A 144,179-nucleotide genomic window follows, 5' to 3' on the forward strand; every position below is an offset into this window, starting at 1 on the left:
ACAGATAGATGCCCACACAGATAGACACACACACAGAAATATATACAAAGACAGACACACAGAGATATACACAGACACATACAAACATATACACACACATACACACACACACACACATTCACAGGCACACAGAAAAACACACAGATACATATACCCACAGAGACAGATAGACACAGACAGATGCACACACAGACAGACATGCACAGGGAAATACACAGACAGATATACACATCCACACACATTCTGCTTTGATTTGAAAATCTCAATTAGCATTTATCACAAGGTGGGATGACTATTATTTTCTAAAGCCAAAATACTTTAACTTGGAAGATATTTTTGTTGTTTCTTAAATTGTTTAATTTTTAGAAAAGGTTGCTGATTGACTTAAAACAAAAATTGTTTATTTTTAAATGAAGATCTATTTTATTTTGGAATATAAAGTCTACTTGGTAGGTCATGAGAACCTTAAAAAAAAACCCTAAGGTTAAAAAAAGTGACAGAATTAACTAGTTAAAATGATGAAATTAGTTTCATGAAATACATGTTAAAGATACCTGTGTACATGCCTGCATTTGAAGTGTGTGTGTGTGTGTGTGTGCGTGCGTGCGTGTGTGTGTGTGTGTGCGTGTGTATGGTTATAAAGATTGGGTTGCACGACAGAAAGTGTTCCTTACTTTGAATTGAACACAGCAGAAACAGTCTACAGTCCAGGGTCGTGGGCTTTCGAATAAAACTTAGACTGTGCGAGGTTTGACAGTCTGAACGGTATAAACTCTCAGTTTCCCTAGATGGGACTTTCTGAGGATCTTAAGCTCACAGATTTCTCTTTCACACTTTTATTTTTAATTAACACCCTTTTCAGTTTCTTTTCTAATCAATATAACCTTAGCACTAGATTTTTACAGCATCTTTTGATACTGAATATTTGTACTTGTTTCAAATTTGGAGGAAAAGTCAATGGTATCCAAAGATTTATGTCAACACTTCTGGTTTTCATTTGCTTTTCACATTCATCTGGAAGGCTCTGTGTTGGAATGTCATAGAAATGAGTACTTTGTAAAATCTTCATGTCATTCCTCACCAACTCTACATACATGGACAGACAAACAAACACAAGTGTATGTGCATGCTCACATACACATTTTCATAGAAAGTAAAAGCAGCTCAAGAAATGAACCTCCTTACCTGACTTTGTCATGGCATGATGTAGAAAATTGGTAGGAGTGTTTAGCGGCTGGGACCTCAGTGGCTTCATAAATCACCAGGTAAACAAAATGAATACGTCATCCCCAACCCTGATGATCAGTGACATGGAAAAGTGCAATCAGCATCAACTGTCTGAACACAATTAAAATATGGAGAGACCTTGGCTGAGGGGTGTGCTTCTGAGTGTTCCTAAGTGTCATCTGCTGCTAGAGAGGTCAAAATGAGCACTTGGTGCATTACAATCTATTACTCCTACTACAGCGAGGCTGTTTTTCCGTAAGCAAATTAATATGAGTGACCGATTTCTGTCTTTATCATAGTTGAGAAAGCTAATATATCTGCTGAAGGGCACTTATTTAAATAGAAAGCAAGCATATGTAAAATACCTGACAGAGACTTTGATATAAAAAGAACCTGACCCCATTTTAAAGGTAAAAGTTTATGAAAATGATGTTATTAAAATAGTTGCTATTTTAATTATGTGGAGGAAAATTTGCCTCTGTGGATAATTAATTTTAGTCTTTAAGATTTCAGAATAGCATGCTTTTTAATTTTTTTGATGTGCTTTGGTCAAGGTGTGGGGTTATTGCAGCTGAGATGGTACAGGGATCTGTGGTCCCTGTGAATCACACTGGAAATGCTAGCAAAAGATGTCATACTACACACAAGGCACCCATTTTAACACCATGATACAATTACTGGCCTTCAGCTTGAGCTTTGGTTTATTTATATCCGCCCTTCTGCAGATCCTCATGAAGTGCCATCCTTCTTCACTCACTATGTTAGAGCAGATGTGTGAACACTGGAGGAAAGACGCCAAAGCAGAGTGTTTATTATTTGATGCTGAAGATAATCCAGAGAGACAAATGTCCAATGTTTGAACTCAGAGGCTAAAGATAAATATTCCACACACTCATTTCTCATTGACTGCCAAATAAACAATAGAATCCCTACTTTTAACTACTTAATTCATTTCTGGCAAAGGATTTCTTGAGGAGAAGAATTGTCTGACAGAATAGGAACATGAAAAATACTGAGAAAAATTTGCCATAAAAGCATAAACAAAGAGTTAATAACAACAGCAACAACAATAACAGAATCGTATTAGTCTGGAATTATTTTCTTTTTTAAAAAAATACTTTTATTGGTTATTTTGTTTATATATTTCAAATGTTATCCCCCGTACCGGTTTCCCATGTGAAAACCACTTATGCAATCCCCTCCTTTTCTATGAAGGTGCCCCTCAACTCACCCATCCATTCCTGCCTTACTGCCCTAGCATTGGCCTATACTAGGGCAATGAGCCTAAACAGGACCAAGGGTCTCGCCTCCCACTGATGTCAGATAAGCCATCCTCTGTTACACATACAGTTGGATCCATGGGTCCCTCCATGTGAATTCTTGGTTGGAGGTTTAGTCCCTGGGAGCTCTGGGGGGGTCTGGTTGGTTGATATTGTTCTTCCTATTGGGTTGCCACCCCCTCAGCTCCTTCCTTTCTCTAACTCCTCCACTGGGGTCCCTGTGCTTAGTACAATCATTGACTGCAAGCATCCACATGCATATCTGTAAGGTTCTAGCCAAGCCTCTAAGGAGACATCCATATCAGGCTCATATCAGCAAGCACTTCTTGGCACCTGATCCTGTCCTCCTTTTTCCCCCCTCCATTCTTCCTCCCAAGCCCTTCCCACACTGTATCTCCTGGGATTATTTTGTTTCCCATTCCGAGTAGGACTGAGGAATCCACACTTTGATCTTCCTTCTTCTTGAGCTTCATATGGTCTGTAAGTTGTATCATGAATATTCTGAGCTTTCCCCCACCCCTTATATCCACTATCAGGGAGTATGTACCATAATGGTTCTTTTATGACTATGTTACTTCACTCAGGATAATATTTTCTATTTCCATCCATTTGCCTAAGAATTTCATGTCATTGCTTTTAATGGACAAGTAGTGCTCCTGTGTGTAAATGTACTGTATTTCTGCATTCATTTCTCTGTTGAGGGACATCTAAGTTGTTTTGACCTCTGGCTATTATAAATAAGGCTGCTATGAACATAGTGGAGCACGTGTTCTTCTTATATGTTGGAGCATCTTTTGGGTATATGCCCAAGAGAGGTATAGCTGCATCCTCAGGTAATAATACTATATCCAATTTTCTGAGGAACCACCAGACTGATTTCTAGAGTGGTTGTACCAGCTTGCAATCCCAGCAACAATGAAGGAGTGGTCTTCTTTCTCTAAATCTTTGCCAGCATCTGTTTTTACCTGAGTTTTTGATCTTAGCCATTTTGACTTGTGTGAGGTGGAATCTCAGGGTTGTTTTGATTTGCATTCCCCTGATGGCTAAGGAGGTTGAACATTTCCTTAAGTGCTTCTCAGTCATGTGAGATTCTTCAGTTGAGAATTCTAACTTTAACTCTGTACCTCATTTTTTTTTAAATAGAATTATTTGGTTTTCTGTGGTCAAATTCTTGAGTTCCTTGTATATTTTGAATATTAGTCTTGAATCGGATATAAAGTTGCTAGAGATCTTTCCCAATCTGTGGGTTGCCATTTTGTCTTATTGATAGTGTCCTTTACAAGAAGCTTTGCAATTTTATGAGGTCCCATTTGCTGCTTGTTTATCTTAGGTCATAAAACATTGGTGTTTTGTTAAGGAAATTTTCTCCAGTGCACATATGTTTGAGGCTCTTCCCCATTTTCTCTTCTATTAGATTCAGTGTATCTGGTTTTATATGGAGGTCTTTGATCCACTTGGACTTGAGCATTGTATAAAGGGATAAGAATGGGTCAATTTGCATTCTTCTACATGCTGACTGCCATTTGTTGAATATGTTGTTTTTTTCCCACTGGATGGTTTTAGCTTTTTTGTCAAAGATCAAGTGACCATAGATGTGTGGGTTCATTTCTGGGTCTTCATTTCTATTCCATTGATCTACAAGCCTTGTCTCTGTACCAACACATTGTGGTTTTATCACTATTGCTCTGTAGTAAAGCTTCAGGACAAGGATGATAATTCACCAACAAGATTTCTTATTGGTGAGAATAGTTTTCACTATGCTAGTTATTCTTGTTGTTCCAAATGAATTTGAAAACTGTCCTATCTCTGTGAAGATTTAGGTTGGAATTTTGATGGGAATTGCATTAAATCTGTAGACTGCTTTTGGTAAGATGATCATTTTTACCTTGTTAATCCTGCCAATCAATGAGCATGGGAGATTGTTCCATCTTCTGAGGTCTTCTTTGATTTCTTCCTTCAGGGAATTGAAGTTCTTGTCATATAGAACCTTCACTTGCTTGGTTAGAGTCACAAGATATTTTATATTATTTGTGACTATTGTGAAGGGTCTTGTTTCCTTAATTTCTTTCTCAGCTCATTTATCCTTTGAGTAGATGAAGGCTACTGATTTGTTTGAGTTCATTTTATATCCAGTCGCTTTGCTGAAGTTCCTTTATGAGCTGAAGGAATTCTCATGTTGAATTTTGGGGTCACTTAGGTATACTATCATATCATCTGCAAATCTTGATATTTTGATTTCTTCCTTTCCAAATTGCTCTGGCTAAAACTTCAAGTACTATATTGAATAGCAAGGAAGAGAGTGGGCTGCGTTGTCTAGTCTCTGATTTTAGTGGGATTGCTTCAAGTTTCTCTCCATTTAGGTAGATGTTGGCTACTAGATTGCCTTATATGACTTTTACTATGTTTAGGTATGGCCCTTGAATTCCTGATTTTTCCAAGACTTTTAGTATGAAGAGGTGTTGAATTTTGTCAAATGCATTTTCAGCATCTAATGAGATGATCATGTGTTTTCTTTGAGTTTGTTTATATATCAGATTTTATTGATGGATTTTTGTATATTGAACCATCATCCCTGCATCCCTGGGATGAAGCCTACTTCAGCACAGTAAATGATTATTTTAATGTGCTCTTGGATTCAGTTTGTGAAAATTTTATTGAGTAATTTTGCATCAATATTCATAAGGGAAATTGGTCTGAAGTTCTCTTTCTTGGATCTTGGTGTGGTTTCGTTACTAAATTAACTGTGGCTTCATAGAATGAATTAGGTAGTGTTCTTTCTGATTCAATTTTTGGAATAATTTGTAGAATATTGGAATTAGAGCTTCTTTGAAGGCCTGATGGAATTCTGCACTAAAACCATCTGGTCCTGGCCTGTTTGTTTGTTTGTTTATTTGTTTGGGACACTTTTAATGACTGCTCCTATTTCATTAGGAGATATGGTACTCTTCAGATCCTGATCTTATCCAGGATCTTATCTGATCCTATGGTACTTGGTATCTGCCTAGAAAATTATCTACCTCCTCCATATTTTCCAGTTTTGTTGAGTATAGACTTTTTAGTAGGAACTGATCAATTTTTAATTTCTTGGTTTCTGTTTTTGCCTCCCTTTTTGTTTCTGATTTTGTTAATTTGCATGCTCTGTGCCCTCTGGTTAGTCTGGTTATAGTTTATCTATCTTATTGAGTTTCTCAAAGAATCAGCTCCTGGCTTTGTTGATTCATTGTATAGATCTCTTTGTTTCTACTTGTTTAATTTCAGCCCTGAGTTTGATTATTTCCTGTCATCTACTCCTTGAATGTATTCACTTTTTTTTTGTTTTAGAGTTTTCAGATATGCTGTTAAGTTGCTAACATATGCTGTGTCCAATTTCTTTATGGAGGCTTTCAGAGCTATGCGTTTTCCTTTTAGCACTGAGTTCATTGTGTCCCATAGGTTTGGGTATGCTGTGCCTTCTTTTTCTTTAATTCTAAAAAATCAATAAATTCTTTCGTTATTTCTTCCCTTACCAAATTATCATTGAGTAGAGGGTTGTCCTGGTTCCATGTGTATGTGGAATTTCTGTTGTTTTTGTTGTTATTGAAACCCAGCTTTAGTCTGTGGTGATATGATATGGTACATTGGATTATTTCGATCTTCTTGTATCTGTTGAGGCTTTTTTTAATTAGATATATTTCTTTACTTACTTTTCAAATGTTATTCCCTTTCCCTGTTCCCTGTCCACAAACCCCCATTCCCTCTCCCTCCCCCACACGGGTATTCCCCTTATCCATTCCCCTTATTGCCCCCCTCATATTCCCCTGCACTGGAGTCAATCTTGGCAGGACCAAGGGCTTCCCCTTCCACTGGTGACCCAACAAGGCTATCTCTGCTACATATGTAGTTGGAGCTCTGGGTCAGTCCATGTATAGTCTTTCAGTAGTGGTTTAGTCCCTGAAAGCTCTGGTTGGTTGGCATTTTTGTTCTTATGGAGTTGCATTGTATTATTTCAATCGTCTTGTATCTGTTGAGGCTTATTTTTTGAACTTTTATATTTTCAAATATGAAGAAGGTACCATGAGGTGCTGAGAAGGTATATTCTTTGGTTTTAGGACGATAACTTCTATAGACATCTATTAAATCCATTTGGTTCATATCTTCTGTTAGTTTCACTGTATCTTTGTTTAGTTTCTCTTTTTATGATCTGCCCATCGGTGAGAGTGGTGTGTTACACTCTCCACTATTATTGTATGAGATTCACTGAACACATTGAGCTTCAGCAAATTTCTTTTATTAATGTGGGTGTCCTAACATTTGGGGCATAGATGTTCAGAAATGAGAGTTCATCTTGGTAGATTTTTCTTTTGATAGATATGAAATGTTCTTCCTCATCTTTTTTTGATAACTTTTGATTGAATATTTATTTTATTAGATATTAAAATGGCTACTAAAGCTTGTTTCTTTGTACCATTTGCTTGGAACCCCTTTTTTCCCCCAGCCTTTTATTCTCAGGAAGTGTCTGTCTTTGTCACTGAGTTTCATTTCTTGTATGCAGGAAAATGCTGGGTCCTAGCTACATGTCCATTCTTTTATTCTATGTCTTTTTATTGGGTAGAGAGATGTTAAGGACCAGCATTTCTTTACTGCTATTTTCGTTGTCAGAATTGGAATTATGTTTGTCTTTTGGGTTTGCTGAAAGAAGATAAATTTCTTGCTTTTTCTTGAGAGTAGTTTCCCTCCTTGTGCTGTAGTTTTCCATAAATTATCATTTGCAGGGCTGGATTTGTGGGAAAATGTTGTTTAAAAATGGCCACCATCTAAGTCATTTGAGAATTTTGCTGGGTATTATATTCTGGGCTGTTATTTGTGTTCTCTAAGGGTCTGTATGAGATCTGCCCAGAATCTTATGGCTTTAGAGTCTTTGTTGAGAAGTCTGGTGTAATTCTGATAGGTCTGCTTACATGTTACTGCTTTTAATATTCTTTATTTGTTTTATGCATTTGTTGTTTTGATGTGACAAGAGGAATTTCTTTTCTGGTTGAATCTGGAGTTATATAGGCTTTTTAGATTTATGGTCATCTTTTTCTTTGGGTTTGGGAAGGTTTCTTCTACAGTTTTGTTGAAGATGTTTACTGGCCCTTTGAGTTGGGAATCTTCACCCCCTTCTGTGATTATTTTCCTTTAGTTTGGTTTTTTCATTGTGTTCTAGATTTCCTGGATGTTTGGGTTAGGAGCCTTTCGCATTTTGTATTTTTCTTTGACTGCTGTGTCAATGTTTTTTAATGGTATCTTCTATATCTGAGATTCTGTCTTCAATCTCTTGTATTCTATTGCTGTTGCTTGCACATATGATCTATTTCCTAGGTTTTCTAAATTCAGGGTTGTCTCCCTTTGTGATCACTTCATTGTTTCTATTTCCAGTTTTAGAACCTGGATAGTTTTGTTCAATTGCTTTACCTGTTTGGCTGTTTCTCTGTATTTCTATAAAGAGACTTATGTGTTTCCTCTTTAAGGCTTCTACCTGTTTACCAATGTTCTCCTATATTTTTTTAAGGGATTTATTTATGACCTTTGTTTAAGTCCTTTCTCTTCATCATGAGATGTGATTTTAAGTGAGAGTCTTACTTTTCTGGCATGTTGGGGTATCTAGGGCTTGCTGTGATGGGTGAACTGGGTTATGATGATGCCAGGTAGCCTTGGTTTCTGTTGCTTATGTTCTTGTTTTTGCCTTTTGCAATCTGATTATCTCTGGTGTTACCTGGTTTGCTTGTCCCTCCTGTGATCCTATGAGCCTGTGATCTTAGGCATGTCAGCACTCCTGGGATACAAGCCCTCTCCAGGCCAGATTAGGGTATGGATAGCTGGGGCACATGGTCAGCCTTGGGGTGCAGATGGAAACCAGAAGGACCATTAGTCTGTTGTATTTACTAGCAACTGAAGGTCAAGCTTTCAGGAGAACACTATAATATTGTTAGATCAGGGATCTCTTATGCCTTTTACTGACAGGATGTGTAAGTTTTTTACTTGAACCTAATAAAAACACTAACCCTAATTCAATTATATATGCAAAATGACTCAATTTACAAAATATAATAAGATCATTGAGTGTGGTTTCAAGAAAGGATGTGCTCAATAAATTACTGGTACAAAATGCTACTTTGATTTCCAAAAAGATTTATTGATGGCAGATTGGATAATTGATTTAGTAGTTATGACAATCATTTTTACTTGTCCATTTAAATCAACTAAAAGGTTTGTTAGAGCTGATAAAAATTTCAGAATGTTGGGAAGTAATGAACAATGATTCTAAAAAACACAGTATCTATGTTTGTTAATACAGGACAATGCTTTAAAAACTACTATTAAAAACTTGTTTTAAATTCTTGAGGGTTGTAAGGCAAAGGACACTGTTTTTTTTTTTTTTTAAATTTTTTTTTTATTAACTTGAGTATTTCTTATATACATTTCGAGTGTTATTCCCTTTCCCGGTTTCCGGGCAAACATCCCCCTCCCCCCTCCCCTTCCTTATGGGTGTTCCCTTCCCAACCCTCCCCCCATTGCCGCCCTCCCCCCATAGACTAGTTCACTGGGGGTTCAGTCTTAGCAGGACCCAGGGCTTCCCCTTCCACTGGTGCTCTTACTAGGATATTCATTGCTACCTATGGGGTCAGAGTCCAGGGTCAGTCCATGTATAGTCTTTAGGTAGTGGCTTAGTCCCTGGAAGCTCTGGTTGCTTGGCATTGTTGTACTTTTGGGGTCTCGAGCCCCTTCAAGCTCTTCCAGTTCTTTCTCTGATTCCTTCAATAGGGGACCTATTCTCAGTTCAGTGGTTTGCTGCTGGCATTCGCCTCTATATTTGCTGTATTCTGGCTGTGTCTCTCAGGAGCGATCTACATCCGGCTCCTGTCGGTCTGCACTTCTTTGCTTCATCCATCTTGTCTAATTGGGTGGCTGTATATGTATGGGCCACATGTGGGGCAGGCTCTGAATGGGTGTTCCTTCAGTCTCTGTTTTAATCTTTGCCTCTCCCTTCCCCGCCAAGGGTATTCTTTTTCCTCATTTAAAGAAGGAGTGAAGCATTCACATTTTGATCATCCGTCTTGAGTTTCGTTTGTTCTAGGGATCTAGGGTAATTCAAGCATTTGGGCTAATAGCCACTTATCAATGAGTGCATACCATGTATGTCTTTCTGTGATTGGGTTAGTTCACTCAGGATGATATTTTCCAGTTCCAACCATTTGCCTATGAATTTCATAAACTCGTTGTTTTTGATAGCTGAGTAATATTCCATTGTGTAGATGTACCACATTTTCTGTATCCATTCCTCTGTTGAAGGGCATCTGGGTTCTTTCCATTTTCTGGCTATTATAAATAAGGCTGCGATGAACATAGTGGAGCACGTGTCTCTTTTATATGTTGAGGCATCTTTTGGGTATATGCCCAAGAGAGGTATAGCTGGATCCTCAGGCAGTTCAATGTCCAATTTTCTGAGGAACCTCCAGACTGATTTCCAGAATGGTTTTACCAGTCTGCAATCCCACCAACAATGGAGGAGTGTTCCTCTTTCTCCACATCCTCGCCAGCATCTGCTGTCACCTGAGTTTTTGATCTTAGCCATTCTCACTGGTGTGAGGTGAAATCTCAGGGTTGTTTTGATTTGCATTTCCCTTATGACTAAAGATGTTGAACATTTCTTTAGGTGTTTCTCAGCCATTCGGCATTCCTCAGCTGTGAATTCTTTGTTTAGCTCTGAACCCCATTTTTTAATAGGGTTATTTGTTTCCCTGCGGTCTAACTTCTTGAGTTCTTTGTATATTTTGGATATAAGGCCTCTATCTGTTGTAGGATTGGTAAAGATCTTTTCCCAATCTGTTGGTTGCCGTTTTGTCCTAACCACAGTGTCCTTTGCCTTACAGAAGCTTTGCAGTTTTATGAGATCCCATTTGTCGATTCTTGATCTTAGAGCATAAGCCATTGGTGTTTTGTTCAGGAAATTTTTTCCAGTGCCCATGTGTTCCAGATGCTTCCCTAGTTTTTCTTCTATTAGTTTGAGTGTGTCTGGTTTGATGTGGAGGTCCTTGATCCACTTGGACTTAAGCTTTGTACAGGGTGATAGGCATGGATCGATCTGCATTCTTCTACATGTTGCCCTCCAGTTGAACCAGCACCATTTGCTGAAAATGCTATCTTTTTTCCATTGGATGGTTTTGGCTCCTTTGTCAAAAATCAAGTGACCATAGTGTGGGTTCATTTCTGGGTCTTCAATTCTATTCCATTGGTCTATCTGTCTGTCTCTGTACCAATACCATGCAGTTTTTATCACTATTGCTCTGTAATACTGCTTGAGTTCAGGGATAGTGATTCCCCCTGAAGTCCTTTTATTGTTGAGGATAGCTTTAGCTATCCTGGGTTTTTTGTTATTCCAGATGAATTTGCAAATTGTTCTGTCTAACTCTTTGAAGAATTGGATTGGTATTTTGATGGGGATTGCATTGAATCTGTAGATTGCTTTTGGTAAAATGGCCATTTTTACTATATTAATCCTGCCAATCCATGAGAATGGGAGATCTTTCCATCTTCTGAGGTCTTCTTCAATTTCTTTCCTCAGTGTCTTGAAGTTCTTATTGTACAGATCTTTTACTTGCTTGGTTAAAGTCACACTGAGGTACTTTATATTGTTTGGGTCTATTATGAAGGGTGTCGTTTCCCTAATTTCTTTCTCGGCTTGTTTCTCTTTTGTATAGAGGAAGGCAACTGATTTATTTGAGTTAATTTTATACCCAGCCACTTTGCTGAAGTTGTTTATCAGCTTTAGTAGTTCTCTGGTGGAACTTTTAGGATCACTTAAATATACTATCATGTCATCTGCAAATAGTGATATTTTGACCTCTTCTTTTCCGATCTGTATCCCTTTGATCTCCTTTTGTTGTTTGATTGCTCTGGCTAGAACTTCAAGAACTATATTGAATAAGTAGAGAGAGAGTGGGCAGCCTTGTCTAGTCCCTGATTTTAGTGGGATTGCTTCAAGTTTCTCTCCATTTAGTTTAATGTTAGCAACTGGTTTGCTGTATATGGCTTTTACTATGTTTAGGTATGGGCCTTGAATTCCTATTCTTTCCAGGACTTTTATCATGAAGGGGTGTTGAATTTTGTCAAATGCTTTCTCAGCATCTAATGAAATGATCATGTGGTTCTGTTCTTTCAGTTTGTTTATATAATGGATCACGTTGATGGTTTTCCGTATATTAAACCATCCCTGCATGCCTGGGATGAAGCCTACTTGATCATGGTGGATGATTGTTTTGATGTGCTCTTGAATTCGGTTTGCCAGAATTTTATTGAGTATTTTTGCGTCGATATTCATAAGGGAAATTGGTCTGAAGTTCTCTTTCATTGTTGTGTCTTTGTGTGGTTTAGGTATAAGAGTAATTTTGGCTTCGTAGAAGGAATTCGGTAGTGCTCCATCTGTTTCAATTTTGTGGAATAGTTTGGATAATATTGGTATGAGGTCTTCTATGAAGGTTTGATAGAATTCTGCACTAAACCCGTCTGGACCTGGGCTCTTTTTGGTTGGGAGACCTTTAATGACTGCTTATATTTCCTTAGGAGTTATGGGGTTGTTTAACTGGTTTATCTGTTCCTGATTTAACTTCGATACCTGGTATCTGTCTAGGAAATTGTCCATTTCCTGAAGATTTTCAAATTTTGTTGAATATAGGTTTTTATACTGAGATCTGATGATTTTTTTAATTTCCTCCGAATCTGTAGTTATGTCTCCCTTTTCATTTCTGATTTTGTTAATTTGGACACACTCTCTGTGTCCTCTCGTTAGTCTGGCTAAGGGTTTATCTATCTTGTTGATTTTCTCAAAGAACCAACTTTTGGTTCTGTTGATTCTTTCTATGGCCCTTTTTGTTTCTACTTGGTTGATTTCAGCTCTGAGTTTGATTATTTCCTGCCTTCTACTCCTCCTGGGTGTATTTGCTTCTTTTTGTTCTAGAGCTTTTAGGTGTGCTGTCAAGCTGCTGACATATGCTCTTTCCTGTTTCTTTCTGCAGGCACTCAGCGCTATGAGTTTTCCTCTTAGCACAGCTTTCATTGTGTCCCATAAGTTTGAGTATGTTGTATCTTTATTTTCATTAAATTCTAAAAAGTTTTTAATTTCTTTCTTTATTTCTTCCTTGACCAGGTTATCATTGAGTAGAGCATTGTTCAATTTCCACGTATATGTTGGCATTCTTCCCTTATTGTTATTGAAGACCAGTTTTAGGCCGTGGTGGTCCGATAGCACGCATGGCATTATTTCTATCTTTCTTTACCTGTTGAGGCCCGTTTTTTGACCAATTATATGGTCAATTTTGGAGAAAGTACCATGAGGAGCTGAGAAGAAGGTATATCCTTTTGCTTTAGGATAGAATGTTCTATAAATATCCGTTAAGTCCATTTGGCTCATGACTTCTCTTAGTCTGTCTACATCACTGTTTAATTTCTGTTTCCATGATCTGTCCATTGATGAGAGTGGGGTGTTGAAATCTCCCACTATTATTGTGTGAGGTGCAATGTGTGTTTTGAGCTTTAGTAAGGTTTCTTTTACGTATGTAGGTGCCCTTGTATTTGGGGCATAGATATTTAGGATTGAGAGTTCATCTTGGTTGATTTTTCCTTTGATGAATATGAAGTGTCCTTCCTTATCTTTTTTGATGACTTTTAGTTGGAAATTGATTTTATTTGATATTAGAATGGCTACTCCAGCTTGCTTCTTCTGACCATTTGCTTGGAAAGTTGTTTTCCAACCTTTCACTCTGAGGTAGTGTCTGTCTTTGTCTCTGAGGTGTGTTTCCTGTAGGCAGCAGAAAGCAGGGTCCTCGTTGCATATCCAGTTTGTTAATCTATGTCTTTTTATTGGGGAGTTGAGGCCATTGATATTGAGAGATATTAAGGAATAGTGATTATTGCTTCCGTTATATTCATATTTGGATGTGCGGTTATGTTTGTGTGCTTTCATTCTCTTTGTTTTGTTGCCAAGACGATTAGTTTCTTGCTTCTTCTAGGGTATAGCTTGCCTCCTTATGTTGGGCTTTACCATTTATTATCCTTTGTAGTGCTGGATTTGTAGAAAGATATTGTGTAAATTTGGTTTTGTCATGGAATATCTTGGTTTCTCCATCAATGTTAATTGAGAGTTTTGCTGGATACAGTAACCTGGGCTGGCATTTGTGTTCTCTTAGGGTCTGTATAACATCAGTCCAGGATCTTCTGGCCTTCATAGTTTCTGGCGAAAAGTCTGGTGTGATTCTGATAGGTCTGCCTTTATATGTTACTTGACCTTTTTCCCTTACTGCTTTTAATATTCTTTCTTTATTTTGTGCGTTTGGTGTTTTGACTATTATGTGACGGGAGGTGTTTCTTTTCTGGTCCAATCTATTTGGAGTTCTGTAGGCTTCTTGTATGTCTATGGGTATCTCTTTTTTTAGGTTAGGGAAGTTTTCTTCTATGATTTTGTTGAAGATATTTACTGGTCCTTTGAGCTGGGAGTCTTCACTCTCTTCTATACCTATTATCCTTAGGTTTGATCTTCTCATTGAGTCCTGGATTTCCTGTATGTTTTGGACCAGTAGCTTTTTCTGCTTTACATTATCTTTGACAGTTGAGTCAATGATTTCTATGGAATCTTCTGCTCCTGAGATTCTCTCTTCCATCTCTTGTATTCTGTTGGTGAAGCTTGTATCTACAGCTCATTGTCTCTTCTTTTGGTTTTCTATATCCAGGGTTGTTTCCATGTGTTCTTTCTTGATTGCTTCTATTTCCATTTTTAATTCCTTCAACTGTTTGATTGTGTTTTCCTGGAATTCTTTCAGGGATTTTTGCGATTCCTCTCTGTAGGCTTTTACTTGTTTATTAATGTTTTCCTGTGCTTCCCTAAGTGTGTTCATGTCTTTCTTGAAGTCCTCCAGCATCATGATCAAATATGATTTTGAAACTAGATCTTGCTTTTCTGGTGTGTTTGGATATTCCATGTTTGTTTTGGTGGGAGAATTGGGCTCCGATGATGGCATGTAGTCTTGGTTTCTGTTGCTTGTGTTCCTGCGCTTGCCTCTCGCCATCAGATTATCTCTAGTGTTACTTTGTTCTGCTATTTCTGACGGTGGCTAGACTGTCCTATAAGCCTGTGTGTCAGGAGTGCTGTAGACCTGTTTTCCTCTCTTTCAGTCAGTTATGGGGACAGAGTGTTCTGCTTTCGGGTGTGTAGTTTTTCCTCTCTACAGGTCTTCAGCTGTTCCTGTGGGCCTGTGTCTTGAGTTCACCAGGCAGCTTTCTTGCAGCAGAAAATTTGGTCTTACCTGTGGTCCCGGGGCTCAGGTTTGCTCGTGGGGTGCTGCCCAGGGGCTCTCTGCAGCGGCAGCAACCAGGAAGACCTTTGCCGCCCTTTCCGGGAGCTTAAGTGCACCAGGGTTCCAGATGGTCTTTGGCTTTTTCCTCTGGCGTCCGAGATGTGTGTGCAGGGAGCAGTCTCTTCTGGTTTCCCAGGCTTGTCTGCCTCTCTGAAGGTTTAGCTCTCCCTCCCACGGGATTTGGATGCAGAGAACTGTTTATCCGGTCTGTTTCCTTCAGGGTCCGGTGGTGTCTCTGGCAGGGGTCCTGCCGCTCCTGGGCCCTCCCCCACGGGAGCCCAGAGGCCTTATACAGTTTCCTCTTGGGCCAGGGATGTGGGTAGGGGTGAGCAGTGTTGGTGGTCTCTTCTGCTCTGCAGCCTCAGGAGTGCCCACCTGACCAGGCGGTTGGGTCTCTCTCTCACCGGGTCTCGGCAAAGGACACTGTTGTTATGACAAAACGGCAACCAACAGATTGGGAAAAGATCTTTACCAATCCTACAACAGATAGAGGGCTTATATCCAAAATATACAAAGAACTCAAGAAGTTAGACCACCGGGAGACAAATAACCCTATTAAAAAATGGGGTTCAGAGCTAAACAAAGAATTCACAGCTGAGGAATGCCGAATGGCTGAGAAACACCTAAAGAAATGTTCAACATCTTTAGTCATAAGGGAAATGCAACTCAAAACAACCCTGAGATTTCACCTCACACCAGTGAGCATGGCAAGATCAAAAACTCAGGTGACAGCAAATGCTGGCGAGGATGCAGAGAAAGAGGAACACTCTTCCATTGTTGGTGGGATTGTAGACTGCTAAAACCATTCTGGAAATCAGTCTGGAGGTTCCTCAGAAAATTGGACATTGAACTACCTAAGGATCCAGCTATACCTCTCTTTGGCATATACCCAAAAATGCCCCAACAAAGACACTTGCTCCATTATGTTCATCGCAGCCTTATTTATAATAGCCAGAAGCTGGAAAGAACCCAGATGCCCTTCAACAGAGGAATGGATACAGGAAATGTGGTACATCTACACAATGGAATATTACTCAGCTATCAAAAACAATGCCTTTTGAAATTCATAGACAAATGGTTGGAACTGGAAAATATCATCCTGAGTGAGGTAACTCAATCACAGAAAAACACACATGATGTGCACTCATTGATAAATGGGTATTAGCCCAAATGCTTGAATTACACCAAATGCACAGAACACATGAAACTCAAGAAGAATGACCAAAATGCGAATGCTTCACTCCTTCTTTGAAAGGGGAACAAGAATACCCTTGGCAGGGAATAGTCATGCAAAGTTTAGAACACAGGCAGAAGGAACACCCATTCAGAGCCTGTCCCACATGTGGCCATACATATACTGCAACCAAACTAGATAAGATGGATGAAGCAAAGAAGTGCGGGCTGACAAGAACTGGGACACAGAGCCAGAATACAGCAAATACATAGGCGAATGCCAGCAGCAATTCACTGAACTGAGAACGGGACTCCTGTTGAAGGAATCAGGGAAAGGACTGGAAGAGCTTGAAGGGGCTCGAGACCCCATATGAACAGCAATGCCAAGCAACCAGAGCTTCCAGGGACTAAGCCACTACCCAAAGACTATACATGGACTGACCTTAGTCTCCAACCTCATAGGTAGCAATGAATAGCCTAGTAAGAGCACCAGTGGAAGGGGAAGCCCTTGGTCCTGCCAAGACTTAACCCCCAGTGAATGTGATTGTTGGGGGGAAGGTGGTAATGGGGGGAGGATGGGGAGGGGAGGTCCTTATAGAAAGGGAGGGGGAGGAGTTAGGGGATGTTGACCCGGAAATTGGGAAAGGGAATAACAATCAAAATGTAAATAAGAAATACTCAAGTTAATAAATATTAAAAAAAATTCATCCCTGATGAAATATTCATAACTATCTGTGGTCCCATAAGGCCACACAGATTAAAAAAAAAAAGAAGGAATTTTGAATTTGTCAAACTTTTTCAGCACACAGTGAGTTTTTCTTTCTGTTTATTTATGTAGTGGATTACTTCAATGGGTTTTCATATATTGAGACTTCCTTGCCTCCTGGAAATGAATCCTAATTGATTATGGTGGATGATGTTTTTGTTCTCACATTTAGTTCGAGATTATTTGGGTACTTTTGCATCAGTGTTCATAGGAGATATTGGTTTGAAGTTGTATGTTTGTGTGGTTTAGGTATCAGGGTGATGGTGGCTTCATAGAATGAGTTTGACAGTGTTCCTTCTGTTTCTATTTTGTGGAATATTGTGGAGAGTATTGGTTTTAGCTCTTCTGTAAAAGTCTGGTAGAATTCTGTGCTAAAGCCATCTGGCCCTAGGTTTTTGGTTTAGTTTTGTTTTTGTTTTTGTTTTTGTTTTTGTTTTTGTTTTTTTTTGTTTTTGTTGTTGTTTTTTTGTTTTTTGGGGGAGAGGGGTTGTAGATGTTAATGACAGCTTCTACTTCCTTATGGGTTACTAGGCGGTTCAAATAGTTTACCTAATCTTGATTTAGATTTGGTATGTGCTCTGTCTATAAAACCATCCATTACTTTTACAGTTTCCAATTTTGTGGAGTATAGCCTTTTAAAGTAAGAACTAATGATTCTTTCAATTTCCTCATTGCCCTCTTTTCATTTTTGACTTTGTTTACCTTGATACTGTCTCTCAGTATTTTAGTATGTTTGTCTACAAGTTGGTATATGTTGTTGATTCTCTCAATTGACTAGCTTGGTTTTGTTTGAGATTTTTTATATAGTGGATTATATTAATAGAGTTTTGTATATTTCACCAACTTAGCATACCTAGGATGAAGCCTATTTGATCATGGTGAATAATTGTTTTGATATGTTCTTGGACTCCATTTGCAAGAATTTTATTGAGTATTTTAACATTGATATTCATAAGCAAAATTGGTCTGAAACTCTCTTTTTTGTTGGGTGCTTGAGTGGTTTAGGTATCAGTAATTGTGGATTCTTGGAATTAATTTGGTAGTATTCCTTCTGTTTCTATTATATGGAATAGTTTGAGGAATATTGATATTAACTCTTCTTTGAAAGTCTGGTAAAATTCTGCAGTAAATCCATCTGGTGCTGGGCTGTTTTTGGTTGGGAGGATTTTAATAATTTCTTCTATTTCCCTAGTGGATATGAGCCTATTTTGATAGTTTTTTCTGCTTTTTCAATATTTAAAAAATTACTTAACATCCTAATCTCAGTCCACTTCCTCCTCTCTTCCCTGTCCTGTCCTAACAAATCCTTGCTCAATTACCATTACCCGTTCTCCTGAGAAAAGGGTAAGCTCTTCTTAAATATCAACCCACACTGGCACATCTAGTCCCAGAAGAAGCACACCCTCTTCTACTGTGGCCCAACCAAGCAGTCCAGACAGGTGAAGGGAATACAATGACAGGCAATAATCCTAGACATCCCCATTTTACTTGCTCAGGAACACAATGGAAGACAATCTGCACATCTGCTACAAATATATAAGGAGCTTAGGCCTTGTACACTTTTTGGTTGGTAGGTTAGTGCATGTGAGCCCAAAGGGCCAAGGTTAGTTGTCTCTGTAGGTCTTCTTATGGTGTTCTTGATTCCTCTGGTATACTCAATCAATTGTCCACTCTTCCACAAGACTCCCTGAGCTCCACCTGATTGACTATCAGTCTCCACATCTGCTTCCATTTGCTGCTGGACTAAGTCTCTTAGTAGACAGTTATACTAACTTCCTTTCTAGAAGCATAGCTGAGTATCATTATTAGTGTCAGATATTGGGTCTCCCATGGGATGGTTCTCAAATTGGGGCAGTAATTGGTTGGCTTTTCCCTCAATCTTTATTCCTGCCTCTCTTGTAGGCAGGATAAATTTTGGGATGAAGGTTTTGTGCATGGGTTGATGCACCCATGAGTTGATGCCTCCCCACTGGATGTGGCTACAGGAGGTGGCTACTTTCATGTCTGTATCCTTTGCCTGTAGTAATCAGCTAGGATCACCCACATAGGCTCAGAGAACCTCCCCTATACAAGGTTTTCAACTTGTCCTAGAGATGCTCTCACACAGAGATGTTTTCACTCCCAGTCCTCTCATACCTCCCTTCTTCCTACATCTGATTACCATCACATTCTCTTCCTCACAGCCTCTTCTATCCAGTTCTTTATGCATCCACCTCCAATGACTATGAATTTTCCCCTATTGAATGAGATTCATGCATTCTCTTTTGAGCTTCTTTCATTACCCAAATTCTTTCAGTCTGTGGATTACATCATTGTCATCTTAGATTTATAGCTAATCTCCACTTATAAGTGAACACATAGCATACATATCTTTGGAAGTGTTTCATTTTTAAAATATTTTGGTTTTTAAAATGCTTTAAGTACAAATAAAATGCTTTAGCTATTACTATAGCATTTTGAAACAAAGAGGTTTACCTTACCCTGAACTTCCCCACTCCTTCTATTTTCATTCCTTCATTTTAATCCTTTCTCCATGATTCTTTTCCTCCTTCATGTTTCAGTGTCCTTTTCACCATCTGCACGTCCATCCTTTAAGACAATGTCATCAGGCTTCTTAGCTAGACATCAATTTGCTCTGTTGGAGATTGTCCAGTCTTTTTTGCTGCCTTTATGGATATTTTTCTTCCACATTCATTCCTGTCATCAGGAGAGAAAGAAATCACAGCTCACTTGTACCAGGTCTCTCATTCTTACATATACATCATTCACAATTGTCATTTGAATGCACAAAGAAGCTCAAATTAAGGGGTAACTCTTGGGAATAATTTTCATTGAATCATACCAGAAATGTGTCTTTCTTGAGCTTAATAATTACATTATTTAGATCTGGGAAATAATTGCTAGTACTGAGAGTGAGCCCTGAACATTGGCAAAGTCTTTGAAGCAAATTCAATGTAGAACAAGAAAGTCTATTTCTATTTCTTTCCAAGTTTGTTGTGCTTCCTAGTATTCAGTTACCTTCAAAATATCTCTGTGTTTAAAAATAAAGAGTATCAAATTAAGTGCATCAAGCCAATATCAGATATCACTATTTCTTTCATTTGTGAATCCTAGATTTTTGAATAGATTCATAAAATAACATATTTGTGTATGACTTGAATGTAGAAGTGAAGTTATCTGAAAGAGAAAATGCACACATGGGAGGTTCTAGCAGAAAGAATGGAGAGTATGTTCAACGTCCACTATACACTTATATGAAAATAAACTTAAGAAAGCCAGCACTGCTGGTAGAGTTAATTCCAGTGGTCAGGAGGCAGAGACAACAACTTCTCTGAATTTGAAGCCAGCTTGTTCTACAAAGCAAGTTGCAGGACAGCCAAGAAACTGTCTTAAGAAAAAAAAAGGAAAGGGGGAAAATGAAAGAAAAACAAGAAGGAAGAAAAGGAGGAGGAGGAGGAGAAGGAGAAGGAGAAGAAGAAGAAGAGGAATAGGAAGAAGATGAGGAAGATGAGGAAGATGAGGAAGGGGAAGAGGAGGAGGAAGAAGAGGAATAAGAAGAGGAAGAGGAAGAGGAAGAAGAAGATGAGGAAGAGGTAGAAGAACCAACAAGCTATACAACCAGGATGGCTGATGAAAACTAGTCTTTGAGGCATCTATGAAATTTATCAATGTACTTTTGTGCCTGTCTCATTTGTAGAGGTGTTGAAGATGAACATTTTAGATTTCAAATTTCCAAAACTGTTTGTTTTAACCTTTCAAGCTTAAAAACCCTGGCTTAGCTCTAGCCCTATCTCACATCTCTTGACAAGCTCTACACAGAGCTGTGCACATAGCCCAATAACTACCATTCTATATTTGTTCTTTTACCAAAAGTATTAATTCCTCACTTTTTTTCTATTTTATCTAGTAATAGTGGTACTTATTCTCTTCTCCTTCAAGTTTACTTGTGTGTGTCAAGTTTCCTTTAGTCAATCACTTATATGTCATGTTTCAATTGATGTGTGAGTTATTGTTCAGAAAACACATGTAAAACTGCTTGGTATAAATCAGATTATTATTATGTCATCCTGTTGTTGTAAAAATAAAAAACAAAAGGGTGCCTTTTATCCCCACCAGGTCTACACTGCAGTGCCCCAAGATATCTGCTAGATCCCTTAAGTCTCAGTCAGCAAAGCGTCTCAACTGCTTTGCTCCATCCCATATCACACTGTGAAGGCCTCTCTCTGAGCCTGGCAGCAATCTCTTTACCCATCTAGTTCACAAGGCCGGCTTCCATGCCAGAAACACACATCCAAACTCCACAGTGGCCCCTCTGCTGCCACACACTCTCCCAAACTCAATTCTCCACAAGAAAGAACACACAACACAATAACCTTTGATCCAATTGATAAGTTATAATTGCCCACCTAACCATACAAAGCCCAATACGCATCCATTCCTTAAGAACTTTTATAACAACCTGTAAAGGTACAGCATAGAATCTTAATGTCAGTTTCCATATTGTCCCACCATGGCTTCTCTCTCCTCCCCTTCTGTTCCCGTCTCCTCCTCTTTCTTCAAACTTTTCTCTCACCCATCCTTCTTTCTCATCCAGTGACAGGCCTCATTCATTCTTGTACTTGCTTCACCTGTGACATCATCCCACATTTCACCCTTTTTGTCTAATTAAAAAAAACTTTTCTCTTAAATATAAGCTGAGTACAACTATTATCATTTTGTAATTAAAAGCATAAAATATATCTAACACCCAGTCCAACACTTTATCAGTTAAACAGAATATTTGGTTATCCGTTCCAGCTTAAGAAAGGTTTAAAATCTATGTTATATCCTGGCTATCTTGTATACTATCTGATAACTATCTAATAAATTATGTATTTCTAGAGTTAAACAGCCTGATAGGCTATGAGACTATAATCAGTCTTCAACCCAGTCAGAAATCTGGGAATGACCAAATATTTATACACATAGGAAGCCTAACATGGCTTCTAGAACTGAGAGCTTGTAAAGACAAATCTCCACTAGCTCAGTCCTCTGTTAGCAATATGTGAGCACAATAGAAGCTGACATTAAGATTCCATGATGTACCTTTACAGGTTGTTATAAATGTTCTTAATGGATAGATATGTATAGGATTTTGTGTGTTTAGGTGGGCAATTATACCTTATCAATTGTGTCAAAGGATATTGGGTTGTGTGTTCTTTGTTGTGGTGAATTAAGTTTAAGAGTGTGTGGCAGCAGGGACACTAGACTGCCATGGTGTTTGGACATGTGTTTCTGGCATGGAAGCCTGCCTTGGGAGTTAGATAGGTAAAGAGATTGCTGTCAGGCTCATAGAGAGGCCTTCATCAGTGTGATATGGGATGGAGCAGAGCAGATGAGACAATTTGCTAACAGAGATTAAGATATCTATCAGATATCTTGGGGCACTGCGATGATAGATCTAGTGGGGGATAAAAGACAGCATTTTATTTTTTTTATAATTTTACAATGACATCATCGTAGGAAGCAATGCTGCTAAATTTTTGCTGCTACATTGAAGGGATAATATACTATACAGTTTTGAGTAGGCTATTTTGTGTTCCCTTTCTCTTCACCGAAACAAGCATTAGGGGCTTTATGCAGAAGTTAACAGTCCCTCATATGCTTTAAGCTTTTACTATTTCTCCCCTCAGGTCCATTGGATATCCTACCATGCCTGTGTTTTGAAATCAGGCTCAGGGTTTAAGAACTTTTATGGTATCACACTTTAAATCCTGCATGAGTGTTCTATCATTGCATTAAAGTTACTCATTAATGCATCAGATTAAAGACAAGAAAACGTTCTTAAGTTTTAAGCACTTGTGTCAGAAATATTGGAATGGATAACTTGACTAAGTCTGTCTCAGAGATATGACTCATCAGACTTCAACATACTGTTTGGACTTTTAACACCTGGCTACTGGGGCTATATTCTATTTGCCCTGGAGTGTGGCATTGCTTTGGGCTTTTTGAAAACTACTTCCAAGGAGCAAGTTTCAAGTCACTGAGTTGATGTTTTTTTCCTTAGAAAATGCTAGAGCTGGCACTTCCTGAAATATATTAAAAATACATATATAAAAAGTACTTAAATGGAGTTACCTTATCAGTGTGAGATAAATCCCCTACCAGAAGTCGCACACTAATTACCTAGATAAATAGGCCATGTTAGCAATGATGACCTTATCAGGGCAGTTGACCAGTGAATTCACATGGACTCCAAAATATAACCTTGCTTTCATTGCTTTGACTATCTAGAACTAGCTCGTAAGAGCCTGTTGATGTGGACTCTAGGAGAAAATTTTTTGTTGTTATCCAACAAAGTAAACATAGCAATGAAATGCCTCTTAATGACATCTTGCTATTCTCATAGATCAGCAAGTTGTCCAACCCTTATCAGGGAAGCTTCTTCTTAGAGTAGATGGTATTAACACAGAGACCCTCAACTGGACAATCTGAAGAGAATGGGAGAATTAGAAATAGTCAACACTCAATGAAATGTTTTCATCATATCTTTACCCCTAAGGCTTAGGGATTGATGCAGAAAGGAGGCAGAAAGGTTGTTAGCACCATTTTCCAGACCTAAGAAAGCTGCTATATATTAGAATTCACAGAAAATATGCCTTTGCACATAAAATTTACACAAGTTCAAACTACTTAAATACACAGAGAAAGGAAAGTAGTTACACAGTACCTTCTAAGCAAGAACCTATTGCTAACCACTGCTCAGAGGATGAAAATGAACCCTCATCAATGGAGTGGTACTTTGTTTATTAACCATACATGAGGGCAAGCCTCATATTTGCATTAGCCAACACAATATGGACATAATTTTCTTCTTTGGATTTTGTTTGCTTGTTTGTTGAGCTAGAGAAAGAACATTAAGTTGGGTGAGTAGGGGGCTATATCTCAGAAGCATTGTTAGTCAAAACTCTATGCTCAAAATATATTGTATGAAATTTTTTAAATAAATGATTTTCTTGTTATAGATAATGTATGTTTGAGCCACAGATCATGCAGAAATCAAGCTGGTACTTGCATGAAAACTTCCTCCTAATTGGTGAGTTTTCATAATGCTAGAAGGTCCTAAGTATATTATCGGAGGAGAAAGGTCATCATCGGCCTTATCCAGCAGCTAACCCTGTGAACTACAATAAGAAACTGCTTGACAGGTTTGCGATATGCAATAGTGACATGAATATAATGGGGATAACCAACCACTTCCTTACTGGATATATGTCCACTTCATAAAATATAAAAAATACATTGCACAGTTACCAGGGCCAAGAATTTGTGACTGAACAAGATACAGGGCCTCAAGGAAGGCATGCTCTGCTAATGGAGAAAACGTTAAGTCAACTTCTAGCAGCTTCTTGTTATACACATATGTCAATGAGTCTCTCAGAATTAATCAGAGAAACTCCCTTTTGCCATCAAAGACAATTAATAGAGAGACCCACAACCAATCAAGGTATGCTCTCACCTAAATGGGACGTCTATTTCACAACTTTCTCCCCTCAAGTGGCATCACTGTAGAAGAGGAAGTAAAAAGATTGTAAAGGCAGAGTTTGTAGTGACTACAAAGAAATGGTGTTTCACAACAGGAAAGGAGTGTGTATTAACTCACTATGGCAGTATGCACCAGAACTTTCCAAGCTTGGGTCAGACAAAATCCTAACACAGTCAGCCTTGGAGAACTCAATGGGTTTTTTTTAAATTGGGGACAGAAAGTTGTGTAGTATAGAATGATAGCTGGGACTAAGAAAAAATGGGGGAGGGGAATAAATACGCTCTAAATAAAATATATGACATTCTTAACAAAGTAATAAAAAGAAGAAAATCCACATAACATCATTTCACAAAGGTCCTTTGACTCAACAATAACCTCTTTCTCCAGAGGGAGCAATAATTCAAAATATTAATCCTAGGAGATAGAGATCCCTGAGGGCAAATATGGAATTTTCTATGAAAGAATATTTTTGAGAAGAAAAGAAATTTAATATGTGCTTGACTTGCAATAGGTAAAATGAAGGTCCTGCTACCCACAACCCAAAATGAAAAAAGGGATCAATATATTTCACTTTATATATTCTAATATATTAATAATGGTGATAGAGTATTTGATTTATTCATTTTCATTACGTTAAAATTTCTTACTTTTCAGTATCTTTTATGAAATCTAATTATATAAGTCATTCATAATTTTTTAAATTTTTGTTTAAGCTATTCTATTTTATTTCTTTTCAATTTATAATTACAATTGTTTAAATTAATAGAATTGAAGTATGTAGTACTCTGGAGAGAAAGATAAGGTATCCTTTCATACATTTTTTATGATGGTAACTTTGAATTCTTTATCACTAATTCTATACAATTTACTTAACAGATATTTCTTCCCCTTCTACCATCCCTCAACTACCTACCCACCCCACAGCATCCTCCTCCCCTGGGGCAACAAGTGTATAAGGGTCAGGCACATCCTTTCACACTGAGGACAGACAAGGAAATCCTCTGCTATGTATGTGCTGAGGGTGGTCACCCATCTATTCTCTTTGACTGTTGGCTTAATCTCTGGAAGCTCCCTGGAGTCCAGGTTAGTTGATAATGTTGGTCTTCCTATGAGGTTGCCATCCCCTTCAGCTTTTTCAGTCCTTTCCTTAACCATAGAGGTCCCTAACTTCAGTTCAGTGATTTACTGTGAGTATCTGCATCTGTTTCAGTTATCTGCTGGTAGAGCCTCTCAGAGGACAGCCATGCTAGTCTCCTTCTGAGAACACAGGACTGGCATCAGGGTTGGGTGCCAGCCTATGAGATGCATCCCAAGTTGGGTTGGTCTCTGGAAGGCCTTTCTTCCAGTCTCTGCTCCATTTTTGTCCCTACATTTCTTTTTGACAGGAACAAATCTGGGTCAAAATTTTTGATGGTAGGTTGGTAACCCTATCCTTCCACAGGGGACCCTATCTATCTGTTGGAGGTGATCTCTTTAGGTTCTACCTCCACACTGTTGGGCCTTCAGCTAAAATCATCCCCATTGATTCCTAGGAGCCTCTCAAAACCCAGGTCTCTGGGACTTTCTAGAGGTTCCCTCCTCCATCAACATTCCACAGCTGCATATTTCCAAACATCCTCCTGGTCCTCTGTGCTTCTCTCCTGTCTAAAGGTTTAATAAATGTTAACTTGGAAATTTTTAGAACACTAATATTGTGCTGTAAGGTTGTTAAGGTTGAACCAAGTTATGGTATGATAAAATATGGGAGAAAACTAAAGTAAGAGTTAAGTCTAACACAATTGGAAGAATTCAGTCAACAGTTTTGATAAAGGAGGGAAAAATACAAGTGTGCAGAGTAGAGGTCATTCAGGACTGACAAATTCAGTGCAAACATTGATACTTCTGATGATCAAGTTTTCGGGAGATCTCAGTTAGGTCTTTGCTTTGCAGGTAGGGTGAACTTTCATGTTTTTGTAACACCTTGGCTTTAAAGTCTCCAGTTTGCAAAACTGAGTAAGAATATTGAGGAGAACATACACAAAAAGGGGAGAATTAAAACACCAGTGTGTTTATCCTACTTGCATTTTATTATAAGAAGAATAAAATAGTTTACTCCTGCAACATCCAAAATTGTAGTGCTTATTATTGTTCATTTAATAAATTAGAAAAGTGTCCTAACTATTTCAAGCAACTATTCAGTTCTAGCATGAATGGAGAAGGGACCCATTAACAATTAATGGCTAATTCTAGAAGTTGAAGGTGCTGGAGTCACTCTCTCTGAAGACACAACAGATGGTAGATTGCCCATGTTCAAGTAGATAGCTTCATACCCAAGAATGCATGAGCAGCATGGAGTGGAGTCTATGACTTTTAATAACAACAAAATAGGTGACATGATGTTGGGTGGGTGATACAGTGGAGTGTACATGGTGGAGTTAGAAGACACATTTTGGATGCATGTTGTCAAAGCATATTGTATACATGTATGCAATTTTCAAATAACAAAACATTTTAGAAAGCATCACCAAAATTTTACTCTGTGTTAGTCTATACTCTGTTCAATCCTTTCAAAGAAAAGGCAAATGGAACTGTTCACAGGTAATGGGAAGAAGGATGTTATTGCAAGATAATTATGGATAGTAAAGCACAGGTGGTATGAGGGGAAGGAGTTTTATATGAATACTGTAGGAAGGTATGAAAGAGAAGAGTATGGGGAAAAGAATGATTACAACTAAGGGTATTTGATGAATATGAAACTGTAGTGTTTTATAAGCTTCATCTACAAAAATTTACTTATCTTTATATATATATTATGTACATATTATACATTGTAATTTATTTGAAATTACTTTACATGGAGGATAATACTTTCTCCAAGAATATATAAATTTCTCAATAAAAGTCCCAGTGCTAGAAGTAGGATACATTCCCTTGATTTGTGTCATAGAGAGCTATCCCAGAAGGGACAGGAACAAAACAGTTCTTGGTTGCACATCATAATTCTATGATAAGACCATATTAAAAAGTACCACATCCTTTAGTCACAAGACATGCAGAAATCATGTTAGTAATAACCAGGAAGTTCCTCCTGGTGGTTAGTTCCACACTATCAGCAAGTGTTATACAGCCTGCTAGGAGAAAATAATGTCAAAGATCTTATTCAGTTAGAAACCCTGTGAACTACAACAATGGCATGAATAGAGTCCCTGAGTACAAGGGTGACAAAAATATTAAAAAGGTAATCAATAGTTTTCTAATGTGATTTACAGTACTCTTTATAGTAGGAAGTAGAGGTAAATGAAAGATTTTCTGAATCAGAGGTCATGAAGGATTAGGAAAAACAATATCTTTTAGACACAACTGAACTACTGTTCTGGTGAGTTCATAATGCCTGTAGTTTCCTGCATACAACCTGCATCAAGATCAAAGCACTCAGCATTACACATGGATGGGAAGGGAGTCATGAGTTTCTATCCCTAACTGAGGAATGTGGAGCACATCTTTTGTGGATTGCATAGAAGTATCACCTGTCAATAAAAAGCTGGTAGGCTATTAGCAAAGGGCAGGAAATCAAAGGTGCGTGTTCCAGTAGAGAGATTGGAACTCTGGGAATTAGTCAGGTGTAGATAGACCTGCAACCCAGACTCTAGGAAGTGAGACTTATGGAGCTAAGGAGAGGTAATGAGCCATATGGTAGAACTTAAACTAGTTTAAAGCAGACCACTGATTTATGAGTAAGAGGGAAGAAGCCAAATATTAAGGCCTAGATATTTATTATTAAATAACAAGTCTCTGAGTCATTATTTGGGAAATAGGGTGTGGGTCAAAAGAGCCAGTAATAACCGAAGAACAACGGTGAGCTATGGTTTTATTAAAGGTATACCCCTGATAAGTATATGACACTCCAATGGATGGCCTTTTACCCATGAGTATATAAAGAGTACAAATGGACTTAATGGGTTATTAAGAGAAACAAAGGAAAGGGGATAAGACATTGGTAGCAGTTCAGGAAATAGACAGTGAGTCTGGGAGGACTAAATGGGGAAGAATCCAGATGAATGTTATCAAAATACAATGCATGAAGTTTCAATGAAATAATAAAAGCACTATAGCAAGAACAGATTGCAAGCATTTCTATTTCAACTATACATGCATCAATTTATCTGATATGTAGTTAAAGATTATCTTTCTTGCTAATAGTGAAGTGTTGGGTTGAAAAACCTACGACAAAAATATTGGAATGTTACTAAATGCCTTTGAATATATCAGGGTGGCATTAAATACCACACATACATCACTGAAAGTTATCGATAGAAATTATATGAAAATTTAAGCAGTTTAAGAAGGTCATAAAATTACACCCTGTCAAAAGTATGAATTGTTGGCTTAAGCAATTTTCAAAAGATGGGCTACTTTGAAGAGGTTGGAGATGTCTGGTATTAGTATCTATGAACAGATTTTAAGGCTCAGGAGAATTACACTTATAAAGTATGTAAGATGAACAAAACTTAATCTGCCACAATGGGAAGGCCCAGATAATATGTCTTTCACTAATCCTATGAAATAAAAAGTGGTCTGAGGGGCAACAGAACATTTGCAAAATTTGTTGTTGTTTGTTCTTGGCTTTTTCTTGTGCCAAACTTAGGGTTGGAGATACTGTTCCTCAGTTGTATTAATTAAGTGATATGAGTTTATTTGGTCCCTGAAATCACAGGGGACAGGTGACAGCACTGAATCACCAAAGGCAAGCTAGTCATAGTTTTCCTACTGGGCAGCCTAAAATAAGCAAGGCCCATACTGGCAGACCCATAGTAGGACAAGCAAAGTAAATTTCAGATTGCATGGCTCATATAGAACTGTGGTTCTGGATAATCAGTCAGTGTTTCCAGGTATAAAATAAATAAGAAATGCACTGCATTGCCGTTTGATCTGCATAAGCAGAAAAATTCTCAAACAAGTTAAAGAAAGGCTACAATTGATTATGACAAAAAGGAATCTCAGCCTGTGAAACAATTTTCAGTATTGAGACATTCTGCAGACTTCTTAAAACCTTTTAAATGAGGGGATGGCCATATTTCTCTTAGGAAGGACCTGATAAAAATACCTAAAATTTTACTGTTAGCCCTTCCACTTTCCTTCCTCAGAGGGACCTATAGTCCCTTACAAAAGTAATTGTACAATTGGAGAAAGGTAATAATCAAACTTTAGGGCACTTATTGGATACTGGTTCTTAACTGACTCTGGTTCTAGGAGACCCTGAGAAACATTGATGTCCTTTAGTTAGAGTACAGTTTAATAAATGTGAGGTGATTTACAGAGTTTTGGCTGAAGTCTAATTCATATTAGGTTCAGTGCCTCCCCAAACTCATTCTGCAGTTATTTCTCTAGTCCCAGTGATAGTCATTATAATTTATGCTGGAATTTATTATAGAGAACAATAACTAATACACTAAATTAACTGCTTGTTGCTAATATTGTGGGAATCTTTCTGGAATAAATATCATGACACCAACAAGCCTGGAAGAGAGATGTCATTGGTGGACCAAATCCCAGATAGTCACTGAAAGGCCTTGGTCTCAGGTCCAGTACACATCATCAGTTTATACTTTTACAAGATTGAACAGGCAATCAGAAGCAGTCAGAGTTGTTAAAGATACTGTTCCATTTTTCAGCTATTCTAAAAGGCCATAATTTTAGGTTGTACATAAGATAGGTTTGACAAATAGGTAGTGCAATTGGCACTTTAAGGCAATCACTAATAAATCAATAAATCAGTGTCTAATAATTGGTGTTTTTCTACTGTATTCTACCTCACTTACATGATGCAGTATTTACTTGAAAAGCTTGCTATACACAAAGGAAATTTATAAGTCTGAGTATCCAAACTGCTACTGCCCAAACCCTTAATTAATTATGTAACTAGTAGTACTGACTATTTTTGATTGCTAGCTTGTCTATATATGGTATAAACAAAAGCCAGAAGTGATGAGTGTCTAAGAGTTTTTTCTTGATTGGATAATTTGAGACACGAAGACCCACCCTAAATGCAGATCATTTGACATGTGAAGACTCACTCTCACTCTAGGCCAAATCCCTTGATGGTAGCCTAGATAAAGTACAAATGAAACATTGGCTCTTTGCCCTTTGCCTTAACTCACTGGTAAGTTCATTTATTCACTGGTATTAGAGCCAATTTCTTTGGGACCTCAGTGTACACTGAAGATTATCTGATCTATCTAGACTCCTGGACCCAAGGACTATTGGATTCTTGGACTTCTCCTGGGGAAACAATCTTGGTTGTAATAATCAGACCACAGACTGTAAGCCATTCATATATATATCTGGTTATCTAGAGAACCCTGCCTAATATAATATTAGAGTTGATTTATATTTCTTCTATCAAATATGTATATTCTTAAGAAGTCTCTTTATCTAATTCCCAATGCTAAATACATTTGAATTAATAGATTGATGATCTAAGCAATTGCCTGACAGTATTTTATCAATTTTTTTTGTATGTTTACTGGTTACTATCTACAGCAACTGTTGATAACCTCTGGGTCACTAACGCTTTGTGGATCTCATATTATATATCCTGTCTATCCAATATTTAGATTAAGATTCATAATAGTGGTAAAATTACATTAAGAAGTTAGAGCAAATAATTCTGTGGATAGGGGTTGGTCACCAACCACCAAATGGGAAACTATATTAAGATTTCACAGAATTAGGAAGCGTTAGAACTGCTGAACTGCAGCCTAGGAAAATATTTTGCTTCTTTACTGATACTTATATTACTTCCTTCCCTAAAATTTCTGACAAGGCAAGTAAAGCTGTAGTGGAGATACTATTCCAGCAATATAGATGAATATATTTTCTATTCACAATAGCCAGATTTATTGAACAAGAATAAAATCACAAAGTGTCAAAATTTCTATTATTTTGTAAAATATTTTTAATGTTTTTTAATCTTTCCTTTTTTGAGAATTTCATGTTTTGATCTTATTTACCCCTCCTCAACTCCTCCAAGAACTACTCTCTATTTCCCCAAACACCAAACTTTCTTCTTACTCTGTTTTTAAGCTGAGAAAGTTTACTTTCTGCTGCTGATCTATTCTCAGATATGCAGCCTTCCCTAAGGTATGGTTGATCTACCAAGAGTTGTCCTTGTAAAGATGACAGACGCACCCTCTCCCAGCAGTTATCAGTTGCAATAGCTCCTTTGCTAGAGGTGGGACTTTGAGTTAACCTCTCCTTGCTACACCTGTATTCTGTCTGGTTTGTGTATGCCGTCACAGCTGCTATGAGCATCTGGAAAACAGTTACCTTGTAGTTATCCGCCAATTGAGCTGTTATGGTTTTCAACCTCTTTTGCAATGATCCTGGTGCCTTGGGAGAAGGGCTGTGCTATTTTTTTTTCTTTTCTTTTTTTTCGGAGCTGGGGACCGAACCCAGGGCCTTGCGCTTGCTAGGCAAGCGCTCTACCACTGAGCTAAATCCCCAACCCCAGGGCTGTGCTTTTAATGTCCTATTGAATGCTCAATGCTCTTTACTATTTTATTCTCTATACCTTGACATGCCGAGATTTTCTGTGTTAATCATCATTTACTATGAATAAAAGATACTTTGATTTTATTAAGAGATGTATTAATCTATAATATAATGATAAGTTAAGAGGAGTATGTTTGGTACTATGACAATTTAGCAGAATAATAAAACTAGATTCTCTTCCAGGGTCTATGACCTATCTTGTAATTTAGGGGCCCAAATATTTAACATTTTGAAAAAAATCATATGGTAGGCTACTGCTGTAAAATTTTCCTAAATATAAATATACATGTATATTAAAAACTTAAAATGGAGAAAAACTATAATAAGGTTTAAGCACCTGCTATCCCAGAGTATGAGATAAAAAGCCAAGGTAGGAATATATTACTTTTTACTTTGTTGTTCAGTAAGGTCACATTGATACCTGATGCTACATGCCCTTGCCAGTGCTACAACTTCATGATTAGATCCTAGTCATGAAGACAGTACATCTTTTAGTCATAGAACTTGGAGAAACCAAGCCTGTATTCACTGAAAACATTCATTCTTGCTGACTATCTTTTGTGGTACTGATAGGTGATACATATCCTACCAGAAGAGAAAAATAAGTGTAACTGTTACCTAGCTATGACGTGGGAGGCATACAATAACAACTGGCTTGGCAAGACACGCCTACTAGTGCAATATAATGTGAGCAGCCAGGGAGTAACCAAGTGCTTTCTGATAATATTGAAGAAAATATCACTCCACAGGAAAATTCAGTATTTTCAGTGGCAGGTTGACTAATAATCTCAGCTATATGATAAATTCTCTGAAGTTAGTGCAGGCTATTTAATTCTAATACTAATTACTGACCTTAATTCCCATATTACACACAATACAGCATAGAGTAAATCTATTTTCTTCACAGAGGTGGTATTACTTATCTCTCATGAGAGCAGATATCCTCGAGCTTCAAAATGCAGTCAAGAGCTGTTTATAAAAGAAAGGCTTTCCAGGAAAGGCAAACTTAAAGCATAGAGAAACAAAACAAACACAATTTCACACAATATTATGTACTTTAGAAGAAGACATTGCCCTATCTAAACCAAAAGTGCAGAACACTTTGAGCTACAGGCAAAACCATTCTAAAGAAGTACAAGCCTCCATATGATTATTTGGGGAATGGGGTGGGCATAGAAAGGCTCATGGTTACAATTACATAGACTTATATATACTTTCATCATGTATTCCTCATACATAGACACACACACACACCTTTGGAGAGATGTGAGATGGCTCACTGCATAAACTGCTTGTCTCTAAAGTTTGAAGATCTCATATAACAAGTGGTCAGGTTTAATATCTGCTTCAAATATCATCATATAAGAAGTACTAGTCAGCTATCAAAAACAATGCCTTCATGAAATTCATAGGCAAATGGATTGAACTAGAAAATATCATTCTGAGTGAGGTAACCCAATCACAGAAAAACACACATGGCATGCACTCATTGATAAGTGGATATTAGCCCAAAAGCTTGAATTACCCAAGATACAATCCACAGACCACATGAAGCTCAAGAAGAAGGATGACCAAAGTGCAGATGCTTCAGTCCTTCTTAAAAGGGGGAACAAAAATATTCATAGGAGAGGTTATGGAGGCAAAGTTTGGAGCACAGACTGAAGAAATGGACATTCAGAGCCTGCCCCACATGTGGCCCATATATATACAGCCACCGAAACTAGATAAGGATGGTGAAGCTAAAAAGAGCATGACAGAAACTGGATATAGCTGTCTCCTGCGGGGCACAGCCAGAACATGTCAAATACAGAGGAGAATGCTAGCAGCAAACAATTGAACTGAGAATGGGGTTCTGGTTGGAGGAATTAGAAAAAGGATTGAAGGAGCTGAAAGGGCTTAAAACCCCATAAGAATAACAATTCCAACAAACCAGAGCTCCTGGGGAATAAACCACTAACCAAAGACTATACATGGACTGATCCTTGGCTCCAGCTGCATATGTAGCAGAGGATGGCCTTGTTCAGCACCAATAGAAGGAGAACCCTTGGTCCTGCCAAGGTTGGACTCCCAGTGTAGGGGAATGTCAGGGAGAGGGGGAGGAAGGAGCGCGGATGGGGGGGACACCCTTATGGAAGAAGGGGTATGGGATAGGGGACTTATGTCCAGGAAATCAGGAAAGGGAATAACATTTGAAATGTAAATTAAAAAATAATCCAATAAAAGAAACGAACAAACAAACAAACAAACAAGTGGCTAGCCAGAAAAGTTAGAATTGGGTAATGTCAAGTTAAGGAAGAAACCTTTCTTTCAAGTAGACAATGATCAAGGAAGACATTTGATATGTTTGATCCCCTGAAGCACACATTCCCACATATGTATACACACATACAACTGGCACTTACATATATGCAAACATATATTTCACATACCTACATATAACTATAAATAAAATCATTCACATGCGTGTATAGAAATACATATAGACTCACTCACAAATATGACTTTCTAGATCTTCATAGGTTCCTCTAGAGCAATGCCTGACCTTTCTTTAACCATCATGCAGCTCTGCTCATGGGGTAGCATGCGATAGATACTACACTTCCTTGATATTACACGTCTTTCTTTTACTGGAAGTGTTCTTCTGTGAGTACTGCATCTGTTCTCTTCAGACTGCAGTACTATTTCCTGTTAGTGATCTGGGAGAATTTAATTAAGAAAGGGATGAGATAGATGGCTTTCCAGCTGTTGCCCATCTTGTTTGTACTTGTAGTCTTACTGTTTACTGAGTGGCAAGCACCATCTTTTTGTGTTGGTTGCCACTTCACTGTACTTGCATTTTATGAAGGCTACTTAGATGGAACATTTTAACTCTTATGATTTCTCTTTAATAAGTCTATTTATATTATTCCTTCAGATATTAAAATAATAAAACTATTTCAATCAGGTACATCACAAAAGCTCTTAGCACATTTATTTTGGAGCTCCCATAATTCAACTGAGTTTGTAACATGATAGAAATATTTCAAGCCACTTAATCTGTCTTCTTGTTACTGTTAAATGAATCATGTCCTATGGTTCTTTACAGATTTTTAAGTACTATTTTAAGGTTCTTTTCTAAGGACTATACTATATCTTGTTGATAGTGTCAACAGCACAAGTTTTCTCAGGAGGTATTACTCATGACAAGGAATATAGTAAATAATAGTAGTTGCAATACAGAAAAAATAATAATTCAAACTTAGATTCATCAATTCTTTTAAACTCAGTTCCAGTATTTGCAAAATAATTATACAAATAGTCATTGACTTATTTTTTTCAAAAAGAAAGATAATAATATTCCAGTAAATTCTCTGAATATTGAGTGCCACACAAATATCATTGATGCTTTAGGTTGGTGTGGGGTACTCCAGGTTTAATATACTTGTTCTGACTCCAGGCTCTACAGTCTTTAAACTTGTTCTCCCTTTATGTATGAGTCAGAAATAAGGAATAAATATCCTAACATAGAGCACTCCTCAGAATAGCAACCTGTAAAGATGTAACCTTGGTAAATTCCCTGAGCACATTTAGACCTCATATTTGGTTCTTGTGAGTGAATATTGTTTTGTAAACTAGCAGTTTATTTAAGTTTTGACAGAAAGCATTAAATGATTTTCTAGGATCTCAACCTCTCTCATATTTCTCAAAGACAACACAACAAATCAATTTGGAAATTAAAAAAATGAGAATATTTTACCTACTCTTTTTTATTAATTTGTTTCATAAGTAATAGTTTTAAATCAAGACATGTATGAGGGTGTATGTGATGGTGTGTGTGTGTGTGTGTGTGTGTGTGTGTGTGTATGTTAGAGCTAGATTTCAAAACTATTTTCAAGTCTATGCTTTCGTATGCAGAACTCTATAATAAAACATTTAACTTATAATGTTATAAATGGAGCAAATGCTGCAATTAGCAATTGAGACTCCCATGGGCTGACTTTTAAATGATGCTGGTGCTGAAGGTTTAGCTGAGAGTCAAGAAAAACCATGGTGGATCTGTTATACGGAGTAATTCCACCTTAGCTATGCAAGGTTCTTATCTATGACAGAAAAATTTGGGGGATGGCATATTAAAATCCTCATATCACATCATTTAAGTTGAGAGGATGACTTACATAGTAGAACTGATGCAAATTTAGCATAAATACCTGACTTTTGACCTGCTTCATGCCATCCTTTTATTTGACTTTTTCCATCTTGTTACTCCACATAATTTTCACTCAGTCTTGGGTATTTCTAGTTGAAAATAACACTGTTAATAGTCACCTGAAAAGCATCACAACTACAGACTTTATGTAACTATATACACTTAAATGTATGAGGAGATATTTTCATTGTTGATAATATACTTCTAGAAAGAGTAGCAAGAACATTATAAGTGATGTCAGCAATACTATTTAAGTTTGATCATGGAAAGTTCATTAAAACAAATTGCCAGGGAAAAGCATGTTAAAATTATTGCAGTTAGACATGAGTTTTACTGTGACAGTAAATAAAATATGCTTATTATGATTGGAAATTCATTGTCAGAATTTGAAGGACCCTAGTAGCTTCTGCCAGTCTTACACACACCCATCTCAGGTCAAGGTTAGGCTAAGTCTATTCCCCACCCACGGAAACACTCTTGAGTAGAAAATTCTCAGAATGTACTAACTGATGCCTGCTAGCCAATAGATTTGAAGGTGAATATGCTTAGCCAATAAGTTTGAACTGTAACCTCGCTGAGGTAACTTGTGCCCTTAAAAAGTATAAAAACTGCTTGCAATAGCCATTTGGGGTTGTATTTTAATTACTTGGCCTCGAGGAACTGACTGAGGGTTAACCCTGATGTGCCAGAAAATAAAACTCTTGTTCTTGCATCAATCTGAGTCTTAGTGTCTCATTCGGGGGTGTCTCGAAGTAAGTACCACTGACCAGAGGTTGGGGTCTTACGACTTGAAACCAAATCATGTGTTAGCATTAACTTTGTCTCTGCGTGTGTTCTTCCCTCAGGATATCCATACCCTGTTGCACACCAGGCTGTAAAGATGACACAGTTTGGAATGAGTGGGGTCTATAGGATCCAGCCTTCTCAGGATTTTAGTGTTGCTGCTCTCTTAGAAGATATTAAATGAAATAGCTCTCTTAGAAGATATCCAGTGAAACAGCTTGGGCACATAAACTTTATTCAGGTGACAAACAGCTATATATGAACCTTGGAGAGTGGGAAGGAGTTACCATGGTAAATGAAAATCATTGGCTAGAGTTTAAAGTACTGAGAATGCCTTATTTATGTGGAGAGGCATTCCAGAAATTCCAGGTACTTTCTGGGCAGGTTCTTATCAGGAAAGAGGAAGTTGAATTTGTAGGTCTTCCAAGTACTGTGTGACCTTTATCTGGTAGAGAGTTGGGGTAAGGGTCCCCAGATAAGGTCAGAGAAGGGGAAGCCCTGCTGGAAAAGGGAGTACTCCATTTTGCACAAAGCTCAGAGAAGTTATCAGGACTTGGTCAAAAGGGACCTTAAATAACAATGTTTCCCAACAATTGACCATTCTCATTGTTCCAAGCAACTTTTTTTTAAATTTCAATTTTAAATTTGGAAAATAAATATGGTCAGACTATCAAATGACTGTCAAGATGATCTTGTTATAAATCTGTGCTCTCCTTGACCACAGTGGTCATGGTTGTCTCAGTTGTTTTGTTATAATAAAGCACATAATTTAGTTTTTTGTGGCTAAATATACTTGTCAAACTGTCAGGCATGATGATAGAATATTAATTTCCCTCAAAAGAAAATACAAATGGCAATTATAAAAATATTAGAAGTGGCCGTGGATCCTGGCCCACAGCAGCTCTCTGCTCCCAAACCCCGTGGGAGAGAGACCTTACCGCCTGATCAGGTAGGCACTCCTGAGGCTGCAGAGCAGAGGAGACCACCAACAATGCCCACCCCTGCCCACATCCCTGGCCCAAGAGGCAACTGTATAAGGCTTCTGGGTTCCCGTAGGGGAGGGCCCAGGAGCGGCAGGACCCCTGCGCCTGAGACACCGCCGGACCCTGAAGGAAACAGACCGGATAAACAGTTCTCTGCACCCAAATCCCGTGGGAGGGAGAGCTAAACCTTCAGAGAGGCGGACACGCCTGGGAAACCAGAAGAGACTGAACTCTGCGCACATCCAGACGCCAGAGGAAAACACCAAACGTCATCTGGAACCCTGGTGCACGGAGGCTCCCGGAAAGAGTGGCGCAGATCTTCCCGGTTGCTGCCGCCGCGGAGAGGACTTAGGCAGTACCCCAGGAGCAAACTTGAGCCTTGGAACCACAGGTAGGACCAACTTTTCCCCTGCAAGAAACCTGCCTGGTGAACTCAAGACACAGGCCCACAGGAACAGCTGAAGACCTGTAGAGAGGAAAAACTACACGCCCGAAAGCAGAACACTCTGTCCCCATAACTGGCTGAAAGAAAACAGGAAAACAGGTCTACAGCACTCCTGACACACAGGCATATAGGACAGTCTAGCCACAGTCAGAAATAGCAGAACAAAGTAACACTAGAGATAATCTGATGGCGAGAGGCAAGCACAGGAACCCAAGCAACAGAAACCAAGACTACATGGCATCATCGGAGCCCAATTCTCCCACCAAAATAAACATGGAATATCCAAACACACCAGAAAAGCAAGATCTAGTTTCAAAATCGTATTTGATCATGATGCTGGAGGACTTCCAGAAAGACGTGAAGAACTCCCTTAGAGAACAAGTAGAAGCCTACAGAGAGGAATCGCAAAAATCCCTGAAAGAATTCCAGGAAAACACAATCAAACAGTTGAAGGAATTAAAAATGGAAATAGAAGCAATCAAGAAAGAACACATGGAAACAACCCTGGACATAGAAAATCAAAAGAAAAGACAAGGAGCTGTAGATACAAGCTTCACCAACAGAATACAAGAGATGGAAGAGAGAATCTCAGGAGCAGAAGATTCCATAGAAATCATTGACTCAACTGTCAAAGATAATGTAAAGCAGAAAAAGCTACTGGTCCAAAACATACAGGAAATCCAGGACTCAATGAGAAGATCAAACCTAAGGATATTAGGTATAGAAGAGAGTGAAGACTCCCAGCTCAAAGGACCAGTAAATATCTTCAACAAAATCATAGAAGAAAACTTCCCTAACCTAAAAAAGAGATACCCATAGACATACAAGAAGCCTACAGAACTCCAAATAGATTGGACCAGAAAAGAAACACCTCCAGTCACATAATAGTCAAAACACCAAACGCACAAAATAAAGAAAGAATATTAAAAGCAGTAAGGGAAAAAGGTCAAGTAACATATAAAGGCAGACCTATCAGAATCACACCAGAGTTTTCGCCAGAAACTATGAAGGCCAGAAGATCCTGGACAGATGTCATACAGACCCTAAGAGAACACAAATGCCAGCCCAGGTTACTCTATCCTGCAAAACTCTCAATCAACATAGATGGAGAAACCAAGATATTCCATGACAAAACCAAATTTACACAATATCTTTCTACAAATCCAGCACTACAAAGGATAATAAAGGGTAAAGCCCAACATAAGGAGGCAAGCTATACCCTAGAAGAAGCAAGAAACTAATCATCTTGGCAACAAAACAAAGCGAAGAAAAGCACACAAACATAACCTCACATCCAAATATGAATATAACAGGAAGCAATAATCACTATTCCTTAATATCTCTCAACATCAATGGCCTCAACTCCCCAATAAAAAGACATAGATTAACAAACTGGATACGCAATGAGGACCCTGCATTCTGCTGCCTACAGGAAACACACCTCAGAGACAAAGACAGACACTACCTCAGAGTGAAAGGCTGGAAAACAACTTTCCAAGCAAATGGTCAGAAGAAGCAAGCTGGAGTAGCCATTCTAATATCAAATAAAATCAATTTTCAATTAAAAGTCATCAAAAAAGATAAGGAAGGACACTTCATATTCATCAAAGGAAAAATCCACCAAGATGAACTCTCAATCCTCATCTTCGGTCGGTTTATATACAAGTGTGTAATTTCTAGGATTGAAAGTAAAATGATGCTATCTGGTGCTGGATAGAGGAGCCTTATTTTTTATTATGGCAGCTTGCTATTTTTGTAACATGGTGATTTGGTTGAACACAATAAAGTACAGTAGTAACTGATCTCCCCTTCTTCCTGGATGAGTGAGGAGATGATTAAATGTTGATGTCAGCATCCTTGAGCATATTCAGATGAGCTTCTGCTTTTGTTGAAAAGGATGCTGTGTTTGATTGTGGTCCGAAGCTTTGAAGCACTACTTGGCATCTCCTTCCTTGGAGGTCTCACTGTTTAAACATAACAGATTTGATAGCTTGTTGGTAAGGTGAGGTCCAGCTTGTCTCCACTAGGTCATCTTCATGTGAATCCGGTGGTTATACGGTTTTGTTTTAGGGATATTTCATTTTTTTTAATAACGGTTTTAGCTGACATTCATGGAGAGAATGAATCCTTAGAACTGTGCCACTAGTGAAAGGAAATCCTGTCTAGAGTATGTTTCTTTACAAAGCTGTGTCACACCATCCTTTGGGCCCTCTGCTGGAAAAGTAGAATCAAGTCTCAAATAATGCCTTTTAAATTGTATCCTCTAGTATTATAGATGTAGGACAGTACTGTATCATACTTCTGTGGATGTAAAATAGCTTGTACCTGCTTTATGATACGTAGTAGTGACCGTGCTTTATCAGAGCTGTTTTTAATGATGTTGCTCAGAATGTTTTCTTTCCAGATGATGATTGAGAAGCTAATTTAAAAAAAATGGTGCCAGGTACCACAAGAGTAACAGAACTGTGCTGTTTTCTCGGGTTTTGTTTTCTTACTTTTTTTTTTAATGGAGTGTGCTGGATGTCTCTACAGTTTTGTTCAGATGACTGCAGAACCTGGAAAAGCTGTTGCTGCTGTTGATGCATAACACACTGCTATTATTGGTCTTTTTATATAAATATATATATATATATATATATATATATATATACAGATATATAATTTGAATTTTTTGAAACTTTAGCTGTGCTGTCAACTTTGGAAAAAAGTATCCCCGTTTACTGTGTTGAGTTGGCACTGTACAGAAATTAACAGCCATATTGGTCTAGAAATGTTGAACTTAAGTTTTTTCCATTTGTACAGGGGTAACACACTGTATTAAATATGTAAGGTCTTATCTATGTGGGTTTGATTACAAAAACTAATAAAGTATTCTCTAAATTAAAAAAAAGAAAAAAATATTAGAAGTGTTACAGTCATTATGGTAGTAATCTCTACCTCACAGAATCCTCCAGCTCTCAAAACTTAAAGCAATAAAAGAGCAGTTCCCACTTTGTTCTGCCTCGTGTCATCACTGTCCTGAACTAGGGGTCACTGTTGATCAACCAGCTCTTATCAAAGTCATTGGTGGTGACCAAGGTAAAACAAACATGCAGAGTGTCAAGTACATTTAGGAATGTGCACACTTACAGCACAAACCTGTGGATCACATTTCCTAGAAGATAAGAATATAAATGGCTCTATGTAACAATTTAAAGGTAGGAATAGACAAACTCCCTCATATTTTTATAAGGAAAGAAGATATTTGTAAATACTTCTAATTAACACAGTGTTTGGATTTAAGTTAAATCATGTGTTAGATACTTTTCAAACTCAAAAATATAGACATGGTGCATATTATCACTGCTACCATCCGTGTGATAATGCTAGTATTTTATATTCATCTTGTTTGAATATACAAAACAGTATTTTATAATAGTTTGGATTGAGATGTATTTGAAACTTGCAACAAAGAAAATATTTTCACAAAGTATAAGAAACCAGAGCTGATGCTTTATTTAGAAATATCCTCTTCCGCTGAAGCTCATTATCTCTGGGTTGGATTCAGAGCCCACCAAATATTGGGGTACCACCCAAAGTTCTTTAGAGATCTCTTTCCACTTAAAAAAGTGTGAGTCTCTGATCATTGCGTTTGAAACACAGGGTTCAAATATGCTAGCATTATTCTGTGCAAAAAATAGTATGAATGAATATGATGTCCATGTAAGTGGCCCCAACATTCCTCACTGGTAGACAAATTGTTTCTGTCAGCCTAATTCCCTAAAGGTTGCTCTCTCTCTCTGCCTATTGTTATTCCTTTTGTTTCGCACTGACTATGCAATTTTCCATGCATCACAGAGGTGACTGCTTCCTGTTCTTTCTTCTGTTTCCTACTTTAGCCTGCACCCTCTTATACAACAATGTTTATTACAGTACTTTTCATAAGAGAGAATTGCTGTGGATGGCTGCCATCATTTAACAGCACTTTAATGTGTTTAGTTTTAGGTATTACTCTACTCATACTATTAATAAACAGAGTAAAGATTTTTCATGCTCTTACAGGTAATAAAATTGTATGCAAACTACAACATAAATTAAACATTTTGAAAAATATTAAAAACCACTTAAGCAAGCGATATTTTACTAGATGTATCTTCATATGCATGCATTGAATAGAAATTCCTAATGTCAGAGTTGAATATGTGTAGAAGAATTACTATAGGAAACACAAGAAAAGATGTATACAATTTCGTCTCTTCACTCGACTAGATTGAATCTACTTGTCTCTCTGATAACCTGACATTTTTGTTTCATTTTTAAAGTTTTGATTTTAAATGGATAGCTACTATTGTCCCTAGGGAAATATTCTCAGCAGAAAATCTGGAAGATAGTCAATAATAAAGGGGAAAGTGTGAGAAATAGGGAAAAGACTTTCTGAATAAACACATAGGTCAACAAAGGAGTGACCTATGTAGTCCATCTTTCTGGTATTCAAGTACAAATATCCTCAATTCAGGTCTAGACTTATCAGATATGTCTGCCAGTCTGCAACTGGATATGATGCTGCAACATCCAAGAGTACACAATTTTTTGAGGAAGAATGCAAATGATATAAATTATCTCCTTTTAAATATGAGATTATGGAGTTTTATTATCCTATAGTTGTAGCACATGTTAAAGCAACTATAAACAAGTGTTTTCAACTAAAAATTTCTGGAATTTTTTTTTATCTTGTTGTAGGTAAGTTCAGATCACCCCATAACCAGAGTGTAATGAAATTGTCAACATTTTCTTCATTTCTTCTTTTTCTGACAAATGGTGTGAACATAACACCTTTTTCTCTTAATGGAAAACCTAACTGGAATACATCAAAATGCTATTAGGTTTTTCATTTTCTTCCACAATGCAGTGCTGGGGAATTCATGTAGCCTTCATCTGGGCAGCACTGTGGAATATTCCCTGTCCCTGATAAAATGACTGCAGAGGCAAATCAAGTAGAATTGTTCTCTGGTTTGTATTGCTGTGCCTTTGTGACAGTCTCTACAAGAACATGTGCAGGGAGATTATCTGTGCTAAAGGAAACAGACATGGGTTGTGTTAACCAAAACCTGTTTAAAAATTTTACTGGAGCAATTTTAATGTGTAAATATACGTCATGAAAAAAATCTTCATGGAAATATTAGCAATGCATATATTGTGTCCTAAGAGAGAGGGAACATAGACTGCTTGTCACAAGTTTGAAAAGAGGCTTATTGCAATATTAGGAAGAGAGAGAAATAAAATCAAGTGCCCATACCCATGGGAAATATCCATAGCCTATTCATTGTTTAATTTATTTTTTTCTTGAACTAAACCAATAATGGGATATAAGATAAATCAAAGTGAGTATACATGAGGTTTAGTAATCTGTATAGAAAAAGGACAAGACTTCTATCAATAAAATTCTACCTATGGATTACAATTACCAAAAGAAAAGACATTTTGCTCTATGACAATTTAACAAGAAGAAAACATGATATGTTATTTGGATGACCTTAAACAATTTGATTGTCCTAGTATAAGATACAAACAAAAGATATTATATGTATGCATAATATAGTGTTATTCCTATATGAGATCAATTTCTAAAGGAGCAGAAACACATTTTTAAATGAAGAGCCACACAAATTTCAATGTCATTTAAAGAGGTTCACTGTGACATGTGAAATCTTATGAGAAATTATATGGCAGAAAAAATTATTTAAGCCAGTGTAAAGCTGAGATTGAGCACGAGAAAGCTTTACTTTCATGTTACTTTTATCAATGGGTCTTAAATACTCTAAATTGTTTGTCAATCAAAAGGCAGTGGGAGGGAACTTCCATTCCAGATTTCATTGTTGACAAAGCCTTAGTAAATCTTTCCATGACTGAACAGTGTTGTCTTGATTCACTCTGAGTAACAATTCCAGAGAATTATTTCACCTAATGTTTGGGAAGGACAATATATATTTTCTTCATGTTCTTGTTATGATTTATTTCTAAATTCCTAACCAGAGTTATGGGAATACTTCATAGTGAAACATTTTCATTTTATTTCTCCTCAAAAATAGTAATGCACCAGCTCGGGACCCAAACTCATTTCAGTATAAAAATGATGTTGTGATATTCAATGGCTGAACTAAACAGGACAAATGGCTATTAGAGCTGTCCTTTCATTCCCTGAATAATTTACTGCTAAATGTGGAGGGGGCACATGGAGGCCAAAATAAATGCGCATGTTTACTCTCTTTCTCTTTGATGTTTATAAATAATTTTTTTAAAAAGTCAAGTGTCTTGCAAGACATTTTTCTTGGAAATTTATAAAGAAATTTATAAAGAAATATGCCTTTAAATTGAAAATTTGGTATTGGGTTGTTTTATGTATCAACCCAATTAGAGCAAACTGGAAGGCGCCGTGGCTTTTGCTTGCTTGAATGTGCAGTAGGGATCATCAAGAAATTTTCCCTTTTGATTTCATGTCGTTAGTGTGTTCAGGCCACTGTCTCAGATACATTTTCAGGTGAATGGAAAATAAAATAAAATTCACCTAGAAATCAAATGTCAAGGTCGTTAGCACCCATTGTTTATTTGGTCTTTGTCTAATAGCACCCCTATTCCCTGCATGGCAATTTACATCACTTTACCCACTTCATTTTGTGCTTCAGTGTAGATTTTGGAGGCACAGAGCTTTGATTGACTCTGAGCCATGCTATTTCAAGCTCCTCTGTCTTTTTTGTTGGCAGCTCCCACGAAAACAAGACTCACTGATTCCTTGAACTGCAAAGTCCCGAGATTTGTCATTAAGTGAAACTTTAGAATAAATCTGTCTTCTATTTAAAATATCTAGGAATGGGAAAGGGAAAATTAGAAATTGGCTCTAGTAAGTTTCATTTTTCTGATGCATTTTTGTGGCCGTTTCATGGGATGTTCAGCCTTCTGTCACTAGTGTGGCATTTATTTGTTTCATTTTTAATTACAGGTGTGGAATAGCTGCTTCGTTGATTCATTACTTCAGCATTAGCTGCTTGTGGTGGATGCTCAATCCACTAGATATCTGTCACAATTTTGGATTGGGTACCCATTATCGAGATTGATAGCAGTTATCAAACCTCAAAATACGTGTGTGTTCTCTTTTAAATATTAGCTGTCAGGTTGTGATAAGTTGTGTTGAGCTGTGCGGAGCAGGGTTGAACACATGAGACAGTGAGTCTTAGTTTTAAAGGCGAACTCCCCTTCTAGCTGAAATCCATGACAAAGAGAAAAGCAGTCAGGGGGCCAACAGGCTTAGAAAGCAAACACCAAGGTCCAAGAGCAGCCATTCTAGACGAAGGAAAATGAGTTGGAGTTGATCTTCCTGCTTTTATCTTATGTTCTGATTTGTTTAAATTTTACCTTTGGAAAAACACACACAGAGAGGGGGGGTAGCGTGGGAGGAGGAGGAGGAAGAGCAAAGAGGCAAAAAAATGAATTTTGTTTTACGATGAAAAACAGTTTTAAGGTTTTGAAAGGTAATTATGTAAGGAACTTTGAAGTCCTTGAAGTATTAACTTCATGTAACAGCCTCTTTGCACCATGGAAAGTCCTTTCATTTTAGAGACTAAGTGGAAATTGGTACATAGAACCTAAGAAGCTCTCAGTGCAAAGGTCTAGGCTTTGCCTCTGTTTTTGCATATGTACCCTAATAGTAGTGCATGTCTTCTTAGAGATAATATATATTATCTCTAATATATATTAGAGATAATACACACACACATATTCCTGTCAAAGTCATAGCATTTGTTTTAAAACATGTTTATTCATCTTCTACACCCCCAAATGGTCTCTAAACTTTCTGCTTTCATATTCTTCTGGCAGAATTTTCACAATCATTCTGCAAAGTCGATGGCTGAAGGACCTTCCTGGCAGGCAAAGACACAGAAGTGCAGCTGGACCAGCTGAAGGCTGCTGCAGAGCTCTCTCCTTCACGGCTACTGAGAATTAGACAATGGTCCCTTTGTCCTCACAGGCCTGCAGACACTCTCCTCCCCAAACAAATGATAACTGGTGATATTTATTACTGGTGTGCAAATGTCTTTGAAACATACCAGCAAAGAGTTTCACATTTGACTAACTAAATGTATTTTAATTAAGCAGAAAACTTGAAAGAGACAAAAGGGAGGCTTCTTCAAAGTGGCCCCAGTTCTTCCTGTGAGTTTTGTTGTTGTTGTTGTTGTTGTTTTTTCTGAAGAGGATAGGCTGCTAAAACTAACCTTCCACTTTTATTTTCCAAGGAGAAAAACAATCTGTTCATTAGTTTTATTCATAGAGTCCATCTTTTTTGACATGCTTGTGAAGCAGAAAGACTTGTCATGGGCATCGCATTTGCAAGCAGTGTCCTGAAGCTCCCGGAGGCTCTGGTGAAAGCATGAAAGTGTGGTAACAATAACTGCGAGTGGCCTTCCGGGAACCATAGGCTTACCTTAGACTGCGTCTGGCTTTTCAAAAAACACGTTGATATATATTTTTTTTCATAGTCATGTTGCTGCTTGTAGAAGACTTGACCCAGACTCATTTTTGAAGAGCCTTTTTCCTGTTCTAAACTCTGTTGTCATCCCTTTTGGATCATTTATCTTGAGCATTATAACATCCACCTAGTGTCCTGATTCCAGTATCTATATTCAATTGGCCCTGCACAAAGGCTTAGATATTTAGGTTGCTGAATGCATATCTTCTTCATTTTCCAAATGTTTGGCTTTCTCAGTCTGCAAAGTCTCCTAGCATTTAGGGTAAGAAGTAATCGCGCAACCAAACCTATGTTATAAACAGCTTTAGACGTCAAATCTACAAACAATCCTGTCCTGAAAAATGTCAAACATATTGGAAACACTCCTCTGGAGCAACGTGAAGCACAGGACTGTGTGTGTAACCAGAACATAATTTTGTTTCAGTGTTTTCCTTTATAATTAGCCCATTTAGGCTACTGATATCACTGGATAAAATACCCTATAAGGGTCTTTTCATTATGCACGGTGGCCAAAAGAGCAAGATAGGTTTACGTGGCTGTAATTTATTTGCACAGAGCACTGGCAAAGCATAATCATTTGGATAAGTAATCAGGTAAGATATTGTTGAGAGATTTGTTTTTTCCTTAGGTTAAGAAAGTCCCTAAGTGACATACTTTTATAGAATTAGGCAAAGACTAACTGAGTTTGTCATCTAATCTGTTTTAGCCTGTAGTTCATTTTATTCATTGTGAAGCTCCTCTGGGAGTTTAACTGCCCATCATAACAGTGATATGTGCTTCATTTCTTTATGGGAATGATGGAAAATTCTGTTACAAATATGAAACTTGAAGTAAAATATTCACATTTTCACAAAAAACGGGTGCACCACAATAAATATTTACATTAAACTAGTATACTAGAAAAATCTTCCTGGAGGAAAAGGTTCTCCCAGACAAAGATAAACAAGCAAACACAAACTCATGATACAGTAACAGGAAAAGAAAACAGCATTAAGAATTAGACTATAGGGACTAGAACTTTCAGAGTTGTGCTTTATGTTCATAGGTACATTTAATACATTTTGCAATGTTCATTAGAAAAATAATTATCCTGTAGGGCACATAATAAAAGTTGTTTTATAATAGTGTTTTTATTAAATATATTCCTACTTAGAGTCCTAGGTAGTAATGGTACAGTCATGAATACAAGTCAACTATCAAGTAGGTTCGCATTGTATAAGTGACATTAAGGCATTGTTTTAGAGATACAAAATACTGCAGCATTCATTAAAATCACAAATGTTGATGAACATTATTATTATTATTATTATTGTTAAATAGATATATGAGGATATGATGAAAACATAATAAAAATATGCAGAGAAAATTTGTGTGAATTATTTTTTTTCTTATATAGGTCAGGTAGACCAAGTAAATGCTCCAAAGTTTTATTGTTTTACTAAACTAAGAGGAAAATATGCTCAAGTTGCTAGAAATCAAATTGATAATAATAAATCAGTAAAATGCAATAAATCTACATGCACCTATGATTCTATAGGTGTGTGTACCTGCACATACATTGTCTCCTCTCAATAAGTTTAGTTTGGAAAGATGTAAAGCAAAAGAGGTAATAATAATAAAATTATTACTATCCAAACCAAAAGGAAACATTAAAAAATGGTATTGGAGCTTTAGAAACTCATCTGGCTCTTAACATTAAAGAGATACAGCGAGGTAACATCTCTGTCCGTTGCCATTTTCACCCACTGTGCAGACTTCTCCCACTCCTGTGCTCTAGTGTTCATGGAAAGTGAAGCGCCACGCTTGAATCTCAGCCACTCACACTCTACCTGACTCGTACATAAAGATAGCAGTTCTGGTCTCTGTTGCTTTCAGTTCATTCCTGGAGATGACTTAATTTATCACAAACAGGGTAAGCAATAAAATATAAGGTTGAAGCTCATGCTTTAGTATGAACATAAACTGTGGCTTATAGATATTCAGATTCATGTCTAGCTGGAAAGAAATATTCATGACTAATATTAAACTAAGCCCAGAATTAGGAAAATGCAAGAGACATATATTGAAGTGAACATTTTATTATGTGCCATGCCACTCAGATTAAAGAAAGGAGTGCATGGCACTGACAGGATATTGCATGTGTATCAAACAATCTATTTATATGTGACAGGGAGGGTGTGATTTCTGCAAAGAGTGACAACCCAATGAAATGGCTGCTCGCTTTTAAAATTATTATGGTATAAATCCACATCTTTTAAGATGAAACTGTAAATTGCAATTAACAAAATGGAGATGAATATGCTTAAGAACGGACAGTGACATACATACAAAGGGCTGCGTGTGTACGTGCATGCGTGAGTGTGTGTGTGTGTGTACATGCATGCATGAGTGTGTGTGTGTGTACATGCATGCATGAGTGTGTGTGTGTGTACATGCATAAGTGTGTGTGTGTGTGTACATGCATGCATGAGTGTGTGTGTGTGTGTGTGTGTGTGTGTGTGCGAAAAAATGAAAAAATGCAAACACCCTCACGCCATCCTTGTCAGTGTCCCAGGCAGATAGGTGTCGGGTGTTTGTGATGGCTCCTGATAAGCTAAGAAATCATGAGTAGGTTAAAGTTACTCTGCTGCCCAAATAGAAGGGAGTGAACATGGGGAAGGGGTAAATTTCTAACTGCATAATATTAGAATATAATAAATAAATGCTACTTGGCTATGAGCAATAACTCATCAGCAAATCATCCTAGTTATTCGGAATCATCGCTATGCTCTTCATACTATCCCTTTAAGGCAAGATTGTGGATTTGGCTCCATCAGAAGTCTGCTTTCATTCCACGAGCATGTCGATCTCCTCCATTTTCATGGGAGTGAAGCATTGATGTGAGAAATTGATAAAGAGAGCACAGAGATAATGAGTAAAGAGAAAGGAGGGGCGAGAAAGGGAGACTAAAGTTGAGAACACTAACTTCCTTAGGAACTATGACAGAGTGCAGGAAAATAGAAATTCCGTAGATCCACAGACAGATATACACTTCAATTCTCTCTCTCTCTCTCTCTCTCTCTCTCTCTCTCTCTCTCTCTCTCTCTCTCTCTCTCTCTCTCTCTCTCTCCCCCTCTCTCCTGAAAGAAAAACAAAGAAAAAGCAGTGGTAATTAACTTTGTTTCCTTTTTTATTGTAATTTACTTGGCCTTTTTTATGCTTCTAAGATAAGGTGAGCAGAAGATAAACGAAAGAGCAGAGGTTGGGTGTGAGGCTTATTAAACTGGCTCTGAGCTGCAGCAGGGACACTATGGGGAAACTCCTTCCATTATCACTGCAGAGACTCAGCAATATCCATCTGGGGCATGTGGGGGAGCTACAGGACAAATGCATGGAGCAGGCTTTGTGCATCAGTGATAGGGAATGATGTGTTTTCTCATAACCTTTCCTTCTTTGTTCAAAGAAGGGGTTTCCATTTTAGACAGCATTCCGTGCCTTCAAATGGGAATTAAAGACTTTTGCTAACAAATACTTGTGGTGTTTTTTTTTTTAAATCCCCTTTAATGTTTTTAAAAAAAATCTTCATGGTAGCTCATGTGCAGGCAAAAGATACTTATTGTTTAAGAATTAACTAAGCTTCCCAGTGAAAAGGCATTGATGGGATAGGTCAAGTTTGTAGTAAATGCTAAATAGAATCATATCTGGATATTACAGCCCAGTGGTCATTGCCCTTTCACTCTCAGACAGCAAATCACTTCCATGTAAATCAATAGAAACCTTTGTTTCAATATATACATATAAATGCACATGCACATGCTCATGCACATATACATATATCTATATGTGTGTATCATGTTATTTTAAACTTATATAAATATTTGGTAACATAATAACAAATAAAAAAACTCTAAATCACATAATGTAGTAAAATATTCTGTTTATGTGTATATTCGTGTGGGTGTGTGCACACACCCGTGTGGAGCCTAGAGATCCATGCTGGCTATGTATTCATCTACAGTTTCCTAAATGAATTTGGGAGATAAGGTATCTCAGGCAACTTATAGTTTACTGATTAGGCTGACTGGTTTGCCCCAGGTCCCACATATCCTCTGATACTGACCCCTCCTCTAGCATAAGGATTAAGAGGTTCTTTTTTATATGTCTGTGTTACCTTCTTACTTGGAAAACACTTTACCAAAGGAACTACCTCCTTCCTCCCAGCACTCAAAACCTCAAAATACTGGTTTATATTTAACTGGTACTTACAATATAGCCCTGAGAGTTTCACCACAGGCATTTTGCAAATTCACAGTGTCTTATTAGTGCCCCCTTTCCTCCTTCTTGCTTATAATTTGGGCACTGAATGAATTTTAGGAAAGTAGCTCATTGCTATGGAAAGATTATGTAAAATTAACACACACACACACATACACACTTCCTATATTTTAGAGGAATATAGAGACACACATAATGTATGAACTTTTAGAAAAATGGTAAATAGTTTTATCTTTAAACAAGAATATAGGAAGGCAAGGGGTGTTGCAAAATAACTATTATTTAAAGCTCACGGTGAGTATTTTCCAGTATTTTCCTTGAATGTTTACATATATCAGCACTGCTCACTATGTACAGAATTTTATATTTGGCGTGTGTACCTTCCATTGAAACCATTTACAAATCACTGTTGTTAATGCTGCAGCTGCAATGCTTTTCTGAGTGAAAAACAGTGAAGAGATTATCTGCTTTTTGTTTCTTTTCTAGCACATGAAAAAATAATATCGGGGAATGAAAATAATTCTGATTGAACATTTTATAGTATATCTGCCTTCCAAAACACCATTATGTCCCCCAAATACAATTATTGCCCATTTTAAATTAGAATAAATACATATTCAAAAGCATTTATTACACTAAGTCACCAGGGTATTCCATGTTCCAATAATTTGATTAGTTGTGGAACAAAAACTAATGCCTATGAGCTCTGAGTAATCAAATTTGAAATGTGTGCACTGCTCATAAGCTGTAGTATTCTTAAGATAGTATCATATATCTGACAGCAAACGAATGTATAGACTGGGGAAAATGGCAGCCCTTTACTATACTACCTTAAAGTGAAATTAAAACCGCATAAAGAGGTAGAAGACATGTCTCTACGCACAAAGCTTTGGATTCAACTCAGAGAGTAAGTGAGAGAGAGAGAGAAACACACACACACACACACACACACACACACACACACACAGAGAGAGAGAGAGAGAGAGAGAGAGAAATAGAAAGACAGAAACAGAGACAGAGACAAAGAGACACAGACATTTAACAAAAGTAATATAGAAGTTACTTAACAAAACTATTTAATAGTTATTAGGAAGCAACATGCACTGTTGTGTTAGCATAGTCACAAAGAAATGAGCAAAGGGCACTGACAAGCAATGACAACAAATGCAGTTTCTTTTGATATGTTCTGATAATGTTTCTTTGACATTAATTCCTTTGACATTTTTAAAGCTACCAATTATCTAGTATCTGTAATTATATGGGGAGAATGACGAGAAAAATTAAATATTTAAAACATTTGAAAAATAATGCAGAGATATCTGCTCTTTTTGAAAAATTAGTGTCCCTCAACCATGAGGCTTGTGTGTATGCATGCATGAGTGTGTGTGTGTGTGTGTGTGTGTGTGTGTGTGTGTGTGTGTGTGCGTGATTATGTTACTATAGGTGTACAAGCATGAGGGGAGAATGTGTGTGAGTCGTGTGCTCATGGAGACCAGAGACCAATGTCTGGTGCTTTCCTCCTTATACTTTAAAAATATTTATTATTTTATTTTATGTGTATAGACATTTTTCAATATATGTATGTCTATGCGCCACATGTATACTCTAAGCACTGTATACAGCACTCTTAGATGCTAGAAAGAGAGGGTGCTAGATGACCTCAAAAAGGAGTTACAGATATTTTTGAGTAACTGTGAGTTTTGGGAGCCAAACTCAGGGCTTCTGGAAGATCAGCCAGGGCTCTTATCCATGAGCCATTTCTCATTTCTCCACTTTATTTTGTGTGTGTGGGGTGTAGATATTCTCATAAACTGGAGTTAGCTGATGGGCTAGTCTGGCTATTCACCAGGCTTCAAGGATCTGCTTGTGTCTACTCTTAAGCACTGATATTGTAGGCATGGCCTTTGCAATTGGCTCTTGTAAGTCTTTTGGGTGTGGAAGGTCCAGACTCAGAGTAAAGTGGTTGTGCAGTAGTCACTTAGCTGACTGAACCAATGGACCAGACCTTCGGCAGGAAGACTTACAAATATCCTAGAAAACTAGGGCTAATAAAAAACCATGAACACAAAAACATGGAAAATTGAATATAAGTATGGAAAGTTAAAAATTAATTAGGGACAAAAATCAAGATAAATGTTGAGTGATATTAAAATTATTTTAACTCAAAGTATCAATATTCATAAAATGATCTGGTAGATGTCTACATGATTTACTACAAGTATATTAAAAAATATAAATCCTTAGCCAGGGATCATGGTGGTCTCCTTTAATTCCCTGTATTTAAAAGGCAGAAACAAAATAATAATGAGTTGAAGATAAGCCCAAAATATAATGCAGGTCACTGTATTATATCATACTACTGTTCTCTCTCTCTCTCTCTCTCTCTCTCTCTCTCTCTCTCTCTCTCTCTCTCTCTCCCTTCTCCCTCTCTCTCTCTCTCTCCCTTCTCTCTCTCTCTCTCTCTCTCTCTCTCTCTCTCTCTCTCTCTCTCTCTCCCTTTCCTCTCTCTCTCTCTCCCGCTCTCTCTCTCTCCCTCTTTCTGTCTTTGATACAGGGCCTTACTTTGAAGACCAGACTGGATTCAAACTCAGATTTGCTTTGTTCTCCTGTCCGAGTGCTGGGATTGAGGGCACATGCCCCCACCCCTTTTGGTTGCTGTTTTCACTAACTCCCACCTAATTTTCTGAATTCTGCTTGAGTATGACAGTACTATCCTTACACCCAGCATCTTTGTTCATGTACCCATAATGTTCTGTGTCTAATCCATTATCCAAGTCTGAGATTTAACCCTCAATCCATACATTTATATTGTCTTCAGAATTAGGGTCTTGTACTCAGATTTTGATGGGTAACCCTGTATGTTCCAGGGGCTTCTAGCACCTCCCTAGCCCAAACTTCTTACAAGATTTCCCAAATCTGCATTTGGAATTTTGTTAAAAACTCACTATTACCAGGAGCAGCATGATCTACCCATGCATGTAATCTTTCAAACTATATATTTTTTAATCTCTTATAAATGGGTTACAGGATAATATGGTTTTATATGCCTCTTTCGGACCTTTTTTTTTTTGGTCAACACTTGCCATTTCTTGACCTCATCCATATTTATACCATTTCACCTCATTTTTTTTCTTTCTTTCTCTTTTTCTTTCTTGTCATTCTTTTTTTTTACTTTATTTTCTGCTATCTCCCTTACTTAAGGTATATTCTGTGTTTAGCTTCATTTTCTCCTACCTAGTTTTCTGAATTCTGTAAGTAATGATGGATAAACGACAGCAAAAACCCAAAGGGCGGAAGCTAGGATCCACACATGAGAGAGAACATGTGGTATTTGTTGTTCAAATCAAGGTTTATCTCACTCAACATGATATTTTCCAGTTCCAATCAATCATTTACCTGGAAATTTAGTAATGAGAGTTGTCTTTACAGCTGAATAAAATTCCATTATGCCTTTGTGCAACTAGCATAATACTGCAGGGGATCTGGGGACAACAGATACATTATAGAACTGTAATAAGAGCAACAGCATGATACTAGAACAGAACCAGATACATAAAAATGTAGAAAAACTGCTAAACCAAATAGGGGTTTTTTTGACAAATATGCCATAAACATACATTTTATAAAACAATACATCTTTCACACATGGTACTGGGAAAACTACATTTCAACATGGAAAAGAATGAAACAAGATGATAAAACCTAATATTCCAAAATTGCTAAAGAAAAAAGTCAAGAGCAGACTTCAATGTATAGGTACAGGAGATTTCCTCAATGGGACTTAGTCACATAAGGAAAAAAGAGTAACAATTAACATACCTCAGGAAAATGAAGTCTGTGTACAAGAAAAGAAACTGCCGGTTGTGGCCCCTCAGCAACCCTCTCTCCAAAATATTTACATTATGATTCATAACAGGAACAAAGTTACAGCTTGGAAGTAGCAATGAAAATAATTTGTATGGTTTGGGATCTCCACGACGGCAAGTTGTGAAAGGTATCCTGATTCCTGGTCGAGACAGGTCGAACATCCGGGAGACCCTAAAAGGGACAGCAGGCGCATTCCCAATCTTGCAGATCAGGTATCACTAGCCGTATCCCTTCTCCCCCCAAAACCCTGTAGAGAGGTTTGAGATAGACCAAGTCACATAGAGCCATGTCCCACAGGTGAGGACATGACCACCGATCACGTAGACTCAAGACAGATCAGTCATAAAAACAGAAACATACCCCCGAATATGTAGATGAGGTCTGACACATCTAAAAAACTATTTAATCGTCCTGTTCAGAATAGAAAGTGTGTAGGAATTATTCCATCGTCTGAGACTCTGTCATAAGAACTGTAACACCACTGCTTGGGGAAGAGATCTACTCTCCCAGAAATCCCCCCTGTATCCCTTTCAGGCTAGTTAGTCTCCTGCTGGCTCAGCCTAGCCCTAGCAACCCAAGCGGCAGGCAGGGGTGGCAAGGGGAAGGACCAGCAGCTGGGGGCTGCAAATGCTGCTCCCCCTCCCTTCCCCAGTTAGTTCTCTCCCCCTCGCCTAAACCCATACAGCTAGCCCGTTGAGAGATCTCTGTGGGAAAGCACCCTGGAGTCAGAGTCCTACAAGGAACTGTATTTAAGTGTCACATCTTTAGGAAGGTTGAGAACCACTGGCTTTGAATGATGAGGCAGTCCACAGAATCTTTGACAGAAAATTTTAGCCAGCTTTTACACAGAGCATAATATCTAGAAAAATACTGGTAAAGAAAACAAACAAAACAAAAATCAAGAAAACAACACAAAATAATGAGTTGCTAAACTAAAGAAAGTCCCAAAGAGAAAAAAAAATGATTGATAATCACTTGAAGACGTATTCAACATTTTAGTGACCAGGGAAATGCAGATTTAAGCTCCTTTAGGATTCTTCGTCATTTTAGTCTCAATAGCCAATAACGAGCATTCATTCATAGGACCACAGATGCTTAGGTATAGAGGTAAAGAGGAGCTCTGTCACCCATTGGTAGGACTATAGTGGAGACTCTTTTTAAATCAGTTCAGAAGCTTCTAAAAAAAAGCTAGATATTACTCTATGACTGAGTGTTGCCATTCCTGGGCATATACCTGAAAAGCCCTGTATCCTCCTCTAAAGATACTGCTGCTCTAACACAGTGCCTGGGGAGTGGAAGCCTGGGGAAGTAGTCTGAATGTCTCTGAATTGAAGAGTACATAGTGAAAATATGGGCAAAAATTCAACTGAATTTTCATTCTAGTTTTTTAATATTGTTTTCATTTACTTGATCTATTTGCAGACAGTTTTTATCACCTGTAAACACTTTTAAAATGTTTCCATTTGTTTTTTACATTTATGGTTCTGCTTTTTTTTCTGTCTTGTATGCTGCTTTAGAAGGCAAAGATATAAATATAGCTGTAATTGCTAACACTTTAAAATATATACTAAATAAAAATTATAAATACATATGCGATGAACAACAAATGAAAGTAAAATTCTGACTTAATTCAACGTCATTCTAAAACTATGGATTGATATTAACTATCATGTTTCCAAAAAGGGTTATATCTCTTCGAGTTGAACAAGCTTGACATAATTTAATTTGCTGAAAGAAAGCAACGTACATAGGTGGGTAATGTTCTCAGAAAATGAGGATTATTAAATAAAAATTACAGAACCGTTTGTGACCATTGAGACCACAGAAGGTTCTAAACATTACAAGCTATTGTAATGATTTTGGTTGCCTACCCAAAGAGATCATAATACCCTATTGTTGAAAATAGCATACAATTGGACATTAAGAGATTGAAAAAAGTCAAGACAGATATGAATTGGAAGTTTTCTTCCTTTTGAGTAGCTTTGATAGTGCAAGGAAATGATATGCAAGTATTTTAGGCAGAAAACTCATCAGCAGTCTTCCCTAGCTGTGGACCACATGAGTCACCACCAGAGCTATCTGGACATTAGGCTATGCATATCACTGTAACTGGTGTGATAGAAAAACGAGATTAAAGAGTGAGATCTAGTTATGGAGGGTAAGGAGATATAAGAGAGAAGAGGGTAAGATAACAGCAAGGATGACTGGAAAATGAGAAGGAATCATATAGTTTACAATTTTAGTTAAAATCTGTAGATAAATTAGAGGGACAATGTTACCTCTAAGAACTAATGGCTAAAAGTTTTCTTTTTGGGGTATATAACAAGTATGCTCCAAATAATTTTTTCTGGTTTCTTCAGTCAGTAAAGTTTAAAGGTATGTTACTTTCTTAAACTTTAATACTGGAATATATTCTCTCTCTCTCTCTCTCTCTCTCTCTATATATATATATATATATATATATATACATATATGTATATATATGTGTGTGTGTGTGTGTGTGTGTGTGTATACAGTACAGAATTTCTATCTAGATATTTGAATTTTTTTCCTGCATATTTATGTATAAGGAGCTGGTTTTAAAATTATTCCCTTTTTATAGTTGCTTTGTTATTGAGAGTTTTTATTTGATCATCAAACTAGACAGACAGGAAAGTATCTATGCCCAGTAGCCAGTATTAAGCACAGCCACTTTTCATTTAAGGTGGGATAGTCTCCTTCTTCACAGTCATATATTAAGCATTTGGTGCACCATGTTCTTCTTTGTTCAAGTGATGTAGTTTAAGATTGGTTTTTGTTCAAACACAATACTTTAATATAGCTCTTGTACATTTTCTTAATCCCCAACACATTTTCTGAGCAGATTACATATCCCTCAACAATGTTATATTTTGATAGATACATATTCTAAAGCATTTTACAAAGTGTCTTTCTGATGAACAAGCAGAAAAGGAGAGAAATCATTACTCAAGCAGTTTCTGTAGTTAATTTCAAGCATTGTTATGACTGCAGATAATTTTCTTCTCATTAAATTACCATATAATCTGGATTAAGCAGTATTAAGGGAAGCAAATTAAAAATATTTTTACATATCATCATCTGCTACATGTCATCTGATTTCAAGTACATTCGTTTGCATTTCCTCCACCAGTCTGACTAATTTTTAATTTGAAAGAAGTTATCCCCATGTTTGCCTTATTCTTGGTATGTAGTGATTGACAGTTCTTGACTTTTCCATATATTGATATGAGTTTTAATAAGGAATTAGGATGGCACTCATACAAAATCTTGTATCAAACCCAAAGTGAACTTTGAAGTTACCTCAAAGCACTTTAAATTATTATTTTTGGACTTTCATGAAAATAAAATAACAAATTGATATTGCTGCTGATCATGTTAAACTGCTATTCAGATTTTTACTCTAGCTTCAGCTTCTCTGTGTCTTTATTTCCTGTAGTTTTGTAAGTCAACTGCAGATTTTATTTTTATACATTTGATATATTTTTTTAAATAAAATACTGATGTAGTAGTGATGACAATTCTCATTTAATGTTCATAAGTTAAAATTATAGTAATACACTAATGTTAATATTATCAAAATCTCCGATTTCTTTATAATTTTGGTTGTCTTGCATCTAGATCAAAACAAAGCTCATATATGACCTGGCTGTTAGGATATTTTAAATGCAGAACAGTTTCTTTTTTTTTTTTTTCTTTTTTTTTTTCAGAGCTGGGGACCGAACCCAGGGCCTTGCGGTTGCTAGGCAAGCGCTCTACCACTGAGCTAAATCCCCAACCCCTGCAGAACAGTTTCTTAATTGCCTCTTTATGTAATTATTCTCTAACTAATTTGTAGATAAAACTGATTGCATACCTTGTCAAATTATCTACGTTATATATCAACTTCTGTCTTTCTCATGCTATATTTCTCCTAAGTCCCTATGTAATGAAAGTTATATTCAAGTCCTGAATAGACTCAAGGTCCTATTTTACTATATAGGCCTTGGTTGAGGCTCAGTATCTTCCTTAATTATTTCTCCTCAGTATATTGACTGACATATAACATAATGTCTGGTTTCCTGGCCTGATTGATAAAAAGCTTCCTCACTGGGCTGATGCAGAAATGACTCATACCTATACTGCTAAGTAATACTTTTTCCATTTTCAAGCTTGTTATTTAAAGCTTGACTCCTATCTATGAGTGAGCCTTATAGGATGGTGCATGAGCCAGAAATGCATAATGTAAAAAAGAACACATCTTCCACAAATGGTGCTGGTCTAACTGGCTATCTTCACATAGAAGAATAAAAATGATCTATCTATCACATGGCACACCACTCAGGTCCAAGTTGTTCGAGGAACTTAACATAAAACTTCGAATGATAGAAATAGAAAGTAGGAAATAACATTGACTACATTGGCCTAGGAGGCAGCTTCCTAAGTAGAACACCAATAGCATGGATCCTAAGATCTACAATCAGTGAATGGGACCTCATGAAACTGAAATGGTTCTGTAAGGCAAAGGACGCCTAAGGATTTGGAAAAGTATTTCCACATTTGTGAGAGGGTTAATATCCAAAATATATAAATAACTCAAGAAAATAGGTATAAGCAAACTAAATAATCCAATAGTAAAATGGGGTACAGATCTAAACAGACTTTTCAACAGAGGAATTACAAATTGCTGAGAAGCACTTAAAGGCATGTCCTTAACCTTCAATGAAATGCAAATCACAACTACTTTGAGATTCCTTCCTAACACCTGTCAAAATTACTAAGATCAATAACACAATTGACAAGTCATGGCTAAGAGGATGTGATCCAAAGGGAAAAAGACTTCTCCATTGTTGATAGGAGTGAAAGCTTGTATAACTAGTATGAAAGTCAATATACGGTTCCTCAGAAAAATGGGATTCAAGCTACCTCAAGATCCAGCTATACCCCTCTTGACCTTATACCTAAAGAACACTACACCCTACTATAAGGACACTTGCTCAAATATGTTTATAGAAGCATTATTCATAATGGCCAGAATCATGAAATAACATAGATGATCCTCAACCAAAAGAAAATGGATAATGAAAATGTGCTATATTTATGTAATAAAGTATTACTTAACTGTTAGAAAAGGAAATCTTAAATTTGCATGCAAATGGATGGAAAATTCATCCTGAGAAATGGAATCACCACTCCAAAATACAAATACAATATGTACTTACTTTTAAATGGATATTAGCTGTTGTTGTAAAAATATAAAAAATAAAGAGGACCAGTGTCTTTTACCCCGCTGGGTCTACACCTCGGTGCCCAGATATCTGCTAGATATCTTGGCGGAAACACAGCCAAGACGCACACTTTCTTACACTCAAACCCTCACAATAAAGAACACACAACACAATAATCTTAGATCCAATTGGTAAAATATAATTGCCCACTTAAACATACAAAGCCCGGTACCATCCATCCCTTGAGAACATTAATAACAACCTGTAAATACACAGAGAAGAATCTTAACATCACCTACCATGGCTTCTCCCCTCTCTCCGTCTCCTCTTCTCCTCCTCTCTCCCTTAGTCTCCTCCTCTTCCTTTAAACTTCTCTCCCGCCCATCCTTCCTTCTCCACCAATGACAGGCCTCCTTCTATCCTGTACCTGCCTCACCTGTGACATTATCCTACAATTAGCTGTTAAGTAAAGGATAATCATATTACAATCCACAGAACCAGAGAGGATAAACAACCAGGAGAACTCTGGGAGGAAATATGGATCTCCCTGGGAAAGGGAAATAGATTTTGTCGGTAGATTTGGGACAGGTGGCAATGGGCACAGGAAGAATCAGGAAGGAAAAGGAGAGATGGAGGGAGAGAACATGGGGAGAGTCAACTGGAATTGCAGGCCTTTAGGGGATGATGTGGAAACCTAATACAGTGGAAACTTCTGGACCCTGTAAGGGTGACATAAGGAAGAGTTGTATAGTGGAGAATATGGAGCCTGAATTGGCCATCCTCCCTAACCAGGAAAGGTTCCAGTGGTGGGACTAAGACCCCAACACACTTACAAAACATTCTACTAACAACCTGTCCTGCCTGTAAGATATGTTGGGGCAATAGAGGAGCTGAGGTTGTTATATTGGCCAACCATTGACTGATATACCTTGAAGCCCAAGCCACCTTATAGCCAGTAGCTGGAAGCTAAAGGGCCCAGAGAGCTAGGGTAGAACCAAATAAGCCTAGCTAAAAAACAAACAAGCAAATGAAAAAATGTTTACTAATGATATTTTGCCATACCCATATAGATCACTGCCTAGGGATAATCAGAGAATTTTCCTCTGGCAGTAGATACAGAGGAGATGTAGAGATCCACAGCCAGATATTTAGCAGAGCTCAGGGAACCCTGTGGATGGAGGACTGTAGGAGACAGAGGATTCAAGGACATCAGGAGAACACAGTCCACAGAATCAACTAACCAGATACGGGCTCGCAGTGACTGAAGCAGTAATCACAGGGTCTGAGCTAGGTCCTCTACATACATTCTGTGATTGTTTAGATTGGGGTTTTGTGGGACTCATAACTGTGGAATTAAATGCATCATTGACTCCTTGGTCTATTATTTGGACCATTTTTTCCTCCTACGGTTCCCTCACCCAGCCTTGATATGAGGGTATGTGACTAGTATTATCTCATCTTGCTATGTCCTTTTTGGCAAATGAAGGAGGAATGGAACTGGAAGAAATAAGAAGCAAGGAAGAGAGGCGGGAAGGAATGGAGAGAGGAGTAGATGCAGTCAGGATGTTTTGTATGAGAGACGGGGGAGAGAGAGAGAGAGAGAGAGAGAGAGAGAGAGAGAGAGAGAGAGAGAGAGAGATTGATTGATTGATTTCAGAAACAGATTCTGTTTCCAGTTTTGTCATGTGTATAACGGAACACAGACTACTAGAGTCACTTGACATAAATTATCTTCAAAGACAGAGGACTTAATTACTGTTGTTTTTTTCCCTACTTTTGAAAAGAAGAGCAAAGTTCCTGACAATGCAGCATTGCTTACTGTCATTCAATTGCTACAATGTAGAGACAATGGATATTCCCTTTTCCTGAATCATACTTAGCACTCTCTTTCTACCCCTTGTACTAGTGGTTCCCAGCCTCAGTCACATCCATTACTATACCTCTTTGATAAGAATTTGCTACAGTCCTTAATAATGATTATGAACTTGACAGGAATTTTAAATCACTCAGGAAATAAAGTTATGGCTGTGCCTGTTAGACTGCTTCTAAAAAGACTTAACTAAGATGGAGAGAGCCACCCTGAATGTGGGTAGCATCCTTCCAGGGGTTGTTGTCCTAGACTGAATACAGATGAGAAATCCAGGGTAGCACCCACATCCATCTCTTTCCTCCACAGCTTACAGGATGACCTTATATCTTTCATTAAAACGTATTTGAACAAAAAAGAAATACTTTGTTTAACCTGTTGTATTGTCATTGTTCTTGTTTTTCCTTCAGGAATTGTGCTACACCAATATACAAGTTATTAATATAGTTGTCAATCTGAATAATCATTCTTAGATATTCATTATATAAAGACACTGAATTTTTAAATAATCCTTTACCGTATACAAAGTCCACCATTCTTGAATTTATTAAAAAGACTGTCCTCTCAGTCCATATACATTATCCAGTAAAATTATTTTGAAATCTTCAGAATTTTTCATGACATTGAGTTAGAGTAGTCAACTTCTGACATCTTTCTGTTCCAAGCCCCCTCCTTTGTAATCACATAAGAGATTGTATGACTTACCTAGTGCAGATAAGCAGTAAACATTCAATCAAGATGTGCTACATATTTCTCCTTATTTGTCTTTTGGAATTTTTGTAGCATCTCTTATGAGGTCTTCTTTAAATAACATTTCCATCAGGATTTCCAGTTTAAAATATATAGTCTTGCCTGTTCACTATCTAGTATGTTGTGCCTGTGACTCTAAATTTGGACGGTATACTTAATACACAGCAGCTAGAGTGAGTGGTGTTTTTCTGGTGCTGTAAATTGAACGCAGTGTTTCTTCATGCAAGTGTAAGCATCCTACCACTGAGCTATATACTGCAGCCATGGTGTTTTCTTTATTGCAATTTTCTAACTCATACCTCTATCATAGATCTAGGAGTGAAATAGTTGCATGTGTGTTCCCTAATACTGCTACAGTTAGTTTCACTGGTTTTTACCAAAATGGAAAGACTTATAGAGGGCTCCATATCCTGGACATACATTGAAACTTTGAATTTTAGAATATTTGAATTCTTAAAGCAATTCTATAGATTTTTAACTTCCCAAAAGGTTTAAAGACAAACATTGTTAATATTTTGTATCAATTTCCATTAGCACAGTTTGCTATGCAAGGTACTCTGAGATTTTAATCTGTGTAATCAAAATAGTTCAAAATGTGTTTGTGTGTGCGTGCATACACACACACACAAACACAGACACACACTATCATTTTTATTAATATTTTCAGCTCTTTATACAAAACCTCATTACTTAAAGATTTGAATAAAAATAAAATTTAATTCTAAAACTAAACTTCAAAGTAAATCAGAAAGTTGATTTGGTTGCTGACGCACAGTCACTCCATATGATATTAAAGGGGTATTTTACGCCCCAAACCTGCTTATTTTATTGTACATATTTATTTGTTGAAGAAAATATATCTTGACAATTCTTGGAATGAAATTTCCACAGGGGCTTATCATTCACAAGCAATCCTATTCCTAGAATTCATGCCAAAATTGCTAAAAGAAATCATACTCTAATAACTGAAAGTTTCATAGGGAGGAATAGCAACTAAAATGTTAGATACATTAAAGAAGTTTTAACATAATTAAGGAAGTTAATGAGGGGGCTTGAGAGAAGGCTCAGTTATAAAGAGCACTGGCTGTTCCTTCATAGGATCATCCTGAGTGAGCTAACCCAATCACAGAAAGAGATACATGGTATGCACTCATTGATAAGTGGCTATTAGCCCAAATGCTTGAATTACCCTAGATGCCTAGAACAAATGAAACTCAAGAGGAATGATCAAAATGTGAATGCTTCACTCCTTCTTTAAAAGGGGAACAAGAATACCCTTGGCAGGGAATAGAGAGGCAAAGATTAAAACAGAGACTGAAGGAACACCCATTCAGAGCCTGCCCCACATGTGGCCCATACATATACAGCCACCCAATTACACAAGATGGATGAAGCAAAGAAGTGCAGACCGACAGGAGCCGGATGTAGATCGCTCCTGAGAGACACAGCCAGAATACAGCAAATACAGCAAATGCGACTGCCAGCAGCAAACCACTGAACTGAGAATAGGACCCCCGTTGAAGGAGTCAGAGAAAGAACTGGAAGAGCTTGAAGGGGCTCGAGACCCCATATGTACAACAATGCCAAGCAACCAGAGCTTCCAGGGACTAAGCCACTACCTAAAGACTATACATGGACTGACCCTGGACTCTGACCTCATAGGTAGCAATGAATATCCTAGTAAGAGCACCAGTGGAAGGGGAAGCCCTGGGTCCTGCTAAGACTGAACCCCCAGTAAACTAGATTGTTGGGGGGGAGGGCGGCAATGGGGGGAGGGTTGGGAGGGGAACACCCATAAGGAAGGGGAGGGGGGAGGGGGATGTTTGCCCGGAAACCGGGAAAGGGAATAACACTCGAAATGTATATAAGAAATACTCAAGTTAATAAAAAATAAATAAATAAATAAATAAATAAATAAATAATTAAATCTCGTATATATAAACAAAGTGACATAACTGAGAAAATATTTTTCCAGAATCCTATTTACAGATATCAGAGATCAATAGTCACAAATCTGTGGTTTTTAACTACTACCTGTATTATGAATATTTGATTAAGATAACAATGAGAATAATTAAAACTTGAGAGAGACTATTGGTAGATTCTGGCAACATGTATATGGTGTATCTATTGGCCCATTTCATGAGCTTTAAATGCCTCACTTTCTGCATTTGCCTTGGTTTCAGTGGACATGTTTAAAGGAAAGAGTTTGTCTCTGGAAATATCTCATTTGAACAAAAATGGATGGAATCAAGTTGGTAAGTAGAAAATTTTGTGACCTGCTGAAAGTAATTTGGGTAATTTTGAGAAACATTTATTCAGTACAGCAATTTAAGAGATGCATATCATCATCAATTGACTTGTTCCTGTGGAGAACAGGAGAAAATGGGTGGATCTCTTTTGAGAGGAAAGTGCTTCACCATAGGAACTCAATTAACTCTTTCTGAGCAGTGGGTCTTGCAGACAGGCAACCTCCTCTTGCCGAAGACCAGATGAAGTGAATTTATTGCACCATTACTATAATAAAAATATTAACATAATTTCCATTTGCTTTAATCCATTTCTGTAACATGTTTTGCTTATATAATCATAAATACCAACTTTAAAGCATCCATACGTGCTTGTACATGCAGGATGGAGGACAATACTTTCAAAAAAAGAAAAGGAAAGAAAATACTTTGCCAGAGTGAGCAGTTTGTTTCTTCCATGGTCTGCTGTCTGATTTGATGACAGGACATCTGCTTTCACTTGGAAAGAAGGATATCTGAGTGAGTAGCTCGTTGTTTCCTCAATTAAGGTGAAGAAAGACTTAAGTTTTTAATAAATGAAAACTACATATTCAAAATTCAATGACTTCGACAACTAAACACACATATTTAGCTGAGTAGAGTTCAGGACGTCTAAAAGAGTGCTATTCACATACTGAGATTTCTCATTTTGGGGATTTACCATTCAATGTGTCTCACTTCCCAACTTATGCTTACATGTTATGTTTTGGTGTCCCAGCCCTTCTTCCTCATCTACTATCTGCCTCAGTTCTTTCTTTTCATATCATGATGATACTTTATTTTCATGCTGTTTTCCTCTAACAAACTAATCACATGAAATAACATCAGATAAACTAGTAGATATCTTACAAGACATCTAGCCTGTACACTTCAATATCACCAATGTCATGAAATTAGGGAAAATCTGTAAAATAGAGTCAAAGGTAAGAGAAACATAAGGAGCATAATGCAACAAGAATATTAAGTGTAATCCCCATCACAGATAGGGTCATAGGACAGGAAAGTAACATGAAGTAAAATCCACAAATATGTGACATACATTTCTTTTTTTTTTTTTTTTTTTTTTGGTTCCTTTTTTCGGAGCTAGGGACCGAACCCAGTGACATACATTTCTTAATAATGATAATCTTAGTTCTGATTGGTTATCCTTCATATATACTATACTGACTTAAAGTTATGATCTAATTAAAAACCAATCTACTTGTGTCCAACAATCTACTTGTGCAAACTGATAGATCCTAAAACAGGAGTATTCTAATTGTTTATTAGTAAAATACTTTTGTATGTATGTATGCATGTATGTATGTATGTATGTATGCATGTATGTATGTATGTATGTATGTCTAAGAGATGTAACTTAAGGAAGAAAACATTCATTTTGCCACAGTCTTAGATGAGTATAGTTTATATGAACAGAAAGGGCACATAGAGCAATTTAGTACATGGTAGCAAAAGTCTAGTAGAGGATGTTAAATACTATACATTGTATATCACACTTACCCCCAGAAGAAGTTGTATCAAAGTAGAGTAAAGTTGCATATATTTTTGTAATGAAATGTTAGTCAAATTTATGTTTTTAGAACAAATATCTCATTGTTTTGGGCATCTACAATTAGGCTACAATGGCTAGACTGTGGACTTCTAGTTTCCCTGTCTCTATCTCCCCAGCATTGAGACAGTGAACAACAGGCACTATGTTTTCCTTTTGAATGGGAACAGTTAGAGAATTGAGCTCATGTTGTTGTTGTGTGCAAGGTCACCAGAATAGCCAATTAAATGCAGTATTCTTGATTCTGTGGCTTGTATAACCTGCATTCTAAATGCTTCAAAACTTCTCCCACAGATAAGGGCCTAACAATTACATAATCAAAATTCTTATACAAATAACCCTGATATCTATCAATTTTCTTATTACTTACTTATGGATTGCTGTGATCCAACATGTGACAGCAACAGCTTAAGAAATTATTAGTTTAATTCATAACTTTGAAGTGTTTTATCCAGCATGGTATAGAAAGCATGGCCCCGAACATGGTAGGATGTAGTTGTGACCAGGGCCATAATACAATGGCAGCTGTACCAGCATAATATAAAATATCTAATGAGGTATTTAGGGGACATATCCTTGTCAGCAAGTGGCAAATAGCTGTGTTTATTTGACGTTACAAAGTTATTTGATAACATTTCCTCAGTTCAGTGCTGTAAAAGTCACAAACAAAGATTAGAGATAAGTCAACAAGTGAATTCAGTAATCCAGTAACAACCAAGACAGAAACAGCTTTAAATGTGAGGGCAATATGGCTTCATATTAAGTCAGATTAAGTCACTGCTTGTGTATGTTTGGTACTATTGACTGAGAAATTAAACACTAGCAAAATAAGATTTGACAAAATAAGCCTGCTGAGTCTGTTTGAATGCAAATGTCATAGTCCATCATCCAAGAATGATAATAGAATATTAAACTCGCCATCATGCTGGGTTAACTTAAGGCAAACACTCTAGAAATATGAATGTCTACTTAGGACATGTGTTGATCCTATTAATAGCAGAATACTGATAACACAGGTATGTATGACTCTCCTACTAATACCACTTTGAAAAGATTTCCTTTGGACAGTAAAGTCAAAAGTTTAGATTCAGTATAGTGGTAATCCTTGAGGCAACTCTGAAGAATGATTATTATTTCTTGATTATCTGAAAGCATATATTGATATTTTATCTAGTTCTTCTTAGCACAGTATACAAGTGTATAATGATCAAAAACTGTACTTAGGTTATGAAATTAACATAAGATGCATAACCTTTATAGTGCATAAATAATATAATATTGCCAGGTTAGAGCTAGAATGACACTATTTTAGTTAAATAGAGAAACCTCTGTTTTATCCACCAGTTCAGTAAACCTTCTGCTTTATCTTCATTTATTGGGTTAAGTTTCAAGAAAAAGGAATGTGTGTGTGTGTGTGTGTGTGTGTGTGTGTGTGTGTGTGTACATGTATATTTCATAGAACCTGATTTGATACTGTATATAAACCAGAATTTCTTTACTGCTCACAGTGGTTAAGTTTCCAAAATTATTTTTATGAAATGTTTAAAAATTTAGATTACTATGAAAGAAAATAAATAGTATGTCATTCAGAGTCTAGTTTACTTTTCTTCCAATTTTAGTATATATCCTGCCAAAGCAAGCACTAGCTTACTTTTCTTAATTTCATGGTTTCTAGCATTTTTCTACAAATTATGTAGCTATATTATAACATAATAAATACTGTATATTGTTTATTATATTTATATGATAAACACATGTATATACTTACAAACATTTATTGTTCCACCTAGGACTTATTGTATTTTATAATTTAGCAATTATACACCATACTATTGATAAGAATGAGTGAGAAATTATCTCCATTATGTGGTGTTCTTAGCTCATTGTACATAACAGTACTTGACAGAGATAACTTACAGAAGGAAATATTTACTTTGCCACAGTCTTGGATGAGTATAGGATTTTTTGACTGGAAAGACACAAAGAGCAATTCAGTTCATGGCAGTAGAAAACTGTGGTAGTCAATGTTGCACACAGAGCTGCAGGAAGCAGAAGATAATTATGAAGGTTTATGCCAGTGATCTAGTTCCACTAGCCAGTACCCACCTTCTAAAGATTCCATGGTCAAAAATAGAGTGTCAGAGGGTAGGGAAGAAATATTAGAAATATAAGTCTGTGAAGAACATTTCATGTCTAACCATAATATTCTGGCTAGGGACCCATAAGGACTCATGTCCATCAAAGAACACAAAATGAGTTTCCTTTGTCTTCAAGAGTTCCAAAATTCAGAGGCAAAGATTAAAACAGAGACTGAAGGAACACCCATTCAGAGCCTGCCCCACATGTGGCCCATACATATACAGCCACCCAATTAGACAAGATGGATGAAGCAAAGAAGTGCAGACCGACAGGAGCCGGATGTAGATCGCTCCTGAGAGACACAGCCAGAATACAGCAAATATAGAGGCGAATGCCAGCAGCAAACCACTGAACTGAGAATAGGTCCCCTATTGAAGGAATCAGAGAAAGAACTGGAAGAGCTTGAAGGGGCTCGAGACCCCAAAAGTACAACAATGCCAAGCAACCAGAGCTTCCAGGGACTAAGCCACTACCTAAAGACTATACATGGACTGACCCTGGACTCTGACCCCATAGGTAGCAATGAATATCCTAGTAAGAGCACCAGTGGAAGGGGAAGCCCTGGGTCCTGCTAAGACTGAACCCCCAGTGAACTAGTCTATGGGGGGAGGGCGGCAATGGGGGGAGGGTTGGGAGGGGAACACCCATAAGGAAGGGGAGGGGGGAGGGGGATGTTTGCCCGGAAACCGGGAAAGGGAATAACACTCGAAATGTATATAAGAAATACTCAAGTTAATAAAAAAAAAAAAAAAAAAAGAAAAAAAAAAAAGAGTTCCAAAATTCTTATCAACACTATCATCATCCAAAAGTCTAGGTGTCCATAGTTTCTACTGAAACTTAGTTTAATTTCTTGACAATGGTCCATAAAAATGAAAAACAATTAAATCACATTGGAAGGGGTGAACATTCCCATTTCAAAAAGTAATGTCATCATTTATAAACAATTCCACAGAAAAAGCCCCAATCCAAGAGGATGAAGTTTGCATCTTGTAGTTTTATGCCCTTTTCTTAGGACATACACTATCAAGATACGAGTTCTAATAGACTCAAATTTCCTCACTTCTGTGATCATGTCATTCACAGCACAATGAGCTCTGAGAACGTGTCTCTATATGATAGCTATTGTTTTTCATGACATACATTGCATGTTCCAGACATATCCAACATTTTTAGGTCTCCTTTGAAATTTCACACTCAGAATTTCACACATGACCATGTCATTGTCTCCTGGCAAATAGTTAAACTTCATAAACATGTCTGACTGCCCATGTGTTGTCAAAATCTTACAGGAATCATCCATGACCTCATCACTCTTATTTCTTGCATTCCCGTGAAACTGAATGATAGCATGTAGTCAATACTCAGTTTGTTACAACTTTAAGTAGTACTTGTGTTACCTTGGACCATAAACACAGTGAATATCAATATCTGTACGGGTAGACCAGGGGAAAAACTTACTCAGATGACCTCAAGCAAGTATAGCATTTAAAGGGGTGGTATCCTTTTAAAGACTAGTCATACAAATGAGGTTTTAGTTTTGTACACTGATGACTGCGGCAGTGGCAGATGGAGGGCACTGTCATCAATTCTGGAAGTGCCCTTGGGACACTCTTCTTACTTTCCCAATGCAATTTGCTTGCCTTCTCTTTAGTATCCCCTAAGCCCCTCCTGTCCCCTTGTCACCAGCTTTTAAGTTTACTTGAACTACTTGGCTGGACAAAGTATTGTAAACCATTGTTCCCCGATTCTCACTAAAAACCTGTTTAAAATCGGCTGTCAATTATCAGGCCACTGTTTAAATAGTATTCTCATTTGATTACTTCTACAAAATGTATTCCTCTTCTTTTTACAACTTTGCTTCACTCAAATTTTGAACACATGGCCAAAGAGTAAACAAATCCTCCGCTAGGATACAAAAAAGACTTTTTGTTAACATGTGGCATTCATGAACACCATGTTTACTATCTGTTTTTTTTTTATTGTTCTGGCTTCATTCCAGAATCTTATCAGACTCACCCATTAAACTCTTTAAAAATATTGAACAGAACTGTATCTCCATTTTTTCCCCAAATTTCTCCTAGAAAATTCTTCCCAAATATTTAGAAACCAGTCAGGCTTAGTTATATCAATTGCCCTCCCTATATTTTGTTACTAATTTCCTATATTAGTTATGTTTATGTCATGAAGCCCACAACTGAGAAGAGGGAATAAAGGTAGAAGGATTTATTGTGGCCAATGGTTTCAGAGGGGTTGAGGCAATAATCATGGATGGGAAAGAATGGTGTCTAGAGCATGTAGTAGATTCTATTCACATTAAGGTGGATAGGATGCAGAGAGCAAGGCAAGATTCAAACCAGTAGCTATAACTTTCAATAGACTCTACTTAGATCCCTAGTATTACAGACCCCCATACCCACTAAGGATTTCAGCACCTCCCAAATTAGTTTCACATCATATAAAAGTAGTATAACCCATAAGCCTGCAGGATATATGTTAGATTAAAGTCATAGTAGTGTCTGATTCCTTTAAGTACATACTGAGGACTGTTACAAATTAAAACTACTAGTTATTAAAGGTATTAAATATGGAATGGTATCCCCAGCTCCGAAAAAAAAGAACCAAAAAAAATGGAATGGTATACTTTCTGAATCGGTGTCTAATTTCAGAAGGCATGTCTTACTACTTTCTCTCCAGCGTTTATAATCGGTCTTGAACTGTTAGCAATTTCTCTTCCATCGAAGTATCAAAATCTTAACACGCAGCAATCAATAAAATATCATTCTGATTCTCAAGGTTTTTGCATCTCAGCCTATGAATACTGGTTTGTAAGGATTTTACTGCTTTTTACTCACTTGTTTCAAAAACTAATATTCCTATAAAACTTTAGCTGGTTAATTTTTATGCTCTCCAAATGTGATTAATTTGGTCTAGTGAGTATGCCAATGTATTGATAATTTTGCATTAACCTGACAAATCTCAAGGTAATCAATTTGTAAAGAAGTTTTTTTTTTTCTGTCACATAGTTTTAGTGAAGAACTTTAGTTCATGATTGTCTGGTCTTATTTCTATTGCGGTAACACTGTATGTCATGAGCATGTGTTGGGCCTAAACTTTCTACCTTTAGAACATGGAATAAACATAAAAAAAGAATCTATCATTGAATCTATTGAATCTATCACTAGAGCAATACTCCCTTCGGTGATTAAAAAAAGACATCCATTAATCCAAGATTCTGAAAACTCTATCAGCCCAAAATCATCACAGTGAAAAGTTATTCTCTATCACGTGGACCTTTTCTTGCCCTTAGGACCAAATTACATGATATATTTTCCAAAAATGTTACAATGTTTTTCTCTTAATATCTATGAGGTACCATGCAAGATGGCATTATAATATATTATCAAACATAAATTAAACCACATTGCTTTGTTTTTTCCCCTCTGCGGTGGTTTATAGTTGAATCTTCCTTTTGGTCTCTTTGTTTTACCCATTTTGAACTAATTTAATTGGAGGCATTTAATTATGTTTTATAACAGTATGGTTCATTTCTAGATATCATTGCTCTAGAGGAACCAGGTACTTCTCATCGTACTACTTTTGAAAAAATATGCTTTACCAATGTTTGTGCATGTGTTCACTGATTAAGTTTATAATTTAGGAGATTATTCAATATATGGTTTCATGTTTTTCAACAATTTTCAAAAATACTCTAACACAGTTTGCCTCCTTGTCTTTGTCCTTCTCTTTCAAACTCATTAATGCATGTTGGTTTGTTGGCATTCTTTGCACTTTCCATTCCTGCTTTGTGACAATGGTTATATTAATTCTCACCCCATCTCTTTTTCAGTTATCTAATCTTTTTATGTGCCTAATTTTTCTCTAAATCATTTTTATGTTATTTTAAATTTTGTTAATTAAAAATTATTCTGTAATATCTTAATTTTTCTTTAATTTTTTGAGAATTATGATGTATTAGTCCTGCACTTGTATTATCTTTAGCCCTCATGCTCCCCACCCATGTGTCTCCATTCTTTTTTTATGTTTTTGTTTTTTGTAATTATAATGTAATTAAACCATTTCTGTCCCTTCCAATTCTATCTTACAACCCTTCCTATATATAACCCTTGTTCTTTCAAATTCGTGAATTCTACTTTTTAATTGTTACCATATATGATATGTGTGTTTGTGTGTTTGCATATGTGTGTGTGTGTGTGTGTGTGTGTGTGTGTGTATGTTGGATATACAAATATAACGTAGTTATTCCCTACAAAGCCATGTAAATATGTAGGATTTCAGGGATGGATACTCTCTCATCTTCAATTATTGTCATATATAATTAAAATATTTAATTTATATTTTTGACTTTTTTTATTATTAACTTGAGTATTTCTTATATACATTTTGAGTGTTATTCCCTTTCCCGGTTTCCGGGCAAACATCCCCCTAATCCCTCCCCCTCCCCTTCTGACTTTAAAAAATTTCTTATTTATACTGCAATCTTATCTATCATAACATAGGTACATCCTTCTGAGTTGGCAATATGTCTATGTGTTTTGGATTGACCACTTAGGAATGGATGTCCTTTCAAAGTGTTTTTTTTTTTTAATAAAGAAGATGGCTTCTATTTTCTTAGCATTTAATACTTGGTTGTAGAGTCTTTGTCCAGGAGTAAGATTTTTCGCAATTACCCTTATTATGTTTACATGTTCACCTATGTTTTCAGTGGAAAGGTTTTGATTAGGCATCCAAGTTTTAAGATTTCATTATTGTAGATTTCTAGTCATGTATAGTCGGAAGTATTTCACAATGCACACCTTTATCTCTGGCTCTTACAATCTTTCTGCTCTACCCCTTTGTTCTATAATATTCCCTTAGCCTTATGTATAAAAGTTGCAATTTAACTGAATCAGGTGAGGTTGACCACCATAATGTCAGACATGGAAGTCACTTCAAGTTCATAGTCAGTGGAATCAAAGAAACTTGCACAATGATAGAGGCTAGTGTGTTTGCCTTTTCATAGAACTTGAGCTCTGTTGCTAAAGACTTTACATATATTGACTTGGAGAAATCACCTGGAAGACTCTTCTCCAAGGACTAGCTTTCAAGGGTGATATCCAGGGTGAAAACTAACCAATACATATACTTAGCTATAAAGCCTATGAACCACAATGAAGATCAGCATGGTAAGAGATTTCCAAGGGCACATTAGTGGCATCATATCTTGGAGGTAACTGACAGTCCTCTAGTTGGACTTAATTCCCATTCAAAATGAGGTATCCATGTCTGCCGATGTGAACTTAGCCAATTACCTGTGGTTCGTCAAAAATGAACCCTAGCAGAGAACCTACCACTGAAAATTTCCTAAACTAGTATGATTTCTAAGTACGTTCTAAACCCTTATACTTTATCCCCTACGTAAGTGCAGATGTCAACCCTCTTCACAAAAATATCTATTATTCACATATATAGACCATTACATAAATCCACAACTTGTCACAATGCCAAGAGCAACTCTCATGTGGATAGAACAACTGCAATGCTGGCTCCCAACCTTATGGTTTCCCTCATGCTAAGCAGAAATTCTATCACTACCTAATTCCAGCCTAGTAATTTAATTGATTTTCCTTCTCTTGGCAGTTGCCACCTGGTTATGGTTATATAAACTTCTATTTATTTTTTGAGATTAATATATATCACAACCCCTCCCACATGTACTTCACTGCTGTCTTTCAAGTCTATAACATCCTTTTGAATTTGTTGTTGATACATCCAAGTATGTATATACATATTTCTAAATACATAAGTATACTTGCTTATTCTGAATGATGTTACTTGTATATAAATGAAATGTAAACTCAACAATAGTCTATATTTTAGGTAAATTCTTTAGTTACTGTTGAAAAATGTTTGGTGATATGATCTGTCTCCTGGAAGGTTCTAGCTTTTCTTCAGGCAGGTTTTTGGATTTGACTATTTGGTATTTTCTAACCAGTTGATCAGCCTTCCTTTCATTCTCACAATTCTTTACTTTTCTATATTATTTCATATAAGATGGGAGCCCCATGGGCTTTTCTCTTTATGTCAGTTTATTTTATGTCTCCTTTATGTCTCTCTAATGTTATGTTAGCATGTTTACTGTTTTCTCTTGCTCTGCTCATGTTTAAGGAGTGATGCCAATGAAGTTGTATAGCTGTAGCTTCTGACATTATTGTGAAACAACGACACAGTAAGCACTCTCTGAAATTCTCTCTTTACCATAGTGATTCTTAAACCCTAGGCACAGGAGTTATTTTTTTAGACCTCAACTTTACCGTGTAATAAAAACAAAAATCATGATAAACAGAAAGATACTGAGTGAGAGAGTGAGAGAGAGAGGGGGGGGGAAACACATATACAAAGCTCAATTTGTAGTGTTTGTGATGTTTTACCAGCCCTTGTGTCAAAGTAACTCCTGACCACAGGTATAATTGTAGTTTAAATCCTTGCTTCCTAATCTCATCTCTGAGATGTCCTCTATTTTGAACTCCTGCAGCAGGGCCTGCAGGAATTCTGTGCATGAAGCCACATACTCTGTAAATTCATATATGAATCAGTCCTGTTGTTTCTGGAAGACACTTGGTGTTTTCTATTCCCTCTGGCTCCTCTTCTCCTGTTGTACAGAACTCTCTGCTCCCTGGGTGTAAGGGTTTATTGAAGAATTTCCATTTAGGACTGAGCATTCAAAGGTCTCTTATTTTTCACATTGTCCAGTTCTAGGTCTTTGTAAGTTTTCACCTAAATGAAGGGGAAGTTTCTCTGATGATGACATAACAAGGAGAAAACTTGGTGCTATGTCCCTTTAGAGGATAAATTGTATTTCATATCTTTAGACCCATGTTCTATCTCGACACCTGAGCAATGCCAGTGATGAATTGTATTTCATGTAGTCGACCCTCATATCCAACCAAGTAGTACTTGGTTACTCCCAAATTTGTACCACTATTACAACAGGGATCATGCAGGGAAATGATCATGATAGATCAGAGGGTTTGTAGCTGGGTCGATATTTACTTTCATTTTTGGTAGTGTCCAGTGAGCTTTCCATTATAATAAACACTAGTCAGTAGGGATGAGGGGTCTAGTTAGGCTTCATTTCATCTGTTCTGTGCTCAATGACATATATAAGCACTGTCTTCAGCAACATATACTTCCCATCACTTTATCTTTATAGACTTGACACTCATCTCACTTGTCTGGGGGTTTTCATGAGACCTCGTTCACTAAGAACGTAATTGTATGTAACCCATGTCTTGTGCTAGAAATTTGTTGGTCATGAAAGACAACTAGTTATGGCATTGTTATTCTGTTATTTTGTAACTGGTTTTAGATTTCTTTCCTAAAATTAAATATTTTTAAAAAAATTCTATATGGTGTGTGTATATATGTGTTGGATAAAAATGACAGTCTGTGTGCTGTGTTCCTTGTTTTGATATGTCATCTGAGTTTTAGACGAATGTTCTATCTTCTATAAAAGTCAGAGAAATGTTTGATATGATCTTTTCCTGCAAGGATGTATCTTTTCTTCAGATAAATGATTAACTTTTGAGGAAGTTATCTTCATTTATTGGTCCTCATATGATTAAAATTGTAATGAGATATTTTTCTCTGGCTATGATTGGCTGTCATAACTTGGCTCTCCAAAGATCTTGAGAGTTTACAAGAACAAGCCTTCACAAATTAAAATTTTAGTGGGTATTCTTTTGAACAAAATTAGAGTAAGAGTCTATATTTAGAAAAACAAGACAGAAACAAAACCGCGATGATTTAGATTTGTTCTAGCAATTCCAGACCCTCTACATTATAACCTCCTCTCCATATTGTCTAATATGGATTAAACAATTCCAGATGTATTTAGTCTAGTGTATTTATAATAGTGGGTACTTCCTGTTATAATATGTTCTCAACAAGTTGTATTAAGGAAGAACATATAATTTTATATCATTTTACTCTGCTCTTTCATATATTTTTATTAGATTTTTAAGCTCTATTTTGTGCAGCTAAAGTTTTATCTAAGCAAAACAGGAATTAGGCAGAAAGAAATTTCGTGTGAGGTCACCCCAGAAAACATAACAAGAAATTGACTCAACAATAACTAAAGAATTTACTTGAAATGTACAGTTTTCATAAATTAAAGATTTATTTATGGGACTTTCTCATTTAAGTATTGGTTGATCTTACAGGATTCTTTTAGTAGAGCTATTTTCCATTTCCTCAATTCTTTAAAGGTGTCACTGTTTTAATTCTTAGGGTTCTTGTGGAGTCTTTTTTTTTTGTCTGTTAAGAAATCAGATGACATGTTTAAGCCCAATTCATATTTTTATATTTATTTTTGTAATGGGAATATTCTAAAAATAATTAATTGCTTTTGAATATATATTTTATTTGATACTTGTTTGATAAAGGTAATGTTTGCCTTTATCAGGTATTCAGGAGGAATATCTTTTGTGATTAAGAGTTCATCTATCCATGCCTACTGACTTTTAAAACTTCTCTGTAATTGTGGAAGGAAACGGCAGTGAGGACATTGATGTGCTACAGAGTGGGAGCAAGGATTTCCTCAGGGAAATTTAATGGTAGGGAAAAGAGATTGAGCAAGGGAAGACAGAGAAAAACTATTGAAATTGTATTTTAATAACTGTATCTTTCATTTGCCTTCAGACTAATTAGAATTTAACAACAATATTATAACGCAATATGTGGAATATAGGCTACTCTATCTTTTCACAATGGCAAGTTTATTTTGTAGTAACACATTTCCCAGAATTCAAAACTATGAAAGGCTATCATTTTCAGGTAGCTTCTTAAAGTCTATGTTTGCCTTTTGAGTTCAGTTTTCACACCTGACAAGAAATATAAGCTGAAATGCTCACTTGAATTTTTTAATTTATATAATTATTTCTATTACTATGATCTATAACAAACTACTGAGTACTTTTTGTAGAAATGTTTCCATGAATTACCTGTTCTTAACAGTAATACTTTGAGTAGAATAGATATATCATATTTATTCATTTGCATATAATTATTTTTCATTAAAGCAATTCTGAGGAAACAAAATTAAATGCATCTCTCTATATATATGTACATATATATATCTTTATTCATAATAATAAGCATGTAAGAGGATTATAGTTTCTAGTTGCCCATAAACAAAATAAAAAAAAATAGCCAAAGTGTCTGCTAATACATGGCATTACTGTGACAAATAAATATGCAGGTCTTAGTATTTCTTTTGCATATACACACAGAAAACACTAGATGATGTAATCAAGAGTGAACTGTTCCTCTATGTGTCACCAGACCCAGAACATTTGTGAATTCAAGTTTTGAATTATTTTCAAATTTGGTGTGCAGACATTTCTGTTTTGTGGTAGTGTGTGGCCTTATATTTACCATATGTTTGAATACATTTTGATTGTCATTGAAAAACAAGTGAGAAACAACATGGTGGTAGATTGAGCACAGTTGTGGAAACACATCAATTTCCATGGAACATATGTTTAACTTGTGTGAATTCCAATTTCTTTATGTAGAAGTTGCATTAACTGTGTAAATCCATGTCTCAAATCCTGTCCTAACTGTCTGCATTTTATTAATATGTGATTAAGTAAATGTTGACTGAGCTCCGATCAGCCTGGAAGATTCCCAGTGAAATAATAAGGACACCAAATGTGACTTACATAATAGAACTGAGAAAAGTACATTTTGTCCTACACAGATTTGTGCATAGGAGATTTGTGAAAGATGGTTATATAGATTATAATGCCAATTTCCTGGTTTTATTACAGATTGAACTTGCATAAGATTTATTCTGTATTCAAAGAGTCTCCTGTGACATGATCATGACTGGAAAAATAATTATAAACATTAAATTCAGTGAACTGCTTAAGTTTGTTAATATTTTTCACAGTGTTCTATTTAATTTTAATAACTCGCATAGCTCTGGCAAGACAAAGATTAAAGACTGAAAGCATGAATAGGTCAAAGAGAAACCTTGCTTGCCAAGGCAAGCCTGCTAAAACACTAACTAGAAAATTAGGCAGGAAAACCAGTTGAAAAAATACTGTATCTTTGATCATCAGTTGGTTAAAAGGAAGATGACAAACAGGAAATTACTAAGGATAACTATTCTACTGCAGTGGAAACAGCAGCTTAGATAGCCATACCTCAAACTCCATGCAGAATGCACTTATAAAACTTCAAGAATAAGTATCCAGATGTCTAAACATTTTACTCAATGAACCTTTATTTGGAATTTGGCAAACCTTCAGAAAACTAGTGGTCAAGTTTAGCTGGAATCCTTTTTCCAGCTTATTTACATAATTTCATACATATTTTATGCTTCTGAAATACATTCTTAGCTGTAGCCACATTTAATTTCAGATTTCCTGCAAATTCTGTGTTTGCTTTCATGAATTATTTCATTGCCCCCCAAAATAAATGCTTTGGGAATAAACTCAATATTTCTACCATGAACTGGTGAAGGAAAGCTGACAAAATGATATCTTTATTTTTTTTCAGTTTTTTTCTTATTTATTTATTTTTTTTATTAACTTGAGTATTTCTTATTTACATTTCGAGTGTTATTCCCTTTCCTGGTTTCCGGGCAAACATCGCCCTAATCCCTCCCCCTCCCCTTCTTTATAGGTGTTCCCCTCCCCATCCTCCCCCCAACAATCTAGTTCACTGGGGGTTCAGTCTTAGCAGGACCCAGGACTTCCCCTTCCACTGGTGCTCTTACTAGGCTATTCAATGCTACCTATGAGGTCAGAGTCCAGGGTCAGTCCATGTATAGTCTTTAGGTAGTGGCTTAGTCCCTGGAAGCTCTGGTTGCTTGTCATTGTTGTACCTATGGGGTCTCGAGCCCCTTCAAGCTCTTCCAGTTCTTTCTCTGATTCCTTCAATGGGGGTCCTATTCTGAATTCAGTGGTTTGCTGCTGGCATACGCCTCTGTGTTTGCTGTATTCTGGCTGTGTCTCTCAGGAGCGATCTACATCCGGCTCCTGTCAGCCTGCCCTTCTTTGCTTCATCCCTGCTTCTCCACATAATTGTATCATTCTTCACTCAGAAAAATTTACCATGAGAAAGGAAATTGGAATACAATGTATTACTGTTTTATGATTTATAATTTTATACTTATAAGGAAAATCATATATTTTCACATATAAACCATGATGAACATGTTCTGTGAAAATTATGTGACAAAACCTTTCTTAGAGATAGTAATTCAAAACATATGTACATAGAGATATAGACAGATTTGATAGATGAAAGATAGATAGATAGATATGTACATAGATAGATGATAAATGGATAGTTGGATGGATAGATAGGTAGATAGATAGATAGATAGATAGATAGATAGATAGATAGATAGATAGATAGATAGTTAGATGCCTAGACAGATAAATGGACAGAAAGATAGACAAATAGATAGATGGACAAAATGACAGATATCTAGAGAGATGGATGTAGAACATTTCCCTAGGAAGTACAAGCATAAAGCTATGTATTTGATCCTCAGAGCTGTGTGTGTGTGTGTGTGTGTGTGTGTGTGTGTGTGTGTGCGCGCGCGTGTGTGTGTGTGTCCATGGTGCAAACGGTGTGTGTTGACTTTCACAGTTGGATTGCAAAATAAAACAACCCAGATTGTACTGCCTTGAAGAACAGGTCTAAGAAAAGAAAAACAATGAAGTCCTCACTGTTGTTTAGAATCCTAAATTTTCATGAAAAAAGTTGTAATCTTAAAAACACCTTAACAGATTATATCAGATGAAATTGGAATAACACCTGATTTTACTAATTTAGAATATACTCTTTAACACATTAATTATATCTGCAAATTATTCATAGTAAAATCCATTGAAGTTATGGGATGTGCATTAATAAGATTTGTGTATAAAAGTAACATGGATCTTTTCTGGCTGATATATTTTACTGCTCATTTATAAACTCTGTTACATCTTACTTCATTGCAAATTATCAAAAATTAGTATCCATTTTTGGATAAAGTAGTATTTTCATTCATGAATGCTAAGTGTTTGTCATTAAGATTCTGACATGCTTGTATGTGCCTGCATTTCTTTATTTCGCTACACCTATATTCAAAAAAGACAGTATCAAAATAATAATTTTCTTTAGATTACATTGGATGCCATTTTCAGAAAACCTCACACACCTTTACTGAGATAATGATACTATATTCTTCCACAAAAATATTTATTTACAGTTGGTACTTTTTAACACAAATAATAAAAAATGTATGTATTATTTCACTAACACATTTTTCTTAAAGGATAGATATGAGAAAGTAGTAATTATGTCAATAATTATAATTAAGAATAATTATTAAGCATACGTAGCTACTAAATCAAAATTAAAAATTAACAATAACATTATTAGTTTCTAAATAGTTCTATGTATCATAGCTGATATGTATAAGTGCTTTCCCAAATTCCTTTCCACACTTTTCCTTGGGCCTAATAATTCACTTTACTCAGGGGTAGATCAAATGTTTATCTGTAGATAATACCGGCCACAAACTGGACTTGATTTTAAAGAGATTCTCTGCTTAGACTTCAGACTTTAGAGTTCAACTTGAATTCCATATAAACTCCTTTTCCAATTACAACAGCTTTCCATTTTAGTGTATTTAATCGAAATAGAATTCTTTAATTTCCCTCTGTTTTCCTCCATCCAGTAATTCCCAGCTGCTCTTACTCAAATCCTTCCCATGCCTCTCATTCTTAAGGTTATAGTGTAAAAACAATGAACACATACACACACACACACACACACACACACACACACACACACACACATATTTTTATTTTTTTTGTGTATATTGTTCTAAAGCTAACCACTCTGCATTGGACAGCCAATAAAGGGGCTTATCTCTGGGTAACTCTAGAAATTTGGATCAGCACAATTCCTTTTCATATTGATAGGATTCTTTACTCTGTCCCATATGCCAAGTCTTTTTTTCTTATTACATAAAAGTTATTAAGAGACAATATGACATTCTCAAACAATATTAATACCACTGCATTTTCTGATGAGACTATTGCTCTTATAATAACTTATATTTCAAGATGAGTAAAGCTTAAACACTATTGGCTCAGATAGATGTATATTTCTAATAGAATATTAAAGATTTAATAAAGAAACTGATTAATATGCATAGATTAAGTTATCTTATTTTTCTGATTCATCAGGATTTTTCCATCCATATGGATCACTGATGAACATTTATGTGACACAATCTCTTAGAGTGTTTTCTGTTTCCAACATGTTTCCTGTCTTAGCATGACAGAAGGTTTCCCGCTGTTTTCCATCTGATACCCAAACATTCCACATAAGGGGATGTTTATTAACTGGGTGAATTGATGAAGAGCTGTGCCTTTGTCTCTCTTTCAGTTAAGAGTGGATAGATGAATTGCTTGAAGTTTTGTACTTTTTATTTCTTTTCAACTTTGTTTTCAAAGCTGACTGCATTCCAATTAAACACCAAAAATCAACCTTATAAATAGCAAGAATAATACAATTAGCACCTTCCCAATGTGGGAGGGAGTTAGACTTTAAGTTTTACTTTCAGTTAAAAAGTTTTAATGCCATGCCAAAATCTTTTTTCTGTTTTCCATTTTTATTTATTTATATATTACTGACATCCTGACTAAAATTTTCCTCCCTCACCTTCTCCCTGCTTACCCTCCATTCTTCCCCAGATATACTCCTCCTCCTTACCTTTCATAAAACATCAGGTCTCCAGGGATATGAACCATACATGGCATATCAAATTATAAGATTAGGCATGTCCTAATTTATATTAAAGCTTATATAACCCAGTATAAGCAGAAGGGTTCCAAATGCAATAAAAAAGACAAAGATAGCCTACACTACCACTGTTAGGAGTCTGACAAGAACACCATGCTACACAACTGTTACATATACTCAGATGACCTAGATTAGATCCAGATAAGCTCCGTGATTTTCCGTTCTGTCTCTAAGAGCCACTATGAGCCTTGGTTAGTTGGTTCTGTGGGGCCTGTTCTTGTGATGTTCTTGACTCCTCTGGCCTCTACAATCTCTACCTGCACCCCTTCAGAAGGATTTCCAGAGCTCTACCTAACCTTTGGCTATTGGGCTCTGCATCTGCTCCTATCAGTTGCTGGATGAAGCCTCTCTGATGATGATTACACTAGGTTTGGTTTTATAAGTATATCCAGCAGAATTTTGTTATTTGTTTGTTTGCTGGTCATGTTTGGTTCTATCATAGGTCTCTGTGCTATATAGCCTCTGATTCTATCTTTCTAGGCAGAGTCAGGAGTGTGTTTCCTCTTTGGACATAGGACCAAGTTGGACCAGTTTTGATGGATCACTCCCACCAGTCCTCTTTACTTCTGCATATCTTGTGACTGTGCTGACACCCCAATTTTTCCACTGGAAGACTTGCCTGGCTATAGAAGATGACTGGTTCAGGCTCCATATCTCTCATTACTAGGAGTCTTCTCTATGGTCACACTTATGAGTTCCTGAGAGTTTCCCTTGCACTAAGTTTTTACCTTAGCATCCAGATGCCCCCAAATACAGTCTTGTTTCCTAGTACTCTCTCCCTCCATCCTCTTCGTCTGATCCTTCCTTCTCCCATCCATATTTGATAACAGTCCACCTACAAAATATATTCTATGTCTCCTTCCCAGGGAGATCCATGCATCCCTCTAGTTCCCCTTGTTAAGTAACCTCTCTGTGTCTGTGTATTGTAGCATGATTATCCTTTATTCTAGCTCTAATATTCACTTATAAGTACATTCTCTTAAAACATTTCACTCACTTATGTTGAACTCTGATCAGTAAATTCTTTATTCTCTTGACATTTGTATTTATTCAGCTTGAGAAAATTTGAAGTTTTTTCTTTCATCTCAAACTTTTCACCTTTGAATTCTAATTTCTGGTGTGACACATGGACATGGGGGTATTAACAGCAAGTAAAAAGCTAGACAGAATAAGACATCAGCAAAATCTTGTTAAATTCATCAGAGGATATAGATCACAGTACAAACTTCTGCATCTGGTATAGCAGAAATACATAGAAAGCAGTGTGTTAGAAAAGAAAGCTGTAAGTAGAACCTCCCCACTTGGAGCCATCCCTGGAAAAACTGATGGCTTAAATGAGAACTCCCAAAAATCAGTCAGAAAGAGCCTGAGTATGCAGAACCTGGAGGACATAGCCATGGTACAGGTAAGCAAACTCACATGAGTTTCAATTCTAAGATTGCTACTGTGCCCTCATTCTGAAGACTAAAGAAAATCTACTCATGATCTAACACAGAGAGGAGGCAAAGGACAGACCAACAATCAAGCAAACACCCAAACAAACAAAATCCATTCCAAAGCCCAGCTTACTATTTTGTGCTCACGGGTACTTTTTCCAGAGCGAGCCAGATGAGTTTTCCTCCTAGTTTAAGCTACAAGTAAGAGAAATGTATCCAAATCCAGTCCATGCTTAATCTTCACCTAAAGCCTCTGTTGGAATATGAAGCACAATGAAGTTATTAGAACAGAGTCTCACTAAACCCTGAGGCTTCTTCATAGGAGTAAAAGATAATTTTGATGCCAATATAAATATTCTAGAAAACATAACTGAAGACATATATAGTCTGACTCCCTTTCCTCAGTATTGTGGCAAATTCCTCTTTAGTCCAATGCCTTTAAGGCACAAGTTCTTAGTAAAGTTTATTAAGATTAAAGAATTCTAAAGAGAAGCTCAAAATCTTGAGCCTTGCAGTTTATGCCTGCGCCTGGAAGTAACAAGGTGCCATAGCTCTCTGTACCTAAATCCCATGGGGGAAGAGAGCTGGACTCTCAGAAGTATAGACAGTCATGAGAGCTCAGGGGAGAACACATCTTTTGTTCACATTCCTGGACCAAGAGGAACCCTCCTAGAGTCCTCTGGACACAAGAACATAGAAAAAGTCAGGGAGAGGATCCTTCCAATCTCTGCTTACACCCAGAACTTAAAGTCAGTCAAAAGGAGCACAGACACACCTACAAGCACATGTGGGACCACCACTTCTGCAATGAGGGAACTGCCTAGGGCCCTCAAGTCACACAAACCCAGGAGCAGTCTGACACAGGACCCTTCCAGTTTCTGCCTGAGCATAGAGCTGACCTAGTGCACTGTTCTTTGTACCCAGATCCCACTGGGAGAAAGCTGGTCTCTAGGAGTGCTGACACACAGGCTTACAGGAGGGTCAAGCCAATGTCAGAAACAGCAAGATAAGCTAACACCAGAGACAACTTGATGGCTAGAAGCAATAAGCAACATAAACCAAGACTACTCGGCAACATAAAAGTCCAGTTCTCTCACCAAAGCAAATACTGGATATCCAAAAACAGTGGAAAAACAAGATTCGGATTAAAAATCACATCACATTATGATAGAGGACTTTGGAAGGACATAAATAACTTCCTTAAAGAAACACGGGGCAAAACAGGTCAAAAAAAAGTAGAAGCCCATAAAGAGGAATCATAAAAATCTCTTAAAGAATTACAGGAAACCACAACCAAATGGGTCAAGGAATTGAACAAAATCATCCAGGACCTAAAAATGGAAATAGAAACAATAAAGAAATTACAAAGGGAGACAACCCTGGAGATAGAAAAACTAGGGAAGAGATCAGGAGTCATAGACCCATGCATCATCAACAGAATGCCAGAGATATAAGAGAGAATCTCAGGGGCAGAAGATACAATAGAAAACATTGAAACAACTGGCAAAGAAAGTGTAAAACACATAAGCTCCTAACCCCAATCATTCAGGAAATCCAGGACACAATGAGAAGATCAAACCTAAGGATAATAAGCATAGAAGAAAGCTAAGATTCCCAACTTAAAGGGCCAGTAAATATCTTCAAGAAATTTATAGAAGAAAACTTCCCCATCCTATAGAAAGAAATACCCATAAACATACAAGAAGCCCACAGAATTCCAAATAGATTGGGCCACAAAAGAAATTCCTGCCTTTGCATAATAATCAAGACACCAAATGCACAAAGCAAAAGAATGATGTTAAAAGCAATAAGGGGAAAGGTCAAGTATCACATAAAGACAGACCTATCAGAATTACACAAGACTTTATACCAGAGACTATGAAAGCCATAAGATCCTGAACAGATGTCATAAACACCATAAGAGAACACAAATGCCATCCCAGGCTACTATATCCAGTACAACTCTCAATTAACATAGATGGAGAAACCAAGATAGTCCATGACATAACCAAATTTACACAATATTTTTGCCTAAATCCAGCCCTACAAAGGATAATAGATGGAAAACTCCAACAATGAGGATGGAAACTACACCCTAGAAAAAGCAAAAAAAAAAAAAATAATCTCCTTGCAACAAAACCAAAAGAAGAGAAACACACAAACATAATTCGACCTGTAACAACAAAAATAACAGAAGAAAACATTTACTATTCCTTAATATCTCTCAACGTCAATGGACTCAATTCCCCAATAAAAAGACATAGACTAACAGACTGGATACAGAAAGAGGGTCCAGTACTTTGCTGTATACAGGAAACACACCTCAGTGATGAAGACAAACACTACCTCAGAGTCAAAGGCTAGAAAACAATTATCCAAGTAAATGGTCTGAAGAAACAAGCTATGGTAGCAATTCTAATATCGAAAAAAATCTACTTTCAACCAAAAGTTATCAAAAAAGATAAGGAAGGACACTTCTCATTCATCAAAGGAAAAATCCAAGTTGAACTCTCAATCCTAAATATCTATGCACCAAACGCAAGGGCATGTACATTCATAAAAGAAACCTTCCTAAAACTCAAAGCACAATTTGTACCTCACACAATAATAGTGGGAGATTTCAACACCCCACTCTCATCAATGGACAGATCATAGAAACAGAAATTAAACAGAGGAATATTGAAACTAACAGAAGTTATGCACCAAATGGATTTAATAGATGTTTATAGAGGATTTCATCCAAAAACAAAAGAATATATCTTCTTCTCAGCACCTCATGGTACCTTCTCCAAAACTGACCATATAATCAGTCAAAAAACAGGTCTTAATAGATACAAGAAGATTGAAATAATTCAATGCATCCTATCAAATCACCATGGACTAAGACTATCTTCCAAAACAACAAAAAATGACACAAAGTGAACATAAATATAGAAGTGGAACAATGCTCTTTCCTATGATAACCTGGTCAAGGAAAAAATGAAGAGAGAAATTAAAGACATTTTAGAATTTAATGAAAATGAAGGCACAACATATCCAAACATATGCGACCAAATGAAAGCAGTACTAAGACAAAAACTTAGCTCTGAGAGCCTCCAAAAAGAAACCAGAGAGAACATACACTGGCAGCTTGACAGCACACCTAAAATCTCTAGAACGAAAAGAAGAAAATACACACAAGGGGTATAGATGGCAAGAAATAATCAAAATCAGGACTGAAAGCAACCAAGAAGAAACCAAAACAGCTATAGAAAGAATTAACTAAACCAGGAGCTGGTTAGTTGAGAAAATCAACAAGATAGATAAACCCTTAATAAGACTAAAAAGAGGGCAGAGTATATCCAAATTAGCAAAATTAGGAATGAAAAGGGAGACATACCAACTGAATCTGAGGAAATTAAAAAAAAAAACCATTAGATCCTACTACAAGAGCCTATATGTAACAAAACTGGAAAAATCTGGAGGAAATTTTCTAGACAGATACCAGGTTCAAAAATTAAATCAAGGTCAGATAAACCATCTAAAGAGTCCCCTATCTCCTAAAGAAATAGAAGCAGTTATTAAATGTCTACCAACCTACAAAAGCCAAGGACCAGATGGGTTTAGTGCAGAATTCTATCAGACCTTCACAGAAGACCTAATACTAATGCTGTCCAAACTTTCCCACAGAATATAAACAGAAGGAGTACTACCAAATTCCTTCTATGAAGCCAGAGGTATGCTTACCCCTAAACCACACAAAGACCCAACAAAGAAAGAGAACTTCAGACCAATTTCTCTAATGAATATCGATGCAAAAAACTTAATAAAATTCTTGCAAATAAAATCTAAGAACACATCAAAACAATTATCCATCATGATCAACTAGCCTTCATGACAGTGATGAAGGGATGGCTAAATATACATATGGAAATCCAACAAAGTAATCCACTATGTAAACAAACCCAAAGGGAAAAACAAAAGATCATGTCATTCGATGCTAAGAGAGCATTTTACAAAACATCAAGGCCGTTTAATGTTAAAAGACTTGGAAAGATCAGGAATTCAAGGCCCATACCTAAACACAGTAAAAGTACAGCAAACCAATAGCCAACATGAAACTAAATGGAGAGAAACGGGAAGCAAACCTACTAAAACCAGGGACTAGACAAGGCTACCCACTCTCTCCCTTCTCATTCAATATTGTACTCAAAATCCTAGCCAGAGCAATCAGACAACAAAAAGAAGTCAAAGGGATACAAATTGGAAAGGAAAAAGTCAAAATATCACTATTTGCAGATGACATGATAGTATACTTAAGTGACTACAAACGTTCCACCAGAGAACTATTAAGCCTGATAAATGACTTCAGGAAAGTGACTGGATATAAAATTAATTCAAACAAATCAGTATCATTCTTCTATTCAAAGATTAAATGGCTGAGAAAGAAATTAGGTAAATGACACCCTTCACAATATTCACAAATAACATAAAATACCTCAGTGTGACTCTAAATAAGCATGTGGAATATCTGTACGACAAGAACTTCAAGTTGAAGCAAGAAATTGAAGAAGAGCTCAGAAGATGAATTGATCTCCCATGCTCATGGACTGGCAGCAATAATATGGCAAAAATGGCTATTTTGCCAAAAGCAATCTACAGATTCAAGGCAATCCTCATCAAAATACCAACTCAATTTTTCATATAGTTAAAAACAACAATTTTCAAATTCATTTGGAATAACAAAAAACCCAGGACAGGGAAAAATAACCTCAATAATAAAATAACTTCTGGTGAATCAGCATCCCTTACCTCAAGCTGAATTACAGAGCAATTGGTACAGAGAAAGGAAAGTAGATTGAAGAGAATTGAAGACCCAGAAATGAACCCACACACCTATTGTCACTTGATCTTTGACAAAGAAGCTACAACCTTCCAGGGGAAAAAAGATAGCATTTTCAACAAATAGTGCTGGTTCAGCTGGAGGTCAACATGTAGAAGAATGCAAATTAATGCATTTTTATGTCCTTGTACAAATCTCAAGTCCAAGTGGATCAAGGACCTCCACATAAAACCAGCTCCACTCAAACTAAGAGAAGAAAAAGTGGAGAAGAGCCTCAAACACATGGGCACTCGGGAAAGTTTCCTTAACAAAACACCAATAGCTTATTCTCTAAGATCAAGAATTGTCAAATGGAACTTCATAAATGTGTAAATCTTCTGTAAGCCAAAGGACACTGACATTAGGAGAAACAGGCAACCAATAGATTGGGAATGATCTTTACAAATCCTACATCTGATAGAGGGCTAATATTCAATATATACAAAGAACTCAAGAAATTAGACTCCGAAGAGACAAATAACCCTATTAAAAATGGGCTACAGAACTAAACAAAGATTTCGCAGCTGAGGATTAGTGAATGGCTGAGAAATATGTAAAGAAATGTTCAACATCCTTAGTCGTCAGGGAAATGTAAATCAAAAGAACCCTGAGATTCCATTTCACACCAGTCAGAATGGCTAAGATCAAAAACCCAGGTGAAGCAGATGCTGGCGAGGATGTGGAGAAAGAGAACCACTCCTTCATTGTTGGTGGGATTGTGAGCTGGAAATCAGTTTGGAGGTTCCTCAGAAAACTGGACATAGTACTACCTCAGGACCCATCTATCCCTCTCTTGGGCATATATACAACAGATGCTTCAACGTATAACAGGACACATACTCTACTATGTTCATAGTGGCCTTTTGTATCATAGCCAGAAGCTGGAAAGAACCCAGATGTCCTTCATTAGAGGAATAGATACACATAAATGGTACATTTACATAGTGGAGTACCACTCAGCTATCAAAAATAGTGACTTCATGAATTTCTTAGTCATTTGGATGGAACTAGAAAATGTCCTGAGTGAGCTAAACCAATCACAAAAAACAAACAAACAAACAAACAACAACAACAACAAAACAAAACCAAACAAACAAACAAAAAACCTCACTGATAAGTGGATATTAGCCCAAAAGCTCAAATTTCCCAAGATACAATCCATCAACCACAGGAAACTCAAGAATGACTACCAAAGTGCAGATGCATCACTCCTTCTTAAAAGGGGGAATACAAATATTCATAGGAGGACATATGGAGACAAAGTTTGGAGCAGAGACTGAAAGAATGGTCATTCAGAGCCTGCCCCAGCTGGGGATCCAACCCATGTACATACAGCCACCAAACCTAGACAATTTTGCTGATACCAAGAAGTGCATGCTGATAGGAGCCTGAAATAGCTGTCTCCTGAGAGGCTCTGCCAGAGCCTAAGAAGTACAGAGGTGAATGGGAACAGTCAACCATGAACTGAGATTTGAGTCCCCATTGGAGGAGTTAGAGAAAGGATTGAAAGGATTGAAGGACCTTGCAACCCCATTAGAAAAACATTACTACCTCCCAGAGATCCCAGAGACTAAAGCACTACTCAGAGAGTACACATGAACAGACCAGTCACTCCAGCTTCCTATGTAACAGAGCATGGCCTTGTTGGGCACCAATGGGAGGAGACCTTTGCTCCTTCCAAGGCTCTTCTCTCCAGTATGGGGGAAAGTCAGAGCCTGGAGGCTGGAAGGGGTGGATTATTGGGGTGGGAGTATACCCTCATAGAAGAAGGGAGAAGGGGAATGTGTTAGTGGGTTTATGCATGGGAAACCGGGAATGGGAATAACATTTGAAATGCAAAATTTTAAAAATCCAATTTAAAAAAAAGAAAAAAAAAGCTTGAGCATAAACAACTGAAGAATCAGAGGAAGTAGAAGTCATATAAAGGAAGAGAGACAGGATTAGCTGCCTAAGCAAGAGAGATGAGCCAAGTTGCTTTGAAGAGAAAGACCAATTTTGTTACCAGGAAGGAAACCAGCTAAACTGCCTGGAAAAGGCTCAGATCAGTCAATCTGCTTGGAACTCTGTTTCCTCAGGAAACAAACTCTGCCTTGAGGTTGAGAATTTCAGGATTGGCAAACCATCAACCTTGCTAACACAGCATTTCAGAGATGCAGCTACATCATTCCTAATACTGTAAGTGAACCCTCATCCATAGTTCTTTAATTAACCCCAATAACTTCATAGGTTAACCAAGAAGGATTTGGGCAATGTTCATATTTTAGTGTCATTGTTTCTGTCTGGAGTGAGCAAACATTTTCTCTCATCTTCTTACAATGAGCATTACTCAACACTCAGAAGTGACTGTATTTTAACAACAACTAAACATGGTGTTGAAGGAAGAAAAGAAGTTAAAATCAAATTGAAGGAAATGAACAGCATCAGAATCTCATGTGGTATTCAGAATCAATGGAAACATTGAAACCAAGAAATAGCGAAAAGGAAGATTATTCTTGTAAACCATCTTGGTACCATGGATGTCTTAGTAAGGGGAAATAGTTACAACAACTCTCATTTTGACATCACCGGGAAAACTTTCTAAATCATAAAGAATGGAAAATAGATCTGAAAACAAAGAAGGTAAAAAAGCAGAAGAGAGAGAATAGGAAATAAAGAAGAGAAAAAAGAGGAGAGTGGAGAGGAAAGAGAGGGAAGAAAGAGGAGAAGCTAAGATGAGAAGGTATGGAGCGAAAAGGGACAAAGACACAGGAAAAGGAGGAATAAAAGAAAACCTGGCCAGGAAGCAAAGAAAAGAGTGAAATAGAAAGGTAAACAGAAAATGAGCCAGAGATAAAGAGCAGCGCAGATGAGATGTCATGAGAAGGCACAGGCATGGAAGACCACACTGTCTGAAGAAATTTCCTCCAGTATTAACCTAACATTAAGTTAATGACAAGCATTTCAGGAAGATCACAGCTGAGAGACAAAAAAATGCTGAAAACCTATAGCAAAGCAAATCAAACAAGAACCTCAGAGATCAATGACAGAGAGAATCCAGAATAGGACAGAATCAACTCAACTCAAGTGAAGCAATGTAGAGATTAAGGGAAGAATGAGAAAGGTATTTCATAGTTATAAAAGTCAACCACTTAGGATGATGTACTGTGTAAAACAAAATGATAAACACATAGTCATATTTAAAGCAAAACACGAGAGATGTCAACAGATCAATGTTTCCTATCTATAGATGAAAAGTAGAACCTTGGATATATTAGGGAAAAGAAGAAAAAATAGCATGATTATACCACTGAAAGGATATGAAAAAACTAAACAGATTTCAAGTGTATCATTTCAGTACGAGTTCTAATAAAAATGAACAGCACAAAAATAATAACCACATACTAAGTAAGGTTTGTGTGCACTTATACTTGAAAATTATATAAGAATGAGCATATTGGCAGATGCATAAATATTCCTCATCTTGGATAACTGCAATGCATTTTACAAATCTATGAGGAGCAGGAAGAAAAGAATACTTAAAAGAAGGAAGACCAAGAGAGTTTTTGGAAAAGGAGATTCATAAATAAATGGCAAATTTAAAGAATATCAGAGAAATCCATTTCTCTAAGCAATTAACATTTGTGAATAGTTTACATAAAATTTGATAAAATGCCATTGCTATTATAATGTTTCTCGTTACGCATGGAGTAATGTAATGTGTTTTCAAAAGTCAATTTAGATTAATTTTATGTGTATTAGTTTATCTAGAGAACCCAATGCAGCTTTAAAAATAGGAAACACAATTTGTAAGAATGGAGAAACATTAATTTATATAAAATACTCAGTAAAAATACAAGGTTGAAAAGGTATATTTGACAGCAATTGTAGACAAGATTGAGAAAACAAATAAAGAAGGAAAATGAAGATATTGCACACTGGTCCAACTTCTATCAATTATTACCTAGTATGTCAGTAATTAGCTTCATGTAACAAAAGATGAAGAAAAGCCCAGACTATAGATTGGGACCATGAACTTTAATTGTAATATAGCACAGGTATATATTTAACATTGATTGATGGATTTCTCGACTTATGATGGTTCTTTTCTAGAGTCAAGTGTTTTCGTTCTTTGTTAAAATGGAAAGAAAATCAATTCTAAATAATCTCTTTTTCACTAAGTGATATGTGAAAACTGAACGGACTTCTATGTATTTTCCCAGTACCTGTTTTGGGATTCCTGTCCCAGGTCTATTGTTTAAACCTACCTGTATTTGCTGATAGAAAGAAAACCCCAGGTTATGTTAAGCACAGACACAAGTTTAAAACCCTCGTTTTTGCTTAGTCTTCTTTTACCATGATGACTTTGACAGCTAAATCTTGGTTGAATCTACAGGGTGACAAGGCTGAGGTGCCGGAAGCACAGTGAGAGTGTTTGCTTCATAATGGGCATTCAGACATAGGATGAGGTGTGGAGTGACCCGAGAGGTAATTGCCAGAGCTAGTCAAGCTCCAGCTCAGTCGCTAGCTGATATTGGTGGAGTACCATCTTTGAGGGGCATCCGGAAAGATGAGAAGACATTTTCCTAGCATTTTTTCCTGCCCGCCCCATTCTATTGCCCAGCGATCTCTTCCATTTGGTCCTCTGAATCGCATTCATATCCTGCCTTCTCAGCCTGCCTGCATTCAGGCTTGTCACCAGGCCAACCCTCTTTCTGCCTTCTGCCCTATCTCCTTTCCCCCTCTGAAGAATACTTCATTCTATCCTACCTTAGTGATCTCCATGCCCAGCTCTTCCTGTCTTACTAAACTTTCGTTGAAGCACCATGTTCCCTTTGAACCTCCTGCCCATTTTACCTCTAAGAAAAGATCTCCTCCTACCAGTTCTCTATCCTTTAGCCCTCACCAAAAACCTAGCCACTTTTAGGCACACAGTGTAAGTCTAACGTCTCAAGGATATGGGCTTTCCTGTAAATAGTAAGAGTCGCTGGAAACGTTGTGCTGTAAACACTGCAAGAGCAGTTGAAAGTAGTCAGTTTACAGCCTAGACCTATTTGCCATTGGTATTTGATTTGACTTAAGTCTGAATGTAATTGTAAAACAACCCAGACTTTCTGAAATACAACAGTGCCCTGAGAACAGAGCTTCTGACAGTCACTAGAAAAGCCTTTCTTGCTCAGGAAATGACACATGAATTTCAATCAAAGTGCCATGTCTTTCAGTGCTTTAAGAAGAACCATTCTCACGACTGGACCGACACTCAAGGAAATGGACAAATTACAGGGCCCATGGTGAGTCTGGCTTAGTAATACAAAATCCTTTGTAACTATGGAGATTACGGTTAAGAGGATTAGAAGGAGCCATGACTGCCTAAGTTTGGATCTGGACTCCAGGTGCATGTGGTTTTCTTCATGGGTATGTTCTAGGCCATTTTATAATTCAGTTTCCTTACCATAAAATGGAAGAACCACAGACATATTTCATGTATTCAGAAAAGTTAATGACAAAGTGAGTGAGAGGTACTATAATTATACCGAGCTCCCGAAGCTAAGTGCTTAAGAATATTTCATAAGAGATAGAAAGACAAATAGGCAAAGGATAATTATATATAAATATATAATATATGTAATATACATTTTAAAAATATGATATATAATTCCTTGGTCAAATATAGTTGGCTGAGACAGAAAATACTGAAGATTGAAGATGACTTAATTATGTAAATTTCAAATAGAATATTTTGCTAACCATATATTACTCACATCAAGAGAAAAGAGTTTAACAGTGTATTTAGATTAATATTTACCCTATATTATAACTTATAGAAAAACTAAAATGCCTACAATGAAAGCAATTGATTACATAACATAACATATGTATGTTATACATTATAACATATATAACATATATTTGATGCCATAACATACATATATGATATATATGTTATATAACACATCAATCAATACAAATATAAAAGAATTGTGATAAAATACTAATAAACAGCAAGAGAAGAAGTAGTTAACAGTATGAGGTACAATCCATATTTACCCAAATAATGCAAAATGAATCACCTTATAGATTTTATTTAAGAGTCTGCAAGACAGTTTGATAGGAAATGTGTTTGCTCATGAAGCTACCAATCTGAATTTGATTCCTGGAAGTCACAAAATAATGGAAGTAGACAACTGATAATAATTTTTTTCTGGTCTTTACCTGTGTGCTATGCTTATCATACTGCTATCATGCACACATTTATATATTCAAAGTTATTTTAAAATTGGCTTGAACAGCTAAAGCAAGACATAAGATCAACCTCTTTGTTGTCAATAAGAAAGGCAGTTTCCATGCTTTTAAACATATGCATTTAAAATCAAAGATAAGTCTTTGTGTGGTAATAGCTCCTATGTTTGGAATATAGACTCCTCTATGTTGCTAAAGGCCTCAAACATCTCATATATGATGACTTTTTAAAAAATTTTATAAATAATGAGACTTTATGAAGTTCCAACTTTTTAATATTTTTCCTAATTTCTGCTTCAGGAAATGTCCTGCAAGTTCAAAACACATGTCCCTGTCCTATGCCTTTGACTAACTCTACTAAGTGAGGGGAAGCTCTATCCTGTCTCATGAGAACAAACTAATGTTCTAGCTAAACTTTACTTCTACCACTTGTCACTATTGCTCTTTGACCTACAATCATGAGTCATTTCCTTGGTTAGTAAGGCTGTTGCTATAGGGTAAAACACAGACAGCACTCACTTCACAATAGGCATTCAGAAATACAACCTGAGAGACAAGGAATCCTTTAATGTAAAGGCTACAGGAACTTAGACACTTGCAGTCAACCATGGATCTAGTAAAAAGTTTATAGGGTCTATGGGGATGGAAACTAGAAATATTTCCTGGATTTTACAAGTTAAATCCAGTTGCCTGCTTTGGTTGCTTCTCCCTTTCATAACTCAATCCCTTAATCTACTTGCTACCAGCTGTTTAGCTTGCCCTGGTCTTCACAGTTCAGTCCTTCCTTTTCTGTTTTCTGTCCTACCCTTTCTCTCCCCTGAAAAATATTTCCCTGCTACCATAATTTACTGATTATTTTTGTCAAGCTCTTATTGCTTTCTAACTTTTCTCTAAACTACATTTGCTTTCTTCTACATTCTTATACTTCTCTGTAGATTTGAACTCCCACCTAAGAAGCCTGCTAAGAAGCCCCATTCTATCTTCTACAGTAGTACAATACTAGCCACTTTTGACAGACTTGGTGGAATATTTTCAGAGCCATGGTTCTCCCCTCTAAAGATGCAGTTGACTTGTGCCGTGACAAGATTTCTAGCAGACTGACTTGGTATAAACACTGAAGACAGCATTGTACTAGGATCATCTCTCCAGTAACCTATCTTAAAAATTTGTTCTCTTCTCCGTATATGATCCTCTCTTCAAAACAAGAGAATAAATATTTGAGTGAACCAGTGTCACAGAGATGATAATTCTATTGTCACTAGAAAGCCCATGTCTTCACATAATTAGGTTTGAATAATTCGCTGTGTCCTTCAAATAACATGGCAGAAACATCAAGGGAATTGACTGAAATAACTGAAATGAAAGAGACTCAAGCCCTTGATGTGTAAGATTTCTTTCTTGATAAACTCTGAGGAGGACAGGGGTGTTGTCTAGAAGTACAGGGTAGACAGCCACACTTATCTGAGTTTGAACGTAAACTCGGTTTACTAGTTGTTTAACTGTGGTTGAATTGTTGTCCTTGAGTATTTAAGACATTTGATGGCTTAGCATCCTTACCATAAAATAGAGACATAACCACAATTACACACTGCTTAAGGATTATTATAAACTATGCTTAGAATGTACCTGTAAGAGTACCTTTCATATTAAAAGTTCTTAAATGTCTTAGCTTATTATGATTAAATTCAGAGATGAATTTTAAATCTAAAGGACTATCTGTCTGTAGAATATTTCAGGACAGCTTGAACAGACTTTATCCAAGAAGACAATCTTTGGGGACTCAAAGATTGCTCAGTAATTAGGAGGACAAGTTTGCTTTTCCAGATACTTGGATTTGATCCCTACAGCCATAGCAGATCATGACTTCTGTAATACCATATTTATACTATCAGGGGCTCTCTCCTGGCCTTCATGATGTACATAAACAAACATCCAGACAAAACACCCATATATTCAATAAAATAAAAAATAAAATAAAATAACACAACCTTCACTAACTAATGAGGAACATTTAGAAGAATGGCAAGTAGAGAAAGAAAACTGGCAACAGTAAAGTAGGAACTTAAAAAGAGATGTACATTAAAATTCAGTAGTTATTTTGTTTGTTTTGTTTTTCTTTTTTCTTTTTTTTTTTTGGAGCTGGGGACCGAACCCAGGGCCTTGCGCTTCCTAGGTAAGCGCTCTACCACTGAGCTAAATCCCCAGCCCCTGTTTTGTTTTTCATAATGAAGAAATATCTGCTGTATGAATATGGTAATGTTTAACTTCTGTATTTTCTGGAAAGTTTTTACATATAATGGCAAACATGGGTGTGACTGGATTATTGTTTAAAGAATTAGAAGAATGAACTTGTACAAGTCACAAAAGATTAAAAAGATACATGTTCACCATGTAAATGTGAGTCAATGCCACTAGTTGGCATCAATGTCCTTGAAAAATATGATGCATAAGCATTGGATCAAGATTCAAAGACCCCTACCAAGTAATTATTTGGAGTTTCAGAAAAATATGTTTGCAACTAGAAAATGAAGCAGGCAATCCTTTGTCTTGGGTCTTTCTCAGCTTCTAGACGACCTCAGAGATTTCAGGATATATATTCATAGATTCAATATAAGGGCACATAAAATCACACTGAATGAGAAAAATTGGCTGTTTGCCTTAATTACACAGTGTAGAATCTCTAAGATTGATGCATCAGAATATACTTTTTTGCAATAAGTACTTTTGCAATTACTTGAACTGACTAGTTTATTCAGTAAATATGTAAAAAATTGGAATGTCTGCTATGAACTGGTTATTTTCCACCAATCAAGCTCTCCACTAAGATTAAGTCTGCAAACTTTGGACCTTCTCCAACAGAACTCCAGAGCTAGCTTTTGGATGGAGTAGTAGAAGGGAGGATTCTTCAGAAGGCCATAGCTTGATCTCTTTTCTCTTCTTTATCCTTTTTTTTTTTTTTGGTAAGTTTGAGATTTTGTTTCTGAGTCAATACTGGCTAAAGAAAAGCAAATACTGGTATAATGTGAACAGAGTCCAGACAGTTCAAACCAAGAACACTCTGTGTTACCTCAAGCTTCCTTCTCATCCCCCTTTTTTTTCTCTTTAGGTGAACAACATCAGGACTGCAGGATTTCTGAGGAACTACAATATCCCAAATGACATCACTGTCTAAAAAGCTAAAATACTGACACGTAGAGAACATTACAAATAGTCTATCTTTGAGTATCCCTTTTTTTGGTGTGTTGAATAAAAAGTGAACAGTGTCCACAGAAATCTATGCTGAGTTTATATATTTTAAATAATATCAGAATTAACTTTAGACAGTATGGAAATCAAAACAAGGGAAGTTAAGAGAAAGGAAGAGAAATATATTGCAGTGTTACAGGGTCAATATTTTAAAGATGTAGTACTCTTAAATATGCCAAATCAGTACATGAATAATCATTGCAAAACTGAAAGTGAAAATAGATGAATATATTTTTTAATTTTTAAAAATTTTCTGTCTCTTTCCATGCCTTCTGTCCTCCTCTTATTCCTCTGTCTCTCTGTCTTTTATACCTCTGTCTCTGTCTCTTCTCTGTCTCTGTCTCTGTCTCTCTCACTCTGTACGTGTCTGTGTGTCTGTATGTTTATGCACGTGAACACACTTGCACATGAATGCCAGATCATTTATATTTGTTTATTTTGTATGCAGGTGTTGGTAGAGCTGAAAAAAGGGCAATTGTGTCCACTGGAACTGGTGTTACAGATGTTTGTGTGACACCTGGTATGGGTATTAGACATCAAACCTGGTTCTTAAGCAAGAAAAGTAAGGGTTGTTCATAACTGTGCCATCTCTCCAGACACTCTGGCAAATACTTTAATAGATATATAGAACTTTATAATACTTTAATAGATAGATAGAACAAAGTAGTGAAATCCGAGAAAAGAGTTATTCACTATTGTCATTCTGTTCCTGTTACAACAATATATCTTATATTCTCAAGCAATATATTAGATGCAAATTGAAATGCCTGTGTAGTCAGGATCATATCATATACTCACAATGGGATAATGGTGGTGGGGAATTTCTAAAGAGGAATTTTTAACTATGTGACATTACAAACACGAATTGCATAAATTTTTAATGCAGAATAAATTAAATTGAAAGCCACAAGTTGGAATAAAACTATTAAAATAATCAATGAAATATTAAACAAAGAGCAATGTAACCGTAATCAAACTATTTCTTTGGAAAGCTCAATAGTATCAGCAAGTTTCAAAGCAATCTAAGAAAAAATGAGAAAGAAAAAAGTAATAAAATCAGAAAGGATCCACAATAGCAAAAGATACAATAAACTTTCTGTCCTCAATATCAGAAACATAACACTTCCAACTATTCTGACAGTGAAATATATATTTCCATAGGAGACAAATCTCAAAATTGATGTCCAAAATTTAAACTAATGAAAGCATACCCTGTAGAGATTCATTCCAGAGATCATATACATTGTAGAGGAAATTTTTTTATCACTGAATGCAGATATTAGGAAAGAAAATTCAAATGTTTTTACCAGAAAATATTGAATATAAAGAAAATTAAAATGAGAGCAAGCAAAAGAAATAAAGTAATAAAAACATAAGGGGAACAAACATGGTTTCTAGTTGTAAGAAGGTCCATTGCAAAAGGCAAAGTCTTTTCAGGTTAAGTTCAATAAAATCAATGTCTCTAGACAACTAAGGCAGAAGTATGAACCAGTACAGTATGTCAGAAAGGAAACGGACATAACAGGATCTCTACTGATTGGTCATCATAGGTAACCGTGTGCCTATTTGATGAGATAAGTGAAAATATGTCCAGGTTACAAAATCTATAACTTGGGCATAAAATAATTTGCATGTACAATTTGCACAAAAGAAATGACTTGGTTATTTGTTTAACCCTTAAAGAAATCAGTTGTTAGTGTTGCCAGACTAGAGTCATATATAAATGGCAGATCACTTGTCTACCATCAGCAGAACTTGTTATCAGTTTAGGAAAGTAAGTTATTTAATGACAACTACCATTATTATGTGATACTAGTATGATATTTTCTAAAGATAACATTAATTAAATTATAATTACATTGTTGTTTTAACAAAAGGTAAAGTTGTGAGCCAAGCAATTATTTTCTAAAAATGCTACTCATGTTAAAGATGCCCCTTCTACATAATTCTGATTTTCAAAGACGTGCATAAACTCTAGCTTCATAGCATTGGCAATTTTTCACTAATTTATCTTGAGTAATGAACTGGCTGAGGGCAAATGGGAGGAAAATAAATGTTAGTGTTGAAGGCTAAAACACAGTTTCTTTTGACTCTGTGTTACCATTCATTAAAATGAGTAATGGGTATGACTCATAGCAGATATGGGCTCAGGCTATGGTACAGGCACTATAAGCAGCTTTGAAAATTCTTTTCACATCATTGAGTTACATACCAAATTATATCTGTAGAACACTGCTTTAATTGGGGGAATTAGAAAACAAAAAAAATTATGCATTAACTCTTGAAGATAGAACCTTCCTGTCAGAATACTATTCTGCATTTAACTTTCTGCTCTATAAAGTGAATATGATGGGAGGGAATACAGAACCCATCACAGTATTATAATGGCTTGCTATTAATATTATAATATTTCTAAGTACAGATAAATTGTGCTAGGCCTATTTTGAATATATTAAAATGAAAATTATGCATTCTAAAGTATTTGGTGACTTATTTTAATACCTAGTCTTATCTTGAGATTCAGTAAGTTTTCCTTAATTAGCATCTTCCTCAGTTACTGCTTTCTTTTGAATTTTAAGTGTTTCTATGTTTATATTACATATAGTTAACAATATATACAATATACAATGTATATACCTAACTTCCCAAGGTCAATGCCCAGACAAAATTAAAAGACATTTTGAAAGCATGACCATTTATTGAAATAGCAGTTGTTGGTTCTGTCTTGTGACTTATGTCTTTCCCATCCATGACTTGACTAGAATTATGAAACCAAATACAGAACTCTATTGCCTCTGTGTGAACATTCATTAAAATGAGGAATGGGAAGATTTCAACATGGGCTCAGACTATGGTGTTCAGGCACTACAAACAATTTTGAAAATATCTTTAATGTCGTTGTGAGTTACATACCAAATGCTCCTGTGGAACATTCTGAAATTCAACAACAAAGTTTTTGGTTCTCTAATAACAAGTGCACTACCATTATGCTAATCTGCCTGGCAGGTTGGTTCTGTGGGATACAGGGCCCAGTGTTGGGTAAGGCTACTGATGTCTACTCTCCCCGCAGCAGCCTGCATGACACCTTAATTTCCATTTCCATGATCTGTCCATTGATGAGAGTGGGGTGTTGAAATCACCTACTATTATTGTGTGAGGGGCAATGTGTGCTTTAGTAAGGTTTCTTTTATGTATGTTGGTGCCCTTGTATTTGGAGCATGGATATTTAGGACTGAGAGGTCATCTTGGTGGATTTTTCCTTTGATCAAACTGAAGTGTCCTTCCTTATTTTTTTTGATGACTTTTGGTTGAAAATCAATTTTATTTGATATTAGAATGGCTATTCCAGCTTGCTTCTTCAGACCATTTGCTTGGAAAGTTGTTTTCCAGCCTTTCACTCTGAGGTAGTGTCTGTCTTTGTCTCTGAGGTGTGTTTCCTGAAGGCAGCAGAATATCATACTGAGTGAGGTAACCCAATCACAGAAAAACACACATGGTATGCACTCATTGATAAATGGATATTAGCCCAAATGCTTGAATTACCCTAGATGTACAGAACACATGAAACTCAAGAAGGATGACCAAATTGCAAATGCTTCACTCCTTATTTAAAAGGAGAACAAGAATACCCTTGGGAGGGAATAGGGAGACAAAGTTTAGAACAGAAGCAGAAGGAACACCTATTCAGAGCCTGCCCCACATGTGGCCCATACATATACAGTCACCAAACTAGATAAGATGGATGAAGCAAAGAAGTGCAGGCCGACAGGAACCTGATATAGATCTCTCCTGAGAGACACAGACAGAATACAGCAAATACATAGGCAAATGCCAGCAGCAAAACACTGAACTGAGAACGGGACCCCCATTGAAGGAATCAGAGAAAGGACTAAAAGAGCTTGAAGGTGCTTGAGACCCCATATGAACAACAATGCCAACCAACCAGAGCTTCCAGGGACTAAGCCACTACCCAAAGACTATACATGGACTGACCCTGGGCTCTAACATCATAGGTAGCAATGAATAGCCTAGTATGAGCACCAGTGAAAGGGGAAGCCCTTGGTCCTGCCAAGACTGAGCCCCCAGTGAACATGATTGTTGGGGGGAGGGTGGTAATGGGGGAGGATGGGGAGGAGAACACCCATAAAGAAGGAGTAGGAGGGGTTAGGGGGATGTTGGCCAGGAAACCGGGAAAGGGAATAACAATTGAAATGTAAGTAAGAAATACCCAAGTTAATAACGATGGAAAAAAAATTAATGCTTTTCAGGAGTGACATTGTCTATCCACACAAGGTAATTCTGCTTGGATTATTTTATTCTCAATTGTATTTTCTAACTCTTGACTTTCCATAAGTCTTTTTCACCTTTAGCTTTGGTTATCCCTCCCACTAACCCCATCACCCCATTTCTCTCTTCTTAAATGATTAACCCTCCCGGTATCTCATCATCTTTCTTCCATATATGTAACATTATCTTGCTTTTTAAAAATGCATTGGGAAGGCAGAATTCTCAATTTTTTTCATATGCTGATCTTTGGGATAAGCCCTATGACTCACCAAAACTCTCCATACACCTCTTCTTAATGCTTTCTGCAACCAACTTCCCCCTACTACTTTCAAAGCATATCTGCATATTATATCTCACATTTTCTGTGTATCATTTACTCTGTTTTATTGAGATATATAATCTTATTTGGATATAAACATCCAGATAAATTATGTATTGTGCTCTTAGTAGTTCATATCATTTCTACCCTTTCTGATATTTAAATAGCCGCTACCACAGACTGCAAAGATCTTTAACATCATTAACAAAATGGACAAGTGTGTGTGGTTCAGTGAAGGTGGATCTGTCTACATTCTATTTTCTAACTTTCTTTTATCTGAGGATTTTACACTTTTGTTTATGCTAAATATAAGAGAAGATTTTAGGGCAAAGTGGGCAAAAGAGACAGGAAGTACTGGGAAGATGGCTCAGTAAGTAAACTGCTTCAAAACAGGACACAACACAGCTTCCAGCAGCTACATAAAGAGTCAGGCACAAGCAGCAAACCACTGAACTGAGAACAGGACCCCTGTTGAAGGAATCAGAGAAAGGACTGGAAGAGCTTGAAGGGGCTTGAGACCCCATATGAACAACAATGCCAACCAACCAGAGCTTCCAGGGACTAAGCCACTACCCAAAGACTATACATGGACTGACCCTGGACTCTGACCTCATAGGTAGCATTGAATAGCCTAGTAAGAGCACCAGTGGAAGGGGAAGCCCTGGGTCCTGCTAATACTGAATCCCCAGTGAACATGATTGTTGGGGGGAGGGCGGTAATGGGGGGGAGGATGGGGAAGGGAACACCCATAAAGAAGGGAGTGGGAGAGGTTCGGGGATGTTGGCCAGGAAACCGGGAAAGGGAACAACATTCGAAATGTAAATAAGAAATACTCAAGTTAATAAAGAAAAAAAAATGAAAAAAAAGTCAGGCACAGAAATATGCACTTGTCATCCAGGCACATGCAAGTAGAGATGGGAGGGATCCTGGTCAACAATGTGGAGTCATAGAAAGCATCAGTGTACCTCTGCTCTCCACTGGTGCACACACAGGTACGCACAGCTCCACACATAACTTCCCACAACAGAGAAAAGCCAGCCAAACTCATGAACAAGCAATAGTTTTGTCAAGTTTCCTTGTAAATGCTGTTTACTTTCAATAGGGCTATCACATCAAACACATTTTTGCTCTTCTGTGTTTATTTAATTGATGTTTATTGGTGACTATCAAAATTATGTAATTTAGTTCACATGCTCTCCTTAATTTTGTAAAAGTTTTGCATGACTGTTCATTTTTCATATTACAAAATTTCAAAATGACACCAAAAGGTATATCCTTAATTCAAAACACCATTAGTCTTATTGGTAATACAGAAATGAAATGCAAACATCTGAAACTTTGAGATGATTGTAAATTAGCAGTGAACATGCCAGTATTTTAGATAGTAGGAAATACAGATAGAAAATGTTAGCATGTCCTATTTGTCATTGCTATGTCTGTTTACATATTTCAAACCTTCCCAGGCAATATGGAATCATAGCTAGAAAACCAGACCAGAAATCTAAATCTTCCAAGGAAAGAGTCAAGCAAACCTGCACAATTGAACCCTTTAGGAAAGTGCCTTCTCTCTACCGTTTTATCCCATAAATCCTCATTTATAAAATTAGTTTGAATTGTCTTGCATTACTATTGTTAATGATGGGTAATTTTTGGAATATGGATGTTACTTCTGGCTTTCAAATCATCTTATGTTTTTCTACAAGTGTATGTTACTGTCATTATTCTGTTTTTAGTTCCAGTAAATATCTAGGACTTTCTCCTCTTCTAAGAGTGTTCCTGTCCTGGAAACTAAGCAACATATATTGTCTTTATTGATAATTACAAATTGTTTCCTTTTTTTGCATGGAGTCACTGGAAATCATTGAATAAAGCTAATGGTTTTTGAGTGTTTGTCCATATAAAAAAGATTGGTCTTACTAGGGATAATTGCATTTCTCTTTAATTAGGTGTACAATGCCAGTGTTCTCTTCAATTTTCTTTCCCCAATTATCATATATTAAGTGGCTTCTTGATGTGAATATCACGCATTATGAGAATTTTAATTTTGCTATATTAATGTCCTCTTTACCATCCTTGTTTCATTCAGTTATAGGTAGTTTTAAATACTCTGTGTATTAGATTGAATGACATTTGAAATATGTATAAAATACTTAACATTAGAATGGATTTAATTATCAAATAAATGAACATAATTTTTATTGAAACTGGATTATTTTTATATATTATCCAAGACAAAATAGAATATTTTAAAAATCTTTATGACCAGAAATATTATAGATTTTGTATACTTGCTTACTTTTCAGTCACATAATTTTCATACACATTAAAAGAAGGAATTTTATCCTTTTTCTAAAATGGTTATTTCTGTTTTTGAATCAGTCCATTACATAGTAGTAATTATTTTTACATATATTCAATAATGGTACTTAATTTTGCATATTTCATTTTATATATTTTTATTTATTTTATTCGATATTTTATGTATTTACATTTCAAATGTTATCCCCCTTTCCAGCTATCTCATCCTCCATTCCCCTTCCCCCTGTTTCTAAGAAGATGCTCTAACACCCACCCACCCACTCCCACCTCATCACCATGGCATTTTCCTATACTGGGGAAACGAACCTTCACAGGACCAAAGGCATCTCATATCTATGCCAGACAATGCCATCCTCTGCTACATATGCGGCTGCAGCCATGGGTCACTCCATGTATACTTTTTGGTTGGTAGTTTAGTCCCTGGGAACTCTAGGTGGTCTAGTTGGTTGATATTGTTGTTCTTCCTATGGGGTTGCAAACACCTTCAGCTCTTTGAGTCCTTTCTCCAAATCCTTCATTGGGATCACTGCTCAGTTCTATTGTTAGCTGCAAGCATCCTCATGTATATCAGTAAGGCTCTGGCAGAGCCTCTCAGAAGACATCCCTATCATGCTATAAGCAAGAACTTGTTCACATCAGCAATAGTGACAGGGTTTAGTGGCTGCATATGGGATAGATTCCCAGGTGGGACAGGCTCTGGATGACCTTTCCTTCAGTCCCTGCTCCACTCTTTGTCACTGTATTTCCTCCTGTGAATATTTTGTTCCTCCTTCTAAGAAGAACAGAAGCATCTACATTTTGGTCTTCCTTTTTCTTGAGCTTCATATGGTCTATGAAGTGTTTCTTGGGTATTCCAAGCTTTTGGGCTAATGTCCACTTACGAGTGAGTACATACCATGTGTGTTCTTTCCTGACTTGGTTACCTCACTCAGGATGATATTTTTTAGTTCCATCCATTTGCTAAGAATTTCATGTAGTCATTGTTTTGATAGCTGAGTAGTACTCCATTGTATATATGTACCACATTTTCCTCTGTTGGAGAACATCTTGGTTCTTTTTAGCTACTGCCTAACATAAATAAGGCTTCTATGAACATAAGGAGTATGTGTCCTTGTTATAAGTTGGAGCATCTTTTGGGTATATGCCTAGGAGTCATATACTTGGGTCCTCAGGTAGTACTATTTCCTATTTTCTGAGGACCTACAGACTGATTTCCAGAGGGGTTTTACCAGCTTGCAATCCTACCAGCAGTAGAGGAGAGTTCCCCTTTCCCCACATCCTCTCTAGCATCTGCTGTCACCTGTTTTTGATCTTAGCCATTCTGACTGGTGTGAGATAGAATCTGCAGGTTGTTTTGATTTTCATTTCCCAGATGACTGAGGATGTTGGACATTTTTTAGATGCTTCTCAGCCATTCCATACTCCTCAGTTGAGATTTCTTTGTTTAACACTGTACCCCATTTTTAATAAGATTATTTGGTTCTCTGGAGTCTAACTTCTTGAGTTCTTTGCATATATTAGATATCAGCTTTCTATAGGATGTAGGATTGGTAATGATCTTTTCCAAGTCTGTTGGTTGCTATTTTGTCCTGTTGACAGTGTCCTTTGCTTTACAGAAGTTTTACAATTTTATGAGGTCCCATAAGCCATTGATCTTCTGCTCAGGAAATTTTCCCTTATGCTTATGTGTTAGAGGCTCTTCCTTATACTCTCTTCTATTAGTTTGAGAGTATCTGGTTTGATGTGGCGGTCCTTGATCCACTTGGACTTAAGCTTTGTATGGGACAATGAGAATGGATCAATTTGCATTCTTCTACATGCTGACCTCCTGTTGAACCAGCACCATTTGTTGAAAATACTATCCTTTTCATTGGATGACTTTAGCTGCTCTGTCAAAGATAAGTGACCATGGGTTTGTGGGTTCATTTCTGGGTCTTTAATTCTATTCTACTGATCTACATGTCTGTCTCTGTACAAATACAATACAGTTTTTTTTATGATTGCTCTGTAATAGGGCATGAGACCAGTGATGATGATTTCCCCAGAAGTTCTTTTACTACTCAGTATAGTTTTTACTATCCTGGATTTTTGTTATTTTAAATGATTTGCAAATTGCTCTTTCTAACTCTATAAAGAATTGAGTTGAAATTTTGATGGGGATTGCATTGAATCTGTAGATTGCTTTTGAAAACATTTTTATTATATAAATCCTTCCAATCCATGAGTATGGGATATCTTTCCATCTTCTGAGATCTTCTTCAATTTCTTTCTTCAGAGACTTGTTATTCTTGTCATACAGATCTGTTAATTGCTTGTTTAGAGTCACACCAAGTTATTTTATATTATTTGTGGCTATTGTGAAGGATGCTGTTTCCCTAATTTCTTTCTCAGCCTGTTTATACTTTGAGTAGAGGAAGGCAGGCTACTGATTTGTTTGAGTTCATTTTATATCCAGCCACTTTGCCACAGTTATCAGGTTTAGGAGTTCTCTGGTGGAATTTTGGGGTCACTTAAGTATATTATCATATCATCTTCAAATAGTGACATTTTGACTTCTTCCTCTCCAATTTGTGTCCCTTTGACCTTCGTTTGTTGTCTGATTGCTCTGGGTAGGATTACTATATTGAATAAGTAGCAAGCAAATGGGAAGCCTTGTCTAGTCCCTGATTTTGGTGGGATTGCTTCAAGTTTCTCTTCATTTAGTTTCATGTTGGCTACTGCTTTGTTGTATATTGCTTTTACTCTGTTTAGTTATGGGCCATGAATTCTTGATATTTCCAAGACTTTGAACATGAAGGGGTGTTGAATTTTGTCAAATCATTCTTCAGCATTAGATATTCATATCTAATGATATGATTGTGTGGTTTTTTTAAATTTGTTTATATAGTGTATTATGGTGATGAATTTCCACATATTGAACCTTCCCTGCACCCATGGGATGAAGCCTATGAAGGAATAATGATTGTTGTTTACTGTTATTATTTTTTTTTGTTATAGGTGAAATTAAGCTTGTGTGACTCTCTTGAGTTTATTGAAAGATTAAATTCTTATTTTTTCTGGGGTGTAGTTTCCCTCCTTGTATTCACATTTTCCATCTCTTATTCTTTGTAGGAATGTATTTGTGGAAAGATATTGTGGAAATTTGAATTTGTCATGGAATGTCTTAGTTTCTCCATCTATTGTTATGACAGCTTTGCTGGATATAGTAGCCTGCACTGGCGTTTGTGTTCTTAGGGTCTGTATGACATCTGCCCAGGATGTTTTAACTTTCATCCTCTCTGGTGAGAAGTCTGGTGTAATTTGATAGGTCTGCCTTTGTTACTTGACAGTTTTCCCTTACTGCTTTTAATATTCTTTCTTTGTTTAGTGTATTTGGTGTTTTGACTATTATGTGATAGGAGGAATTTATTTTATGATCTAATCTATTTGAAGTCTGTAGGCTTGTTGTATGTTCATGGGCACCTCTTTCTTTAGGTTGGGGAAGTTTTCTCCTATAATTTTGTTGAAGACATTTATTGGCCCTTTAAGTTTAATCTTCACTCTCTTCTATACCTATTATCCTTAGGTTTGGCCTTATCGTGTCCTGGATTTCCTGGTTGGTTTTGATTAGGAGCTTTTTGCCTTCTGCATTTTCTTTGACTATTTTATCAGTGTTTTATATAGCATCTTCTGCCCCTGAGGTTCTCTATTCAATCTCTTCTATTCTGTTCCTGATGCTGTCATATATGGCTTCTGTTCTATTTCCTAGGTTTTCTATCTCCAGGGTTGTCTCCCTTTGTGAATTCTTTGTTGTTTCTATTTCCATTTTTAGATCCTTGATGGTTTTGTTCAATTCCTACACTTATTTGGTTGTATTTTCCTAAAAGTCTTTAGGGCACTTTTTTGTTTCCTCTTTAAGGACTTCTGCTTGTTTATCTGTATTCGCCTATATTTCTTTAAGGGAGTTAATTATGCCCTTATTAATGTCCTCTATCATAATCATGAGATGTGATTTTAAACCCACATCTTGCTTTTCCAGTGTGTTGGGGTATCCAATGCTTGCTCTGGTAGGAGAACTGGGTTCTGATGATGCCAAGTGTTTTGGTTTCTGTGGCTTAGGTTCTTGTGCTTGTTTCTCACCATCTGGTTATCCCTCATGCTAGTTAGTCTTGCAGTCTCTAACTGGAGCTTGCCCCTCCTGTGCGTCTCTGAGCCTGTGATCTTAGGAGTCAGAGCATTCCTGGGAGACCAGCTCTCTGAGCAGTTTTTAGGTCCAGAGGTCTCTGGGACAGCCTTAGCTCTGGGTGCAGATGGAGACCAGAAGCATCCTGTCCCAGTCTACTCTGCAATTCCTGTGCCTTGTGCAGTCTTCTCATTTACCTCTTTGGAAAGGTATTGGAGTAAAAGTGGGGTCTCACCGGTGGGTTTAGGAATGAGAGTGCTTTGGGGAGATCATCTCTCTGAGCAGGTTTTGTGTCTGGAGTTCTCTGGGACAGCCTTAGCTTTGGGCACAGATGAGATTGGAAGGGTGCATATTTCTTTAATAAAATAAATATTTTCTGAATTCTCATGACAATATAAATATTTCTAGGTTGCTTCTCATAATCTTTCCAGTAGAACACACAATTAATGAAGATTTTACCATATTGTCATTTTACCATCTGATTTCCATACAGGAACTAATACTGGATGTGAGAATAGAGTTTTTGGAATAATGACAGTTACCCTCATGTGCTATGTTTAATTTTGTTGATGTTTTATAGATATATATTTATCATAGTTTATGTGCATGTCATTTTATTTATTTTTGATTTAGACAGCATTGTGGAGAATATTGATTTCATCCAAATGATTCTAATTCCTTATTATCCATAAAACAGTGCAATATATAAAATCATTTATAATTCAAAGTATTTGAAAGATGTCAAACATTTGTATAATATTCTAACAGTATTGCCATCACTTGTTATTTTAAAATATGCTGAAATATAGGACACATTTAACTGATTTCTAAGAGCCTATGTTTATATGAACAAAAAATGATATAATTTATTCTAAAGATAAATATGAATGACCCTGGGCTAGGAACACAGATTTTGATCTTCTGGGATATGATGTTCCACTATGGATGTGGTTATGTGGGGATTTTTTAGTTATAGAACAAAGTCCTAACAAAATGTTTACCAGACTTATTATTAGAGGAACAGGTGACTGGTTTACAGCAAAACATGGAAAAATCTGCTATAGGTTTTCAATATCTGATGATATTCTTAGCTTTTGGATTGGTAAGATCTAATGGCAGGCTAAGAATATTTTTAAATTTTGATAGAAAGATGTTAGACTGGTTACCCTGGTGAACACTGAATGAATTTAAAGGATCTAAAAATAGCATAAAATAACAAAATCAACTCTTTGTGATATTGTAATTTCATTTATTTGGCTGTGTAGAATCTTAAACTAGGGAAACTTTCCCCTTTTCTTCTTCTTCCTTTTTTGTTAATTCTTGTGGAAATCTTCCTCATACCCTTCTTAACTTAAGCTTTGTTGCCACACACCTGCTCTTTACAAAAGAATTGATAAACTGAAAATCAACAACTCCACAAACAATGTGCTATCTTCCAAGTGAAAAGAAAATCTTAAAGACACCAGATATCTAAACTGATAAGAATGAAAACAAACAGTATCAGGGATAACTGAGGAAGCACACATAGAAAGAGGTAAAATCTAAGAATGCCTGCTGCTATTGTGTTTAAGATATGGGGAGCTATACCTAAAATACTTAAAAAATATTGCTGTCTAGGCAAGACCTGAATAAAGAAGACACTGGGATGTATGACAATGTCAGGTAACACTTTACAATTCCCTACCACTAATGGAAGTGCTAAAGACAATAAATGTTAATTCTGAGAAGAAGAGAATCTCTTTTATACAGTGACAAGACCTCTTATAGGTATTCAATCACAATGAATGACCCTGAACAGAGACAGGGAGTATGTGTGTGTGTGTGTGTGTGTGTGTGTGTGTGTGTGTGTGTGTGTGTGTCTGTGTCTGTGTGTGTCTGTGTCTGTGTCTGTGTCTGTGCATGTATGTGTATATGTGTGTTTGTGTGTATATATGTATGTATGTATGTATGTATGTATATATGTATATGGCTCCATTTTTACACTAATAGAGTATGCCTCAGATTATGAATGAATCACCATCTATAAACATGTCAATCATTTCTTTATTGTAACTCTGTATACATAGCCATGTAAATGTAAACAAAGAAATATGTTTCTCTGGATATCCATAACATGCACACACACACACACACACACACACACACACACACACACTCAGACACATATATACACAAACTCTCATATACACATACATATAGACACACAGACATATTTACACTCACAAATCCCACATAAGTATACACTTACACTCACACACATATATACACACACTCACCTACAAACATACACATTCCTACACACAGACACACACACACACACACACACACATCTAATACTTATACAGCATTAAATACCTTAAGATGTAGTTAAGTATTTTCATTGAATTGGTTATAGTTTTGGAGATGACTCATGAGTCATTAAACATACAAAAATTCTATTCACAGTTCTTTAAAAGACACTTGGTCTAAGACATGACATAACAGAAAACACATGCAAACATTACAATAAAGACCCTTCTAATTCAATTATCAGATGATAGATCTTAATGGGGCAATAGGTATAATATGTTCCAATAGGTTTTTACCAACCTGGTTTTAGATTTTCTAATTGCTGCTAATATTTTGTTCAAAGAAGGATGTTACTTTAAGATGTTGGTTAAAGCAATCAGGCCACAGCCCCTGAAACTCATTACTAAGAAGGGAATTAAAAGGCTATATTCCCTATAGATATTTCAGGTTCTTATATATGGTATGTGTCCCTTCCAAGCTCTTTGTCATGCATCTATGTTAAACTAAATTATATGGTATAAAAATCCTTAGAACAGCCCAAATCATATACATGTCAAATATTTCTTTTGTTCATGTTATTTTCCTGAAGGCTTTCCTGTAAGCCTCCATCAGTCAATCTGTGCATGAGGGATTTTTCACTAACTATTACTTTTAGTGCTCACTGTCAATGACGTTTTACTCTGAGTTCAAAAGGAAAGCTTCACTTTTTCTTTAAGGCCTCATGTATGGTTTCTCCGATTTAATGTGCTGTTTATTTTCTAATGTACTCTGTACTCAAGGTGCAGTCATGATCTCAAGGCTCTTTTCCTAATAAATCTTATTCTTGGAGTGTAAATATATATGTATCAGCTCCTCTCAGGAGCCAATGATTGTGATTCTCCTTCATCTATATATTACTAAAGCATTTTGTATAAATTACCTAAACATGTCATTCTCTAGCCTCTGACTCAATCTTTGATTTATTTGTTGAAGTTTTGGTTGTAAGAAAAATCACCTGTTATAAGGATACACAGAGATAAAAATAGAGAAGAAATTGAGGGAATAACCAACCAATGACTGGCCCAATTTGATACCTATCTCATTGGAGAAAGTCTACCCCTGACAATATTAATGATAATTTGCTATGCTTGCATATAAGAGTCTAATATAACTTCTGATAGTTTTCATTCAGCAGCTCTTAGAAACAGCCAAGCATTAAGTGGAACTTGGGAGTTTTGTAGAAGAGTTGGATATATGATTGAGAAAGGAAGAGATGTTGTCAAGAACACACACACACACACACACACACACACACACACACAAAACAAAACAAAACAAAAAACAACCCCCCCAAAACAAAGGCCTACAATGTCAACTATCCTGGCCCTTTGGGAGTTTACAGAACCTGAGCCACCAACCTAACAGCCATGCAATGGCTGGACCTAGGTCACCTATAAATTTGTAGCAGAGATCCAGATTGGTCTTCATGTGGCTCCCCTAATAATTAGTGAAGGGTCTGTCTCTGAGTCTCTTGCCTGCCTTTGAATCCACATCCTCTACCATGGCTACCTTTTCAGGTGTTAGTGGACAAAGATGAGCTTAGTCCTGCTGTGGCTTGAACTGCCAAGGTGAGTTGGTACCCACAGGGATCTTCCCCATCCCTAAAGAGAAGTGGAGGAATTAATGAGGGTGGGACTGGGAAGAGAGAACAGAGTGGGTGAGATCAAGACGTAAAGTGAATAAATGAATGAGTGAGTGAATGAATGAATGAATAGATGAATAAATAAATGCTCCAGGAAGTGGCTAAGAAGAGAATTACCAATCAGATTGAGCCTTCTTAGAAGAAAATTTTATGATTTGGGGATATCGGGGATGATCCAGCCTTGAAAAGAGTTTAAAGGAAGATAGAGGCTCTCCTTTAAAAACTTAAATAAAGTTTTATTAAATGAGATGAAGAGAATGAATAAGAGAATGAGAGTCATAATATATGTGCAAAAGAGGCCAGGAAGAGAGGAAAATTCACAGAATCAATGAAACTTCTAACTTCTATAGCTTTTAACACTTCCACCCCAAGCAATAGCAACATTTTTTATCCAACAAAGAAAAGTAATCTTGATTGTCTGAGAAAATATAATGGTATCTTTTGGGAGGCATTACAATAATATGTCTCAGGACCTATGCATATCATCTTCCTTGCCTCCACATCCAAACTTACTCAAATCCCAGCGAGTCCTTAAACATGATTATAAAATATTCCCAAAGAAGAGGTACATTAATTTAAAAAAATACTTCATATCTATTTGTTGTTTTAATTTTTGTATAGATAATGATTGAAACATTCATTCTATATAGGCCCTATTCATCCTGTACAGGGAACACACAGATAAGACATAATCCACTTAAATCTGCCTTCATGAAACAGTATTTTGGTATTACTTATGAAGCATGGGGAATTTAGAAGCAGCACCATCACTGGAAAGTTGCATTCAGTTTTCTCATGAAAGTTGCATCAGTAAGGCATCAACCAAAAGTTAGTTGTTTGCCTCTCCTGTTTTCCAGACCTCCAAAAGAATACAGGTTCAGCCATTACCCAAAAAATATACAAGGACTGACCCAGGGCTCCAACTACATATGTAGCAGAGGATAGATAACCTTGTTGGGCACCAGTGAAAGGGGAAGCCCTTGGTCCTGCCAAGGTTGAACCCCCAGTGCAGGGGAGTGTCTGGGTGAGATGGTAAGGGGAAGTGGGTGGGGGCAACATCTTTATGGGGGAGGGAGAGGGGATAAGGTGCTTATGGACAGGAAACTGGGAAAGGGAATAACACTTGAAATATAAATAAAGAAATATATCCAAAAAAGAAAAAGAAAAAAAAATATACAGGTTCAGGCAGCATTAGGTGGGTCAGGAGTCAATGGCAGCTGGATTTTCAATTGCAGGACTGCTGACCCCCTTCTTTCTATTGGATCATGTTAATAGCTGTGTTGCGACTATAATAAGGCTAGGTACCACCATAGATTTTGCTTGCTTCACAGCTTCATTGAGTGTGTCATTGCTGCAACAAAATACCTTAAAAAATTTCAAGGAATAAGTAAGGGTTTATTTGGGCTCACAATTTGGTGGTAGATATCTGTGGTGACTGGTCATATTGTGTCCACTCTTGGGGAGCAGAGACAGATGAATATGCATGCTTGCTTCTTTTTATTTGGACTGTATCATCAACCCTTGGTCATGTGTTTCCTATATTTAGATTGAGCATTCTCACCTTAGTTAAGACAATTTGAAGATGTCCTTGGGGATAAACTTAGACACTTGTCTCCTGGTGATTCTAGATTTTTGTTTTCAGGTTAACAATGAGAGTAAACTGTCACAGTAGACAAGGAATTTTGTTGGTTATTATGGCAGTCTCTGCTTCAGAATGTCTGATAGTCATGTGATGCCCAGAGGAAACTGCTTCACAATAGTCTTAGTATTAGAGACAGAAATCAAGGGAATATGTGTGGAATGGATATTATAACTCTAGGATAATATTAGGACAAAAAGTGGAATCAGATGGAATTTATTGATAAGAACTCATTGACTACAGGTCCTCCATTAAAGGCTACAGTGAAAGGCTGTTAAGATGATTCACCTGATAAGTGTGATTGCTGTACATTACTTATGATCTGCGTTGAGATTCTGAAATCTAACTAGAAAGAATATGATGTCTGGCATGTGAACATCCAGCATTCCTGTGGTACGGCATGAGGAAAATCAAGAGAATTGGCTTACACTTGTGCAATTGCCAAAAACGAAAAATCTGCCCTCAAACAATATGGAAAGGGAAAATTGATTGATACCCAAAAGGTCATCATTTAATTTCTGTATATATGCCATGGAAAAGGCATGTTTATAATACAAACACACACACACATACACACACACACACACACACACACACAACTTCTTTTCAAAAATTAAATGCTGTAACGTAGTGAATTAGAAGAAAGACTAACAAGTTTTGGCATTTGTTATTTCGAACATGAACCAGAATTTATTCAATAAGGCAGCCTAAAGTGCCAATCCTGTCTTGGTTGACAGTAAAGGAACAGACTCAGAGGCTGTTTCATTTCTTTTTTTTTTCTTTTTTTCACTGCTTTGACAAAAACCCCACCAAAATTAACTAACACAAAGATTTGCTTTGGCCCCAAGTTTAAAAGAACATATTTCATGACAATGACCTGATGTTACCATCCTGGTAGCAGGAGTATAGACTTCCAATCCTCACATCCTAACACCTTAGAAAACCGCAGGGTAGAGGAAAGCATCCTATGGCTCCTTTCACATTTCCTTCCTCAGTCCCTGAGAAGGTACAACTCACCCTATGTGGATCAGAATACAGGGAACTTGTTCAAAGTTTTATATTCATGTGCACCAGGACAGAGTTGTGTCAGGCACATTTGACTTTACCATTAATGTCATTAAAACAGTGAAAGTGCATTGAAGAAGAGAAATATACGCCTGAGAATGGGAGTATGTGAGTTGGGAGAAGTCATCTGCTCAGCTCCAAATCTGTGACATGCTCTAGATATCTCTCTCAAGTAAGTCCAATTTCAATAAAATTGAAACAAAATTAAAAATCACAAAAGGCTAAAGACTTAGGAAGGGCCAAGAGTTAAATCTTTTCGAAGAACCAAAATACATATATGTGGATGAACCCCAGATCCTTGAAAAGTTGTTTTATCAGACATTCATTTTTTGAGTAAATTGTGAACCCCTCTGTTGTTTCATAGGCAATTATTAATCTGATAAAGTTCATTTCTCTCAAAACCTGACCATAAATATAACCAGAGCATGTTGCCTTTATATGGGCAGGTAATGGTTACAGATTCTGTAACCCCGTTTATAATGAACTAGTTAGGATTGAGCAAACTCCAGTTGGAAGATAATTGCAGACAGAAACTAAAGGATGTTGGTAACTATTTCATAATTAAAGAAAATAGAAATTTGAATCTGCTGTTTCATGACCAGAAGTCTTCAGTTCTTGAACAGAAATATTCATAGTGCTTAGGGACTTCCTTCTACCCACTGTAGTTTCCTGAGTCAACAAAATCAAAAACAAAAACAAACAAACAAACAAACAAAAAAAGAATGAGGGACAAGGAAAATCAGTTTCATATAAAATTGTTACAGAGTTGTTGAGTTCATCCTGTTATAGACATTAGGTCTGGATCTGAATCATATCTGCATCATGAAACTGAAGGAAAAAATGAGTTTTAAGCAGGTCCCTATACTGTGCCATCTGGTTGTGATTATTTCAGATTGGTTGAATTAAATAGACTGCATTTCGGATATGACACTGTAGGTCAGGGACTCATTTCTATCACTTTGGTGTTACAGTTCTTTTTATGATGGTGCCTAATTACCAGGGTAATTGTAGTTCTGCTTGTTAATGAATCTCTATTATTTTCAGCCCCCCATGAAGAAGAACCTTGTCACCAAACTGTACATTCCTGCTTAGTATCCCTCTCACTAATGCATTCCTTGGTAATGGTATATCTTCATTCCTTATGTGGTAGCTATTTCTGTTTTATATGTCCGGATGCTGCTCACAACTTAGAATACTTAATCCTATTGTCCTCAATGTTTCCAAAAATTCTAGGATTGTATCTCCTATTATTAGCTTAACTCCTACTTTGTGTTCCTAAGGATACAAAGAAAAGATACCTATGAAACACTGTTTAAAATTTTAAAATCTACAGTTCAGTGTTATCCCATGCATAATTTTATGTTCCAGTGCCATCATTCAAAAACTTCCAGAACCTAGTGCCTTCAGTGTATTTGTGCATCCGTGTGTGTGTGTGTGTGTGTGTGTGTGTGTGTGTTTGAGTGTGTTGAATGGTATCTAACTCACTTTTTGTTTGTCTTCTCCTTTCAGCCACAATGTCTCCAGCGAAGTTATCCCATACTGTAGTTGTAGGCATAATTAATGGAGGAGAACTAAAGACAGCTATGGTTTTGTTCAATAAGCCTTCTCTGTATTATTAAAATAAAATTTTAATATAAACTCTTAAGATGGAGGGATATGTCATTGGATAAATAATCTGTGGGGTCAAAGTCTTCATGGGCCTTCAAATATACATATACATATACATATATATATATATGTATATATATGTATATATATATATATATATATATATATATATATATGCCAATACCGGAGTTCTGTTTGTTTCTGACCAATAGGAATGAGATATTTCCTATTTTGTTCTGTTTTCTGGTAGTTATCAAGACCTTATTCTCCACTTTCTGCAAAGTAGCAATATCAGCAAGAAAATCACATCCCTTTATTCACTGAAATCCTAAACTATATCGAAGTAGTCTACTGTTTGAAAAGTTGACAATTGACATGTTCCTCCTGAGTAATCAATTTAAATTAATTTTTCCTGAAAGCTTAAAACTGTACCCCTATCATATATCAAAACTTAGAGCTGTTTCCCTGATGCCACTTTGGGAAATTCCATGCCAGTTACTAAACATGAGGTAAATCTTATTTCACCTACTTTGTAGACTTTCTAGACCTCCTCATACTAACAGACTTGTACTTTTACTTACTTAGAAGCAGGTTGCACTTTGCATCATTTGATAGGCCATTACTAGAGTTTTATCTTCTGTAGAAAGAAAGGTGGGGAAAAAAGATTAGACACAGGAGAAATTCAAATGACACCCAAACTGTATCTTTACAAAGGGTTATAATCACAAGATGAGTTCTTTCTCCATTTGGATAGAAGCTAGTCTTCTGTTTGCCTTAAGAATTCTCTGGGTATAGGGCATTTCAAAAGAAGCTCCCACAAAAACTGCTTTCCACAGCACCATCAAGTAATGAAAGAGGCTGACAATTGGAGGCTGGGTTAATGTGTCCTTACTTCAGGAGGACAGATGACTCTAATTGCACCTGTGTGTCCACAACATCATTTCACAGATGATACTAGTTTACACGGTTAACTTTCATGTATATATGATTGATATCTCTGATTATATTATATTACGCACATTGCAGAGACAGAAATGTGTTTGTATATTTTGTGTAATGAAAATAAAGTACATAGTCACTTGAGCAATAGTTATATTGAACCTGTGTCGATGATCAGTTCAACAAAAGCAAGAATCCATTCCCACTTTTTCACTTGTTCACTGTTAAATCTTCAATAACTAGGTAAATGCTTTTTCTGTAATAAACTGTTTCTATAATTTTATAATCTCAACAATAAAGAGAAAAATAAAGAAATTATTATAAATGTTCAAATAAACACAATAGGTATTCATGGAATCATTCAATGAATTATTAAATAACAATAATTTTAAAAAACAAATAATTTATAGCACATTCTTAAATAATTCTTAAATAATTTATAACATAATATTAACATGAAAAAACATAATCTATTTTTCACATGGAAACCCATGATTTTATTGGGTATTTTTATTTACATTTCAAATATTATCCCCTTTCCTGATTTCCCATCCATAAACTCCATATCACATCCTCCCCTCCCCTTTCTTTTATGAGTATGTTCCCCCACCCTCCACCCAACAATTCCTGCCTCCCCATCCTGACATTGGGGGGGGGGTCAGGCCTTGGCAGTACCAAGGGCTTCTTCTCTCATTGGTGCCCAACAAGGCCATCCTCTGCTACAAAATATATAATTTATATCTAGTAAAAATAAGTCCTGCAAATATTGAAATGCTTTTTGTATTATGTTCAGCTCAATCAACTGAGGTAGTACTGTAGTAAAAGAAGTTATACCAACCACCTGTAACAGTTATACTCAAACTAATTTACATAAAATTAGCCTCTATTGATAGGCTCATATATATTAAGATTTAACAAATCTTTGAAATATTTTTATAATGAGTTATTTCTAACATAATTAAATAATGTTTAATTTTCAGTACAGTTTGTTTTGTTTGTTTTGTTCTATTTTTTTTAGGGCAGGCCAAACCCTAGTTTATTTCAGTGTCAGCAACAGCTTAGCCATCAAAAAAAAAAAAAAAACTCTCTACAAAAATCTCTACAGAGAGGCTAAGGGCTTAGCTGCTAGTGTCAAACATCAAGGATGCATGGTGGGTACTGCCCGGGTACTTATGGGCAGGCATGAGGTCATGGATAGCTCAAGCCGCTGCTCCATCTCAGTGAGTAGCTTCATCCTATCCCCCACCAGCTGCACCAGCTCCACCCCCGAGAAGCCCAGGCAGTCCGTGTTGGAGACATCAAAAACTCCACTGACAGCAGCAGTGTCCATGCCACCTGTCCACCTGTGCCTGACTTGAGCGCTCCTGAGAATCTTTCCCAGGTGGGGCAGCTTGAGGTGCACAACTGCCCAAAGACTTGTATATTTCAACAAAATACAGCAAAAGCTAAGGTATACAATCATCTTAACTTGAGAAACTTGGGCAAATCCACATCAGTTATTTTTTTTTTTTTGGTTCTTTTTTTTGGAGCTGGGGACCGAACCCAGGACCTTGTGCTTCCTAGGCACGCGCTCTACCACTGAGCTAAATCCCCAACCCCATCCACATCAGTTATAAGAGAGAGAGGTCCAGCTAGCAATTTACCCCTGCGTTCCAGTAGTTTTGGGTGGGATCATGCACTAAGATCCTCACTCCTTTAATCTCTTTTATTTCCTTGAATACAGGATTCAGCTCTATTCTACTTCCTGCTTCCCCTTTATTACTTGAACTATACACTTAATATTTTTCTTTTCTTAGATTGCTCCTAAAACAATCTTCATAAGACTAAGCCAGAAAACAGTCTGTGCAGTGCTTCTCTGAGACAACCTTTGTCATACAATTAATATAAATCCCTGTATCTTAGCCTTGAGTAGACTCTTCCGACTAGGGCAAAAACCATCGCATTCTTCATAAATACCATAAAAAGTCTTTAGACCACATACTGAAATGCTTCTCTATAGACCTTGTGGTGCAGATCTGAGCAGTTCAAATCACTCTCAGTGACAGTCTTCCATATTCCTACTAGAATGTTCCATTAAGCCATTGTTAAAGCATTGCATTGCTTTCTAAATTCAATCTCCCCATAATCCGAATTCTTCCAAACAAAAGCATGGTCAGGCCTATCACAGCAACACCTGGTCTCTGATACCAAATGATATCTTAGTCAGGATTTTGCTGCTGTGAACAGACACCATGACCAAGGCATCTCTTTTAAAGACAACATTACACTGGGGCTGGCTTACTGGTTTAAAGGTTCAGTTCATTATCATCAGCATCTAGGCAGGCATGGTCCAGGAGGAACTGAAAGTTTACATCCTCATCTGAAAGGTGCTAGGGAAAAGACTGGCTTTGAGGGAGTTAGGATGAGGGTCTTCAAGCCAATGCCCACAAAGATATACTTCATTCCACAAGGGCACTCCTCCTACTAGTGCCACTCCCTGGGCAACTCACATTCAAAGCACCATACCAACAAATATCTGATTTGATTTAAGGCCTATTCCATGAAACAGTACCTATTTTGGACACTGTTTGAGCAACCAGGAACCATAGATTAGATGGTTCAGAGACCTATGGTAAACACAAATACTGCTACTCTTATTTTTTAAAATAAGAGTAATGATAAAATGACTCCTAATGGTATTCTGCAATCTTCATAGATCAGGTTGAATTCAGCCATCACCTGAGAAGATTTACTGCAACAGATGTAACAAATATAGAGACTCAGAGCCAGGCATAATGTAGAGAGAAAGACCTTGGAAACATAGATATACATGTGATGTCTCCATCAACTCTCCCTCCCCCCTCCCCAGGGCTCAGGGACCTTTTGAAAAAGGAGACAAAAAGAGTGTAAGAGCCAGAGGGAATAGAAGACACCAGTAAAATAGTGCCCTCTAAACCAACTGGGCAAAGCTCGTGAGCTCACAACAACTGAAACAGAAAGCACTGGGCTTGTACAGGTCTGTATGAAACAAAGAAGAATGCCAGAAAAGCTGTTATGGAAAACAAAATACGGGTTCATCGATAAATTAAATTTAGATTTATGCCATATAACCCATCAGTTTTGCTATTGTTTATATATCTAAAGGAAAGATAAACAATGTTAAAAATATTTCTTCAATTCTGTTATTGTCACAAAACTCACAGTATCTACTACATGACTTCAAATTTATGGGCTTGGGCATATATAAGAATAAAATCCTGGCATCAATGGCCACCAGAATGGAAATATTGTAACTAATACTTATAGCAATCAAGATCTTTTGATTGAAGAGGTATTTAAAATAAAGGAACAAAAAAAAAATGGAGCAGGCCATCCAGATACCACCCCACCTAGGGATAAATCCCATTGCAGACACCAAACCCTGACACTATTGCAGATGCCAAGAAGAGCATGCTAACAGGAGCCTGATATAGCTGTCTCTTGAGAGGCTCTGCCAGAGCCTGACAAATATAGAGGCAGATACTCACAGTCAACCATTTGATTGAGCCTGAGGACCCCAATGGAAAAGCAAGAAGGACTAAAGGAGTTGCAGGGGATTGCATCTCCACAGGAAGAACAGTATAAACTAACCAGACCACCCAAAGGTCCCAGAGAGTACACTACCAACTGAACAGTATACACAGAGGGATCCATGGTTCCAGATATATATGTAGCAGAGGTATAATTTGACATCAATGCAAAAGGAATTTCTTGCTCCTGTGGAGGCTTGATTCCCCAGCATGGGGTGGGGGTGGATACTAGAGCTGTGAGGCATGGGAGAGGGGGTGGAGGAACACCCTCATATAGACAAAGTAGATGGGAAATGGCCAGTTTGTGGAGGGGAAACCAGGACATGAGATATCATTTGAAATGTAAACGAATAAAATTACTAATGAGAGAGAGAGAGAGAATGAGAGAGAGAGGATGAGAGAGAGAGAGAGAGAGAGAGAGAGAGAGAGAGAGAGAGAGAGAGAGTCCTAAACCTGATAAACAACTTCAGGATATAAAATGAACTCAAGCAAATCAGTAGCCTTCCTCTACTCAAAGGATAAATAGGCTGAGAAGGAAAGTAGGGAAAAGTGATTTCACAATAGTCATGAATAATATAAAATGCCTTGGGGTGACTCTAACCAAGCAAGTAAAAAATCTGTATGACAAGAACTTCAGGTTTCTGAAGAAAGAAATTGAAGATCTCAGAAGAAGAAATGATCTGCCATGCTCATGGATTGACAGGATGAATACAGTAAAAATGACCATTTTGCCAAGAGCAATCTACAGGTTCAATGCAATGCCTATCAAAATACAAACTCGATTCTTCATAGAGTTAAATAGCAATAGTTAAAATAGCAATTTTCAAATTCATTTGGAAATACAAAAAGCCAGGATAGTGAAAAAACGATTCTCAAGAATAAATGAAGTTCTGTGGGAATCGCCATCCCTGACCTCAAGCAGTATTACTGAGCAATCATGACAAAAACTGTACAGTGTTGGTACAGAGACAGGCAAGTAGATCAATGGAATAGAATAGAAAACTCAGAAATGAACCCCACACTTATAGTCACTTGATTTTTGACAAATGAGTTTAAACCATCCAGTGGGGGGGAAAACCCGCATTTTCAATAGATGATGCTGGTTCAACTGGAGATCTGCATATAGAAGAATGCAAATAAACCCAGTCTTAACTTAATGTACAAAGCTCAAGTCCAAGTGGATCAAAGACCTCTGCATAAAAACAGTTAACCTGAAACTAATAGAAGAAAAAGGGGAAAGAGCATTGAACACATGGGCACAGGGGAAAATTTCCTGAACAGAACACCAATGGCTTGTGCTCTAAGATCAGGAATCGATAAGTTGGACTTTATAAATTTACAAAGCTTCTGTAAGGCAAAGGACACTGTGATTAGGGTAAAGGGGCAGCCAAGAGATTGGGAAAAGATCTTTACCAATCCTACATCTGATAGAGGGATAATATTCAATATATACAAAGAACTAAAGAAGTTAGACTCCAGAGAATCAAATAACCCTATTAAAAATTGGCTATAGAGGTAAACAAATAAATCTCAACTGAAGAACATCAAATGGCCTAGAAGCATCTAAAGAAATGTTCAACATCCCTAGTCATCAGGGAAATGCAAATAAAAACAACTATGAGATTCTACCTCGAAATACTCAGAATGGCTAAGATCAAAAACTCAGGTGACAGCAGATGCTGGTGATGATGTGGAGAAAGAGGAACACTACTCCATTGTTGTTGGGATTGCAAGCTGTTACAACCACTCTGGAAATCAGTCTGGTGGTTCCTCAGAAAATTGGACATAGTATTACCTGAGGACCCAACTATACCACTCCTGGACATACACCCAAAAGGTACTCCAACATATAACAAGGACAGAAGTTCCACTGTGTTCATAGCCACCTTATTTATAACAGGCAGAAACTGGAAAGAACTCAGGTATCCTTCAACAGAGAAATGATTACAGAAAATGTGGTACATTTACACAATGGAATACTACTCAGCTATTAAAAATGATGACTTCATGAAATTCTTGGGCAAATAGATGGAACTAGAAAATATCATCCTCGTTGTGGTATCCCAATCACAAATGAACACACATGGTAGGCACTCACTGATAAGTGGATATTAATCCAAAAGTTCAGAATACTCAAGATACAATTTACAGACCACAGGAAGCTCAAGAAGAAAGAAGACCAAATGTGGATGCTTCCATCCTTCTTGGAAGGGGGAACAAAATACTTACAGGAAAGACACAGACAAAATGTGGAGCAGAGACTAAATTATATACCCTGCCCCACCTGGGGATCCATCCCATATGCAGGCACCAAACGCAGCAGACACTGTTGCAGATGCCAAGAAGTTCATGGTGACAGGAGCCTTGAGAGGCTCTGCCAGATCCTGACAAATTAAGAGGCAGATGCTCACAGACAACCATTTTACTGAGAACAGGGTCCCCAATGGAGAAATTCGAGAAAAGACTGATGTAGCTGAAGGGTTTTTCAACTCCATAAGAACAACAACAGTATCAACTAACCCACTCCCCCACCCCCCAACTCCAGAGCTCCCAAGGACTAAACCACCATCCCAAGTGTACACATGCAGTGACCCATGGCCCCAGCCTCATATGTAGCAGAGGATGGTCTTGAAGGGCTCAATGGGAGAAGAGACTCTTGGTCTTTTGGAGGCTCGATGGCCCAGTGTAGGGGAATGCCAGTTTGGGGGGGTTCAGGAGGGAGTTGGTGGGTGGGTGGGGGAAAACCCTCATAGAAGCAGGGGTTAGGGTAATGAGATGAGGGGTTTCTGGAGAGGAAAACATGAAAGGGGATAACATTTGTAATGTAAATAAAGAAAATATTCAACAAAAGAAAAGACAAAAAGAAATGTAAGCTAATAAAATTATTATTAAAAATTGAGAAAAGTCAGTTATTACATTTTTGTTTCAGATTGTTACAATAATTGTTTTGAATTTCTTAAAATTTTAGTCCAAATCAAGCAATTCTAAACATTTAAGGCTCTTGTATTCAATTTGCTGTTATTGTGAAAAGACACCATGACCAAGACAACTTTAATGAAAGATTGCATTTAATTGGGACTTCCTTACAGTTTCAGAATTTTAGTCTGTTTTTATCATGGGGGGATGGTTATGATGACACTGGCAGATACGATGTGGAGAAATAGCTGCATGTTCTACATCTAGATCCACATACAGCAGGAAGAGAGACCCACTAGACTTGGAATGGGCATTTGAAGCCTCAAAACACACCTAAGTGGCATACTTCTTCGAAAAAGGCCATACCTCCCCTCCTTTCAAGTTGTGCCACCTCCAGGTGACCAAGTATTTGACACTATGAACATATAGTAGTCATTCTTATTCACACCACCACAAAGACAAGGAGAGTAATGAATTTGTTTTGCAAAACTTATTTGACTATAATTATTTTTGATTTTTAATAGTTTATTTAAAACACCCAGGTTTATAAAAGTAAACCAAGGTGTTTGGAGAAACCACCATATAACTCTGTGCATACAATACTAAATTCAATCTTTTATTACTGCTTTTAGAATTTCCTATTTGAACATAATCTATTCTGATCATATTTCTCTCCTACCCCTCAACAAATTTCTCCCTGATTCCCCTCTCCTTCCAAATTTGATTTTGTTTCTTTTTCTTTAAAATTCACATGGTATCCAATTTAAACTACTCATAATCTAATGGGCTTAGAGAAATCAACTGGAATCGAGGCAACCTAACAAGAGCCACACCCTTAAATTAAACTTACACTCTCTTCCTCGGCAGCTATTGACTGTCCACAGCACCTCATCTCTTGTGGACACTCAGGAGCCCTTCTTGCCTCCATGTTGAAATGATGACTTGACCTTGTGCAGGTTGGTTTCAGGTAAACATAGCTGCTATAAACCATGAGTACATGGCTCTTTTCAGCAGGTACTTTTTGTACACTTCACCGTCCTCTGGATCCTGCATCCTTACCACCCTGTCTTCTGGGATAGTCTCTGAACCTTTGTTGGTGACAATTTAGCTTCCTATTTATAGTTGTTCAATCCAATGGCATTTTGACAAGCTTTGAGTTTATGGGTTAAATGATATTTATGCACAAGTTTATCAGATGAAGGCTGAAGACATAATAATGTATAGATATAGAGATAGACATTTACAAGGAATAAAAATGTGTTCACACTTAGGACTATGAGACTTCTATCCATGTAGTATTGGACAAATTTCCAGAAATGTGTCTTCCCGTGGATCAATCAGACCTTTATCCTGTCCCAAAATGGTTCTTTCCATGGCTTGCATGCCACTGTTGCACCTATGGAAATATCTTGCTAATCTGGTATCTATTATACTTTACATGGTGCATAGCCGGGTAAAACTGAATATGACTTATATTCCTGCAGACTACATAGCTTTTTCATAACTATGATAGTTAGTTCACAGGGATAAAGATTCCTGGACAGTATCAACTTGACTTCTCTATATCCTGTGACTAAAATGTATAGTCATCAACAATAAGTTTTTAACATCAAGTTCTAATATGAAACTAATAGCAATAACAAAAGCTTGTATTCTCTGGCAGAGCAACTCTGAACACTTCTAATCAAAAATTTAAGGGAAAATATCTTACACCTGGAATTCAACTTTACTATTTGACAACCTAACATTCTGAGAGAAACATTTATGTGTTATGAAGGATAACCCCTGTCAAACACAGACACCCATGCACATCCATGCTCATCTATGCAAACATGATACATGCACATGTACACCCATGCATGCACAAATTTACAACACAAACATATGTAAATATCTAACGCCTAGAAAATAGGTTACCATAGGTCATTAAAACAAACAAACACTAACCAACCCATCAAACTAGACCTCATGTTTTCTCTTAAATTGAGATTTTTCATCTAGAGATGAATTCCAAATGACATCTTTCATGAAAACTTCAAAAATGTTTACTTATTTAATTTATTTATTTCATTTTATTTTATCCTATTTTTAAAAACTATTTTTTTAATCAGATCTATGTGGAGGTATAGTATAGGTGTCACCAGAGGCCAAAGATATCAGAACATACTGTAGCAGGAATTACAGGTGGTTGAAACTGTCTGTCATTGGTCCTTGGGTTAAATTATATCCTCTTAAAGAGTAATTCATTCTCTTGATGACTAAGCTACTCCCTATGTTACTTTAAAAAATATAGAATTCATTTTACTAGAATTTAAATTTCTACCTCAAATTACAATAAAAATGAAACAACAATAATACATAAATTATGCAAATTAGATGTAATATGATCACATATTAGCAGCCTTTTAAAATTTTTACCTAAAACGCTAACCTAACTACTATTATATTAAAGATTCAGAATATGTTCTGAATGCAAAGCAGGATATCCACATTTGTGTAAAGAAATAATGGCTCTGATTCTCCCAGATATGATTTTATTAAAAGAATGGCTTTGAGTAGTTTGATGAACAATTTTCATACATATTCATATTCATATACATACATATATTAAATTCCAAATAATCTGCTATATATCATATGGATTCATTTATAGTTAGCCTATCTCTAATATTACTGTAAAATGCTAATTATAAGTGGTGAATAGTCATTTTTAGGATAAAATTAATAACAATTACTTTATAATATTGTACTATAAAAAGCAAACATTTATCATATATTTAAATGTTTATTAGTAACTACATAAAGATGTCATATGATAAAAATGGATTTAATTGACACTATAAATACTTTCATTCAAAGCAGGTTTGTACAATTAAGTCTATGTCCTTTTTAGGGAAAAATTATATTATATTATATCAGCATGAACATGTTTGTCCAGAGCTACTGCAATTAATCCTATTCAGTGTAATAGAATTCTTTCATAGAGTTAATAATTTTGTTTGTTTTAACTATCAACTACCTAAATGGTGAGATGTTTTGTTGGTGTGCTAGAGTTGCAAAAGTCTGTCTATAATATTTGGTTTTGCCTTGTACATATTTAACTAAATCATCACAGTAAATAAAGTCAAACTAATCACCTATAACGATCTCTCAGACACTAAGCCACCAATCAGGCAGCATTCACTAGATGGCATGAGGGCCCTGACACATATACAGAAGAGGTCTGCCTGATCTGGCCTCAGTGAAAGAAGAGGCAACTAACCCTTGAGATATTTAAGGCCCCAAGTAGGGGAGATCTGGTGAGGTGGAGTTGACAGGGTGGGGACATCCTCTTGGAAAGTGGGTGGAGGAGGAATGTGACAAGGAACTTTTGAGGAACTGTTGAAAGGCAGACCAGGAGAAAGGGGGACCATGAGTGGACTATAAAAAAAGACTAAAGATAATTTTTAAAAAGTCATCTACTTTTTCCCAATATTTTTTAGAGTTTATATTATACTAATGCCATTTAAAGTAAACTGCAAGTTCATTGTGTAATGAGACTCTCCGTGTTTACTTGCATTGTTCTCATGGAACAGGGTGGCAATACAAAGCTCATGTGGATTTACAATTCACTAACTTCATTTTCTAGTTCAGATTACTAAGGTCATTCATTGAATGATTACTATTTTCCCCTGCAAGACTATTGACAGCTGGTATCAAAGAAGTGTTTCATACCTGGCATTTGACAATTGTATTTGAACCTGCATTTGCTAAGTGTGGCAGCAGATGTGGCTACCTTCCCCCATAAGCTCCTAATATTTTGTTGTTCGTCATTAATAGTAGTGCACAACAAATTGGTGTATTTGTGCACTCATATACAATTTCAGGCAAGGTCTGCTGTGTCCTGTTTTTTCCTGTATCTCTTGTATCCTCAAACAGTGCGTATCAGGCAGGAACAGAGATGGAAATCACTTGAATGCTAGTGAAGCTCTCATTTATTCTACACATGCAGCAGGAACCTTCTCAGGTTATCTTTTTAAAAAAATAGGTCAGGGCAGAATTTATGAAAACTGATATGACCAATCACTTTAGTTTTTAACAAGCTTAGAAACTTAAGGCCCTTTTGCTGCTTTTTAACATGTGTCTGCTGGAGTTGGCTTAGGGGCAAATTGCAACCATCTAGTTAGTGGTTTTGATAGTTGTTAGAGGTTGGTAATAAAAGGAGAAATTCTTCAGCTAGGCGTCAATATAATTTCAAGGCTGCATTGAGTGTATTGTTGTAACTTGTCTAAAAGCCTTAACTGTGAGTTTAAAAACATAATAGTTCCTTATTGTGGATTGTGTAACTAATTACTTAATTAATCCTTTTAAGTGAATTTCACAACAAAAGAATTTTCTTAAGAAAAGCAATAGGAGAGAAGTGCAGGAAACAGGAAGCAAGAAACGTGGGAGTTGTGTTGAATACTGGCATGCCTAGTAGATAGAAAGAAATGGAAGGTTGTCTGCAGAATGAGCTTCTGAAAATGGCAGAATAATAATAACATGCATAGTAAAGGAATTAACATATAAAAGGAAACATCAAAAAGATGTCTTAATAGTAAAAGAGAGTCAGTTTTGTTCAAGCTCTATTATTACTAATAACAAATTATTTCCCCTAATTACATGTACTTCCCTTTTAAGTAGATTGTATTTCTCTAAACATAGTATAACAAGAAAGAATCTGTGAAGTAAACATAATATGTAGTCCATATGTAATATACATATATGTGTGTGTGTGAGTGTGTATGTGTGTGTGTGTGTGTTCGTTCCAAAGTTTAAAGAAAAGATCGATAATGGATAGATGTACATACATATAATCATAATACATATATGTACATACATATATACACATATACATATATATATATTAATACACACATTACATAACATAATAAATTAATAGACTTTACTTGTAAAGATATGTAATATCACAATTCTAAATCCTGAATATGGCAAAGTATGATGTAATACTATGTGCATCCATCCTCTTTCTTTTCCATATAAAAACTTAAAAGACAAACATTCAAATGTTTTTTAAGCTTCATTGATATTATAAATCTTTAGTGAATCTTCTTTAGGTATAAAGTAAATCAAACTATATAATATATTTTTAAATAATTCCTTATCTTTATTATTTCTGGAAACCTGAAATGCAAAGTAACAACTTAGAAACAAGTAAAATTGTTGACATTTTATGAGAATTGTAGAGAAATTTTAATCCAGCAATATGGCTGCTCTGGCAAGGGATCACATCTAAAGATGTATTATTCAGCTGGGAGGAAGACACACTCTAACACACCTTTATTCTCAAACAATGTACGTAATGTAAATTTGTAGAAGGAAGCAATCATGTTTGAATATGATCTCTAATGAAGAGTCAGACAAAGTAAAATTCAGAGAAAGATTTGACAGAATGAAAAAAATACATAAAATACATGCAATTCTCAAGAGAACGCACAGGAATATGAGGGGACTTAAGAGAGGAGTGCAGAAGGGGGGGGGAGAGAGAGAGAGAGAGAGAGAGAGAGAGAGAGAGAGAGAGAGAGAGAGAGCAGTTTTACCAAGGCAGTTTTAGAAACAAGTTGCAGGTGAAGAAACATGAGCCAGTGAATGAGTAAGAGGCAGAAGAACAAACTGCTAGAGTTAGAATGCGGCCAAGCAGAGCAATTCAGTCAAAAGCTGAAAAACATTAGTTTGAATCAGTCAGCTTGGAAAGGAGTTTGAGTCAAAGAACTTAGTTGAACCAGCCAGCCAGAGTTCAGAACTCTGAACGAGACAGGACGAACTTATTTATCCATAAGCTTTCAAGACCCAATTATATCTGGCAAATAAAAGTGACATTTACAGAGAATGGTTAGATTAACACCAAAACTGAAATCCAGTTTAAATAGGAAAAATATCATTCATATTAGGAAAAAATATATTCTAACAAATCCCTCTCTGCTTTTCAAATTTGTCTTCCTACAAAAATCTCATATAACATATTGATATGCAAATTTCTTGAGAATCTGCATCAAGTGTCTCTTCTGTTTATTATGTTGAGTCATATCAACCTATAGAAAAACAACATCAAAACAAACCAAAAATGATTGTAATCAAAAAAAGGTAACTAAGAAGAAAGTATGTGACTGATTACTAGGTCAAAGCTATTGAGACCGTTCAAAAGAAGCACGTAATTCCAATCTTCATTTAAAATTCATGATCACAAATGCAGCCTTAGCCTGTAAGATGTATGTACTGATGAAAAGTCTTTTTTCATATGTAATAAGTAAGCTTTACATTTTTGATAATCATACTGAAATATTCACACTTCATTATAACTTCTGTGTTTCTGTTAGGTTACTAGTACACAAAACACAAAATGGCAATTGTAAATGCATGGTGACAAAGTATATGCTTGCTAAACATGGGTAAAGGTTAATAGACATCAATTGGAGGTTAAAGGTGCTAAGGAAAGTAACCAGATATCAACGTTATTCAAATATTGATAAACTTACTGATTAAAGTTTGTATTTAGAAAATGAGTTTTACAGGAAAGTGTATAAATGGACATAGAAGTTTCTAGGGCTCAAGGAAAGTTGGGTCCAGGAAACAATCTTTAACGTCATACCTTCATTCCAAAGTAATTCAATACCCCATAGAGAAGCACCAAAGAAATGTTCAACATCCTTAGTCATCAGGGAAATGCAAGTCAAAACAACCCTGGGATTCCACCTCACACTAGTCAGAAGGGCTAAGATAAAAAACTCAGTTGACAGCAGATGCTGGGGAGGATGTGGCAAAAGAGGAACACTCCTCCATTGTTGGCAGGATTGCAAGCTGGTTCAACCACTCTCAAATCAGTCTGGAGGTTCCTCAGAAAATCGTACTACCTGAGGACCCAGCTATAACACTCCTGGGCATATATCCAAAACATGCTCCAAAATAGCAAGGACATATGCTCCACTATGTTCATAGCATATTAATTTATAATAGCCAGAAGCTGGAAATTACTCAGATGTTCTTCAAAAGAGGAATGGATACAGAAAATGTGGTACATTTACACAATGGAATCTTACTCAGCTATTAAAAATAATGACTTCGTGAAATTCTTAGGCAAATGAATGGAACTAGAAAATATCATCCTGAGTGAGGTAACTCCATCACAAAGAACACACATGGTATGCACTCACTGATAAGTGGATATTAGCCCAGAAGCTCAGTTTACTCAAAATACAATTCACAGTCCACATGAAGTTCAAGAAGGAAGACCAAAGTATGGATGCTTCAGATCGTCTTAGAAGTGGGAACAAAATACTCATTGGAGGAAATATGGAGGCAAAGTGTGAAACAGGGACTGAAGGTAAGGCCATCCAGAGACTGACCCACCTGGATATCCATCGCCCAAGCCCAGACACTACAGATGATGTAAGAAGTGCTAGCTTGCAGGAGCCTGATATAGCTGTCTCTTGAGAGGCTCTGAAAGACACTGACAAATACAGAGGCAGATATTCAAAGCCAACCATTGTATTGAGCACAGGGTCCCTAATGGAGGCGTTAGAGAAAGGACTGAAGGAGCTGAAGGGGTTTGCAACCTCATAGGAAGAACAACCATATCAACCAACTGGACCTGCCACCCCAGAACTCCCAGGGACTAAACCACAAACCATAGAGTACACACGGAGGGACTCATGGCTCCAACCACTTACATAGCAGAGGATTTTTGTAGGGCATCAATGGGAGGAGAGGCCCTTTGTCCTGTGAAGGCTCAATTGTCTCAGTGTAGGGAATGACAAGGCAGGAGGCAGGAGTTAGTGGGTGGGTGAGGGAGCACTTTCATAGAAGCAGGAGGAGGGGATGGGATAGGGGGATTCTGGAGGGAAACAGGGTAAGAGGATGATATTTGAAATGTATATTATTAAAGTATCCAATTTAAAAGGAAACTCTGCAGGGAATAATGGTCCAACCATCCTACAGACCTTTTACCAAATGACTTATTTATCTTCCCTTCACACAGGTTGGCCATCTGTGGAAATACCATATAAATTAAGTCATGCTACATATAGTATTTCATAAACAGTTCTCTTAATTGACTATACTGTTTTCATGGCTCATCTATGTTTCAATATACATCTGTATAGCACTTATGTATTATAAGATAATGCATTTACATTTTATTCTTCCATTCAAAGATTGATGGACATTAAAGTTCTTTCTGAGCCTCTGTAATAATGAAAAATGCCACCATAAACTTTCATGCTTTATACAAATATATGTATTTTTTTAGAATATACGGTATATTGAAAAGTAAATTTCTGGATTATATGGTTTCTTATAGTTTTAAAATTTGATGAATTGTACAAATGTGTTTGTGAAAAAAATGTTATATTTCCTCAGAACTTTATGATATTTCTAATTTCTCTGCATTCTCATAAATACTTGTTACTATCTTTTTATTTTTAATTACATAAATGTTAAGTAGTACCACATTTGGATTTGTAGTTCCCACAAAGATAATTATATTGAATAAATTTTCATGCCTTATTGGCCAGAGATTAAAACAGTGGCCAGATTAGACTTAATGGCATTCTTATTATCTATCTGCGTTCGTTCATATAGATAATCACTAATCTTTTTGAATTTTCCCTCCTGGTGTGGTAATTATACTCCATGAATGAGCCAGTAAAAGTTTTAGTGGATCTAGTGTTCTCACAATATCAGATCTATGAATGGTTGAAAGTGGGTTGAAAATAGAAATGGAATCTTTTCTGCCTCTGTCTATTGGACTTAATTTTCGGTAGATAATGATCTTTTGCTATTTGGTCTTGATAATGGACTTCCTGGGAGAAACTTCATAGACATAGTCTGGAATATGAACACAAGTAGTCACCTGTTTTGGGGGCAGATGTAGAAGTAAAACATCCATCTCTTTGATCTAGTTATGGAGGAAGTAGAAATTTGTTTGATGACAGCCTGTGCTGTTTTTTATTAATGCCTTCATGCTTTCAGTATTCCTTTAAGACAACCTTAATAAACTTTAATGGTTAGTTTCTCAAAATACTTTTTGAAAGACATGGACAGGCTACTGAGTAGAGTAGAACAGGGTGCTTTATGTTTTTATTTCAAAGTTTGCTCCTCCCAAAGGTTATGAATTTTGAAAGCCTGCTTCTTCCTTGAGGAAGATAAGCTTCCAAAATGTTGTTAAAAAGTAAATGTCTACTGTGAGGCACAATTCAATACAGAGAATCCTACAAAGTACTAATAAATCCTACTCCTTATGGCAGACCACTGTCTGAAGGTGGATGAATTTATGCCAATATTAGCTTGATATGGTTAACACTTAATTAAAGGTTTTATAAATATGTTATTGAATTATTTTTCTTTTAAAGATTTAATGTACTTTGTGGCTATTTCTAAGTGCAGAATTTTTTCTTTTATTTTATTTTTGTTTTAAAAAATAATTATTCTAAACAATATGTTCTGATCATGTTTTCTCTTTCCTCACCTCCTTTCTTTTTTTCCCATCTTTATTAAATTGAGTGTTTCTTATTTACATTTCAAATGTTATTCCCTTTCCCGGTTTCCAGGCCAACATCCCCCAGCCCCTCTCCCTCCCCTTCTATATCGGTGTTCACCTCCCCATTCTCCCCCCCTATTACCACACCCCCCCAAGAATTCCATTCACTGGGGGTTCAGTCTTGACAGGACCAAGGGCTTCCCCTTCTACTGGTGCTCTTACTAGGCTATTCATTGCTACCTATGCGGTTGGAGCCCAGGGTCAGTCCATGTAGAGTCTTTGGGTAGTGGCTTAGTCCCTGGAAGCTCTGGTTGGTTGGCATTGTTGTTCATATGGGGTCTCAAGCCCCTTGAGCTCTTTCAGTCCTTTCTTTGATTCCTTCAATGGGGTCCCATTCTCACTTCCGTGGTTTGCTGCTGGCATTTGCCTATGTATTTGACATATTCTGGCTGTGTCTCTCAGGAGAGATATATGTCTGGTTCCTGTCAACCTGCACTTCTTTGCTTCATCCATCTTATCTAGTTTGGTGGCTCTATATGTATGGGCCACATGTGGGGCAGGCTCTGAATGGGCATTCCTTCAGTCTCTGTTCTAAACTTTGTCTCCCTATCCCCTCCTTAAGGTATTCTTGTCTCCCTTTTAAAGAAGGAGTGAAGCATCTGCATTTTGGTCATCCTTCCTTTAGATAGGAACAGGTAAAAATTTGGAACATTGGTGGGTGGTCCCCTGCCTCAACTGGGGGCTATGTCTACCTACTGGAGGTGGTCCCTTCCAGTTCCATCAACCCCACTGTTAGATATTTTGGCTAAGATCATCCCTATTGAATCCTGATAGCCTCTCAAATCCAGGTCTCTGGATTTTCTAGAGGTTCCCTCTAACCTTAAACCCCACTGCTATATATTTCTATTTATTCTACTGGCCCTCTGGGCATCCCTCTCTGTCTTTCCCTATACCTAATTCTGCCCCTACTTTCCCCCTGTCCCATCCCCTATTCTACATAGGTTTTCCTCTCCCTCTGCCTCTTATGATTATATTGTTCCATTTCTATGTGGGTTTCAACTGTCCACACTTGGGACTTCCCTCTTGTTAGGGTTCCTATGATCTTTGAGTTGTATCATGGATATTCTGAACTTTTTGGCTAATATCCATCTCTTAATCAGGTTTCCTATTCTTGCACAGACATTATGACCAAGAAGCAAGTTGGGGAGGAAAGGGTTTATTCAGTTTACACTTCTATGTTGCTGTTCATCACCAAAGGAAGTCAGGATTGGAACTCAAGCAGGTCAGGAAGCAGGAGCTGATGCAGAGACCATGGGGGATGTTTCTTATTGGCTTGCTTCTCCAGGCTTGCTCAGGTTGCTCTCTTATAGAAACCAAGACTACCAGCCCAGGGATGGCACCATTCACATTGGGCTGGGTCCTCCCCCCTTAATCAGTAATTGAGAAAATGCCTTACAGCTAGGTCTCTTGAAGGCATTTCCACAACTGAGGCTCCCTTTTCTGTGATAACTTCTTGTGTCAAGTTGACACACAAAACCAGCCAGTACAATCCACTTATCAATGAGTACATACTTTTGGGTCTGGATTACCTCTCACTGAGGATGATATTTTCTATTTCCATCCATTTGAGTGAAAAATTTATCTGATCAACATAGTACTTGAAGTTCTTAGAGCAACAAGGCCAACAAAAGGAGATCAAAGGGATACAAATTGTAAAGGAAGAAGTCAAGTATCACTATTTTTGGATGATATGATAGCATACATAAGCACCCCCCAAAATCCTACCAGAGAACATCTATAGCTGATAAACAACTTCAGCAAAGTAGCAGAATATAAAATTAACTCAAATGAATCAGTAGTCTTCCTCTTCTCAAATGATAAATGAGCCGAGTCAGAAAGTAGGGAAACAACATCTTTAACAATAGTCACAAATAATGTAAAATATCTTGGTGTATAAATGAACTTCAAATCCCTGAAAAAAGAAATCAAAGAAGACCTCAGATAATGGAAAAATCTCCCATGATAATGGATTGGTAGGTTTAACAGTAAAAATGCCCATCCTACCAAAAGTAATCTACAAATTCACTGCAATCAACTCCACAGAAATGGAAAGAGCAATTCTCAATTTCATATGGAAAAACCAAAACCCAGGATATAAAAAAACAATTCTTAATAATAATAATAATAATAATAATAATAATAATAATAATAATAAACTTCTGGGGAAATCACCATGCCTGACCTCAAGCTATACGACAGAGAAATAGGGACAAAAACCTCATGATATTGGTACAGAGACCGAAAATTCAATCAATAAAATAGAATTGAAGACCCAGAATTAAGCCTGTATATCTATGGACACTTAATCTTTGAAAAAGAAGCCAAAAACCTGCAGTGAAAAATAGAAAGTATCTTCAATAAATGGTGCAGTCTCATTAGAGGTCTGCAAGCAGAATGCAAATTGATCCATTTTTATCTCCTTGTACAAAGCTCAAGTCAAAGTGGAACAACGACCTCCACATGAAACCAGATACACTGAATTTAATAGAAGAAAAAGTGGGAAAGAATCTCAAATGCAGGGTACAGGGTAACATTTCCTGGTCAGAACACAAATGGCTCAGGCTTAAAGATAAAAAACTGACAAATGGAACCTCATGAAACTGAAGAATATAAGGCATAGGACATTGTCAATAGAACAAAATAGCAATCTACATACAGATTAGGAAAAGATCTTAACTGGTGGCTGCCCCTAGTTCCCCATCCCCTTCTGTTCAAATTCCCAACCCTCTGTATATCATCCCTCTCTCCTCCCACACCTGATCCTGCCCCTCTTTTTCCTTTCCCCTTCTCTCTTCTTCCCAAGTCTCTCCCATCCTCAACTTCCCATGAATATTTTGTTCCTCCTTCTAAGAAGGACTGAACCATCCACACTTTGGTCTTTTTTTTTTTCTTGAGCTTCATGTGGTCTCTGAATTGTATCTTGGGAATTCCAAGCTTTTGGGCTAATATCCACTTATCAGTGAGTGCATACCATCATCTAGGATGATATTTTCTAGTTCCATCTATTTGCCTAAGAATTTCATGAAGTCATTGTTTTTAATAGCTGAGTAGTATTCCATTGTGTAAATATACCACACTTTCTGTATCCATTCCTCTGTTGAGGGACATTTGGGTTGCTTCCAGCTTCTGGCTATTATAAATAAGGCTATGAACATAGTAGAGCATAAGTCCTTCTTACGTGTTGGAGCATGTTTTTGGGTATATACCCAGGAGTGGTCTAGTTGGGTCCTTGAGTAGTGCGATTTTCTGAGGAACCACCAGACTGATTTCCAGGGTAGTTGTATCAGCTTGCAGTTCCACCAGCAATGAAGAAGTGTTCCTCTTTCTCCACATCCTTGCTGGCATGCGCATCTGCTGTCCCAAGTGTTTGATCTTAGTTATTCTCACTGGTATGAAGTAGAATCTCAGTATTGTCTTGGACCCAACAGGGATAAATTTAGCTGACATGCCCAACAAAATTAAGGGAGAACCTGTAGAGACCATATCCAGAAGTTGAACAAGTTCCAGGTTGGGGGATAGGGCCACCCACTCATCTCCAAATTTTTAACCCAGAATTGCCCCTGTCTAGAGGAAACACAAAGATAAAGTGTGGAGCAGAGTCTGAAGGAAATGTCAACCAGAGTCTGGCCCACCTGGGGATACATCCCATATACATACACCAAATCCAGACACTATTGTGGATGCCAGTAAATGCTTGCTGACAGAAGCCTGAGATAGCTGCCTCCTAAGAGGTTTTGCTAGAGCCTGGGATGCTCCCAGCTAACAACTGGACTGAGCACTTGGATGCCAATGGAGGAGTTTGAGAAAGAAGTGAAGGAGCTGAAGGGGTTTGCAACCCACATAAAGAACAACAGTATCAACCAGCCAGACCTCTCTATAGCTCCCAGGGACTAAACCACCAACTAAAGAATACACATGAATGGACCCATGGCTCCAGCTGCATATGAAGCAGAGCATGGCCTTGTTTGACACCAATGGGAGGAGAGGTCCTTGGTCCTGTGAAGGCTCAATACCCCGGTGTAGGGAAATGTCAGGTTGTGGAGACAGGAGTGGGTAGGTGAGTGGGGGAGCACCCTCATAGAAGCAGGGGGACAGGAAATGAGATAGGAGGCTTCCAGAGGGGAAAACAGAAAAGGGGATAATGTTTGAAGTGTAAATAAATAAAATATCCAATTATAAAAACAAGGAAGGAGAAAAATGAGGGAAGAAAGGATCAGGATAAGAAAGAAAGGAAAAGGTCTTCACTAACCTTTCCTCTGATAGAAGGTTAATATGCAAAATATACAAACAACTCAAATAGTTAGATTCCAGTATATTATTTACATTAAAGGTGAATTTTAAAATTTTTAACCTCACAGCATAATAAAATTTACTATTATAACTGACTAGATCAGTTCAGAGGTATTATACAAGCTTCATTTTTTAGAAATAACAGAAAAACATGTTATTTGATAAAAATTGATCATTTTTAGACCAGGATTGTGTTACAAAAGCTGTATGTATTTATGTATAGTTGTTTCTAAGAAAATGTGGTAAAGTTTATGTTGATTGATATTTTTAATTCAAAAAAGGCTAGGTGAAATGCTAAATATTGTTAAAGACAACATAACTACTAATTTCATCCTGGTTTTATTTTATGTCATCTGGCCACAAGTATATGTGTCATGGGAAGTATTCAACTTCTTAATGTCCTAGGCATTTCCTACTTGGTCTGATACTTCAATTGAAATGCATACACATGTCTTTAAAAACAAAATTAGATCTTAAGTAGATGTCTCATCAGCTATACTCTTAAAAGATCTAAATACCTATCAGTCATATCAATACATATTCTAATTCATAATGTATTTGTTTCTCCTCAATTATGTCTCAGATGGACACTCTCTTTCATCAGACTTTTCATGTGTTACAGGCATACCAACCTGCTGATGCCAAGCCTGGTCTTGAATGATATTCAGTGAGCCATTTCATGTCACTTCATGAGAAGTTAAAATTATGTAAGTTATTTAATGTTGTCCTCTTTAAAGTGTGTTCTTAAACGGGAGAACAAACATATTCATAGAAGGTATATGGAGACAGAGTTTGGAACAGAGACTGAAGGAATGGCCATTCAGGGCCTACCCCACCTGGGGATCCAGCCTATAAATATACAGCCACCAAAACTAGACAATATTGATGAAGCCAATAAGTGCATGCTGACAGGAGCCTGATATAGCCATCTCCTGAGAGGCTCAGCCAGAGCATGACAAATACAGAGGTGAATGCTAGCAGCAAACCATGAAACTAAGAATGGGGTCCCAGTGGTAGGAGGTAGAGAAAAGATTGAATACTTCGCCTGGATATACAATTGGATAATATCTATTTACCAACTTTGTATGTATATTTAAATGATTTTCAGATACTTAGTCATCTTCCATAATTGTCCGTAGAATTTCATCATCTCATAATTGTCTTCACTGTTCTCCAGATACAACCATTCCCAGTAAGCATCAGTTTAATCCTATTTCTCTAAATTTAGTTTAATTATCCAAGAAAAATGCTCTTACTGTGCTCTGATAAACCACGTGTACATACTGGCAACATTTGATTTTGTATAAATTTTGTGTTGTCTATATGCTCTACTGTGGCATATGCACACATAAATGCATCTGCACACATATCAAGAATAGATTTTTCTTTCATATAATATAACCCAAGGACAATTCCCACTTCCTGTAGTGTTTCCAGCTCCCTCCAACCTCCAATCTTCCCCTCCAGTTTCCTCTTCACAAAAAAGCCAGCCTCTACGAGACAGCATCCAATCATAATAACATAAATTATAGTATGAAAGGCAAAATCCTTCATATGGAGGCTTGACAAGGCAACACAAGAAGGAAAAGGATACTAAAAGGAAATAAAACAGCCAGAAAAACACCTAATCGCACTGTTAATACTCCCATATACACTCCAAACTAGTAGGGGAAGGAAAGATAGTAGGTTAGGAGTCAGAAAGGTTGGAAGACAGTAAGCAAACAAGGGGCTTGCAAGGGTTGGTCTGCACCAGGTCATCTGCATTTTATTTATTTGCATCTCAAATGTTATCTCCCTTCCCAGTTTCCCATCCACAAACTCTCTGTTCCAGGACACTCCCTCTGCCTCCATAAGGGTGCTCCCCAACTCACCCATCCACTCCCTCCTGCATTCTCTGCCCTGGCATTCCTCTACACTGGGGAATTGAGCCTTCACCAGACCAAGAGCGTCCCCTCCCACTGATGTCCAGCAAGGTCATCCTCTGCTACCTATACAGCTGGAGATATAGGTCCCTCCATGTGTATTCATTGGTTGGTGGTTTAGTCCCTAGGAGCTTTAAAAAGGTCTGGCTGATTGATATTGTTGTTCTTCCTCTGGGGTTGCAAAACCCTTAAGCTTCTTCAGTCATTCCCGTAACTCTTCCATTGGGGTCCTTGTACTTAGTCCAATGATTGGTTACAAACATTTATATCTGTATTGGTCAGGCTCTGGCAGAGTCTCTCAGGGGACAACTATCTCAGGGTCCTGTCAGCAAGTGCTTCTTGGTGTCAGCAATAGTGTCTGTGTTTGTGGCTGCATATGGGCTGAATGCCATGGTGGGGCAGCCTTTGGATGGCCTTTCCTTTATTCTCTATTCTTTGTCCCTGTATTTCCTTTAGACAGGAGCAACTCTGGGTTAACATTTTTTTTATCTTTATTAACTTGGGTATTTCTTATTTACATTTCGATTGTTATTTCCTTTCCTGGTTTCCTGGCCAACATCCCCCAACCCCTCCTACTCCCCTTCTCTATGGGTGTTCCCCTTCCCACCCTCCCCCCATTACCGCCCTTCCCCCAACAATCACGTTCACTGGGGGTTCAGGACCAAGGGCTTCCCCTTCCACTGGTGCTCTTACTAGGTTATTTATTGCTACCTATAAGGTTGGAGCCCAGGGTGAGTCCATGTATAGTCTTTGGGTAGTGGCTTAGTCCCTGGAAGCTCTGGCTGGTTGGCATTGTTTTTCATGCATGGGTGGGTGGCCACCTCCCTCAACCAGGGGCCATGCCTAACCTACGGTCTCTCGCCAGGTTTTCTCTTCCCCGTTGTTGGGTATTTCAGCTAATGTCATCCTCATTGGGACCTGGGAGCCTCTTGTTTTCCTGGCATCTGAGACTTTTTGGTGGCTATTCCCAGTTCCCCATTTCCCATTGCTACACACCTCTGTTCTATTTCCTGACCCTCTGTATATTATCCTCGACCCTCCCATACCTGATCCTACCCCCTTTCCCCTGCCCCTTCTCTCTTCCTTTCAAGTCTCTCCCACTCTTTATCTCCTGAGAATATCTTGTTCCACATTCTAAGATGGACTGATGCATTTACACTTTGGTTTTCCTTCATCTTTAGCCTCATATGGTCTGTGAGGTATTTTGTTGGGGGTAATCCAAGCTTTTTGTCTTATACTCACTTATCAGCGAGTACATACCATGTGAGTTCATTTGTGACTGGGTTACTCATTCAGGATGATATTTTCTAGTTCCATCCATTTGCCTAAAGTTTTCATGAAGTCTTTGTTTTTAATAGCTGAATAGTAATACTAGATTCCATAAATATATAAAATTTTCTGCATTCATCCCTTTGTTGAGGGTCAACTGCAAACCTCTGAGTTGATTCCAGCTTCTGACTATTATAAATAAGTCAGCTATGAACATAGAGGAACATGTGTCCTTGTTGTATGTTGGAGCATCTTTTGGGTATATGCCCAGGAATATAGCTGGGTCTTCAGGTAGTACTATTCAACTTTATAAGTAACTGCCAGCTTGATTTCCAGAGTGTTTGTACCAGCTTGTAATCCCACCAACAATGAAGGAGTATTCCTTTTTCTCCACATCCTTACCAGGATCTGATGTCATCTCAGTTTTTGAACTTAACCATTCTGACTGGTGTGAGGTGGAATCTCAGGGCCATTTTGATTTGCATTTGCCTGATGACTAAGGATGTTGAACATTTCTGTAGGTGCTTTAAGGTCAAAGGGATACAAATTGGAAAGGAAAATAAAAGTACCACTATTTGCAGATGATATGGTAGTATATTTAAGTGACCCCAAAAATTCCACCTGAGAACTCCTTCAGCTATTAACCAATTCAGTAAAGTTTCTGGATATAAATTTAATATAAACAAATCATTAGCCTTCCTCACTCAAAGATTAAATGGGCTGAGAAAGAAGTTAGGGAAATGACAACATTCACAATAATTACAAATAATATATAAAAAAACTTGGTGTGATTCCAACAAACCTAATGAAAGACCTGTAGGATAAGAACTTCAAACCTCTGAGCAAAGAAATAGATCTAATAGGATGGAAAGATCTCCTATTCTCATGGATCAGTAGGGTTAACAGAGTAATATAGTAAAAGTGACCATCTTACAAAAGCAATATACAGACTTAATGTAATCCCCATCAAAATTCAAACTCAATCTTCTACAGAGATAGAAAGAGCAGTTCTCGAATTCATTCAGAACAACGACAACCAAAAAAAAAAAAAAAAACAAAAAACAAAAAACAAAAAACAAAAACAAAAACAAAAAACCCAGAATAGTGAAAACTATTCTCAATAATAAGAGAACTGCTAGTGGAATCACCATCCCTGACCTCGAGTAATACTACAGAGCACTAGTGATAAAAACTGCATGATGTTGGTAGAGAGACAGATAGGTAGATCAATGGAATAGAGTTGAAGATGCAGAAATGTATCCATACACCTATGATCACCTGATTTTTTGACAAAGAAGCCAAAACTATATAGTGGACAAAAGACAGGATATTAAACAAATGGTGCTGGCTCAAGTGGCAGTCAGCAGGTGGAATGACGTAGATCGTTCTATTCTTATCTCCTTGAACAAAGCTGAAGTCCAAGTAGATCAAGAACCTCCACATAAAAACAGATTCCCTGAATCTAATTGAAGAGGAAAAGGGAAGGAGTGTTGAACACATTCCTACAGGGGAAAATTTTCTTAACAAAACACCAATGACCCAGGCTCTAAGATCAACTACAGACAAATGGGATCTCATAAAATTAAAAAGCTTCTGTAAGGCAAAGGACACTGACATCAGGACAAAGCAGCAACCTACAGATTGGGAAAGGATCTTACATTCGATAGAGGGCTAATATCCAATATATACAAATAATTCAAGAAGTTAGACTCCAGAGAACCAAATAACCCTCTAAAAATCAGGTACAGAGCTAAACAAAATTTCTCAACTGAAGAAACTTGAATGACCAAGACATACCGAAAGAGTGTTCAAAATAAATCTTACTACATATAAATTAATAACAGTCATGAAAGTGAAGAAGTATGTGATGATGTGATGTGAGATTCTTGTATCGTTCTCTTTTTCTTTTTATAATTTGATAGGTTGAATTTCATATCTCCATTTTACTAGTTTTGGTTAATTTAGCCTTAATGATTCTAATGCTCCCCCTTTCATAAATGCAGGAAAAGTAGGACC

The 144,179-nt window shown here is 36.9% G+C and overlaps 2 long non-coding RNA genes across 2 annotated transcripts; one reads left to right on the forward strand and one right to left on the reverse strand.

Moving 5' to 3' along the window:
- Window positions 1-1,910: 1,910 nt before the first annotated feature.
- On the reverse strand, window positions 1,911-93,253 carry LOC120100775 (uncharacterized). Its single transcript, XR_005500799.2, has 4 exons — window positions 93,119-93,253; window positions 84,147-84,266; window positions 19,295-19,511; window positions 1,911-2,008 (listed from the first exon to the last, which is right to left on the reverse strand). It is a non-coding gene; the product is annotated as an uncharacterized LOC120100775 (long non-coding RNA).
- A 94-nt stretch (window positions 93,254-93,347) lies between these two features.
- LOC134485884 (uncharacterized) lies at window positions 93,348-98,363 on the forward strand. The gene is made up of 3 exons (XR_010064184.1): window positions 93,348-93,786; window positions 94,073-94,141; window positions 98,197-98,363. It is a non-coding gene; the product is annotated as an uncharacterized LOC134485884 (long non-coding RNA).
- The last annotated feature ends 45,816 nt before the right edge of the window (window positions 98,364-144,179 follow it).

The sequence above is a fragment of the Rattus norvegicus genome, chromosome 2 (assembly GCF_036323735.1).
Source record: "Rattus norvegicus strain BN/NHsdMcwi chromosome 2, GRCr8, whole genome shotgun sequence".
NCBI lineage: Eukaryota > Metazoa > Chordata > Mammalia > Rodentia > Muridae > Rattus > Rattus norvegicus.